Here is a 143208-nt window from a genome sequence, read left to right as displayed (position 1 = left end):
CCTCCCCAGACGACATTCTTTCTGTATTCCATTCCACATGTACTGAAATTCTAGACTCTATTGCCCCTGTTCGGGTTAGATCTACTAAACCTAAGGCGGACCCTTGGCTAAATGACTCTACAAGGTCCCTTAGACAACTTTGCAGACAAGCTGAACGTAGGTGGAAGAAGGACAATTTGCACGTATCACTGGGTTTATTAAGAGACAGTTTAGCCGCTTATCAGAAGGCTGTGAAAGCGGCGAAGATGCAATATCTCTCGTCGGTCATAGCTGGCAGTTGCCACGAACCAAGAGTTAACTCTATAAATGCTGTTGTAAATCCACGTACAGCTGATCCAACAGACAAAATAGCATCTGTTAGGCAATGCACTAGTGTTAAATTTAATGTTAGTTGCAATGGGTTTGTACCTGCTGCTAATATGCATTCTGCTGTGCTTGAGGAATTTCAGCCAGTTTCTCCGACGTTGCTTTCAGAGATTGTGCAACACATGAAACCCACCCACTGTCCGTTAGACATTATTCCTGCCAGGCTAGTGAAGGAGGTCTTTAAAGGAATTATCCGGAGTAAAATGCACTTTAGATCAATTTACGGATGATTGGGAGTACATACGTTGAGTTGACATCCAAACATGTCATTCGGAAGTGTTTTAAGAAAGTTCGATGTTACCGCTTTTAGTCAAAACTCGTTAGCGTGGAAGTGAGAAGGGCATATTATTTCGCCGCTACAAAACGCTATTTTTATACCTCTTCTACAGTTCCAAACAACATTACACTTACGTGGTAGTGAGTAGAGGGTCCCTAAAGCCAAACCGAAGTATCCCGAGGTCTTTATGTGGTCGGATAGAGAGTCCAGAATGAATTTCATCAAGCCAGTACCTTTCCGGAAATGTTGTCATCTTTGCTGCCATCTTTAGGGGAAAGTCCGTAGGAGTCAATTGCCAAGTGTGCTCTGGAAATTCACAATTTCGTCGCCGTTTAAAAAAAAAAAAAAAAAAACATAGTCCAGTATATTTTTTTTTAAATTGAAATGAAGTTGTATGGACTGGACTATGTTTTTTTTTTTTTTTTTTAAACGGCGAAGAAATTGTGAACTTTCCCCTAAAGATGGCAGCAAAGATGACAACATTTCCGGAAAGGGACTGGCTTGATGAAATTCATTCTGGACTCTCTATCGGGATACTTCGGTTTGGCTTTAGGGATCCTCTACTCCAGGGGTGGGCAACTAATTTCCCCAAGGGGTCACATGACAAACTGAGATTGTTGAGGAGGGCCGGACCCAAAAACTCAAGTCTGAACTCAATTCTGTTCAATTCTATTCTGTTCTTGTATAACATTAAGTAAATCATATGGTTTTGTTTACTAGTCGTAAGAACAGATGAAAATGTGAGGGAGACAATATTTAATCTATGTCCAGTATTTAATCCTCATTCTCGAAAAAAAATTTTTGACATGACATTTTTTTTCAGTTTTCAAAGACTGATATAAAAAAGTACTACAATATCTATATAATTAGGCTAGGTCATGAAAATGTGAAGGAGTCAGTACAACCGATAGGCCTGTGCCACCATTTCATCAACACTCAGCAATATTTCATCATTAAATCATTACCATCATTAAATTAACTCTATGCAGAATTAGACTACTGTGGAGCAGACAATAATAGGCTGTCATTAGTTAATCAACATGCACAAAGAAAACTATTTAAAAAATGTAGGCTATGTTTTTGCTTTAACTTTATGCACATAACTGTGATTGGTCAACTCGCTCTGTGTGTTGAGCCGGCTGCTTCAAGCAACCTGTGGGTAGTAGCATCATACTAGTTTGCTAACATAAGCTTTGCAAATAAACTCAGACATTTGGTTACAATTACGGGGTTATCCGATTGTAAACTGTCTATCTGCCAGTAACGTTTTGAAATGAACACTTTGTATCGCCAACGAGCAGCAGTAGGAGTTCGTTCTAACAACCTTTGCGGTGGTGAGCAACGCAGACATAAGAGACACAAAACTTTGAAAGGTTTACGCCGACGTAAAGGCAACTGCATTGTGTCGACGCAGAAGCATAAATTCTATTCACCAGCACATCAGTGAGGGTGTTTACGTCGTATCCACGCACAAATGTATGGGCGTACAAATAGCAGTCGCTTTCAAAATAAAAACAACGATATTGATTTGCATGCATTATCTCTATGCTAGGCTCTTGACTATTGTTCTTTCACGGACCTTACGCGGGCCGGTCAGGGAAAGCCCACGGAAGCTGTGGCCCGCGGGCCGTATGTTGCCCATGTATGCTCTACTCACTACCACGTAAGTGTAATGTTGTTTGGAACTGTAGAAGAGGTATAAAAATAGCGTTTTGTAGTGGCGAAATAATATGCCCTTCTCACTTCCACGCTAACGAGTTTTGACTAAAAACGGTAACATCGAACTTTCTTAAAACACATCCAAATGACATGATTTGGATGTCAACTCAACGTATGTACTCCCAATCATCCGTAAATTGATCTAAAGTGCATTTTACTCCGGATAATTCCTTTAATGACACTATTGGGCCGAGTCTACTCACTTTTGTAAATGCCTGTCTCTCTCTAGGCTCTGTCCCAGCTGCCTTTAAACATGCTGTGGTCTAGTGCTGCCACTAACGACTAATTTTCTAACGACTAATCTTTCGACTAATTTTTCGATTAGTCGACTAATCTAAACGACTTTTTTTTTTTAAATCAAGTGTTTGTTATTTCGTTGTGTCCATTTTATTTTGAACTCAACTGAAGGGAAAACTTAAGTAAACTGTTCAAAAACATTATGTGTAAAAAAAAGAAATCACCATCAAATGCTACCATCAGGTCTAATGTCAGACCTTTGATATACTTTATTTGTATGCCAGTGTTGCCATGGACATAGACAATGTTCAATGTTTGTCAAACTTCTTTGACCTGAGGGCCGGTCATGGCACCTACATGAACCCACCCCCCATCAAATTATCATTATCAATTATTATTGTTATGCTATATTGTTATACATGCACTTCAAAGCAGCCAATGTTTAAAGTGCTAACATTGTTAACACAAAAACATGCACATTAGAGGACTGCTTTACCAATGTAAAATATAATTAATTCATTGCTTTGCATGGTAGCATGATACATACTTCTCAAAACACCAGCAATTATATGGGTGGCATTGTTTTGGGATGTTTCCCTCATGCAAGCTGGTAGGCAAATGTAAAGAATATTAACATGACATTTAAAGGGACACCAGGCAAGCCTGATGCTTTTTCTCTACGAAACTCCCCCTGGCTCGGTCTGAAGCTATTTTCCTTTTCTTTGCATCTTCCGTCAAGGGGTTTCGCTGCTTCTTCGCCGGCTCTGCCATTATACACACGTTTGGAACAATCGCTAGCGTTTCGTGAGCCTCCCTCGGTGCTGTGGATGCAGGATGGAAACTGAAACTGCTTCGGTCGCCGGGTACGATACACTGAACTTGCAAGCGGGATATTCTTCCTGCAAGCGAGAGTCTTCATTCGCCCTGTAATGAGTCATTTAACCATATACCGACTTACGAAGATGAGTAATTAACACGAAAACGTTGCCTGGTGTCCCTTTAATTATGCCACAATAGCTTTTGGCCACTTTATTAAAATTTGACTATACAATACAATGCTAGATAGTGTATTAGTCTGTGCTTTTATGGAAGTTGCACAAATCCACATCGTTCTATTAAATGTCGTTTCATAATTAAATAGCTTCAATAGGTTGAATCGGTGCTTTGCTACCAACGTTATCGAGTGGTTTCAGTTTCTCTCGCGCACATGCATGCATTGAATGAACACTAATGGTATGCCTCTATGTTTGATGACACTGATTGCAGAAACGTTTGTTTTCTTTTTCTGTCGGTCTGCGGTTCCTTGATCAATTGCGCAGCAAATTATCAGACGAAGCCCCGGGAATAATTTTACTCTGCGGCTCCGGGACCAGCAGTATCCACGTTGCGGCCGATGCTCGTCCGCGGTCCATAGTTTCAGAAACGCTGGTCTAGCCAACTTTGAAAAGGCGTATGGAGTTGAGGATTTCGCAAATGAGTCTGACATCAGCATGTTCAAAACAAGTAGGCTACAGGCACTTTGCGCGTCTTACCACATAGGTTACCTCACTTTATCAGTGGCTTGAACGCTAAAAAAAATATGCGTTGTGACTTATTGAACATGGGAAATGACGCGCACCTTATTGTTGATATCACGGGGGGCAGCATGTTTTTTTGTATGAATGAATACCGTTGAATACCGTTGAATACCGTTGCGTTGTCAACGTGAGCCACTCTCTTCACTTCATTTATTGCAATTTCCACAATACTAGTCAGAGTCTGGACTAGCGTAACTAGTTTAGCTCCCCCGACTTAGCTCTGCCTAATAATGAATTGCGCTCGCCGAAAGGGGGTCATCCCTATGTTCCCCGGGTCCTATGTTCCCCGCTGCTTCCAAGTAGACTGCAGCCGCACGGCAAGGCGCGGGTTGGTAAAGTGCTGTCGCGCGTGTTTGATCTCCGAGTCGCCTCTTCTTGGAGGAAGAGCGCATGTTTGAATCTGCCAGCACGTTCACTAATGAACATTTCTTGACGAAGCTGGCCTATCTTAGCGATATATTTGATATATCTTAGCGATACATTTGAGTTAAATGTCCAGTTACAAGGCAAAGACAAGCACCTCACCTAGCAAATAAGATTACTGCATTCACGAAAAAAACTTGAGTAGGACAGGCGCCTCGATCGCGACAGTATTTTATGCCTTTGAGATTTCTGAGCGAAATCGCTGAAACGTCTGATTGGGAGGCACTCTTGTGATCCCATGTATTAAACAGTAGGCCTACATCACATCCCTGCAAAGTTTATTTCAAAAATATTTCTCAACCAGCAGTGCTCAGTATGACTGGATTATGGATCCATTTAAAGCAGCATGTTGGCATTTCATTGAATATATTGTACAATGCTGTATAATGGCCTATGCTTCCTAATATGTTGCTGGAAAACAGAAATATGTGTGTTATGTATTTATTTATTATTATATCTGCAGCACCAGCTGATTTTAACTCTGTTGAAGAGGATATATTTAGAACTTGTCATTATTTCAATAAATTTGACAATTTTAAGCTTGACCTACCACTTTCTTAGAGCGATGAGGGACAGGTGGGGCTCGAGAATGCCCCCTCAAAGTGGGGAATGAAAGAAAAAGTTTGAGAACCACTGATCTAGTTTGTTAACTACCACAGTCACGAGTTAGGTCGCGATAGTCTGTCATTTTTAAAAAGTGGGTCCCCAGAAAAAAAGTTTGAGAAACACTGTTAAATCTAGCCGAGTCTGCATGGCTTCAGTCCCAAGCTTGTCAGTCTTTGCACTTGGCATGTCATTGTTGATTCTTACTGTACAAGAGGTAAGGGAGGTGATCTAAAATAGCCTTTGGTTGAGCTGTCGGAAGAATGGGATTAATTTTAATGGAACAAAGAGATATGAAACTATACTGGGCTGTAGACCCAAAGGGACATTTTTGGATTATTGACGAGTCAGACCAAAGGGGCTTCGGAGCAACGCGCAGTCCCCCCTGCAGCGTGCCAGCGAACGGAAAAATGAACAAAACAAACCAATGGCATGTAGTTGTAGCGCGTTTCTTCTGTGAGAGGTGCAGCTCGTGTACGTTGCTGTCCTCAATTTAGTGCTGAAGCGGACAATGCGAAGTTACATAGAATGTTAACTTTGAACTCGTTATATTCAGTAAAGAAGCACAAGTAAAACCATTGTAGGCCTATGTTATAAAAATGTTCTTCATCTATTCTTTTACTCCGCTATACTCAACGTGGAAGTTAGGAAAATCGCCCTTCTGGCTTGTGTCAATATTGCACCGTGCGAGTATGTGTAGGTCTACCTGGTGTGCTACAGCAAGCAACATTGATAGAAAAATACACTTTGCTACCGTTTGTGCACGAAATGTGCACTCGCAAGCATATCTCAGGTAATTTCCGTGGTCAGATACAAGGCGGGGAACATAGGACCCTTTTCTACAAAAAGGGTCCTATGTTCCCCGGTCCCATACAAATAGCGGGGAACATAGGACCCGGGGAACATAGGTACGCTCCCGCTGAAAGCAGGCAGGCACACAGTTTTGCTGCTCGCGTTTACACTTGCGTGCATGGCAGGGTTTAAAACATGACTGCCAAAGTCTAAGTAGCCTGTTTGACAGTCGTACTTTCCAAGAGTTAATAACATTACAATGAGCCGTTTGAGACGGGAGACCAAAAATAAATATTTGGTCAATAGTAAAACAACTCTTCGACTAAAAAAATTGCCGTCGACTAATTTTCATGGTCGATTAGGTCGACTAATCGCGGCAGCACTACTGTGGTCAGGCCCTTACTCAAGAAGCCTCATCTTGACCCCTCAGTGCTGTCCAATTTCAGACCAGTCTCTCATCTGCCTTTTCTATCAAAGGTTTTAGAGAAAGTTGTTTTTAGCCAGTTACAAGCCTTTTTAAAACAGAACTCTGTGTTCGAAAAGTTTCAATCTGGTTTTAGATCACGTCATAGTACAGAGTCTGCACTGTTGAGAGTACACAATGATATTACTCTGTAGACGCTGGGAACCCTGCCGTTTTAGTGCTTTTGGACCTCACAGCGGCCTTTCATACAGTGGACCATGCAGTCCTTCTCTCCCGCCTTGAGCACTGTGTAGGCATCCGAGGCTCGGCACTTAAATGGTTTGGCTCCTATCTGACAAACAGGAGCTTCTCTGTCGTGCTTTGTGATTTCTCCTCGTCAACTGCTCCTCTCTCTTGTGGGGTACCCCAAGGCTCGATTCTTGGCCCAACCCTGTTTTCCCTATACATGCTGCCGTTAGGGGCCATTATAAGAAAGCACAACTTGTCTTTTCACTGTTACATTACATTACATTTGGCTGACGCATTTTTAGCCAAAGCGACTTACATATGTCAACTATATTACAAGGGATTACATTGTCCCCGGAGCAACTTGGGGTTAAGTGCCTTCCTTGCTCAAGGGCACAACGGTGGAAGCCGGGAATTGAACCGACAACTTTCAGGCTACTGCATGCTAGCCCAGTTCCTTAACCGCTACACTACCACCGCCCCGTTACGCAAATTTATTTGCCTATGAAACTGAATGACAGCGCAGCATTAGATTCCCTACTTAGCTGTATTCACGACATTAAGTTGTGGCTATCACAAAACTTTCTTAACTTGAATGAAGCCAAAACTGAGTGCATCATGTTCAGCACTGCTGGGACACCAAACGGTCCAGCTCTGAGTTTGGGAGCTCTGGCTACTTATCTCAAGCCAGCTGTTAGAAATTTGGGGGTTACTTTTGATTGCAACATGAAATTTGACAAGCAAATCAGTAATGTGGTTAAAACAAGTTTTTTCAAGCTCCGTCTCCTGGCTAAAGTTAAGAACTTTCTTAACAGGCATGATTTAGAAAAGGCGATTCATGCTTTTATTAGTTCAAGACTCGATTACTGTAATGCCTTGTATGTTGGCTTGAGTCAAACGTCCATCTCACGTCTGCAACTTGTGCAAAATGCTGCTGCCCGCTTTTTAACAAACACACCTAGATGCGAACATATTACTCCTGTTCTTTATACACTACATTGGCTCCCTGTGCGTTTTAGAATAGAGTTCAAGATTTTATTGTTTGTTTTTAATGCCCTTAATGGCCTGGCCCCAGAATACTTATCCGAGATGTTGACCCTGCGTGAGCACAACCGGTCTTTGCGGTCTTCTAACCAATTGGTGTTAGAGGTCCCAAGGTCCAGGTATAAACGGTGGGGTGAGCAGGCTTTTGCGGTTTTGGCCCCGAAACTCTGGAATAAGCTACCCCCTGATATTCGGACAATAACGGACATTGGTCTTTTCAAGTCTAAACTAAAGACTCACTTGTTTAGAATGGCTTTTAATATGCTGTAGTGGTGCGACAATTCTAGTTATTTATTTAAGTCTACATGTCAATCTTTTTACTGCTGATATGCTGTTTTTATATAGCTTCTGATGTGAAGCACTCTGGGCGCCTACTGGTTGTTGTAAAGTGCTATACAAATAAATGTTGATTGATTGATTGATTGATTGATGGACGCATCACTCCAGATTGTTCCCAAAGGCAGCGCTTCAAGGCTGGGGGGTTGGGCCACGAGTGGTACTGGACAATAATACATTAGGGGAGTTCGACTTGCGGCAGATCTGACTTGATGTGATGCATGCTGGGTTGAACACAATGCATACTGGGATGGACGCAATGCATACTGGTTAGAAATTCTGTCCGACTTCTGTCAGCCAGGGAGGGACTTACCACTGTGACACCATGTCACATGGCCTTAAAATATCGCGGGAGTCTTAGCCTGCAGACAGATCTTGCAGTTGCCTTCCACGAGCTGCACGAGCTGAAACACGCCCTCATGACGTCAGTTCAAAGACGCGATAGGGCCATTTGGGAGGAATGTCCTCATGACGATTATGACTAGAGGCTCATGCTGCTTCCTTATGTTGGAATATGCGAAAATAAACAGAAATCGAAGGGATACCTTCTTATACGTGATTTCTGCAACAATGGTAGGCTAGCCTACTGAAAACGTTTGGATATTCTGTTATTTTCTGCTGTTGGCTAAATAGATAGGGAAACCACTTGATATTGAATTTATGTGCTACAATGCAGGCCTGTTAACTGTATGACAACAGTGGTTTATTTAAACTACATCATAAGAATTTATTTCGTCAGTCATCATGCTCATTTTAATGAGTAAGAATGAAAGTTCTGCTGTGTTTATTGCAAACAACATTCCGCGATATCTCCCGTGATGTCTCCCGCGAGTCACGTCAGGCAGACTGTAGCCTTTCTGTCCGGGATGAGCTGCCCTCTGTTGTAGCTCCTCCCAGCTAGCCTCTGAAGATCACGTTTACGTAGAAAGCCAGACGAAAGTCAGACTCAGGCAAGACGAACAAGCCTATTGCTTTCCCTTCACCTAGTTCAACTCCCCCTTATTAGTGCATTGTGTGTAACTCATTGCAGGGTGTGGTGAGGTGTGAGGTGTGAGGTGTGGTCAAGTAGTGAGGGGCTGCCCCCTGGTACAATATTCATTTTACTGTGTTACCTACTGGCTGATGTTACTTGATATCACGTGTGTGAGTGTGTGGTACCTACATAATTTGTGTGCTGTGCTTGGTGTGTGGTATTGGTGTGTTAGTATTGCCACTTGTAGTGTAGGCTCAGTTGGGGGAATTAGTATCAGTGGCCCCACCCACGACCTGGCTACCCCTAGGTGTTTACTTGCAATTGCCACCAGTCGCCAGTAGAGGGGGTTGACCCTTAGCGTGTTATTGGCTACTCTTCTAGTGTTTCTTCGTAGCTTAGCAGCTTGTGTTATCACTTCCTCTAAGTCACCACGTATACGTTTGCTGTGTTTTTCTCAAAAGGTTGCTGTGTGCCTTATTACCATTTTGTGAGTGAGTACTGTATTGTAGCTTACCTCTTTTGTCTTCCTTGTTGGGTGCATTGAGCAACCTCTAGTGGCGCCCATATACTTAGATAGAGCCCCTGGCTAAAACACACACACACCCTTTTGGTTGGTTCTCCTGTACGGAGCTTAGCCCCATCACAGCCCCTAGTTTAGAAACCCTGCTTCTACTGTGTGTTAACTAAGGTGCTAGCATACTTATTCACCTGACCCGAAGCTATTTATTGAACTGTGTTTTTAAAACTTGATTGTTAATAAAATATATATTTTATACTACGTCGTTGTGTTGTTGTGTGTTTCGAGGGGAGAATAGCCGGTAATCTATTACCGTTACATGTGCTTATGCGTGCGCATTTACTCTCCTGCTCAAACAAGAGGTGCGCGCAAAAGCCATATTGTTGGAACAATGGGATGTCAGACTACTGGGCTGTCGGACGAAAGGGAATTTTTCATGTTATTGAGAGGTCGGAACAATGGAGCGTCAGAGAAATGACATGGCACCGAGGCTCACAGGCTGTGGTGCCACAACAGTACTGAGCTGATGGTTGGATAGCGGTCACCCTCCATATCTTCAGAGGCATTTTTAAAGGGGGTTGAGAAATCTCCAATTGTATTGAGGACCTCTACTTGTATACCCTCCATACGTTGTTGTTGTCCCTTGTCTTGGAGTAGTTCCCGGATCGCCCTTTGTTTTTTGGCAATAGAAGTCAGCTTCACCGCTTTGCTGTTCCATCTCGTCTCACTTTCCTGTGCCACAGCATGGAAGGCTTAGCCTGGCGGGCCATCCTATATCATTGAAATGTGTAGTCTGGCATCGAATCATTCACCCCGCTTAATCCAAGGGGCGGGCAGAGAATTGTCTTTCAAACTGCCTAGGCATGCAAAGGCCAGCGCTACGACCATATCGGCAAATACATCCTTCTTCGAAAGGAATGACTTAAGTGCATTGTGTTGCTCAACTTTCAAAGAAAAGCACAAGTCCAACTCCTCCAAAGTTGACGCCAACGCCGATTCAAACAACCGCTCTTCGTTCGCCATAGCCACCTTCCTTGTTGTTCACCGTCACAGGACTGTCGTTATCCTGTTAAGCCCGCCTTAAGACTCTCTAACGAAATAGAGCGCTGTGATTGGAGAACATCCACGGTGTTAAGCCAATAGAAATCCCTATGGTTTGCTACTAGACGTACAGGCTGAGCAAATTAATTTGCCGCCGCTAGGGTGCTTCTAGATTTATAGGCTATGGAAGGCTGAGTGTGCTACCAGATTTCCTCAAGTAGGTCACCAGATATTTGCATTGAATTATTTGTTCAGTTACCTCCCCTATGAAATCTGGTGCATCCCTTTCCTCGTATGCTTTAGGACAGTATTAATTACATGCACTGCGCACATAATCTACAAATAATTATTGACCGCAGCTTTGATATTGGGGTCCTGATCAGAACAGACAACCTTTGCCAGACTGTCAGCGGATATGACAACTTTCAAAAGTTCATTGTTAATTTGTTTGTATATGTTGGTGGCTGTTTCCCTTAGTGTGGTGTGAAATTCTACGTAGGTAGAAATAACTCGACTGCACAATATAGCCACACCACTAACCACTCGGTGAGTTGCAGTTTTGAAAACAAATGTTAAGGGTTGTTTTGGGACATGTTTGTGCATGCCTGTTGCAGCCACTCTGAAGTAGTCAAAGGCGATTCAAAACGAGTCAGAAAAGTCAAGACAGGACCAATCGTCAAAATTTCGGTGTCCACCACTCTCGTTCATCCAAAACAAACCAGAAAAGGGACTCAAAGTGCTAAATACCAGAATTTTCCTTTAACACTGCAAGCTACCATAGGGTATAAACCGAGTGGAAGGGCCAGGCTAGCCTAGTCCTAGGCAAACATGATTTCCATGCAAGTGTTGCCAGATTAGAAATGATGAAGTATCGTACCAAAACCTCAAAGTTATCGTTTTTTGGGAAAAATGATCGTACACGAACCAAACGCATTAAATAAGTAAATATACGTATAAGTATATATACTCTTTTGATCCTGTGAGGGAAATTTAGTCTCTGCATTTATCCCAATCCGTGAATTAGTGAAACACACACTAATCCCGGCGCAGTGAGCTGCCTGCATCAACAGCGGCGCTCGGGGAGCAGTGAGGGGTTAGGTGCCTTCCTCAAGGGCACTTCAGCCGTGCCTCTCCAGTTACAGGTCCGAAGTGATAACCAGTAGGCCACGGCTGCCCTTCAATATAGCTATTTTCCAACAATTTTCCTTTCCAAAGAATTTTACAGCCAATTTAAACAAGCTGTGTAATACGCTCACACTAACTGGAGTTAGTTAACTAAGTGCAAAAGATATGCCGACAGTCCACATTTTGAACCAGACCATAATTAGACTACGTTTACACGAAGCAGGGTATTTTCCTAAACGAATATCTGGCCATCTATGTTTGCAAATAAAACTGCATTTACACGAGACTCGTGTACATACATGCTGTCATGAGCATGCCAAACCACAGTGGAAGTCTAACGATAAGCTCAAGCTCACATTAACCAATCAGAACCCTGAAAAGTCGCACGTGAGAACATGTAAATGTAAACATTGGTCGCACATTTGGTGTACTTCTGTCGCATACTGTGACGTTGGCTGCCCAAAACTCCGTTTACCACAGTTTACAACCAAACGCATAAACGAAGTTTTCCAAAAAAATCACTTTGGCCGGAGTTTTTTTTGGATAAACGTTTTACGGGGTGAATTCTCCGTTTGCGTCTAAATAAAAGGCTCAAACGTAGGGAAATGTCTTCGTTTATAAAAATACACATGCTCGTGTAAACGGGGTCTTAAACTATGATACTGCTTACTTTTCTGCTGCTCTTCAGACTCTGCCTTCCTCTTCGCCCCTCCACTGTCCTCACCTACTTTCTGAACTAATTTTTTTTAGCACTTTACTGCTTCATTTTGTTAAACTGAACTGTCTTCTTCGGCAAAACTGTAGTGTAGTGTTGACGTGCGGCCGAAACCATGTGATGGGAAACCATTATGGGATTTTTTTCCATTATTGATCGTACGTACAGAGGTCAAAATTATCGTACAAATACGATAATTATCGTACATCTGGCAACACTGAAAACTGAAATTTGAACAAGGAGTTGTATTGGATTAATCCATTTAGGCCTACAGTTAGCGATTAGATAGCACCTGAAAATGATTCATCATGTCATGGGCATAAAACTTTGTTTGGGTGTGAGGTCTCTGTTAAATGACAATTTTCTTTCTCTTAATGCCCCATAAATACCATATACTCAGTAGGCCTAGGTCTAGTGACGGAAAATTAGCTTTAGTAGTTAGGCTATTAAAATATGATGTTGAGGACCCCAACGATTGGCCTTCCTTTCCTTCTCAAATTACATTGAAATTGCATCTTTAACAGCCCAATTTTCAAAATTTCCCGGGGGAAAAACCCCGGGACCCCAGTAAAAAAATAAAAAATCTTGGGCTAAAGCCCCGGATCTTTTGCACTCATAGTTGTCCAAAACAAAATAAATAAATCATAATTTCATAGCTCTCGTAGCTTTCATTGTACAGTAGGCTAAGTAAACCCCCTCTCCTTGCCTGCTCTCTCTCTCGCTCTCCCTCTCTCACGCGCTCAATGGACATGCGCCCCTCGGCATGCATATTTAATCCATATAAAACATTCACAAACGTGAAAGCAAGTACGCATAGAAAACGACTATCTAAATTACTATTAAATCCGGTTAGCATCATTAGCATGCTGCACATATTTGTTTAAAACTCTTGCATTGAAGTTGACTGATAATCTCAATACCAATGTTTTTGAAGACTTAAAAAGACCTGTCACAACAAGAAAAAACTTAGACACGTGGGGAAACTGAGTTTCCAGTCCAACCAGTAGACTATGATAAGCTAGCCAAATATTTGTTTACAATATTTCCAGGCTTCAACCAGACAGCTGAATTAAAGAGGTAGAGTTGTAATAGAAATAGTAGGCTATAATCTGCAGTGTGCTGTCATGAACATTGTTCGGTCTGGCCTGTCATAGTGTGCTGTCATAATAAGTTCGGTCGGGCCTTCTTCTGTTGTGGAGCAACTATGCCCGAACCAGAGCGGTTCGGACCAGGAGAACTCCTGAATGGTTTTGTTCACAACTGAAAATGCAACTATGTTTGACAGGACAGATGTAGGTTGGTAGTGACAAAATATTAGCTTTCACTATGGTACGATGTCTTTGGTAAATGACGTTTAATTCATCCCGCTTATCCCTAACAAAAACACTGTTGCTAGAAGGTAGACATTTAGATTTCACCATCGCATCTGTTGACATTGATATTGCAATAACTTAAAAAAAAACAAAAAAAAAAAACAGTAAACAATGTTAAAGGGGAACATGGCAACTATTTCAACGTAATAAACCCGTTTAGAAATCATTTGGATGGTTAAATGACCTGTTCCGGTAAAAATGGTGACTTTCCCCGCTGCGCCTAGCGTCCCCAGCCAACCTTGCAACATTGAGACTACCGTCCCGGAAAGAGAAGTGAGAAACAATAAACTTGTTTTAAATCGTGTTTCTTACCTTGTAACATCCACATAGTTATGCCAAACTTATGCTAACCGTTCGCTAGCTTGTAAACAAATCCATGTGCTTTATCGTTACCTTTTCCCACAGTTTGAAATAGCATAATGCACACAAATCTACAATTTCAGTATGACGACGTCAGGCTAGCAAAATATGTTTTGTGTACTTAGAACAGATGTTTTATAGCCTAGAAATCTAGACGCATCCTAGCGGCAGCAAATTACATTTGCTTCCAGGGCTAGTCTAGCAACTCTCCGTTGGCTTGTGAGCTCGAAAAATGACTAATATAGAGTCGTTAGGCAGGCTTAACATAATGATTGATGGCAGAGTTGCAACGGTTTGGCTTGAATTCCCTGCTACTTGAAAACAAAGAAGATGGATGTTGCTGTTGGCCAACAGTGTGAAACGAGCTTGTTTGGCAAGTTGGCAAAAGTTTGAACTAGCCAACTAGCTCCGCTAGTGGGAAAACGCATCAGCGCTGTCCTATTGCGTGCAGAGGGAATTTGAAAGACAATCGATTATCCCGCCCCTCGGACTGAGCACTGCGAATGGTGAGTGCCCAGACCCTACATTTTAATGTGGGTCTGGCTCATCAGGCTAGATGTTTTAACTAATTAGCTTATCTATCTGACTGAAGAGTTGTGCTAATCAGCTAGTTTAGAGAATGGTTGTGATGATGTGGTAGTTAAGGCGTGGCTTCAGTATAGTCAACATACCTGCTCACACAGTTTTAGAACAGAATAGAACCCTCAAATGTTCATGATTTTGAAGCCAAAGTTATCCTACTTGTTGATGTTTTTATTTAATCAGATTTTTCTGAGTTAATGACTGACCCTTTTTTGTGGTGCGAAAAACTCTTTATTTTTGATTTGCAGAGACTTTAATAATAGGAATGCCAGTGCTTTCTTTGCAGTGCAGCCAGTGACCCATAATGAAGGGATTTCTGTGAATTAGTGAGTTTTGCCCTATAGGTTCATAATTGTGTGAAAACAGAACAGCGTTTATAGTTTTGGGAAATGGATCTGTCTATGGGTAGATGGTGTTATGTAGTAAACATCCCAAACCACAAGCCTGGTGAAAAAAAATAAAAAAGCAGCATTCAATGGAGAAAAAACTGTAATTGTCATGTAGACCAGTGTTTATTGTGTAATATACTGTTGAAGTAGGTCTACTGTTTTTTTAGCTACAGTAGGTGGTCCGTGATTTTATTATTATTATTGGTTAAGGCTAGGTGGTCCATGATTTTCTTTTTTGGTTAAGTGGTCCTTAGCCTGAAAAAGTTTGAGAAACACTGATGTAGACAAATTAGTTTAATTGAGTGGAGAGGGTTTTTTTCCGGAATTTGTGGAGATGTGTGTGCTATTATGCTTTTGTGTGTAGAGGTCTAGGAAATGGAGTGAAATGTACGACGGAGGGCTACACATGAAGAAAAATATATTTTTGCTATGACGAGATTAAACTCGACATGTCGACTTTAAAGGTCCCATGTGTAAGATCTTCTCCCATCTAGTGTTTAGGGATTATATTGCAACCTAATAGAACTACGGTAGCCGTCGCACAATCAAAAACATACAGTAACACCCAATTCACACCAAAAATCCGCGTCGAGACAAAACCGTCGCAGAAGGAGTTGTAGCGGTGTGAATTAAATGGTGCATGTCGTTGCCAGCTGTTGCAAGCCATCGCAAAGCATTTAACGTTACCATATCTAGTTGCAACTCATCTCATTGCGAATCTACCTAGATGATGGCCCTAGTTCCGAACTCCTAAATAGGTGTGTCAAAACTAGAGGGTGACACAAGAATCAATTTTCACTCCCGTCCCATCCCGAGCCCACACAAATACTCCCATCATATCCCGATCACGTGACTGCCCCCCCAAAAAAATTCTGTCCTGCAAAATCCCGAGAGAAAGGCTCCCGAATCCCGTCCCACTCCCGTTTCGTTCCCTATGTTGTCTAAAGCATTGGTCCCCAAAGGGTGGGTCGTAGGAGATTTTATTTGGGTCGCCAGCATAGTGACAATTTATGTTGTGTAATAGGCCTAGCTTATAGCCTACCTTACATCGCTTAGGAACTCTTTCTGTGCACATTTAGAACACCGCCAGAATGTGTATATCACTCGCAAAATTAAACAATATTTCTGTCGGGCGCCTACCATGGACCTCACAGTTGCAAAATGCAAGGGACATGGATCAGTTTATATTTGCACGAACAATAACGAATATCAGCTCTTCAACATGGCCAACCATTAAAATCTAGAAAGTATCATTTTAAATCGTAAAAAAAACCTGCTGTCAACAATAGGCTAAAGCAGACATCCATAGACCGGACATTAGGTTTATTTGCGTCAATTGTAGATAGGCCTCTCTTAGCAGTCTCTTCACATTCCATCTTATTTCGGATTTTAAAAGCACAAAAGTGCATTAGAAAGGCTATAATTTAAATGGACATGTAAACGCTATTTCCTCGTTCCAATCTTGCGAACTTCACTACAGTAAAGCTGCCTTGGCATTTATTAGCTAATTTCCCAGAACAACCACCACATAGTTAGGCTAGTCGAGGTGACGAGGGTTATTAAAGGGACACCAGGCAAGCCTGATGCTTTTTCTCTACGAAACTCCCCCTCGCTCGGTCTGAAGCTCTTTTCCTTTTCTTTGTGTCTTCCGTCAAGGGTTTTCGCTGCTTCTTCGCTGGCTCTGCCATTATACACACGTTTGCAACAATCTCTAGCGAAACGCCTGCCTCTGTGCTGTAAACTGATCCTGCTTCGGTCGGCGGGCAGGATACACCGAACTTGCAAGTGGGATATTCTTCCTACAGGCAGTAGGGGCGGGCGAGAGAGCCTTAATTCGCCCCGTAATGAGTCATTTAACCATATATCGGCTTACGAAGATGATTAATTAACACGAAAACGTTGCCTGGTGTCCCTTTAAGATCGACTTTGAACACAGTGAGCCATACAACTTGACAATTACACTGTATCATAGTGTTAGACCCCATTTATACGAAGGGAAAATGCAGATATTTCCCTGCGGTTTGGCCTCTCGTTTACACCAAAACCCCGTTTTTATCACAGAAAACGATTATTTCTAAAAACCTCCGGCCAAAGTGGAAATTTCTGATAACGCCGTTCATGTGCTGCCGTGTCAACAGGGATAAACGGTGTTCTTAAACGTCACATTATGCGCCAGAAAATCCTTAACGTCATGTGAGCGCCTGATGTTTACAGTTTCTTTGGCTACTGATCAGGATTATCATGGATGCTGTTAAGGTGCTACTAATTTTTACTTTTGTGCAAAATTAACGCTACACGAAGGAGTAACTCTACTTCGCTGTCTGTCCATACAAACGAACATCGCGCCATGTTTGCTGTTTTGAAAGGAACAGGAAGTCGCTCGTGTTAGTCGTTGGTGTCGATTCTGAGGATTTTGATTGGCCAGCATGGCTTTATTCCTTTCCCTACACTGCCACCCATAGGTTTGGCATAGTTATTTTGGCGCTCGACAGCGTATTTATGCGTGTTGATGTAAATGAAAAGTTTTTTGAAAACAATGTTGTGTGCACGATGTTATTATTGAAAACGGAGGGGGGGAAATCAAGCCCTAAATAGGGACACAACTCATTGACCAAATGTTATGGCAGTGTTAGGGCCCGTCCCAATACCTCCCCTACTCCTAGATTTTTGCCCTAACCCTCGTTTTTGCACGTGTAGGGCTAGGGTGTCCCATTACTTTAGGGAGCAAGGGGAAGTGCTATTTTCCCCTTAAAATCAACCCTCAAAATATAGCCAGGACCAATGCAGGCTTAAAACGAAGTGGGAGATGAAATTACCCAGGATACCGTGCAAGCTCAGTGAGTCGGTCAATGTTTTCATATATTTTCGCAAATAAGCATATTAAAATTTCGAAATATGTTGGAATATGTTAGTTTGATGCACATCTGATGGACTGTTGAGTTTTGAACACTAATGTTAGAAAATATCTCACGAAGCTATCTGACGATGTTCATGATATCTGCTGATTGCTTTGAGAGAGTCTGCCCATCAAATAACGTTATAAATCAATCTGGGTAGTTTCGTCAATATTTAGGATAGTGTGTTCTGGCGTTCACATGAACACGAATGTCTTTGTTGATTAACCAGACGTAGATAAACCAGCACAGCCCACACAACAATGACCGCTGGAACGGGCATGTTCCTGAATGAAAATAGTAGCAGGCTACTACCGGTAGACACGTCGGCGCTGCGCGTGACGTAGGTGAGCACGTTCGCTACGCTAATTTGCATATAGTGGTGTCCTAATTCATAGGGAAAGATCTTCACCCCCACTTCCCTTGTCGAGGGGGCTTTAATGTTGAGGGCAATCAAAACCAAGTGGAAGTTTTAAAGGGGGAGAAATGGGACGGGCCCATAGTGTTAGCCAATGTAGAACCACTAGCTGGGTTCCAATTATCAAGCTAAATCTAGGCAAACAAAGGCGGGGTTCACTCTTTATTACGACATCCCGTTATTACGACAACCCTCTATTACGACATACCGTTATTACGACATGCCTCTATTTAGACATGCCCCTACTCCGATTTTTTTTAGTACCGCTATTCCGACATTACCAATCCTCATTTTCAATTTATCTCTGCAGTTCCTGTAGCCTATCAAATTCCAACATCCTAGATGCATGGATGAGCTGTAGTCATGTCATCTGCACCTGCAGCTACATCAATCCACCCGCCATCCACTCCAAACAATGTTTATAATTGATATTGGCACACATTTCAGTCAAAACCTCAGGTGATTTTGAACTGGCCATGTGAATAAATGTTACACATATGTAAAACACAGGTAGCTCTCCTCATTTTATTCTCTATGCTCTCAGGGGAAAACGGTCGGAAACTCCATGCATCAAACAAACTCTGTGCGTGCAGGCCACCTATATTAACTAATTAATGGCCGTCAATCAATGGCCAATTGCGCAAAGAAGGGCGGAATTCTTAGAACCTGACTCTCGCCAGATGAATTTTGTTTCGCCTAGCGAGAGTCAGGTTAGAATTCTTACGCTCCAGCAGCCTAAACCACTTCAGTGAACGTTCAGATAACCCCCAGAGTTCAGTGTCCATCAGGGTGTTCAAACTGGATGTGCGATATATTCAAGTTGCTATTGCATTTTAGAGGACAAAGATAAAGTCATGTGCAACGCATTTTGGCTTGCCAGCAGGTTGGATAAACTCAATTTACTACACAATAATGTAGGCTAGGAATATATCTTTTCTATGTCATGCGTGCAGTTGTTGAATTGCACATAACATGTCTGCATATTTATTTAGTCTTCTTTCTCTCGACTCTAGGCTAGCGCATGCATTATCATGACCCTATAATTGTGCAAAGACAGGCGGGATATCCGACGCTCCTTTTACAGTAAACCACTTCACAATGAACATTCAAATAACCCCCAGAGTTCAGTGTCCATCAGTCCCAACATTTAGAAACATAATCGAAAAAAAGTCCAAGCGTGAATTGGGTGTGTTTTGATTTTGAGAGAGACTGGAGAAGGGCCTATGTCTCACAGCAACTGCGATAACCTTGTTTGTTGGAAAGCTTAGTTTATGGCCGTTCGTGTGAGTACAATAACTTAATTTTGTAAATTTTACCAAAACGACTGGTTTCGCCAGGGTCACATTTCATTTGTTGTCTTATCTTTTTTATTCAAAACAATTCGTAGGTATCCATACTCAAGTCTAATTACCACCAGACACAAATAATCATCACCTAGGTTAAATCCTCTCTCTCTCTCCAAAATCTCTTCCTCTGAGATGCACTCACTATAGGCTATAATTTAGGCTACCCAACATTTCAAATGTGACTCTCTAATCAACTTTTTTAGCTCTTAAACACGAAAAATACACTGTTCAACGGAGCTGGTGTGTGTGAGGCGCACTCTTGGACTCATTGAGACGCGACTAACCTTTCAGTTGAAGTTATTGTGCGTAGGCTATTATAGAATCCAATCCTGTTGCCCCTGCTATTTATCAATGTAGCCTTTTATTGTTTTTTGCCATGAATCATCTGAGCTGTGATGAAATCGTGTGTTGTTTAAAGTTGGGATTACTGTAGGCCTAGGCTATACTGCCCATATTGGAATAAAAAAATAAAGGCCCACCCTAGGCCTACTTCGCAAAAGTCCACTCCGTTGAAAAATCCTGGCTACGCCACTGTTAATGACCTGTGTCGGAATGGCAGGACGTTTGAAAAAAAAAGGTCAAGTGTCGCTACTCCGACAATGGAAAAAAAATTGTTGCAGTAGTGGGACGCTTGAAAATTAATGTTAATGCCGCCACTTCGACAATTAGACGGCAATGTCTAAGTTGCGGCATGTCGGAATAGCTGCATGTAACCAACAAAGGCATCCCTAGGTTAATTGTCTCCCCATGATCACCTGGGGTGCGTATTTGTGAATCTGGGGGGTATTGTACCGTTATTTCGGGAATAACATTAGAAGCTACAAAATTTTGATTTGTACTACAGTAACGGTAGCCAGCTAGTATTTAGCTGTGCAGTATGTACATTGAGTAAACCTCCCTCATGATACCTTGACGTGCTAGTGAGAGAACTAGCAGCCTGGGCTATTAGCTCAATTACTAGCACGCTCGCCTCCCGATCCGAGGTGCTAGAGAGCAAATATACATTCAGCCAGCTCAAAAAGCGCAAACATATATGCTCTGTCTTCCAGAGAAGTATACACTACAGCTCCAGCTGTTACTTCTCAACCAAAGGCCATTGTAGTGCCAAAAGTTAACCAAACCAATACCTGGTACCTGCATGGGCAATAACAGAGGAGGAAAAGTGGGCTGAGCATGCAATCAAACTGATGCTTCACTTCAGCCAGAACTGTCTGACCCACCTGCTATAAACTCAGCTTTGCCATGGTCAGACATGGCATGAATGTTGTAAAACAATTGACAGCACCTAAATCCAGGCCAGGTCCCAGTTATGGCATTTGACCTACCACTATATACATTTACAAAAATGGTTCAGTGGAGTGATCCAGACTGTTATGGAGAGAGGTTTGTGATGCTTGGTGGGTTACACATAGAGATGGCTCAATGGAACGGATAACTTTTAGATGGAAGTAGTTGAACAACTGCACTATGTGATGGGGTATCTCTGGAACAGCAGACTCCTTCTAAAGGGTGGGCTGCATGGAAACCATTTCCAGAAGTAATTGATGCCTTCATTGCTATGACAGCAACTGCTTAGCCAGGAATCAAACATGTTTGCATTGCTGGAGAAGTACACTTGTGTTCTTTACGATAAGAAAACGGATCTTGAAAAAGTCAGTGATCTCAGGAAGGACTTATTTTCTCAAATACAATATGTCTCTCAATGGAAAATATTCCTCACACACAGGCTGCACTGACACAGTATTCAAATAGAGCAGTTGCAGGGGACATGTGTGCTTAATTGTATGTTTTTATGAGGTCTGCCTGAGGTGCTTGAGTGTCTGTGTTTATACAGTAGTATCCTTGAGACAGTTGGTGGATATATAGGTAGCCATAGTGTAGCCAACAGAGACATATCTATAAGACACGTATACCTAATTTCTAGCCTGGCTAGCGCCACCACTTCTCAATGAGACGTGGTCTGGAAACCAAACGTTCATTTTCTCGTATTTGAAAAAAATGCCCAGATCCGTTTATTGGGTGCCACGGATGTCTATCAAATGCGTCTGTACATAGCTCATCATAGTCTTGCTTTCCCGCTTGTTCTGTGATTGGTCCCCTATCTCAGGCGAAAATTTGCTCCATGGTCTCCAGGCTGCCTTAGCAGCGTGAATCAAATCGCGCGCAAGGCAGCATGGGAACACCCAGGCTACCTAATTTCAGGCTTTTAGGAGGTTGTTTGGGTGGCCTTTGAAATAGCTGCCAAATTTGTGGATAGGCAGTGCAGCCTTTTTTCAATTTCTTTAAAAATTAATTTCCCATTTGAGATTTCTTGGAGTAATCTTCTAGGATAACTTAGGATCACCCAAGGGACATATATCAAATTTCAAGCTTTTAGGAGGTTGTTTTGGTGGCCTCTGAATCAGCCATCAATTATATGGGTGGCCATTTTGAATTTCTTCAAAATCTCACTTCCTGTTTGAGATATGTTTAGGTGATCTTTGAATTAGCTGCCAATTTTGTGATGGGGAGTGTGATATTTTTCAATTTCTTTAAAAACTCACTTCCTGTTTGAGATAATTTGGGGCACTCCTTCTAAGATGTCTTAGGATCACCCAAGGAACATACAGTACATACCAAATTTCAAGCTTTTAAGAGGTTGTTTAGGCGGTGTTTGAATCAGCTGCCAATTGTGTGGCGGGAAGCGCAGCTTTTTTCAATTTCTTTAAAAACTCACTTCCTGTTTAATATTTTTTGGGCACCCCTTCTATGATGTCTTAGGATCACCCAAGGAACATGTATACCAAATGTGAAGCTTTTAAGAGGTTGTTTAGGTGGTCTTTGAATTAGCTGCCTATTTTGTGGCGGGGAACGCAGCATTTTTCAATTTCTTTAAAAACTCACTTCCTGTTTGAGATATTTTTGGGCACCCCTTCCAGGATGACTTAGGATCACCCAAGGAACAAACATACCAAATTTCAAGCTTTTAAAAGGTTGTTTAGGTGGTGTTTGAATCAGCTGCCAATTTTGTGGTGGGGAGCACAGCATTTTTCAGTTTCTTTAAAAACTCACTTCCTGTTTGAGATATTTTTGGGCACCCCTTCTAGGATGTCTTAGGATCATCCAAGGAACATGTATACCAAATTTCAAGCTTTTAGGAGGTTGTGAAGGTGGCTTTTGAATCAGCTGTCATTTGTATGGGCGGCCATTTTGAAATTCTTCAAAATCTCACTTCGTGTTTGAGATATTTTTGGGCACCCCTTCTAGGATGTCTTAGGATCACCCAAGGAACATATCTACCAAATGTCATGCTTCTATCCACCGCATAACGATTTTTCACATAATCTCCCCTACTAAATGGGAGAGCCTCTGTTTAGAAGGGGTTTCCCTAGCGCTTGTGTACCAAAACAGACAAACAGCTGCTCAGTCTCTCGTAGCGCGCTCATCCTTTCCGTGTACTCTCAGAGCCCTGACCGGACACAGGCTACAAAGCCACGACTCTTCCCGCTGGGCCTCTGGGCAAAAAGCGGGCAGCTCGATCACCCTCAAGCTCGCCAAAAAGGACAGAATCTTGGGTTGATAAAAGGGGTTAGGGTGAAGAACGGCTTTCGAGGGTTAACCGATAATGCGGTGAGGTCACCCACTCGCTTCACCGAGGTCAGTGCGAGCAATAGCACATCTTATAGGACAACCATTTCAGCTCGGCCCGCGTCAATGGCTCAAACGGCGCTCCTGCCAGAGCACCATGGCTAGGTCCCAGGGTGGGTGGCGACATCCCTGCCCAACCCACATGACAAGCCGATATGGCTGCCAAGTAAACTTTTAGCGTGGACGGGGCACGCCTCAGGTCAAAAAGATGCTGCAGAAACACCAGAATCTCCTCGATCGTAAAAGCATGGAGCGCTCTCTCTCGACACCAGTCCGCAAACACTTTCCATTTTAGGGAATATAGCGAGCGGGTTGACAAGGCTCTGGCACTCTGTATGGTTTCCACCACCGAGAGTGGCAACCCCGCGCTAAGTAGCCTCAGCCTCTCAGGGGCCAAGACGCCAGCTGCCATCTCTCCGGCGCCGGGTGCCTAATCGCCATGTCCGCCTGGGACAACAGATCTTTGCGGGCTGGGAGCTTCCACGGCTCACCGTGCAGTAGAGCCATTAGCTCCGGAAACCTGATCTGGCCAATGAGGGGCTATCAGGATAGTCTTGTGTCTGCCTCTCCTCACCCTCTCTAAGACCGCTGGTATCAAGGCCTTCGGGGGGAACGCATATAACAGGCTCCTCGGCCATTCGTGGGCCAGAGCGTCTACCCCCAGCGGAGCATCATTCTGCGTCAGCGCAAACCACGTCGGCAGTGCGTCGTCTCGCGTGAAGCAAAAAGATTGACCTGCGCTCTCCCGAAGCGCTGCCACACCCCCTCCACTACTTATGGATGGAGGCGCCACTCTCGATGCGACAACGGGCCTCTCGACAGCATATCCGCCGCCCCCTTCTGCTTGCCCGGCACATGAACTGCGCGGACTGAAAGGAGATGACACCTCGCTAGGGGTGGGCGATATGGACAAAAAATAATATCTCGATATTTTTTGTGATTTTGACGATAATGATAATTAGTCGATATCCTTTAAAAGAAATTTTTAGTTACTTTACAGCTCATTATTTATGAATAGCATCAATACAATACTAACCAATAACCTAACCTGTGACCTTTTAACCAAATCAACCAATGCATTGTCACTCTGACACATTTCCAATTCTGCCCCCACTTGTGTGTGTGGCAATGACATGGTCTAGCCAGCTACATTAGAGAAGATGAATAGGCCTGACAGTTTCCCAAGAGAAAGTCTGAAGCTTAAGTTCCCTTCAAAAAACCTCTACTTAGGATTCACTGTAAAACTAAGCAGATCAACAGAGTACATCTCCGTTATTTCCTTCAAGATTTTGTTTAAGAGCAATCAAGCATCAAGGCAGCCGTGGCCTACTGCTTAGCGCTTCGGACTTGTAACCGGAGGGTTGCCGGTTTGAACCCCGACTAGTAGGCACGGATGAATGGCCCTTAAAGCAAGGCACCTAACCCCTCACTGCTCCCCGAGCGCAGCTGTTGTTGCAGGCAGCTCACTGCGCCGGGATGAGTGTGTTTCACGGATTGGGATAAATGCAGAGACCAAATTTCCCTCACGGGATTAAAAGAGTATATATACTTATATGTAGGCTAACATTCCAAGTTACAGAATAGAAACTAATGTGTTAGGTTATGGCTAATGTATATGAGAAATCCCATAGAGATGCTAACGGTTAGCATAATCGATAAACAGATATTTAGAGCGAACTTCAGACCATTTACAAAAGGGTTAGGCTTACATGAGAAGAATTCTTTGTTTACAACTGACTATTAAAATACTCAAAGGCTAATGTTTTCTCTCCATATAATACCATGTAGGAAAAAACGTGACTCATCAATACTTGAACAGAAGTAGCACAAACTAGATGTACCGCATAGCGGTACAAAATATGACCGCCGCTCAGTCCTGTACATCCGTTCCGCGAAAATAAATCACACTTCAATTTGTCTCCATATTTTACTCCATCCCCCACTCTTGAAACTTTTGTGTATGCTTGTTTGGCATGCCTGAGTGTGTGTGCGGCTGCACAGAAAGAAGCCTACTGGTGCTGAAAAGGTGAATAGATTGTAGAATAGCCAAAGAAGATGTAGCATTGTTATAAAACCTTTAAAATCTCTAAACAATCACAAGTAGGGCAGTTCATCACAGTTCATCCATTGCAACTGGATTGATGAAAGGTCACTTACACCTGTAGGCTAGGCCTACATTGTAAAAGCAAAAGGTATTAGCATAATTTTATTTATTTGTTTGTTTGTTTGTTTGTTTATTTATGAACAAAAACATCTCTGTCAGTTCCATGCCGTTTTCAACAGCTATCAAAAACAAAGGTCATTTTTGGATGGATGGATTTTTTGTGAATGTTTCTTCTTCTACATAAGATTTTAGTCATCTTTAGTTCATGTAATACTTTATTGTCAATGCACAAATTAAGTAACAGTAGTCTGAAACGTTATTGTTAATGCACAAATTAAGTAACAGTAGTCTGAAACGAAATGCTGTTTTACATCTAACCAGTGGTGCAAATAACTGACATGTCCAAATGGGCCTTGATTAAATGCGTCGCTAGACTGTTCATACACATTTTAACGGGCCAAAGTTGAAGAGCTGTTGTCCGTTATTGTTCGTGCAAATATAGGCTGATTCATGTTCCCTTGCATTGTGTAACTGAGGTCCATGTCTAGTCTGGCTTTCACCAGACCAAGCTCAATCTTTTAAGAAATCAAAAAATAAATAGCGGGCAGATCAGGCTGGGTTCACCCAGCCTAGTTCATAGGCACCCGATATTGTTTAATTTTCCGATTGAGATATCCACGCTCTGGCTATTCTAAATGCAAAAATGCATCAGGGAGTTATGACAAAACTGTAACTAACAAACTAGATCCTAATAGAAAGCTGTTAGCTTCCCTAAGCTACAGGTAGGCTTATAAGGTAGGCCTATTTACAACATAAATTGTCAATAGGCTATGCTGGCGACACAAATAAAATCTCCTTTGGAAACCAATGGCTTACGCCTTACAGTATCAAGCGGACTTAAACTGCCATACCGTGGCGAAAAGTTGTAATAAAATTCACGCAGCTCCATGAGTCAAGGAAAGCGCGAATGAAGTAGCCACTTCTAAATGGGACCCACTACACAGTAGCTTAAGGTGTGTTGCTAAAGCAGCCATAATGAAATGAAGGTGTCATTGTTTGGATACTTCACACACACAGGCTTTTTAATTTCACAGACTACAACTACCAAGCTGGAATCAAAGCACATCGATTCCCCTCTCACACCCTGCACGCACTTAAAACAAAATAAACAGGCGTCTCAGTCTCACGCATGTATAGGCAAAACTGTATCAGACCGGTGTAACGTTGGTAAATCTTCCATTGCACAGAATGATTTTTGTAGCACGTGCAACAAATGACAGTCGAAAGATACAATTACAGTGCTGCTATCAATTTGCTTGGTATAACCGCATTTATAATTTTCTACAAATGCAATCAATCAAATTGGCCTCCATCACTCAACCAACGCTAACACTAGGTCCTTATTGATATTATAAGATTAACGTAGGCCTACCTGCAGTAAAAACCAAGCATGTCCGATAAACATCCTCAGATTTATTTCAGCTTCAAGAAGAAATGGGAATTACATTTCATGTGAACATCATCCTATCCTTATTAGACGTTCTCTGCGGTAAACTAGTCCTTGTAGGAAGCGTCCATTGTTCCAACCCACTTTTAACTAAAATTACGTCTCACTACAACGATGCGGCATCTAGTGGACAAACGACAACTTATCGCCAATACTGGAAATGCAGCCATGATGATGATGAATATTTATTTTGGCTTTCTTTTAATGCTACTAAATTTGTAATTATGTATTGGCCGTTCTAATACCGATAGTATGTGGGTGCCTGTGTGTGTGTGCATGTGTATATGTGTGCACCGCCATCTACAGGCCAATGAGTGTACAGTCACTAAATGTACACCAAACCTAATTTTTTTTAGACCCCCCCATGGATGAAATTCTACGAAACTTGGCATACCCCCAGAGAATGCCAGGTCAATCATACACATAAAATTTGGTGCAGTTCTGAACATCTTAACTGAAGATAGGGGCGATTAAAGCAGAATAAAATTGCATTTTCATTTTTTACCGGGGGGGTGCAAATCACAAATGAGTGATTATGAGCCAGATTGATGTGGGCCCTTGAGACCAACATACCATAAAAGATTCTTCATCCTCAGTGCCACGGTTCAAGTAGTTATTTAGGAAAAACTGCTTTTTTTGCGGTTCGGGGGGCCCAGCACGGGGGGGGAGAGGCCCCCGGGGACGAAACGAAATTTTTCCGTAAAAGTCTAGTGGGGCTACACACCCACCAAATTTCATGTGCCCCGGTGGTTCGGTGTCCCGGGTATCGCTGACCAAAAATTCAGGAAGTAGATGACGGGGAAAAAAAAAAAAAAAACTTTGACAATCCCTATATGACCGCTTCGCTAGCTTCAATTGCGATAGGGGGTGCTTTTTTTAGCGGCAACGGTTCAAGAATGTTATCTGCAGTCAAACTACGAATCTTATGTTGAACGGAAAGCTTGTTTTTTGCTCGTGAAATAAACAGTACAATGGAATCAGAGGACAATCTCAAATCTTTTATACATTCAAATACACTGATAATGTTTATCAAAGCAGGAAGACCAGCTCCAAAAATATTCCAAAACAAGATGGTAAGTGTAGGCTACTGTAGTGTTTTTCAACCTTTTTTGTGCCACGGCACACTTAAAATGTCCCACGGCACACTAACATCCTGTGTGAAGAAAAAATAAACATACCATAGCCTAAAATTTCAACTAATACACAGATATATCCTTATTATGGCTTCTATGCAAGACCTGCTCAATAAAACAAGCGCCCTCTGTTTCATTTGTAGGTGACTATATCTAATTTAATTGTTGTTATGAACTGGATATGTGATGATTCTGTGAATACTGGATATGGGGCCCCCGTTGTACAATGCCTGCATACCACAAATAGTGCAATCATACAATCAATGAGAGCATGTGGTTATAAATTCTTTGATGCAACAGTTGCTTTTCTGGACCAGTGAGTGACATTTGGGTAATTTTCTGCGGCACACCTGATGATCTCTCACGGCACACTAGTGTGCCCCGGCACAGTGGTTGAAAAACACTGGGCTACTGAATGCTACATAGTCAGACAAATAGGCTACTCATGGCTAACTGGTAACGTTAGCACAGAAAACAATCAGCCATAGCCCACTGCTGGCATGTCACATACGTGGACAGTTCACTTGGTGATAAAACATTTTTGGATAGTTATGCGTTGTTATAATCATCCAAGTTATGCCTTAACTAAACAATTGTTAAATAAGGTTCTTGTTGTTATGTTCTTGTTTTCACCGTTCTAAATGTATCTTTGGATGGTAACATTGTTAATGAATGTTTCAGACCATGATGCATCACTTAAAGAAGTCTTCAATAACATTTGCCTTTCGAGTATGCTTTCATAAATTCCCACTTAGCTATTACAACCTGTCTTTAAATTATAGCGATTTGGCTTTAAAAACAAAATCATGTTACAAATAACCACATTTAAAGGAGACATATTATACCTCTTTTTAAACAAGTTAGAATAGGTCTATGGGCTATACAAAACATCTTCATAAAGTTTTTTGCACAAAATCAATCTCACATAAAGAGATCTCTGCAGCCTAATTCTTGCCAGCTTCAGTCCCTTTCAGAATGAGCCGTTTAAGGACTCTATCACTTTTATGCAAATAAGCTACTGCTGACCACGCCCCACCTGTCAGATGTTTACGCTGTTCGTGAAAACCTCCACTGCTTGGGTGAAAATGACAGAATACAGAGGCGCACTCTAGCCCAACATTTTCGACCCAGAGTCGGACCCAGATCAAGATGAAGAGGAGCCACCTGCAGAAACACCTTCACGAATGCTGCAAGCAGTTTCTAAATGGTTTGTTAACTTTTTAAATCAATGTATTTGCTATCTCTCCTACGTGCCAAATTAGTCTTGGCTATTAGCCTTCACCCTGTTCAGCATGTTACAAAGTAAACGTAATGTAATTTTTCGTGACAAAGCCAGTCTTTTTACAATATTTAACATTTGCTTGTATTTGAAATTTCACTAGATTCACAGCACTTGATTAGCTTTTATTATTATTTTAATTATTATATAGGTGTGCTTGTGGAAATTGTTGGGCAGTGGCAACTGAGGCAGAGTATATGCTGCCTGGAGATTACACAGGTAACTTTTCTAAGATACAGAAAGGCCTGCAAATATCTTACCGTGTTACTAACTTATTTATAAATGAGCTAGCGAGTATGCTGCCATATTACTCACTCATTTAAGAATAATGCTAGGGACTGTGCTAGCATAGCACTCACCTTACCATTATAGATCACACGACGTCTGCAGCAGACGGGTTTATACCCGGTGTGCCTGAATGTTTATTCTCTTCAGAACGCACTGAACATATACAGAGCTGACCATGGGGCCTTACGGCTACGGGGAATAGAGCAGTATGTGTTATTTATTAAGCTACTTATTAGTTTTTCCCAGTGTTTATGAGAAGTGACAGGCTACTGTTTTTATCAGCAAAAGCAGATGTTAGTCTTACTAATGTTCATAGGTCACTAATGGCCTTACACACCAACACATGCCCCAATTGTTGTTTTCTTTCTTTTTATGTATGGCTATTGTCTGCAAATTCAGCAGGTATCAAACATACACTCGTGACACATTTAAATATAAATAAAATCACAATATATTTATTACACAAAACAGAAATAAAACATGACATATGCAATATGACAATTGCACTTTGCACTTTTGACAGAACTGACAGATTATGTAACCTGCTAACTACTGCAATTTTTTTTTTTTTTTTAGTCGTTACAGATAGCTTGCCTACAGGAGCTTTGTCAGTTGGTGTTGGGGATTCCTTGGATGCAGAATAAGGGTCGTCATCCCGTCATGTGTGGTCCTGTGTGTTCGTCGGGAGTTTCCTGACAGCCAAGGACAATACGTGGGCTTCAAACTGCCTCCCCTGGATTGAAGCGAGACACATAGTTGGCGATCACCTCCTCCTCCTTCTCTGGGTGCTCAAACTCTGAGGACAGGTCCGGAGGAATGCTTATTTTCAGGAGTTCCTCCCTGTATGCTTCTTGGTCCACAAAGACCTCGCCCATGATGAAGCCCATCAAGTGTTCCACATACCCTGTGCAATATTTTACAAACACTTCTGTAACTATGTACATAGTTTGTAAAGTATTTCATTGTACATTTATTTATTGTTTTGTTCATTGTAAAGACACCATAGTGCAATAGCATGCAAAATGAACAGATCTTTTATTGTTGATGAATAAAAAATTATGTAAAATTATGTAACTTACGGAATGTTGTCTCGGTTTTGATGGGTTTCACCCTGCACTCTCCCTGTACTTTGAGAAATGCATCCTGTAGAGAGGGTCCCCAGAGGATAAGGTGGCCTGGTCTCGTGCAGCATCCTCATTGTAATGCAGAGCAGCCAGGTAGAGTCTTGCGCAGTAAAGAGAAAACCAAACATGAAAATAATGGCATGCACATAATATGCCTGTTACTTTGAGCTAAAAACTGAGGCTACAACTTCTTGCACTGTCAGTACTATATCTCGCTTTATTTACAACAGCAAACATTAGCCTAGACCAAGAGCTTACTGGCCACCTTCATTGTAGATAACATGACCATATCTAACTCCTTATCAGTAAGGACAAAACGACTACAAATTGTGACAAACCCTTGCAGCTTAAATGAAATAGAGCTATAGGGGAAATGTGCACTGGATAACGTTATAAAGTGAGGCTACAAGCTAACATTAGCTTATACTAAGGGCTTTTAGCTGTTGGTCGCCTCAATTGTGGATAACATGACAATATTTAATGGAGGTCTAGCGTCTAGACAACATTTTCAATTCATTACTTTCAGATATTATTGACTGGGATTGTCAAATATGACTCGATCGGCTGTGTGCTGCATTTGCAATTTGGAATGGAGGAAATGCTCACTCCAAGCAGATGCAGGGCTAAAGTTAGCCGTAATGTTTGCGTTAGCTTGTGCTAAATGGCAAAACACGAACAGCCTAACGTTAGTTCATGCTTAACTGCGATAGAAACACAAAAGTCATTATTTGAAAGTACTTACATGTCTCTCATCTTGTGACTTGCCACGAACAGTAGGTACAGATCCCTCTGTCAAACGAAGTTTGATGGCCAATCCTGCAGTGTACTGTCCTAAGTTTTCAAAGCAGTCTGTCTTGAAGTGGTTCGCACACACCACAAAATTTTTGCCGACAGTTGCTGGAACATGGCCATCGACAATGAAGTGGAGCCACTCGGTTCTTCTGTCGTCTTTGGCTGGGAGAAAGTGCAAGGATTTGTGTTGTTCTGTGCAGCCAACAACACAACACTTCATGTGCGACTTGCTCTTGCTTGTAGTCATTGAGCTTGGTGTCTGTGCTCGTTAAATCAGCAAACTAATGGCGATCTTCAACTAATTGGGTGGGTGGGGCTATATTATGAAGGTATATTGGGTGCAAAAGTGGCGAGCACATTTAACTGCAGATTTTGCATGTGCACACTAAAGTCGTAAATGTGTAACAGTAAAGTTGAAGTTGTACATATTTTTTTATATCTTGTTAACACAAAATAGGGGCTACGGGTTCACAAATCCTTTTTACAGGTACACAAATCCTTTTTACAGGTACACAAATCCTATCCTGTGAGTCACAACTTTCAAGAGTCACGCACTCCACACTTTTGCTCCAATCGTTGCAGCGCAGTAGGTGCGAAACACATTTGCACATCCTTGTTTCATAATCTGAGAACATGCACAACATTCGTGCATTTGTAAACCCAAATGTGAACTAATGCATCCGAAGTTGTGCATCTGTGAAATAATTTCTCATTAATAAAATTCTACAGATCGCTTTGATTTTCTTGCACGACTACAAGTCAATTGATACAAGTGCTCGAATCTGCTTCTACGAGTGACTAGTGACTTTTGCTCCTGGCTAGGTGATATAATAGGTGCAAAAAGATTTGTATATGTGCACGTCGAGCAATCGATCGAGAAAACAAGGCGGCCGGATCTGGATCCTGGATCACGCTCAGACTACCATTGCCTGCTCATAAAGTAAGTAACCTCAGCATGTTTCCTTATCAATGAAGGACACACGATTTATAGTTTTTCTTTGCACAAAGCGAGGAAAAAAATGTTGCGGTGTGCGGTGTTAAGTCGACCTTATTATTCATAATGTCTGCACAGCAAACAATTGCTAACTTGCCTTGCACTATCCAATAGTCTTCGTGCAAGATACAAGTCAGCTGTTCGAAAATTGCAGAACGATTGTGTCAGATTGTGTGTCCTAACGATTTTGGACGGGCAGTGTTATATTTCTGTACTTCTAAACTAGTTATTTATCTAGCGATAGCTAGCTTGATCTGGCACTGGAGGATTTAGCAAGCAGGTAAACTAAGCTAAACATAGCGGTCATGATAATGTAAACCAACAAACAAGATAACTTTCTTCATATTATTATCATGTTACTTACCTTATGAGCAGGCAATGGTAGTCTGAGCGCGATCCAGATCCGGCCGCCTTGTTTTCTCGATCGATTCGCTCGACGTGCACACATACAAATCGTTTTGCTCCTATTATATCACCTAGCCAGGAGCAAAAGTATCGTCACTCATAGAAGAAGATTCGAGCACTTGTATCAATTGACTTGTAGTCGTGCAAGAAAATCAAAGCGATCTGTAGAATTTTATTAATGAGAAATTATTTCACAGATGCACAACTTCGGATGCATTAGTTCACATTTGGGTTTACAAATGCACGAATGTTGTGCATGTTCTCAGATTATGAAACACGGATGTGCAAATGTGTTTCGCACCTACTGCGCTGCAACGATTGGAGCAAAAGTGTCGAGTGCGTGACTCTTGAAAGTTGTGACTCACAGGATAGGATTTGTGTACCTGTAAAAAGGATTTGTGTACCTGTAAAAAGGATTTGTGAACCCGTAGCCCCTATTTTGTGTTAACAAGATATAAAAAAATATGTACAACTTCAACTTTACTGTTACACATTTACGACTTTAGTGTGCACATGCAAAATCTGCAGTTAAATGTGCTCGCCACTTTTGCACCCAATATACCTTCATACTATATGGGGGTTGAGAGGTGAGGGGTGGCGCCAGGGTGGTTCTATGCAAATTCCCTTATTTTGACGTCAGGTTAGGGAGCCAGAAAATGGCTCTTAGAAGCCTATGATTCCTGACACCAAAATCGTTCAACTGACTCACAGAAAACGCATGGATGGCTTTTTTGCACGCGTGGAGTGTTGTTAGGAGCAGTAGAGACCCAAATGGAGGTACAAAAAGATGCAAAAAGTGAAATTTGCATAATATGTCCCCTTTAAGGTCTATTTTTAATGGTAAATAGTTACATGGTTTTATAAAACAAGTGTCTATTTTTATTATTATAGACTTTTCTGCCAATGTATTACACTGAGCAAACCCCCCCCCCGAGAATGTCAGAACAGCATTTATTGCACAACATTGCCAGTTAAAATGCTACATAGTACATACTGCTGCTATAAATGTGTTTGGGTAGGCGGCCTACATACTACATACATACATATATTGTTCACGTATGCCACCAACACCATCACAACCTCACATTTGCCACTAACGCCAATCAGGCAGACATTCCTTCCTCCGTTATTTTTTTAACCACCAGCCGCCACTGATGCCCACCGCATCGAACTCCAGTCCCAGGTAGGGGATTGCCTGCGCAGGCGTGAGTCGGCTCTTTACCCAATTCACCTGGAAACCCAGCCGTTCTAGATGGCTAACCGTCTCGGCTACATGCTGTTCCAGAAGGGCCCTGGAGTCTGCCAGTAAGACCCAGTCGTCCAGATAATTCAATATGCGAATACCTCGCCTCCTGAGAGGGGCCACAGCTCTTCCTGAACGACCTTGGTGAAGGTGCGGGGCGCTAGAGCCAGCCCAAAGCATAAAACCGAAAACCGATATTTTCTGTGCCGAGGATGAATCGGAACATGAAAATATGCGTCTTTCAAGTCTGTTGTGACCATCCAATCCCCCTGCTGCATGCTCTGAACAATGCGCTGCAACGTCAGCATCTTGAACGGAATTTTTGATAAGTATGCGGAGGTCCAGAATAGGCCGAATGCTGCCATCCTTCTTGGGAACCAAAAAATACTGACTGTACATCCCCTCCATCCACTGGCCCCGCGGCACCGGGCATATGGCCTGCTTGGCCGCCAGCTCGTGTATGGGCGAGACCCTTGTCAGCCTGATACCCGTGAAGACGGGAGGAGCACGGGCGAACTGTAGCTTGTACCCATGCTCCAGCGTATGGAGAACCCATTGGGAGTTTGTGCACTTCCGTCACTCTGCAATGTGGTTCGCCAGTCACGGCGTCCGCGGGTTTAACCCAGGCCGACCCACTCCAGACGGGGCATCCACGTCCGGAGCCATCAAGCCTGGGGCCGGCTGTGTGTCTGCCACAGGCCGTAGCGCCGCGGCAGGAACACGCGCTTGGCCGTGCCTCATCATGATTATAGATTGATAATGATTTTTTTTTTTTGGGGGGGGGGGTTTAACAAGTACTTGTGGATACAACAGTGCAACTGTGCATGAACTGTCACCTTAGAGAATTCTGGCGCGCTTGGGGAACAGCTCGCCAACCTCCTGTGACCGTCCCAACAGTCAGCTCGCCTGAGGCTAGCTAGTGGGGGCTGGGCATGAAGCAGACCGCTCCCTGCCCCGCTTCCAGCCTCGCCTTGACTGCCCGTCCTGCCGCGGCGGGTAGATCCCCCTCTGTTGTCCAGGCGGCCTCTGCTGCTGCTGCTGCTGCCTCTGCTGTTGCTGCTGCCGCTGTGGGTGTGGCGCATGCTTGCGTATTGCCCGCACACGGCGCGTGGCCATTGTCGCCGCCTGCACAGCGGGGCGGGAGATCCCCTCTTGCCGAGGCAGAAAGCTCTTCAGCGCCTCCGCGCTTTTCTGCGTTGCCTCAAAACGCTCCCTCATGCTGGTCATTGTTGGCCTGAACAACTCCGAGGGAGTCAGCGGCGCATCGAGCAGCGGGATCTTCTCCCTGTCCGGCAGCTGCGACAGTGTGAGCCACAGGTGACGCACTAGCACCACCAAATGGCCCATTGCCCTACCCTGCGCCAGAGTTCTAGCAAAACTATGGTAGGTTAGTTTACAGGGATGCAAACACGGCGCTTTTCGGCGCCTCCCGCTTTTTTCACGTCAGTTTGGGTGACTTGTGTGAATCGTGCGGATCCGAAGAGTTTTTTTTTAATGGGGGGGGGGGGGGGGGGGGGTGTCTGATCATCAAAGACGCTTTCCGGCGACTCTAGCTTTTTCACGTCATCTACCGCAGGCTACAAGAGGAACCAGAGCGTTTCTCAAATGGGCCTGCTGGTTAATGTGCTTCTGATCATGTAGCAAAGGAGCTGTAGTGATCGTTCTAGCAGCTAAGAAAATATAGGCTCCGTTAGGAGGCAACTCTCTCAGTTCGCGCTCTTACCTCCGCAGTAGCCTATAGCTACTTCAGGTGGAAGTTTTAACACGGTCATCCGGAACCGTACAATAATACAATTATTCCTGTCAGTGACCTAGGCCTAGTATTTAATGTTATGTGGGAATTGCAAGAATACGGGTAAAAACAATTCCTTACTTCAACCACGGAATTGCCTGTGTCATTAATTAAAACGGTAGGAAAACTGAATGAAAGACGGCGACGTCCATCAACAAAAACAGCACAGAGTCAAAACGTAGGCCTAATTTAAAGTCCCAGACATTTAAAGGGACAGCGATCACTCAAGACATAGGCCTACACCACGAGCGATGAACATGAAATGCTTTGAATAGCCTACTACAACAAACGCAAAACAAAACAAGCATTTATATGACAACTGCGTATAGAACCATTCTAATCTAGCTAATGGTAAATTAAGTATATAGCATTCACATATAAAGCATTCAATAGCCTGATGAAAACTTGTTCAGTCAGTTAAATTGCTCTCATAAAAAAAAACAGCAGGCCTACAGAATATTCCAAATAGGCTAGTTTCCTTTCACTTCGACTGCAACATATGAGTTAAACCATGTTAAATTCAAAAGCATCTGGCAAGTGACAGGAGGTTTTAGGGGAGGAAAAGAGAAAAAAGTGTGTTACCTGATTCCACAGTCAATGTTCAGTATTTGGCCTATAATTAAGCCTATAATATTTGGCATTTTTTAATCCATGAAAATTAATCAAAATCTATCATTTCCTATGAACAACAGACCCCAGTAACACATGGAATTGCTAAAAATGTTGAAGGATCGAAAATAATCATCATTGGCTTAAAGAATCAATATTGTATCGAATCGTGATGAAACTTGTGATTTACACCCCTATATGGCATCCTTACAATTAGGGAAGGTTTTTGGGAAGTATTTCTCATGCAAGCACTGTGCAACCATGCTGAGTAATGCAATGAAATCATTGTAATAGTTTGCAATTTTGCATTAGTAAAGCAGTCCACCGATGTGAATGTTTTCACTTACTGCTTTAGTTTCAATTGTGCAACAGCAAGACCATAACAATGATAATGGTTTTATATATCCATAAAGATACATTTCTGGAACTATCTTAGACTGTTTTTTTAGACTGTTGGTTGGTAATGTTTCTCTCTTTTTTCACCTCACATGTGTTTGCATCACTGCCAAGGAACTGGGACAGTGTATTTTCATATAAAGAACATTTTTGTGTGAATAGGGTGAGCCCTGGATGGCAGAGGTGGTGGCAAAATGTAATTATATGATATTTCCTGCGGGGGCGTGGGCTTCGATAATCTCACTCCTTTTTGACCATACCTCTGTTTGCATCCCTGAGTTTACCAACTGTCTCTGGGTAGAGCCTTTGAACAGGTGGCTGTGCACAAGAGCTTTGCTGAGACAGTGACAGATCACGAACAACGTTATTGTTTCTCTTTATTTGTTTCGTTGGAAAATGCATGCAATGCCAATGTTGGAATGTTAGGAAGACATGTAGGTTGTAGAAAATGGGTTCATAACTTAGATCGCTGAATGTAGGGAAATTCAGCAGATGAATCCAAGAAAGTTTTTCTTTGCATGCCAAAGACGGCGCTGTATTTCACAAATGTCCCTAGCCGGCCACCGTTATTTTAACATGGCGCACGTAGATGGAGCGTTTATAAACGCTATGTATATGTAAATGCTGATTTCTAAGCCCATAGGTATGCTTCGAATTGGTGGTGGTGGTAATTAAACATGAACGAGGCCACATTTATGAATGGGAAATGTTAATATAGCTACAGTATTAGATAACAAACAACTGAAAATGTTCCACACTGTCCCTTTAAAGTGAGCTACCTCTCTGGCGTGTTTTGTTTGATCCTTAGTTCAGATATAATGTACATGGTTTATTAAATGTTTATTAAATGTATGTTTATTAAATGTATGTACATTGCTAATATTAAAAATATTACATTTTAATATAAACAAACACAACTTCCTGCGAAATCGCTGACTTTAACACGTCATGATCTTTTAGACTGCCACTAGACTTGTCCCATACATGAAATAAAGAACAGATTATACAATCTGTAAGGTTTCTCTCTGAATAGTCTGAAAAAAAGATTCACCTTCTAAAGAAAACAATAAAGGAGTCTTATGATTTATTTAAGTTCACAATAGATACCAATTTTCTTTTACATATTTGAAAAAATCGACAGAAGTGATTCTTAAATGATGTTCCATAGTTTGACCTGCACCTTGAAGTCTGATATTGGAATGATATTGGATCTCCAGTCTACTGAGGGTGCTACCATCTTTGTTCACTAGAGGGAGCAAGAGAACAGTATGTCATGACTAGGCCCAAAATGCCTTCTCTGTCAGGAGGTATCATCGTTTGATCATTGTAGCCCTCGCTGTTATCTGCTAACAGCCTGTCAACAATGTTATTGGTTACACAAGAAAATACATATCTTGTGAGGTCATGAATTAAACCTTGATTTACTGAACAATGAAGAAAGACATTAGCATAGTTCATAGCAAATGAGATGGATGACATTTCGTATCACCAAAAACCATTTCAGTCTATTGATGGAGAGGTGACTACTCATACCACTGAATTAAGTGATATGTTTGTGATGTGTTGATAAGTTGCTTGAAAGAAATCATCCCTATAAGCTGCTGACTTCTATAGGACTGATTACTACATCCTTATGCAATGTTACATATGGTTAGATCTAGTCATACCAGTAAATATAGGGGTAAACTTGTGTTTCTGTGTGGCATACATAGCATACTCAGATTGTATTTGCATAGTGGTTTGCACACTTTGTCTGCTCTTCTTGGTGTGGTTTCGCACTGTGTGGTTATTCCTGTCTTGATGTGTGAGTGCTACAGTCCATTTCTGCAGTATAAAAACTGTTCTCAGATAGGGAGGGGTTCATTTGCGCCTCCAGCAGCATCAAGACAAACTAAAGACATGTCGACCTTTTTCAAACTTCTGATCTTCATTTGCCTTCAGAATGGCGGTATGTAAGAGCAAACCATAAGAAAGAAAGATATGTAACAACACATTTTATGGAGGTGTCCCACATTACTTAGTTTCTCTACATATGATATGATATGCAGTTTTCAACATGTGGTTTGTAGTAGATATTTGATTTCTTGTCTGCCTCTTGTAAAGGCTGTTTCAAAACAAGATGAGTTGGTACGAGATGATGTCTGGATTGCTATAAGGTAATGTGTTTCTCATCTGCTCTATGTTAGTCACAGCTCGAGTCATGAATGCTGAGAACCTAAAAGCTGCGCCAGAGCAGCTGCCTACAGTGGTATGTCACACATAAGTTTACCTTTTTCTAGATAATGTTACTTCTTTGTTATTATGAAACACGTGGGATACAATCTATGATATATGTTGACAGAAATAAACTATACAGTTTACTTGATATGACAGTGTATATGGATGTATACATTAAGTACAAATGTACAAATGTAATATTGTTGAAAATGTCTCATGTAATATTATTGAAAATAGGCCTATGCATCAAGACCATATTAATTGTGATGCTCACCATTGCTGACGTTTGAAGCCCACAAAACGTATCCTTTTACAGTATGTTTTGAAGCAATTTAAATACGATTAATCACATCCTTATAATTACAATTGTATTATATTGAAACACTCCACTTCATACATCAGTGACAAATCTGCATGTAACATTTGGTTCACTTGGTTATTCAGCTTGTCTTAATTCTCAAACTACACATTAGAGCCACTAAAAACAAATTTCTTTATGCATGACTGAATTCCTCAGTCTCACTTCTGCTTTGCTGTAGTGTACAATAATGTATTTTTGGACTGATCATTTTTAAGTCTTTAACAAATCACTCTCAGTTTGTCACCAGAAATGACTGGGAAACATCAGAGAACATGTTTTCAGCATGTGATTGTGAAAAGCATAATTTTCAAATGTTGAAAAAGATTACACTGCAGTCACTTGCATTTCCAAGTAATTATGGAGATAATGCATAAGTAGACAGTGGTTATATTTTATTAACACTACTAATACTAATAGTTGATGGTCATATTCAAAATTAAGAGACCACTGCAAATTTGAACAGTATCTCAACAACTGTAGGATGACATCAGAAAAATGTGCAGTGGTCTCTTAATGGTTTCCAGAGCTGTACCAGTATATTGATTAATTTAGACTATGACTTAAATGTATTCATATCATTAAAATGTATTAATATCTTGAGTCACTTTGGACAAGAGCATCTGCTAAAACTATAAACATTAACATAAACATATTTGTGTCTCTTCTGTAGACTATTGACACCTGTAAGACGTGCACTGAAATGTTTGAACTTCTGAAAGATCTTATGTCAGATCCTGGAGTTCAGGTAAAATGCAGCACCTTGACACACACACATCCACTCATCCAGCAATAACAATATATCTTGTCAAAATGTGTACCTCCTCAAATATGCAAACAGTCTAACATCCCTAAGAGAACACACCTGTTTAAATAGTAGCCCTTGCAACACAGTTCCACTTGACAATGCATCAGATGACTTTATCATTTTAAACTTACAAATACACAAAGGCCTTTGTGTTCTTTGAAAATGGCTACTCATTGTCGTGTTTGTAGGAGGTGATCTGATAACAGGGCTTATCCCCAACTGGTGAAAAACAATAGAGTACTTTCAGGTTTGATTCTCAGAAAGCAGAAGTTTGAAGCCTTTCATGGGCTTTCACTTCTGTGGATCACTTCTCCTTATCACCACATCTTCAGGAAAGCAGAAATAAAGATGCGTTATTGAAAGGTGGCTTGTGGCAGAAGTGATACCCTGGAGATTTACAGCAAAGCCTATGTATCTCATTTAGATTGATGCAGTAAGTGAAGCTGATGAGCGCAAACATGAATATTGTGCAAACAAGCTTTACCTCATGAATTGTTGCACACATCGTCCTTGTGTTTTTACTTGGTGCTAGTTGGGTTTTGTTATTCCACTTATTTATATGCAGAATTGGTACTTATTCATTTATTTATTTCAAGTCATATTGTAGTAACAATCAGGCCTATAGGTGGCGAGTTTTTTTCTTACACTCTTATTTCTTATCTTCTCTTATTCCATTACACGGTTGTGCAAGTTCTCAGGAAGTGAATATACTGTGGCGTGAATTAGCGTCGTAGCGTCACCAGAGTTCATCAGATGACCACCTCAGAATGTCCTCTCCTGTTCCCAGCCTCTCCAGACTTCCTCTCTCACAACACATTTGCTTGTAGGTAGATAGATAGATAGATAGATAGATAGATAGATAGATATATAGATAGATAGATAGATAGATAGATAGATAGATACTTTATTGATCCCCAAGGGCAAATTCAAAATAGCAGGCAGAATTCATCTGTATGTGTTTCCTGTCCTAACTTCACCCTGACTCCCTCTCTCCTTTAGGGGATGGTTAAGCACGACCTGGGTTTAATGTGTGAGGCGCTGCGTAAAAGTTTTGGTCCTGCATCAGAGAAAATCTGCAAGGATATGGTGGACAAAAACCTGCCTTTGGCCTTCTCTATCTTCGACAGTGTATTGGTGAGGTTTACATACAGTGATCTGCACCACACAGTTTTAAAACTGCATGCAGTACTGACAGTTTAGACACATACACACACACACACACACACACACACACACACACACACACACACACACACACACACACACACACACACACACACACACACACACACTACAAAAACCAGGGCTGCCTAAACAGCAAATCACATTCAATATAACACTGCACATCCATCAGTAAATCTTGAGTTTTGGTTTATTTTATTCTTTTACCTTTGTTCAAAACTATGCTTACAATTTAAAAGGAGTATTAACAATCATAGGACAGGGATAATACTCTGAGGACCAACAATCACAGCCCGTCTGGGCTCTCTTACAGAAACCAGGTGTGCTCTGCTCTGCACTGGGGCTCTGCGTTGTCGAGGTAGAAAACGAGTTGCAAGGTCTGATGGCCAAACTTCAGACAGCTCTCAAATCTCCAGCTCTAGGGGTAAGAGCATCTCCATTATGTAAACGTTCACATCACACATTAACACAATGGTTATGTCTGTCTTGTCCCAAAAGTGACCTGTAAGCATTCTCAACTTTGCTCTGAGGCATAGCTCTAGCATCTTAATGTTACCACCATAACATCACACCACATCATCATATTCTGATTACATCTCAAAAGGTCCTAATGATATGTATTTTATGTTATACTGGTCATCTGATGCCTTGCCCTGGGTTCTCTCTCTCAGGTGAAGTCTGACCTTCAGTGTAAGTTCTGTGTCTATCTGATTGAGCTCCTGGAGGGACTCCTGCCTAAAGAGAAGACTGAGGTAACAAAAGCATAAACAATGTGTTCTTGCAAAGTGCAAAGCTCCTCAAAAACATATGGTGCTTATCAACTGAAATGTCTATAGAGACATTGTCAGATTGCATGTTCATAGTGGTTTTGCTCATTTACCAACTTGTAAGTTGGGTGCTAAAAACAAAAGTATAGGTTTTGTATAGTCATCATGAACTTTTTCCAATATTGTCTAGTAGACCACCTGACACATATGGTTCAAGCACTCCAGCTGTATTCATGCATCCCAACTGTTTTGTCACCTTGGTCCTTTGATGCATACAATAGAGTGTGTAGGTAACTAAAGAAAATAGCTTAGAGTTATATTATCAGAATTGGTCTCTGCCACTAATCCATGTGCTACGCTGTAAAGATGATGGACGATGGGAATAACTGCACTCTCCAGTGAGATGTGCTCGTTTTCTCATCTCTTCCATGTCTCTGGCAGGAGGCTATTGCCCACATGCTGGACCAGGTGTGTCATCTTGTGCCCGCGGCGTACAGGGACCAGTGTGTGGCCTTCATCGAGCTGTACAGTAAGAAACTGATCGAGCTGCTCCTGAATAAATCCAGCCCCCACACCATCTGCACCCTCATCCATCTCTGCAAGGGCATGGAGACAGCAATCACTGGTAAGGAAACGCACAGTCCTCCTTCGCCCATGCTACACGTTTTCACCAAGCTTCATAAAAATCGGGCTTGTTGTTTTTGTGTAATATTGCGTACATGAACAGTATGTAACAATAGATCAGTAAAGTAAAGCAAGACCCTCATAGGCAGTGTGGATAGAGGTATATGACCCTTTCATATGGCCTATGACTTTAGTAGTGATGTGGGAATTGTTCTATTTTTACCTGCTTCCTGGAAATAAGTAATAATAATCTCTATTTGTGGTTTAGGTGCTCACATGAGTGGCTATGCTTGCGCCATGAGCAGCTATCGGTGCCAGAACCTTCTGACTGCTATGGAGTGTGGGGTTCGTAAAAGGCTACTGTGTTTATAATTGAATTTCCTAAGATAAAGATTTCTAAGATAAATGTGGTTTAAAACAAAAATTACAAAGGCTACATTACATGTATTTTGTTGTTGTTGTTTACAGGCAGTGGAATACTGTCAGAAATATGCCTGGTTGTAAAATCTCTGTGCATGGTAAGATGCAACTCTTGAATATTTTTTACTTTTTATACTCATATTCTATTTTATGCTGAGCATTTACCTGGTGTAAACAGTAATCTATATATTCAAATAGTTTTATTGGTTTAGAATGTCTGTTTTTTAATGTTTTAATATTTTCTTTTGAGACAGCACAGATAAAGAGAAGACAGGCCTTAGAGGACTGCACCTCAGCTTTCTGTAGTTTCCTTTTCTTGGCTGTGGTCACCATGTGTCAATGTCAGTGATAGCAGCTCTGTACACAAGCCCATGGTGACCATAGCAACCTACAGACATACACCTACACAAATGGGACTGATATCATCAGATTACTTTGTCACAGTCTGTCGTTTTTAATGTGTGAAAAGCATGCTTTTGGTTCAAGATTTCTGTGTAGTGAGATACCAGTGAAACGTGTAAAGCCATTCAATTTTAAACACTGTTTAAATACACATATAACCTTGAAACCAGAACATTGCAACATATTGTTTTTAAAGTATTTAAATAAGATCACACCTAATGGCTGTGTCAGTGTTAGTCATGGAAGCCAACCAGTCCACAAGTTATGTTTAGCAAATCAAAGCCAATTTTAATTCCCTGAAGTCCTTGAATGCAAATGTTCACATACATTTTACTTATAAGAACAGCATAGAAAACTGAGAACCCCACAGGCTTTCTTACGTTTTCTATACATGTCACACACACGTCATGTGTGTGATTAACTGTCTTTTCCTCTCCACTATTGCCGTCATTTTTTATTGGTCAATCATACTGAAGTATTTGATTTGTACTTCGAATGATCTGTCCTAATAAATATTTTTCAAATAAAGATATGAGTTGTTTATGAATGCCTAAAATAAAGTGTTATCAATGTCCCTGCGATTAATACACCATGGCCATTTCTTGAGAATGCTTTAGCACAAGAGAATATTGACCCAGCTCAGTGCCCCTTCAGAAGTTAGTGTCATACTGGTTTGTTTAGAATGTCTACACTGCATGAATACCTTTCTCTGAGAATATCATGTGTGTATAGCCAAGTATCATGCAGTGGTGTACAGCATATAATTTTAAATGAAAACATATATATCACTATGTCCTCAATTACTATTTATTATTTTTAGTATTGTATTATTTATAACATTACCCTCAGAGAGATGACAGTTCTGTGTGTTTTTTTGATGCAAGAAGCATACATCAGTGTCCAGTTCTGGTACTATTATTCTAAGGACACCTAACCAACTTATAAACAGCTTAACTTTTAAATACTTTTAAAACAGCCCTTTTTCAAGTTCAGCTCCAACGCCCTCCTGAAAAACATTCCAGTGCACTGAAAAGATTGCTCCATGAAAACTACCACAATGCAGTGAGCATCAACCATCCACCATGCATTTTATTTTTTTAAGTTGTTAAATACTGACTGTGCAATACCTCTGGTGCCCAGTTCACTATATACTGATAAGAACTTGTGAACGTATTGACATTTACTAAAGGGGAGGTCAGAAAATGTGTAGAGCAAAGGAGAAGGCTGAAGCATGTTGAGCTTTGTTAAGGTATTCTTACACAAACATTCAGTTTCAGAATTCAGTTGAAGCAACCCTGTGTTGTAGGCCTTTGGTACAGCCAAGGGTCCTTGGGGTGACAGGGTCCCAACCAGGGTTGAGTTTGTTTACTGAAAGCATGGTTGAAAAAGTACCAAATCATTTTTTAATACTTCGGTTATGGTGATCTTTGCTCAGTGGCACTTTTGGTAAATGCAGTCCAGTTCAGGAATCCTGTTAAATAGGTGGCTTATCCATTGTCCTATTATTGTGTGTTTTCTTTATGGGTAAGACAGCATCAACATCCACTATACCTCCCTGACTGAAATAAAAAATAAAAATGAGTCATCATTACATATCATCACAGACTTGGACTTTAATTTGCCCAATGCACAGTATTGAAACATAAACCCCCCCCCCCACACACACACACACACACACACATCCCACCCCACACACATACATGATAGATTACTTCCCTGATTGATCGTATTAACATTCGAAAATGCAAAAGGTTAGTCTAGGACCCAAAACGGGATGTGCTTAGGGTCATTGCAGGCAAGTATTGCAGCCTCACACTGAGCAGAACTAAACAGAGAATTGAAAGCAGTGTGAATCTCCCACAAGGAGGGATCTGAGGGATGCCATTTCCTGTTTTTTATTCCTCAACCAATTCATTTTTTTTATTCAACCACTGTCCTATCCACACCATTCCCTAGTTACAGTTGCCTGGTCACACGAAGGTAGTATAGTGGCTAAGAAGCCGTTTGTATAGTAGCTTGAAAAGTTGAAGAGTTCAATTCGTGACACCGTTGTGCCCTTGAGCAAAGCACTTAACCCCAAGCTGCTCCAGGGAGTTTGGCCCTGTAGTTAATTGACATCTGTTAGTCGCTTTGGATTAAAGCGTCAACCAAAGAGATAAGGTTGTCAAATTAGCATTTTTTTCACCATTTCAAATCAGTGACTTTGGTTTGATACAATTCAGTGATATATTGTTTATTGGGGTCAAGCAGAAAACAATGCATAACCACCCACTGTTTCTACCTTTTCTTATAAGCAATTTTGCTTTTGCCATGGGAGTCTATAGTAGCCCCTAGAGCCGTATGGTAAATTTGGCTCCCCCCTATGGAGGACAGGCCCATGATTTCTGTGTCTCAAGCACTCCAGCGTCACCATTTAAGTGTATCTGCTTCTCTCTTCTTCTTCTGATCTTCAAATTGGAACACTGTTTAATTTTAATGACTAAAAATATTTAGCCAGCCAGGTAAACATAAAACTGTGTCAGAATACGATGGAGTTTGAACATTAACACTGATAACAATATTTTACAGGGAGACGTGTTGCATGAATGAAGTATTGCAAAGTTCCTTAAAGACATACGGTGCTTATCAACTGCAATGTCAATAAAGAAATGCTACCTTGTGAGCACACAGTACATTTTTCAGCACATTATTCATTTGCCAAACATTTTAGGTGTGTTCTGCTCTATAAAAACAGCCACTAGCAAGGTTTCCGAAAGTGGCTCATTTCCACATCAAACAGCAAGAAAAACTGAAGACATGTCGACCTTTTTCAACATTCTGATTTTAATGTGCTTTCAGTATGCAGGTAAGAGGAATAAGAAATTAAATGTAATTATATATACTTGGATTAATAGATTAATATCCTCACATATTTACTTGGCTCAAAATGTGATATATCTTGCTTGATTTTCATTTGTATTTTTATTGGGGTTTTTTACATTCTACATATGAAAGTCTTAGTAACATTTTATTATCATTCTAACATATCCAGTGTAGTGTAATTATGTGTAATGTCTGGCCTTTTAAGTACCTTAAACCTCCACTCTCCATTAGTTCCAGCTCAAGTCACGGATACGGATAACCAGAAGGCCGTCCCAGGACAGCTGCCGCTGGTAATGTGTCTCCTAAAACGTATAGCATAAAGGATACAAATCATAGGAAGGTTTATTTTCTGGAAATAAACAATATTTGATGATATTGCTTGTCAAAAACTGATCAACAGTGTAAGTGAAAATATTTTATAAATTAGGCAATGGTAGCCAATTAAAGTTAAGTGAGATACTTTGTTTTACTCAATTGTGATTTATCAGTTGTTTTTTTATGTGTGGATAGGCTACGTGGAGGTAAAAATGGGCTTGTTGAGAACACTTGCCATGTAGATCCACAGAATTTAGTTTCAATAAAATCGGTCACATGATATACATGACTTTGCAAGCTCACATGTAAGCATTTGGTTGAGGTTTTGGGAGCACTTGCCTCGGTTCTCTGGAGTGTTGAAATTCACTTAAATATTGAATGAGTGACCAATCCGATTTAAATCTAACTGCATGATCAAAACCTGAAACAATCTGAATACAACTTGACCTTTGCTGACCTTATACCTTATGTATTTGTACAGGCAAAGTCCTGTGAGACATGCACCAAGTTATTTGACCTCTTGAAAAAACTGCTTGTGGATACTGAAGTTCAGGTAAAGTAAAGGACTTTAATGTAACCAAGATCCTCTCTTGATTATCTCAAGTGCATACATAACATTTACAATACATAAACTGTTCAAATGCACAAACAGCATAAAACACTCATATGGTCCACATGTCTGATTATATCTGTCTTTTTGTTTCCAATATCACTTTACTGTGAACCCTCTTCACCTCAGGGCATGACAAAAAGTGACATGAACACCAAGTGTGAGAGGCTCCTTGGGTCTGGACGAGCTGAACTCTGCAAGCTGATGATGGACAAAAACCTCCCTGTGTTCTTCACTCTCGCTGACAAAGTCATAGTTAATAAACCATTTACTCTTTCCCCACTTTTTTTCACAGCTCTACTAAAAGGGCCTAACTCAGCAAAACCAATATGCTTATGAAGGCTGCTCTGTTGGTGATGCTGTGTGTTGCACATGATGTTGGTTGCTTTATTGGAGATCTTGGTTTTGTTGCGCTGGTGTTTTGTTTGGGCATTCAGGCTACTGGCAGCGCATGTGGTACTGTGATCGCTGCATCCTGGGTACAACATGTGACGTGTTTGCATTGTCGTTGTATCCATGTTGCGTAATGTTAAATAGACTTAGCTGTTGACTGAACACTGTGGGAAATCCCCTACCTACAGCACAATGACAGGAATTAAACATCTCTCCAGTATATATCTGAAAAAGGACTACCACAAGTAAAAAAAAAAACACTCATAGCCAGACAAACACTGAACCAGATAGATAGAGATAGATAGATAGATAGATAGATAGATAGATACTTTATTGATCTTCAAGGGGAAATTTAAGAAACACACTAAAGCCAGAGGCCACCTCAGCACATTCAGAATGATCCCATGATAACTGCTTTAGAAAATGTCTTGTACAAATAGATTAAAGTACAATGCATCGTATCATTGTCTCTTCATGTAATGGGCATAAAAGGGCAGGAGCTTTTCTGTAGACGTAAGAATGAGAGTGACTATAATGTGTTTTCTCACAGAAACCAGGTCATTTATGTTCTGCTCTTGGGTTCTGTGTGGACACAGAAAATGAGCTGCCAGGTCAAATGGCCCTTAAAGCACCATATTTTGCGGTAAGAGAAGTATATCTGATATGTACTGAATGCATTCTCATATTTTACTCCACCATCACCATCATCCGCCATCTGAGTCTTGTCAGGTCCCAGCATCACTGATTCTGATTACTTAGTGATCCTTTATTGATGGATGTTTTTGCACCTGTCCTCTTGTGTCACTGCTCTGAGATTGGTGGAAATTGTTTGTCTCTCTCAGGACACCTTTGGCATCCAATGTCTGTTCTGTACCCAATTGATTGGCAGCATCGAATCGTTCCTGCCCACAGACGAACTTGAGGTAACAAAAATAAAACGGGGGGTGTGCCAGAAAATCAAAAATCTAAGTTTGTTAATCCCGAGGTGTGGGGAAATTCTACACCTTTCATTCACTTCACTTTACTTTTTCACAACACTAAACCCCATTCTTTGAACTAAATGCTCAGTGGCCTGAACACAGACTGTAATGTAGCCCACTACTCATCTACAGTATTGAAAATGTTGCCAATACTTTATTTTTACTACAGTACAGTTACAGTAAAAGCTGAAAATGAATTATGAAATCATGCTTAACTGTATTGTAAAGGATAAACATTTCCCCAGGAGCTATATGCTCTGCCCTGAATAGTGTATTTTCCATTTTTATGAAGTATCATGGCTGTTCAGTAGTGTTTTCATTTTGACTGCACTGCTTTGTGAATGATCTGTTTAGTTTTGAACACAAATCAACATTTTTAAAGTGATTGTTTGATTTTGCAATAACTGTTTTTGTGAATGTACATTGAGAATGAGGTTTTGGGTTTACAATTTTGACAAAAGGGTGGAAGGTTTAAAAAAAAAAATGTGTTGTAGCAATTTGCCTTATTCACCCGGCGGCCAGAACGAGGGTACATGGTACACTTTCCATTACACCTCAGTCCAGCAGATGGTGGTAATGCACTCTGTTTGCAAACTGCCAAAAAAAAACCTTACTGAAGGTTACTCTGGCAGGTCAGCGAACCCTTCTTTTTCTGTTTGGCAGTTTGCAAATGGAGTGCATTACCACCATCTGCTGGACTGAAGTGTGATGGCAAGTGTACCCTGTAGCCTCGTTCTGGCCGCCGGGTGAATAAGGCGAATTGTGAAAAACTGTAATGAGGACCTTAGCTACACCCTCTGTAGACCACAAATTCAAAATTGGTGCGGATGTGGGCTGACTCACTCAATAGCACCAAGGTCCAAAGAATTCTGAGACGGCCAAAGTGGTGTCCACACTGCGTGGTTTGCAATGTAATGCCTTAAAATACACAGGGATATTAAAGATGTTTATTTGTATTATTGGCTGAACTTTTTCCTTTGGTTTATCTCTCAGGATGCTCTTACCATGGTGATGGACCTGGGGTGCAGTGTATTACCTGACTCCAGCAAGATGTTGTGTCAGACAGTAGTTGAAAAAGCCATCAAGACAGTGATGGAGCTGCTTATGTCCGTCCTGTCCCCAGACACCATCTGCAGCCTGCTCCAGCTGTGCACTGACTGATGGCAAGGTGGAGTTACCCATTATGGGTGAGCGACCACATACATCCCCCTGATCTGGTCGAGGACAACAAACAAACAAACAAACACACACCTCCAACATAATGAGATACAATGACAAATGAGCCATAAACGCAGATATTGGATATTATGACTTCAAGGTGAAAACATGAGAGCATTAACCAGTAGGAACGACCAATTTGGCAAGGATATGCATTTAAATTGCTTGTTTTCTTTTGTGAGTTGTAATTTCTGTTGTTTAATGTCTATATTCAATCTTTTTTTAATCTGAGGCAGCATGGATATAGAGAAGACCGTTTCTAAACAACTCTTCAGTTCCTGGCTTTCCCGCTTCACAGCATTCACTCATTATCAAACTCAGTGGCCACAGATCTGTACACAAGTGCCCTGGTACTGACATTATACCCCCTATTATTGTTGAGGTAGGCAACAGGCCTACAACAATCTTTGTAAAATCTTGTTCAGCCTCAATCAATCCTTGAAATGTTCAACACCAAAGAACCTTCAAGAGACGACACATTACTGGAAATGCACCCCCACCTATGCTGAAATTCCATTTCTAGCTTGTATTATTCTCCCAATAAATTTGTATTCGCAAAGCACTGTTGAAATTGATTTCTGCTATTATACTTTCTCACCCCCAGGGGGAGACCTTGCACATCAGATCACTGCCCAATGTGCTATGTAGTACTCCCAAGTCATGCTAGGACCAATTGTAAACTAGTAAGGCGTGTTTAGATCCATTCTGACTTGTTATACAGAACAAGCTGAAAATCACAGTAAAACAGGTTCAAACCAGTCAGATGTTCTGGTATGCTGCAGGTGGAACAAACTAGTGTACATTCTACACCAACACCTGCTCTCTTGTTTAACACACTGATGTGCAGTTTGAAGACTACACTTATAGCCAAGATACTCATTATCTGAACCCTTAAAGGACAAGACATGGAAACTACTTTTAAATCATACCCAAGTGACATTCATGTGTATCAGTAAATTGTCAGTTATGTTAACTCCAACACATGGCATTCAATCGATTGGTCGGAAAAATGTCAGCTTGGACCACCCGCTACAGTGTAGCAACGCCCCTGACGAGGCAAAACTGCCGAGCACAGAATACTTGAAACGAACAGAAATACCTCCTGTCAAGGACAAAGGTCATTTCCATAATCAGACCTCTAGTTGAACAGTCACTGATATCAAATGTGGAGTTCCGTGGTCAAAATATTCCCAAGGTTTTAGCACATTTAATAAATACAAATAATAATAAAAAAAACAGCAAGAGGAAAAACCTGAGAGGCATAAGACGCAAAATAATTACAAATCAAAGCCAGAATCTCAAGGACAGACTTTTATTCAAATCACTTTGTGTGGGACATTACCACTTTAGGAATTCATGAGCTCTTTAGGGAAGGGGGGGGGGGGGGGGGGTGTACTAATGGCCCCATGTAAAGGTACATATTAACTGTAGGTGGGGGTTGGGAGGGGGGTGGGGTAGAAGGTCAAAATGAGATTGAGGAATTGGGGAGACGAGGGAGAGAGAGAGAGAGAAAAATAACAGAAAAAGGCACTTTTTTACTCTTTCGACGACCAGTCTGACACTCCCATCACTGGTTTGTAAAAAGGTCAAATGAGGAATATAAAAAGGAAGAGGCGGAGCCTCCCAGAGTCCCACATTGAGAGCATGTAAACGAGGCTGGTTTCTCTGTACAACACCAGCCAGACTTTTGCTTCTGTTCGCAAGACTGCAGGGAGACCCCGCCCAATAAAATACTCGTAAAAACAAACAAAACAATTGCGCACAAGGTTATTCTCGGTCGTTTATAATTCTTATGTCGGTCAGATAAAAAGTAACAATGGTCAGAGCATTCTTCAGCGAGTGCTGGCCTGGGACAGAGCACCTCATGGCTTTTCTGTACAACACCATGAGAATGCCACAAGCGCAACACAAAGGAATGGGTGAACCCACAATTTCCAGGCAAAACGAGACAACAAAAGAGGTTGAAATCTGCTTTAATTTAACATTGACGGTAGAAAAGGCGGTTCCTCCCCACACAACAGGTCCCTGGCTTTTCTGTAGTACACCAAGGTCCAGGTGTTAGAGGTTGGCCACGCGATTACGAGTTTTTTTTTGTTGTTGTTGAATATTCCTTCAAGTAGTAAATTCAAGTTTTGGGCGAAGGCATTTTCCCTGAGCAGGCAGGCTGGAGGTGAGGTTTCTCTGTAGCTACACCCCACGCAGCCAAATGGACTGCTCAGGGGAGTGCTCTGCCGACGCCCGTGGTCGTACAGTACACCACACACAACGGAGCTACAGCGCCGCAGTTCTATGTGGATTCCTCGCCAAAAAGTCGGGGAAAACACAGAGAAACTGGAGAGGTAGGGGTGGGGGTGGAGAGGGCGAGGGTAAACAAAGCCACATCTAAATCCTGCAAAAAGCCAGCCACCAAGGAGACGGGGACAAGGCGGTATTAGCAGCTTCTGACTTCTCTGTAACACGTCAGAAAAACGATGGCGCTATTGCAGGGGAGAGAGTGACTTGAAAAAGGTGTCCATTTCTTAGAATAGGGTCAATTGGAGACAGCAACCCGATAGCGGAGCTTCCGAGTTGCACCCAGGTGCATTCGACAAACGCTTTCACTCATAAGAGAAAGACGTGTGTGCGTGTGGGAGGGTTGCTTTGATCCCGTTTCCAAAATTCAATTCAATCTTTTTAAGCGAACCCAGACTTTTTCGTCTTCTTTTTAAGCAAAACGAATGGGCTTACAGCAGGCCTAGGGGCTTCAGCCAGCGATGCATAGCGTCTAATAAACAATCTTAGTCCTCTGTTGTGCCATCACTAGATCAGAAGGGGTTTGGTAGTAGGTTAGGCCGGTGGGGGTGATGGAGACAGGTCAATGGTAAAGCATAAAACTATACAGTACCAGGGCAAAGACTGGGGCGGGTTGGGGTGGGCACAATCATGGCAAAGGGTGATGGGGGAGAATTGGTGCCTGGGGTCATCCAAGCCAAATCAGCTCTTTGAGTGCAGAGAGACAGAATGACACAGCAGGGGGGACGGGGGGGGGGTTGGTTATGCAAAGGAGATGGTGCATCTGGTTTTCCCCTCGCTCGTCTCCATTGGGCCGCCGGGGTTTCTCTGTAGTGCACACACCGGCAGCCCACAACACCAGGAGAGGAGAGGGGGGAAAGCGCAGAGGTTCTTTTGTATGATTAGGCTTTTTTTTCAGTATTTGAGCTTCTTGGGCGCCTCCCATGGGAATGAATCGCGGCCAAAGTGGCCATAGCAAGCGGTCTTCTGATAGATGGGTTTCTTCAGGTCCAGCTCTCTGGAACACACACACGTAAAAACCACATCAACAAGTTATGGTAAGTGGCAAACACAAGTTCTCAGGACCTATATCAGTACCTAGGTGTTCTTAACCAACTTTAAGTACACAATACATATTTGGCTTTTCATTAATTGACAAAGGGCTTTAACTATGTAACTGTTGTTATGGACTTTTCTAATGGCTAATCAGAAAACAGACTACCACAAGGAGGAGCCTAAATAATACTCATTTCTCTACAGTTGAAAAAAACGGCTCGCTTTCAGGTGTGGCTGAGACCCTTTCACACACTTCCCCCCCAAACACTGTCAAAAGGAATTTCTATTTCTATTCATTTCCACATTTTCATTTTGATTCTTTTTTTTACATCTTGGAGTCTGACTACAATTAAATAAGGGATATTGTGTAAACATGTATTAAGATGTGTAACCCACGAGGGATGAATTTGGTTCTGTTAGAAAAGAAATCAACCTGGTTAGTTTGTAGTGCTGCTTGCTTTAGTCACAGACTAAAGTTTGTTTGGTTTGAGTCAAGGCCACTATTGCCAAGCCCTCATGCTTTAGCTTGCTAGCTGTACTTAGCCTAAGTCTCCAAATATCCAATTTATTTTGTTCTTACTCTTAGCTTGTCTCACTACACACTCACAAGCTTCTAGAGTGTTGGCATGGAACAGTTATTAAACTTTTCCGCCCGATCTATTTCATCAGTGTGCTGTTATTAAGTCACCTGCCAGCCACTCAGAAAAGAGTAGGCCAGTTTTCGTTTCAAGGGGCTGTCAATTTCAGCCTTGTTAAACTTCCTAAACCATATTCAACTAAAGAGCCAAGTGTCCACACAGGGCCAACAGGCCGCCGCAGATGGAGGCACGCTACCTGACGATAACCCCAGGCCGTAGATCAAAGTTCTTCTTGACGATGTCCAACAGCTCCCTCTCACTCTTCTGAGACGTGCCATAGTGGAAGATAGAGATGGACAGTGGGTGGGACACACCAATGGCATAAGACACCTGGGAATGGAAAGGCAACACAGTAAGGACATGGGCATTCATCTGGTGGAGAGAAGATTCAGGTTATTTTCTGGCCTAGGGTGCAGTTTCACAGAGTGCTGCCAACTCACAGGTCAAGTTAACAACACGTTTTTCCATTCTAGCTGCATTGTCAGCAATTTGCACCAAAGAATTTCACCCTGTTGTTTTTCTTGTGTGTTGTTAATCAACTTAATCACTGATCACTAATTGGCACCAGTCCAAGACTCACCTGGACCAGCACACGCTTGCACAGGTCTGCCTTCACCAGCGACTTGGCCACCCAGCGGGCAGCATATGCTGCGGAGCGGTCCACCTTGGTGTAGTCCTTGCCAGAGAAGGCCCCACCCCCATGAGCTCCCCAGCCCCCATAGGTGTCCACAATGATCTTACGGCCAGTCAGCCCCGCATCGCCCTGAGAGACATGGGGCAGCCATTAACATACATGCATATATAAAAGGAACGATGCACAATGATCTTTAAAAAACACAGAAATAACCCACATTGTTTGATAATCCCTCAATGTGAACCAGTAGGACAAATGCTGTTTAAAATGATTTTCCAAAATTCGGAAACTTATAGGGTCCTTTGCCAAACATCTCCATATTAGGCAATAAAGCAAACAAACAAAATAACTAATTAACTATTTGGAGCAGCACAGCAAGTCGTTACCTGTGGGCCCCCGATGACAAAGCGGCCGCTGGGCTGCAGGTGGTAGACGGTGTCCTCGTCCAGGTAGGCGCTGGGCACCACGGCCTTGACCACCTTCTCCTTCAGCATGTCGCGCATCTCCTCCAGGCACACGCCCTCGTCGTGCTGCACAGACACCACCACCGTGTGCACGCGCACCGGCAGCATGGCGCCGCGGTCCTGCCGGTACTGCACGGTCACCTGCAAGACACACAAGACCACAGTTCACCATATGGACAGCTGCAAGCTAGTGAGATTCCTGGATGTTCTAATGACAGTTGGTCATCACACATTAACAAAAGAAGAGTTTGGCTCCAAAACGCTATATCCACCATTTTAATGATTTTTCATAAATCATTTATTTTCATTTTGTTTTCCTAGTAATTTTAGTGGACATGTGATTGAATAAAGATAAATCAAATAACAATGCCCAATCAAAACAGAACTGCAATTTTATTGATATTACCTGAAATACACAATTAAATAACATGACTTATTAATGTTTTCAAAAATGGATTTATAGCATTTTGGAACCAAACTCTTAATATTTTCTTAGCGGTGTAAGTGTGTACAAATGTGTTTATCACTGCACACAAACCTGGGTTTTGGAGTCAGGCCTCAGCCAAGGCAGGGTGCCATTGCGCCGCAGCTCAGCGATCTTGGCATTCAGCTTGTGGGCGAGGATGATTGTGAGGGGCATGCACTCCTCCGTCTCATTGGTCGCATAGCCAAACATCAGACCCTGGAAAACATGCCATGTTAGTTTACATTTGATCACAAAACCATGGTAACGATGGACAAAGATTTAAATCTATGAAATGCACCCATCATTATTCTCACTTAAATAATAAATGCTACTATAAATATGCAAGAATAATGTTCAGTCCATGTGTTTGAGACTCAAGACTTTGCCCTTCTTTCAAAGTAAGATCAAGTCTATGTGTAGGTCAGATTTTCACCTGGTCACCGGCTCCAACGTCCTCCTCACTGCGATCCAGGTGGACCCCCTGTGCAATATCAGGAGACTGCTGCTCCAAGGCCACCAGCACATTACAGGTCTTATAATCAAAGCCTAGACATACAAGCATTTGCAATAGGCATACAGTTCAGTTTTAACATTTTCATCTCCAGACAGTTTTTGCGAGCACAAAGATTCTATTAATTTGCAAATGTGTGAATTGTTTAACCAATCATAAAATTTAAGGTCATCTCTGCAAAACCACTTTCCCGTACTGATAAAGGCAATAGGATAAAACTGTCTGTCAATACTTTCAAAGTAATAGAAACCTTCCAGTAAAAGTTTTATTTAGCTCCATAAAAAACATGCACTAATGCCATGGTGTTTTCCAATCAAAAAAACAGGGTGAAGAAAGTAGTCCTGCACCGAATATGGCTTTAGTATGATTACAGTTTGTGTTTCAAACCAGTCTAGAATAATCTGTACAGTAATATGCATCGCTACGGCAGTGATCTTATTTCAGGCAAGGTCCTATTTCAGACACATGAGTGCCTCGTGAGTCACGTCACAGTTCCCAAAGAAGGTTAAGTATTATAACTGATCCACCCCAACTGTTATAAGCAGTCTTCATAGATCCTGGTGAATCAGAAAGGAATGTGCATCTGCATGAGAGGACAAAGTACTCTTCTGCATGTGCCTTCTTTCCAAACAGGAGGGAAGTTACAGGATGAGGATCACAGTGGTCTATAAGTGGTTTACAAATATAAATATAAATATATTATAAAATATATAGCTACAAAATATTAAGCTAAAAAAAAAGATGTATAAATATAATGTATTGCCAGTTTTGTGATTCTCTTAAAACCTTTGGAAGAGTCATCATAGCCAATGTTCTTGATGGTGTCCCTGACAATCTTCTGGTAGTCCACAGTGGCACGGGACGTCACTTCTCCTGCCAGCAGAATCATGCCAGTCTTGGCAACAGTCTCTGGGAGAGGGAAGACACCAACGGCAGAGTAAGTGAAATGTAGATGGTGTGTGTGTGTGTGAGGGGGGTGGGGTGGGGCTGGCTGGGGTGAAGCCTGTAATAGGACACTCACCACATGCTACTTTGGCATCAGGGTCCTGTTTGAGGTGGGCGTCAAGCACGGCATCGCTGATCTGGTCGCATATCTTGTCTGCAGAAACCACAGCAAACGTGCAGAAGACAGCAAGAACAGAACCAGTGATTAGCATCATAACAGTTATTTGTGCAATAACCTTCCCATTCAGGTTGCTAATTGCTTACATAATAGCATTCCTCAGCCAACCATACCTTGTGAGCACAACAGGAATCTTGGTCTTGGCTAACGACATTGCATTAAGACAAACTGCTCAAAAATTAGGCAACCACACTTTAGGTAAAACTGACAATGGTGACACTGGCATGTGCCAATAAAGTCTGTACTCTCTGGAATAGCCCAACAATAACGACAACGTGACATACAATTGACACCATATAATGAGGTAACTGGTAGCTGTGTTGCGCCCAATTTCTGTCAATTTGTTTATAATTACTTTGCTACAGCAATATCAGACCTGTGTGGCCAGGCAAAAAACGCAGTGTTGGGATATCCTGTTGGTACTGTAGAACTGCCGCCACAGGATAAGAGGGAGTCCTATATTTAGGCCAGAGGTAAGCCAAGATTAACAGATACAATACCCCTCCTCAAGCACAGCCACAGAGGATGTTGATACTGAGCTCCTTTCATTCATGCGCATTAACCCACCACGAGCGTTTCATTGTGATACAGACGCTGCAGTTCTTTTCATTTCGAATTCTACTAACGGAAATGTAAATCAGTCTGCCTACAATTTCGTCATCTACCGGTTACTGCGTGTTAACCTTACTTAACGTTACAGTTTCTTGACACCATCAAAGCTAGACACAGCAAATTAACGCGAGTTAAATTAAATATACGACTGGTTAATGCACCTACACGGTAGACTTGCTACACGTACATTAACGTAGCTGACCCAATTCTTACATTGCAAGACGATGATTGGATTGCATCCAGGTATTACCGGCTGCGGTGAAATACGGCAACTACCGAAGAAAGCTTGCCAAGCTAACTGGCTAGCGTATATGGCTAAGTGGATAAACATTAGCCTAAATTCTCTGCGTCGCTATCTGTCTGAGCTAACATTGGAGTACATGTGTGATCCGCCGTTATGATACATACGTACGCACCACATATAAATAATCAAAACACACAAGTTACGGTCGAGGGTATAGGTATAGGCCGCACCACAATGCATTATTAGTGTTAAACGCCAGATCTATTATTACTGCTATGACAGTGTTGATTAGAAGTGCGTTGACAGCAACAATTCAAGGAAGGCGGGCCCGTGGCCTACCTACCTACAAATGAATTAGCCTAGTCGCCGAACACCAGCACCTCGTGTGGCCTGATTATCCCCGCGTGTTAGCTGGCCCACTAAATCATTCTTACTACCACTAAATTGACATAATTTCTAGACTAACAAGTAATTTATCAATAACCGTCTTAATGATATTTTGTGCATGCAAAGCTGCCTTTGAGAAGGCCCCACGTTAGTTTGCAACAAGCCTTTGCATGCTAGCTTTCAAGTTAGCTAGCATTAGTAGGCGAACATGACCTTGTTCGACACCTTGTTTGCTAGGCAAAATCGTTGTAAAATGAAATTGTATTAGGTATATCGACTTAAGGTAAACTCGCTAATGTCACTAACCTGGATGTCCTTCTCCGACAGACTCAGAAGTAAAAAGAAAACAGTCTTCATCGATGAGTGAATTATGGAAACCGTTCATTTGTCCGTTCATCTTCGGAGAACAACGTTATACAGCTATCTAATAGTACAGACGTTTGCGGTGATTGTCTTCTGTAGCTAAATTCTTTTACGCAAGGTGTGCGAATTCTTGTTTCTTGACCACAGATTTCGAAGACGTATAAACTGGTGACTTCTAGAGTATTCGTTCACTCCCCGTGGTATGTTAGCCCTACCTCACACTCCGCCAGTTATATACTCGGTTGGCTGGTGAAATCGGTAACGTTCGCTGTATGTCCCGCCCCTACACACAACGTTACGCAGTCGATGGTGATCCCCTAGTTTCTTCAATGCAGAACATTGTAGCCTATTGTGAATTCATCCTTAACAGTTTGCTTGAATGACCAATTTTCACGTGAGCATCTTGATAGTGGCTGCGTTAATTTATTTCACAATTTGTGTGAAGCTCTCCATTATTCTTGATATCTTTAGACAACTGAAGGAAAGCTTTAGCCAACAGATTGAATGGTGTGATTAATGTGGACCCGTGGGATAAGCCCCCTAGTCACTCTACTGATTGCTTTGCTTTTGCTGTATAGGCTATGAAGGAATAAGAGAGCTTGTGACCACAAAGGCCAGACCCACGCAATTCTCTAAGATTAAATAACTTCAAAGTGGAATTGAGCCTATAGGCAGCACTACAGCACTCATGTAGGCTACAATATTTCCAAACATTTGAGGTATGATTACATGCTCTCCTCTCCTCTGGTGTTGTGAATGCCTTGGATATGATATTGGATATCTAATCTTATTGTCAGTAAATTCTCTAATTAACTTGCCTACCCAGCATGGGTCTAATCAACTCAGTTTTTAGAGTGCTATTGTAAAACAAAATGAAAATATGCTGATATGCATCTCTCTCCCTCTCTCTCTGTTGGCCTACTATGTGTGCAATTTATTGTAGAGCCTGGTCTCAGCTCAACCGTTGACATGGGCTCCTTAGTTGTGGGTTTGTTTAACTCCACTTCATCCCTTGCCTGTTGATCTTATTGGAACAGCTTTCAGAACAGTTTAATAGATTCCCTTATGATTGTAGGCGATACCAGTGAACCGCTTTTGACAATGATGAGGATTAAAGTAACCATGTAAAGTTAACGCCCAATTGCTCATTCTATCATGTGTTTTTTGTTCACAGTTTGTGCCGAAGTCCTGCAGAGTGCATGACAACCTCTCTCAAAAGGTCAAAGTCTGTATCACAAACAGCTGTCAGTCATTGGCCTTTTGCTCCATTCAGTGCCCTCCCTGCATTGCCATCCTCTGTTTTGATTGGAAGTTTGTCATCAGAATGCTGGAAACTGCTGAAAACGATGTGCAATTATGAAATAAGTTTGTTATGCAGGGTGCATATTGTTTTTTAGATACTGTATTTTTGCATGTCAGACTAACTCAAAACCATTGGATCAAATCCCCTTGATCTTTAGATGGTCCATGCATTATTTACCCTCATACAGCAGCAAGTATTCCTCTGGTCTGACCAATTAAGAAGAACTGCCCATGCAGGTTCAGTCACTCAACTCTTTCTGTGGTTGTACTTTCAGGCTTGCAAATACAATTAAGTTAAGTTTATAAAATAATGAGGGACAGGAAAGTCCCAATTTCAGGAGGGGTTAGAAGTAGCCTACATTATGGTTATTGGCTGAAGGGTAAATCAGATATATTTCTTCATAATGTTAAAATCCCCAGATACACAATTAAACAACATTAAATCAGTTCAAGTTTCCATGTGAAGATTTACCCAATCCATTTGACTCAAAGTACACCATGTCCTCCTGAAAAATGTGTGCAACACTAAGTACTCTCAAAGGTGATTACATAGTAGCAGTATCATATGTGCACAATAGGTTGTTGGAAACTGCAATATTCAGTGTTAATTATTGGCTGTGCAGGTTGATATTACTAAACCATGGACATAATTCATTGTCTTATATGATGTATGTTTGGCTTGTGAATAAATGTGACTATTCTAGTTATGAAAGTTACCATGAGGTGATATAAAGAATTTACATACATGTACTTGCATGTACAACTCCCCCCCCCCCCCCCCCCCACCCTGCTGTTTCTTAATTCATGTACTCCAAAACCCTCCCATCAGTATTACCAAACAAGTTACTTAATGCATCTCTAGACCATGTGACTTCCCTCTGTCTCTTCTCAGCCTATGAGAACATTGCTATTCTTTCATAATATTCAAAGATTCAAAAAGCTTTATTGTCTAATGTCTATGCTGCCATGTTAGAACATTTTCTTTTGATTGAAGGCAGAGTGTGTGTGATGTGTCAGTTGCATGAGTTTTGTATTTGTATCGCATTGGGAATGAAGGATTTGTTGTGTAAGGACTTTTTAGCCAGAGGCACTCTGAACCTTCTTCCTGATAGCTCAAAACTTGGAGGAGGGGATGGGAGGCATCCTGGATAATGAAGTCGGATTTTCTTTCCACTGCTTGTTTATAAAGATCAGATGGCTGTTTTTGTGGAATGCCTATGATCTTAACGGCTTGCCTGGCTATCCTAGCCAGCTTTCACTTGAATTTGTTTGGTAGGAAGCTGTACCAAGATGTGATGTTGAAAGCGATCTATCAAGATAGAATGACCTGTCTCACTTAAAATCCTTTAAGCCTTCTGAGGATACACATGAACTGTTGGGCCTTTTTTTTTTATTGTGTCAACATGCGTTCCTTTATGGGTATATTCAATTAAGTAAGAAAGTATTTATTTATATAGTGTTTTCTAGCACAATGGAAAAAAGTCCATGGGCAATGCCAATTCTCTTGGAGTGACACAGGGCACTGTGGGCACACTATTACCTCCATATGGATTTTGATATGCTGTGCCAACCAGACCTTTCATATCCGTTTTTATCCAAGGGTTTCATAATTCAATGTAACCCATGGATTTGGTTTTTGGACTTTAAACAAACATGTGTAGAGTATGTGATGTGTCTATCCGGCTGACAGTGATGTTACAAGAACATTCAAACCGGTTAAACCTGATATTGACATAATACTCCCTAAGGGTTTTTGACACATACACAATTATCCTTGTACATCCTTATCCTTGGTGACGACAGAGACGGTTGATAAAGCTGTATATTAAGGATCTTTGGTGACGAGATATTCTGACATGCAGTTACACAACAATTTTACCAATACATTAAAGGCACAGTCAGCGATTTCAAGCTCTGAAGCTCATAACATTTTCTGTCACATTCCGCAAAACATCTCATAATCCGCTAGCTGCCCATCCTGTGAATACACCATATAAAAAAAAACGGTGTCTGTAGGCAGCCCAGGCTCCAAAAGCTGGAAACAATCAAAATGGGGGCAACCTTTTTGTGAAGTTTCTTTGGGAATACTGAAGGGCAAACTGTTGGTCCTTTCCTTATTAATAAAGGTATTACATGTAAGACTTAAAATTGACCTAGAAATAGCAAGAAGAGAAGTAATCATTTTGACATAATGTGATGTATCTGCTTTTTACTGCATCCATAACTCTTTGAATATTTATTATCTGAATACTCATTACCTTACTTTATTATTTTTTTATGCAGCCTATTCTCTATTCATGATTAGGCCTCAGTGGGAATGGAAATATATTTATTTGAATCAGGGACAGTGCACAAAATAACATTTATCCTGGGATCCAGGAAAATATGTCTTGGGCCAGGTTGTAGCAGCAATTGCTAATTTGCACCTGTAGTCCCTGGGCAAGTATAAAAACATAAAATAAAATAACAGTAATATAAATAAATTACATAGGACTAAAGATGATGTGATGGCCATAGTATTTAACAAACAAGCAGTCTTAGAATAGAAAACATGGACGCCAGCAGCCCACTTACACTCTCTTACCCCCTCCCCAGCATACACATATAACTAAAGCCTGTTTAGTATTATCCAGCTCCACACACAGACACACACACACAACACCACCACAGACACACACACACACACACACACACACACACACACACACACACACAAACAACATCTTAAAAATGTGTGCAAACTTGTCTACTTAACATCCACCTCTTAGTCAAGCATGAAAAGGTATGAGAATTTGTACATAATATGTATTCTGTGGGGAGGGCATTCCACTGTCTCATGGCCACACATGAGAAAGAGGAACTCCCAAATTTGGTTATACGACGAGGGATGCTACACTCCCCCCTTGTGACACGTGGTGTAGTTCGCTCAGAATTTTCAGAGCAGAGTGTTACAAACTTTTTCAAAGGGGGAGCAGTAGCACTGTAAACTATTTTATGTAGTAAAGACACATTTGAGAGTTTCATTAGATTTTCAAAACTCAATAAACTATATTTGGCCAGTATATGACAGTGATGATAATGGCGTGTCTTTTTGTACAAAGATTCTAAAGGTTTTATCACTGTTTTACTTGCCTGAGACCAGGATGTGATGCAGTATAGAAGGTGAGGGATGATCATTGCTTGTAAGTATGTACTAGATGCCTCAGTGCTAAGAGAATTTCTTATATATTTAAAACTTGCTAAATTAAATTTCAGTGTGTTGCACAATTTTTTAACATGATCTTTAAAAGTAAGATTAGAATCAAGAGTTACTCCCAAATATTTAAATTTCTCTACATGTTTTATGTTTTGTTGATTTACTGAAATTTTGGGATAGGTCTTGGGTTTACAGTGACTGTAAAGTCCCTTGAGGCAATACTCACTGGCAGTAATGCTGTACATAGACATGGGACTACAATGACTCTTAATAAAACATGAAACCTCAAGTAAAGTCTTTGCATAGGACCTTTTGCAATATGCCTTCTGTCTGGAGATGTTTATGTAGAAAACGTGCCTTAACTATACCAAGCACAAAACACCATGGTTTTCTGTCTAACAATTTTGTGCAGGATTGCAGTAATTTATGTAGCTCTGTTTGTATCTGTGTTCTACACGTGTCACAGAGCTGTAAATGATTTCACAAATACACTTTCCACTTTCTTACTTTACTTTGACAAGTCAAGGTCAAAACACAAAGATCACTGGTCAGTGGTCATTTTATTCGGCTGTGTACACAGTCCTTCTCCATTGAACACTTAACACATCTGCCCCCAGAGTGTAATGCCTGATGCACACAAGTCACAAAACTGCCACATAAAAGCCATACCTAACCCAAACAGGCACAGAGAGTGTATATAGCCACATTCTAACACAAATGAGCACAAATCTGAGGTGGTCAGGTTACGACATATCTACAGTTGTACATTCAGCCTCAGTGATCAGATCCACTCCTATAGAAGGCTGTTAGTTAGGGAGAAGTACTGTGTTTCAGTAAAGCAGGGCACTGTTGCCTATGTTAACATATATTACCATGACACATGACTAGAACAAATAGATGCTCTTTAACACATACACTTTTAAAACAGAAACTCTCTCAAACACACATGTACATGTATACACACACACACACACACACACACACACGGATTCAGTGTCCACATATGGTCGTAGGTGCTGAACATACTTAATATCAAGTGCCATGAATTGCTGAAAGTATGTCATCAATCAGTAGTCCTGAAGCAAAGTTTTCCACATTTGTTGAAGAAATCTCCAACTCTTTTTCATTGTACGACATTCAGATAAATTGGTTTGAATGCTTGTGGGCATTCAGACTGAAAGTATACCACAACGCCCAAACAATATGACCACACCAGACACTGGGCAACACTACCGCACTAGAGAAGCCTTGCTGTCCCTGGGTCAGGATCAGCAGCAGAGGTCCCCTACAGGCCTTAAGCCTCTCCAAAGGAAAAAAATATATACTCTCTAAATATATTGCACATATATTTAATTTGCGTAGTAGAAAAAATATATAGCAATATATTTGAAACCGACAGGGGAAGTACAGTTAGCATGAGCATGTTTTGCAGTCTGAGTGCTGGAAAGGCTGGGGATGGGGATTGGGATTGGGGGAGGGGGGGTGCAGAGGCTCCCATCATAAGCCTGCGTCTGCAGCTGGACCAGGGTGGACCTGGGCCGGCCCCAGCATGGCCACGATGAGTGCCTCCGGGGTGGTGACCGTGCCGCCGCGGGGGGACAGGGGGCTGCGTGGGCTCAGGGGGCTGATGGGCGAGCAGGGGGAGGGGGAGCTGTCCTGGCACACCAGCCGCTCCTTCTTGGAGGTGCAGGAGGAGGAGGAGGCGGACGAGGAGCCGGAGGTGCGGGGGGCGCGCGGCGAGGGGCTCCTCGTGTGGGAGTCGCGGGGCCGCGGGCACAGGCTGAGGCTCTGCAGGGCGGGCAGCGGCGAGGCGGCGGAGAGGGTGGCAGCTGACCGCGGCGGTGGCACAGCGGGGCTGCGGCTGCGCTGCCGGCGCTGGCGCTGGTGGTGGGAGCGCTTGCCCGAGCGCGTCCCTGGGCTGGGGCTGCGCGAGGAGCTGGGGGCCAGCAGCACCAGCGTGCTGTCATCCTCGGAGCTCTCGTCCGAGCTCTCGGAGTGGGCTGCAGGCGCCGGGGCTGGCGGGCTCACCACAGGCAGGTGCACCTGCAAGCGGGCGTGAGGGGCGTGAATGACACAACAGGAAGCACCTGCACTGCTCTTCACTGGTCATCGAAGTACCTTTAGGGCTGATCCATGGCCTATAACAAGCTACGCAGACGCCAACGCATCGAGCTACGCAAGGAGGGTCAGATGCATACTTGCGTAGCAAAATGTGTCGCCCAAATTTTTGTAATTTTTGCATGCATTTCTGATGAGTAGCTTGTGCAGACTATGAGAACGCTCTTCAAAACGTGCATGAGTCTTGCATTTGCAACTGCATCCGCATAGCTTGCGTAGACTATGAAGCGAACCTTAAGTTGCCGATAACATACAAAAAAAACAGGCTTCGAAAATTCAAGTAACAATATTCAACAATTTGACACTCCTTTGGGTAATGGTACATGGTCAAATGAACACACCTTTCAGCTCGATTAGCCATTCAGGGGATGTGGTCCAAGGCAGACCATCATGCAAAAATACAGTATAAGGAAAGCTTTCACACAACACATTGCCAACTCAACCAAAGACAGAGGCTGTATCAGTGCCAGCTCTGCTGTTGGTGATGTACTGTTAATGACAGGTGTGTTTATCTGTGTTCTGTGTCTGTGTTTATTCAGACAGTTGGGAATGATAGGTATGCTTATCTGTCCATGACTATATACCCAAAACTTTAATTTAAAGATGATACCAGGACTAGTTGCACACTGTCTCTTTCAATACAGCAACTCCTATCCTGCATGTATTACTTCCACCCATAAGACACATCTGGAGTTTGTTTAAAGCATGTTTTCTTTATCTGCCCATAATGTAGCTTCTGTTTGAAGAATGAATATGCCTATGGCAATGGCAGATCCTGTCCACACCCTTTTTTCAAATATTCTGTTGACATTCTTTATCTGTGCCAGGAAAGCTGGCAGAGGATGCATCCAGGCGGACATGGGGTATCAGAGGCTGGCACTCAAAATGGGGCACAACAAATGTGCGACTGCCATCCAAGTTAAACAAAATGCCAAGTGTGTATTTAAGCCAGCAGGAAACAGTTTTGAAGAATGACGCACAACTCTGCAGATTAAAGATATGCATTTTGACTTTGTAACAGCTCAAACACATTTCCAAGTGTTCCCAGCTGTCGTCAAGAGAGCTGTGAAAATGACACATTAAAATGACCCCAAAAAGTACATTGCTGAAAATACTATGAAGTCATAAGTAATGGATGAGTTTTGTAAAAGACATAAGCACCACTTTTTTACATTATAAATCAAAGGGCTGAAATTACTGTACAACACCTGATGTAAAGCTGATGATAGATGGGGCAACGTTTTGAGCAATGTTCCTCAGTAAGTTCAAGCTCAAGTAGTTTATTGTCATGTACTCATAAAAGGAATTATAACTAATGAAATTCTTGTGCTCAAGAGCCACCTCAACATTGCTCAAAAAGCTGCCCTATGTATCATCAGCTTCAGAGTTCTTAATACTCAGATACTTGCTAATCTATGGTAGTTGTTTAGAAGTGAAATTTCTTAAGTAAGCGTGAAAAGTCGGTGACTGTATTGTCAAAGACTCAAGACTTGATCTGCAGGAGGAAACAGACAGGGCAAGGGTCATGACCTGGAAGGGCTCCGTCACTCCCACAATGCTGTTCATGTTGTGGCTATAGTAACCCAAGATGTATTCTCCGGCCTCCCTGGGCAGATCTTCCTCTGCAAAAGTTACCTGAACAGAAAACAAAAATGAGACGAGAGAGAAAGAAATTAACAAAAAAGAAATAAAAGAGAGAAGGAGAAATTAAACACTGTTTTTCTTTATTATCTATTTTTTGATTGAATTCACTGCATAAACAATATATCTTGCATCAACTAAGATTCATACCTGAGGCAGATTATCAGACTTAGCCCACACATATGCCACATAGTCTTTGTGATGTTTGAACCCCACCTGAAAAGAGTAATATTACTGATGATAAAGTGTCATTTACTTTGTGATCATCTTGTGGAAAGAATTATGGTATGTTAGCATATCAGTATTATGGAATGTTAGCATATCAGTTCTGAACTATAAGCCCATGTACAATTTACTGTTCTTAACATAATACTATATACAATTGGTTTCCTTACATTTCCAAAAATTCCATCATTGAGTACAAGTCCTAATTTTGCTATGTGAAAATGAAGGCAATGCTTTTTTATTATTATTGTAGTTGTGTACAATGCTTCCACTGGTTAAGCATGCAGATAGACCCTGTTGTTGTCAATGTGTAGACTTCAACTAAAATCCAAATGTTTCTGTTTCTGGTATCAGAGTGTATTGTCTCTTCATATAATGTTTCTAACTGTCAAGAGCATAACCAGCTCACCATAACAACAAACTACAGCTCCAGATTAGGAGTTTTTTCCAAGTTGGGAGGATATTTTAATAAAAACATGAAAACCAGAGGTTCATTTGCACTGAGCCTTATACCTTATAGAGGCCCACCCAGTCCCAGGAGCTTCTCTGGAAGGTTGAGGCCACTTCAAATTGCACAGTTGCATCTGAGACTTTAGTCCACTCCTTCTCAACTTCAAGTGTTACTAAAGGCACATTGACCCTGAAGGGAAACTGCAGCAGAGACAGGGAGCAGAGAGGTGAGGCTAAAAGGAGTCATCATAAGGCTAAAAGGAGTCATCATGAGGATAAAAGGAGTCATCATAAGGCTAAAAGGAGTCATCATGAGGATAAAAGGAGTCATCATGAGGGTAAAATGAGACACTGTCCTTTTGAATCAAACTCCTGAATCAAACTGATTCAGAGTTGAATAATTAGACAGACGGGTGACCTTCTGCTTGGTGTCATATAAAGTTATTGTTAGTGTCTGTAGCTATATATAAATATATTTTCTCACATGCAGAGAAAAGACGGCAGAAACGGGCTTGTGATCGCTGATGGTGAACCCCATGTGACTGCGGTAGGAGTGCTGTGTCACCCTGGTAACCCCGCCCAGCCAGGACGTCAGCCCGCGCTGCAGATTTGCATTGTGGGACGGCACTGGTGAACCAGTCCGACGAAGGCGCCACAGGATGCGGTCAGTCCATGCAGGCTTCCTCTTCTTAGCACTGTAAGCATGGGGAGGGGGAGATGTGAGCGGGAACAATGGCACATTTGTGTGGCGTCAAAAGTCCACAGATTTTGAACACCCTCATTGATGAAAGTAAAAAATAAATATAAAATCCCTTTCAAAATGCTTTCAAGTGAACAAGAGCAGTGAAGCAACTACAGACTCACCCCTTTTTTGCAATGTAAACAGAAGTGAAACCAAATTCTAGCATTTGGAATGCAGATGATCGTTTAGGAGGAAAAAGGGATATGAACATTTGTATGAAAATGTGAAGAGTATGAGACCTCTAGTTTGCAAGTTAAATGAGCAGGGACCATAGACTGTATGCAGGAAAATAAACACACACACACACACACACACACACACATGTTGCCTATTCGAAGTAAAGCTAATAATAAGGTACATGTTTATAGTCCATTTGTTAGTCACTTTGGATAAAAGTGTAAATCTACCTTGTGTCGTATGTATGAGTTCCCACATCAAACTTGTATGTCGGAGGGAAGTTGAGTGGACTCTCCATGAAACCTTCCAGAATAGGCTCACTGTTTTTGCCCATGTTGAGCTGAAGGGAAAATGTCAGCAGAAATGTTATTTCAAACAAACTGCAGCGATGCATTACACTATACATCACTAGTCTCCAGATAAACTACTAGGCACCTCTCAGATAAGTGTCACTCTTGTCTCACATTGTCTTGCTATCTGGCAATCCTTCTAGTAATAATGCACTTTCAACATATCCCTGTATCCAATCAGGTTTTTAAGCACCCTAATGTTGAAAGGCAGCACTTAACATCAGTCCAGCAGGCTTCAGAATGTCCTACTTTTTCTGTGGGGTTGTGGAATTGCCAGTCTGCAGTGAATTAAGCGGACTTCATTCCTGCTCTGGCCTCACAGTTATCACTTCAGTTGCTTGTGAGGATTAGGCCAGAGAATACTGCCACACCTGCAGCGTTATCAACCATTTATGCTTTTTCGCATACCAGTCGTTCATCTTGTCTCTAATGACTGGAGGTTTACTCAGTTGCTGCCTGCTCAGAACCACAACTCATTCGAATATCAAGCCATCGTGATAACTGAGCCATACAAATTATACTTGGTGGCTATTTATCTCCCTCCAGGACAACTTGGCAGCTTTGTGAATGGGACATTCTACTGTCTGCTATTCCAATGGATACATGCCCATTATTAATCCTTGCCGATTTTAATATTCATTTGGATAACTTGTCTTCAGTCGACTTCCTTACTCTCCTCATTTAATATCACACATGTCCACAGTCCTCCTACTCACAAGGCTGGTGGTGGATAAATGTGAGGCTGACAGCAACTAACACACTGGCTTCTGGCTTCCATTATACTCTTATTTCAAATGCATCTATTTTGTCTTTCCTCAATCAATTCCTCAATTATGAATTATGAATTAATCCTAATTAGGAATAGCATGAATAACCGTAGCATATTTACTTGACATGTCAGGCAGTTTTACCTCTAAAAGTATCAACATTGAGATTATATTTTTGTTTCTTTTAAGTGCTACAGCCAATTACCTTATTGAATTGCTGCCTCGTGTAATACACACTAAATAAGACTGCACTAATCACCGTAAGAAGAACTGTACTAATCATGAGGGAACCCCAATAGGCCCCTACAGAATTCTTCACTTGCTAATCTTGATAAGCCCTTTGGAGATTACTGTCATGGACATGTAGAAACTAGGGCAAAAGAGCCATGCAGGTATGTGTGAACATTATTGTTGCGATGATGTTTTGTAAACTGTTTACTAACTAAAGATGTTAAAGATTTCAGTAAGATGTCTTATCTGATATAACATCCATGTCTGCAAAAGTCTAAAAAGAAAAAACACTGAAATGATGAAATAATGTTTAAAGTTAACTTAATCAATTTAATCAATTCAGCCTGATGATAGTGCCCATAATCTCCCATAATACTTGCATATGCATAAAGAATGGGTTATTCAGCCAAAAAATACCTGCAGAAAAAAACACTCAATATGGAGTTCATGGTATAATGACCAGATTTTCATTTGGGGTGAATTTCCCCAAAGGTGCCTAGCTTTGAAATGTCAGCCTTGCCCTCCAGGCAGCTCAAAAGCTCATTTAAAAGTGATTTGGAGAATCTTAACAAAAATTTATTCAAGAGGCGAGGGTCTAATTTAAATAGCAGTATGGGTGCACCAATCTGTCTAACATGAGGAATGTGCAGACGTTGCCTGGACAACCCAACAATCTGCAAGTACAGACACAACCAAAAAATCCTGTTAGGTGTCAGATTGGACAGGAAAATTAAATTTGCTTTGCAATGCAACCTACAAAAAGTTATGGACAAAAAGTAAAAGCCTACAGAACACTACATTTCCCTCTCCAAAATAAGAATGATGGTCTTTTTTTACATGAGAACAAGTATAGATATGTCACATTTTTACTATGATTAAAAACATAAACCTAACTATAACAAACACTTTTGTAATTGTACCTCTCTGCAACTTGCTGCTTTCTATCTATTTCAAAGCGCCTCTTGTTCTCCACCTAGTGGCTTGAAATTGAACTGCAGCCTCTGAGGAAAAAGGAGATTGATGCATTGCACTGATATGACTGGAAATCCCTTACTGGAGACTGACCTGATCTCGCTCCCAGAGTAGAGACAGCTTACTGTTGTCAATGGCGCTCTTCACCACATGAATATCATAGTCTTCAATGCGGAAGTTCAGGTCACCAAACCAGAATACCACGCTGTTGACGAAAAAGACTTAGAGCTATTCACCACGTCCTATTGAATTTGTGTTATAACTCAGACTAAGTGTGAGTGTAATTTTAACTTAAGGCAAAACATGGTATTTTCTATGCATACAAAATATAATGTTTAATGTCTTGATGCTGGTCCCATTTGTTGGGATCGTATCTGATTTATCCAATTTTATTGTGCTGTGTTATGTCAATCCTGTTTCATCTACACACAACTGGTCTGCAGCGAACACAGGGCACTGCTAAACACCTTTAACCTTTAACCTTTGACTCTAACCACACCCACTCCCAGCCACCCACTCATGGTCCAGCACCCCAGGTGCCGTGCCGCCCTCGAACTGCTGCTGCTGCAGGATGCTCTCAAAGTCCTCCATGCGCTGCTCCAGGTTCCTCATGTGTGCCGGCAGGTGGCAGTTCAGGAAGCAGACCGGGTGCCCAAACACCATCATCCGTGCACTCACTCCACCCTTGTTACCCTGGGGGTGGAAGAAGAACACATTTATTTATCTAGAGAAAAACACTGACTTCATGTATTATGTTACAGTGAATATACTGTATACATATATTTTCATATAATGTTGTTGCCTAAAGAAAAACCTGGATGGACATGTATTTGTATAAATGTATGTATGTATTTGTGTATGTATGTGCTCTAATAGACCTAACATTTATTTTCACATGATGTGGGTAAATGTTTAATCTCTAAAGCTGTTTATTACAGGCTTATTCTGTTCACACTTTGTCAGTGGGTAAACTGTGTTAATTAAAAATAGAAGACAATTAAATGTAAGCATTATTAGTGGATTAGTAGAGGATGAGTGATTGTTCCACAGACAAAACCCCCACAGAGTAAAGTGTATTAATATCCCTGTGAAAAAGGAGTCCTCTCCTTTTCCCCTACGACAAACATTTGAAAAACTGCCTTGTGCCACACCTGAATGGACTGCAGCCAAACACACTCACCTGCACTCAGTTTGTTTTATTGCTGTTTATGTCTTGTGTATGTAGGTGTATGCATGCCTTTATACTGAGATATTTTAACTGTGATTGGGTTAATGGTACAGACCACCATCACCCCTGCATTCCCTATAATGGTTTAGCCCAGACCTAATTGGGTAATTGCCTAGCCTATTTAAAGGCAGGCTTATTTCACACGGGAGAGACACACAATAGACGGGAGACAACGGAAGACAGAGGGAAGAGCTGGAGATCCAGGGACTCAGGGAAGTTTAGAGAGTTAATTGAAGTTTATAATGTTAACCTTGCTTGCTGTGAGGCAAGGGTAGAAAGTATGGTCCAGAGTTATGCAAAGTCGCCTTGTTTGGATCGGGAGCCTAGAAAGTCTGTAAAATTGTTGCCTAGTTTAATGGCGAGTTCAAATGTTCACTTGAAGATACACACTGAAGATCCCTGGATTTTTATGTCTGGATTCCTGCTGTGCTTCCTCTTGGTTTGTGGACTAAACAAATAAATAATATTTTTGTATGGAACTGCTGTCTCCTGCCTTCCCTCGACACCACCTAATCCAGTGGCGCACCTCCCTAAACGTGAGGTGGTCGCCTCGGTCCCTCACATTTGGTGGCAGCGGTGGGATGGTACGTCACCGTGGATACTGGAGGAGGGAGAAAGGAGCAAAGCAACTCTGCAAGAGATGATCGGTACATTGGCCAGAGCAGCCCTGGTGGAGATTACAGGGCCACGAGAACAGCAGCGCTGGAGGAGGACATGCTGCAAGGTGGAGAGGTAGACTGTGACTAGGCAGAGACCGGAGAGAGCCGTCCAGGAATGTCAACCTACACCACAGCAAAGACGACCTCAAACCAGTACTGGCTGAAGCAGCAGTGCCAATTGCCTGGCCTGGAACTATTTCCCAGGTAGGAGCGGAGAACTATGGGGCAGATTTTCTGTCTCACCACCTGGTTTGTGAGACTGCAGAAGGGGAAGGAAATGTGAAAAAGGAGTCCTCTCCTTTTCCCCTACGACAAACATTTGAAAAACTGCCTTGTGCCACACCTGAATGGACTGCAGCCAAACACACTCACCTGCACTCAGTTTGTTTTATTGCTGTTTATGTCTTGTGTATGTAGGTGTATGCATGCCTTTATACTGAGATATTTTAACTGTGATTGGGTTAATGGTACAGACCACCATCACCCCTGCATTCCCTATAATGGTTTAGCCCAGACCTAATTGGGTAATTGCCTAGCCTATTTAAAGGCAGGCTTATTTCACACGGGAGAGACACACAATAGACGGGAGACAACGGAAGACAGAGGGAAGAGCTGGAGATCCAGGGACTCAGGGAAGTTTAGAGAGTTAATTGAAGTTTATAATGTTAACCTTGCTTGCTGTGAGGCAAGGGTAGAAAGTATGGTCCAGAGTTATGCAAAGTCGCCTTGTTTGGATCGGGAGCCTAGAAAGTCTGTAAAATTGTTGCCTAGTTTAATGGCGAGTTCAAATGTTCACTTGAAGATACACACTGAAGATCCCTGGATTTTTATGTCTGGATTCCTGCTGTGCTTCCTCTTGGTTTGTGGACTAAACAAATAAATAATATTTTTGTATGGAACTGCTGTCTCCTGCCTTCCCTCGACACCACCTAATCCAGTGGCGCACCTCCCTAAACGTGAGGTGGTCGCCTCGGTCCCTCACAATCCCCCTGTTGAATTCATTAGCCTCTCTGCCTCTGTTTTCACTAAAGTGATCAGTATGTTGTCACAGGTATTGTTTCTGACTATGAGCCATTTCAACACAGCACTTTTCAAAAACCTCAGCTTAATGGTTCTTATGAACATGAATTCAAAAGCATGTCTTATCAGCGACTAAGCAGTGTGCTATTACCTTTCTCTCCGGCTATTTGACTATTAAGTCATCCTGTCCATCCAATTTCATGGATAATTTTCACCCATTTATTCAATTTGGCTATTGTTATAGGCTCTCATAATTAGAAGTTCCAATTGTTCAGACAATAGACTAAATTGTCAGTGAAAGTAAGAAGGCTGGACAAAAGTCTGGCATGACACACACACACACACACACACACACACACACACACACACACACACACACACACACACACACCCAGTAGCCCCCCAGGCCTGTGCGCGTGCTCTGGGTCTGGACACCCCTCAGGAACGGCAGGTGGCAGAACTTGGAGAAGACCAGCAGCAGGACCCCCTGCATGCGCTGCGACGTCACCTACAGAAGACGACACACAACGAGTGACAAAGGTGGAGGTGAGATTCATGTTGATCTGTTTATCTTCAGTACTGTCCATGAAACAGACAAAGATTTATATGATATGTGAAATTAATGTATGTAAAGTTGTAACTGTAATCTATAAAAAGTCTGGTATGTTATAGGAAGAACGGGTTGTTATAGGAAAATGTGTAATTGCTAGGGCTGCGCAATTTGGGGGAAATATCTAATTGCACATTTTCTGACATATATTGCAATTGCGATTTGCGATATGATTTGTAAATGTCAATTAATTGATTCAGTTCAATATTACAGATGTCTCTTCAATTAGTGCCACACCTTATTGGTGAGCGCGCCCAGTGCACAAGAAGCACAGCACCCCCAACTGACTGTGAAGCTCACCAATCAGAATTTCTGTGCCCCTCACACACTACGCACACATCCACCAACCAGAAGTGGCAGTCAAGGAGGATGACATGAATCTAAAAGTCATAAATGTGACAAAATTAACTGTGCACTATTATTTGTAGCCTTTGCGATTAGATTATTTGCTTTGGTTCATATTGCGATTGCGATAATTGTGCAGCACTAGTAATTGTGCTTGCACATAGTGATTGTGCCATTATTGGTCTGGCCAAAGAAATACAAAAGGAAATGTCACAAGACATAACATAACACAGAATTTCTTCCAATATCCCAATAACACATGGAAGAGATTACTCTAAATGACATACATAAAGAATGTATTAATTACCCACACTGCAACAAGAGAAAGGAAAACATGTTATATGCTGCATTGCTTTGCATGACCACAGATGATAGAAGTTGGCTGTGATTTAAAAAGGGATTTGTGCTCTGTGAGGCCGTCAAATTTAGATTCCTTTCTGTTAGGACATGCTGCAAAGCAGTCAAGGTGCTTTGGGACTGAGCAGAGAATGGTGAAAGACTTCCGGACATTAAAGCCAGTGTGTCCTATTTATTTAGCCCCTTTCCCAGAACAGTGCGGAGCAAATTAACAGTTCAAGTCTGCTAATTAACATGTGTGCAGATGCCAGGCTGCTTTCCACATTCCACTGGGAACTCAAATCGAGACACAACATTATTATAGGAAAAAAATCGCTTAGCAACTAGATCAGTTAACTCTTCACTGACCAGCACATAACCAAAGCGACTGACGGTCTCCATGCACAGATCACTCCACTGGTCGGTGAACAGCACATCTTTGAGACGCTTGTTGATCATCGAGTTCATTTCCTGTAGCCTAAAAATCACAGTGAGGAAAAAGCCAACAAGTGTTTATTCATATTTTTTAGTTTCCACTTTTATAACAACATAACTCATAACTTTATAAAAATGCTGTGCACCTTTGAATTCCACTTAATTTTCCTCTGGGAATTAATTAATTTAATTCCAAATTGGGAAATTAAAGGAACCATATGTAAGATTGTGGCCAAAACTGGTACTGCAATCACTTTCAAAATACTGAAGAGCGGTGTATCCCCTCCCCCTCCCCCCTGACTTGAGGTTGCCAACCCTGATGGCGAAACACTACTGACTTTGTGATTAGTAGATAGGTGGAGAGTGGCGCATCAGGCCAAAACACAACATGACATGACAAAACACAACATCAACATCAGTTGAGGGCTGCAACTTCACTTTTTAAATGACAATATCCTGGCCGGACTACTGTTGTCAGTGATATAAGTATTTGAAATCAACATGATTTCTTAATGTCTAGTGACATATCAGGGCCATATTATGAAATATTTTTCTTACATACGGTTCCTTTAACGTCAGAGCTCTTTGCGCAAGAGATTGACTTCATGGGTATTTGTGTTACTAGGTTGACCAAACAGATGTCTCTAAACAAATTACACAAGCATTAGGAGCTATAGAGCACTGGTCGGCGTTTCTGTGAATCAAAAGGTAAACAGATGTTTGTTTTGCAGCGACGCTGGCGACTCACCCTACGATGAACATGTCTATGTTCCCGCTGCTCAGATTTGGCCCAAATAAGGAAGTGATGTCGTCAGGAGGCACAGCTGATCCTACATTCCATGTGACGATATGGACCCTGTTCATGTGGAAATCTTATGATATGGTTAAGTGCAAGCACACACACACACACACACTTAACAGAGATGAAGTGGGTTTCACAAACAAAAATGCAAACCAACCGGAAAAAAAGAGCCATTAAAAAGACTTTAAAAATAATCATTACTTGAAGAATGCACCAAAGTCCTTGACTGCAAACACAGATATAAACACAATGACTGGTCAACATGTATACACACAGCAAAATATTCTGCAGTGTTATGGGACCTGATTGCGTGAGGAACAGCCAGTAAGGAGTGTGTCTGGGAAATCTTCCAGGAGCACACATTCTGCCTCCAGTCTGTTGCCAGTATGACTCTCACACATAAACAGAGTTGTGTGCGTTGGTTGAGAGAGGAGCAGCACACAAGCACCAGTCGGCTATTATTATTCTGTTTTAACAGCCATAGCAACAGCAATTTCATGAACAAGTCCCTAGCTGCAGAGCTAGCTGTGGGGACCTGTTGTCATGGGGGTGTATGAGTTGAGGTGAGGCTCACCTGAAATCATCCATGTCCATGCCAGCTTTGTCCGTCCTCCCCTTGGTGCCTTCTGAGAGAGCAGACAGCGGTTCGGGACTGACCCTGAGCTGAGAGCTGAGGTATGACTGACCGGGTTTGGGCTGTGGAACAGGGGGAGGACTGATGCTGGGTTGGGCAGTCAGGTTTCTGGCCGGGGCGACCACTGCACTGGGCTGAGATGAGATGTGCGGGAATGCGGCGTTGCTCGGGGGAGGGATGAGAGCGGTCTGGGATGGGGACACCTGCTGCGGGCTCCTGTTGGCCTGCGGGCTCCTGTTGGCCTGCGGACTCCTGTTGGCCTGCGGACTGTGGGAGCTCGGAGGGGCCAGGGGCTGCGAGGACTCCGGGGTCATCGGCGTGTGGCCCAGGGAGCCCAACGGGGACACTGAGGCCTTGGGCCTGGGGATGGATTCGGGGTTCTTGAGGGCCTTGCCGGCGGCCGAGCCCGTCCCCAGGACCGTGGGCCGGGGACGACTGATGCTGACCGGAGGGGGCAGGCACAGCTCCGCACCTGCAACCTCAGCAGCCTCCGGGGAGAGCTGGATGGCTCTGGTGGCGGCCTGCTGCTGTGTCCTTGGGACGGGCGCAGGACAGAAGCTGGGTGGGGGCAGGCTGGAGAGCCCTGAGGCTGGAGACATGGCTACGCTGAAGGGGTCAGAGAGTCTCGTGGAGAACGAGCAGCTTTGGTTCGGCTGCATTGGATCCATCAACCTATAAAAGAGATAATAATGACAGGAGCATTATATATTAAGAATCGGACTTTGATGCATTTAGTACCGGTCTTCGATGCTGCACAATGCTCCAATGTGTTGCATGGTTATTAAATGTTATTATGGTGTGTGTTTTCTTTAGCTGTATATTTAGCTAAGGCTTATCACCCGAATCTATTAGTTTAAGATGTACAGTGCATTCAGAAAGTTTCCAAACCCTTTAAAATTTTCCACATACAGATTAATCTTAAAATAGATTGTTACATATTTAATTCTAGTTCTGAAAACATTTGAAGTGTTTTCATTATTAAAAATAAAACAGTGGAATACTGTTTGTAGGTTGACAAGAAAAAATGACTTTGGTCCATTGTAAAATGAGTCGCTTAACAAAATGTGGAAAACTTGAAAACGTCAGAAAACGTTACGAATACACAGTAGGTATTCTGCATCCTTCGGCATCAGTGACTGTATTGAAAGAGGACATGGAGACAATAAGCATCTGATCCGTCAGGGCTGGGCTGGGCTGACAGCCACAGAGATGAGATGAGCTGAGAGACAAGGCAGAGAGGACGGACAGTTTCTGATGGCAACAGCAGCACAGCACAGACTGAGCAACAGTTGCAGGCACATTCTCTAATCTCAAAAGGAGACGAAAGGCTTGTTTGTTTGCCCTTCAATCCCTCCCCCTTTGGGTCACAGCAGCACGTAGCCAGCCACTGTGTCCTGCAGACGGTGACTGAGACGGTGGCAGAAGACAGAGAGAGCCTGCCAAAGCAGCCTGTCACCCACCCACCCCCCGCCACCGACCCAACCCCTCCACCCTCCCCCCACACCTCACCCCTCCTCCACCCCCGTGTGAGCTTGTCCCGCTCCCCTCTTCCGCAGCCGTCACTGCTGACATCAACACAATGCCAGCCGCCAGCAATCAGCCAAGATCAACTTTCTCTCCTCCGTCAGAAGACGAACGGGGTGCCCTCCCCTGTCCCTGATCTACTTTTCTGTTGCCAAGCAACGACTCTTTTTTCCCCAGCCCCCACCCTCCCCTCGGCCTGCCATTCCTCCTCCAGTACATTCCAGAGTAGCTCTCCTTTGACCTCTGTCTAGAGGTGGAAGGTGATTGGGTGTATAGTTGGTCATACTGATGCCACACTATACCACACTGAAGGATGTCTCCTTGTGAACCGGTCTTGTTACCTCCATGACAAACATACGAGGGAGGGGGAGAAGCTGAATTCACTAAATTAATTATATGGCATATCTGACACTGTTATGAAATACACAGGTGTAATGGGGCTGACGTCATACAAGATGCAGATCATACTAGACTTTGTAGCACAAGGAATTTTATATTTTTCCTGTATTTAATTGAAATCTCATTTTAATAATAATATAATGCCTTGACTGACAAAAATATATGTACTTAGTGCCATAAGACAATACAAGCAGTGTTGGGTCAGATTACTTTGAAATGTATTCCATTACTGAGTACAGACTACATGCCAATTTTTGTAATCAGTAACGTAATCCATTGGATTACAAAAATAATGTAACATAAGCTGAATACTTTTGAATTACTTTTGGATTACTTTAAAATAAAAAACTCAAAAATTAAATACATTGAATAAAAAACACACTCAATCAAGATAATTGTGATGCTACACTGAATAGCAAAAGTGTATTGAAAAGGCCCTTGGCTCTGTGTGTGTTTGCGAGTGTGTTTTGGGGTGCAAGATGGCCTACTTGATAGGTAAAATACTTGTGTGCATTGTCTTCTACATTCCGTGTCCATTTACTCCAAATTGGGTCTATATTCATTTGACTATTAACTACACTGCATATTGTCTGCATGATATAAAGTTACTATACTATTTTGTAATTTGTATTTTATTGAGTTGAAGAAAATGACTCTGTATTTCCTATCAAAATACTTTATTGTAGTTTTATATTTTAAAAATACTGCAAAATAATCTCTTTGAGACATCTGTGTGATGATGTCATAAAAGTGCAGAATGATGGAAGCTAATTGGTGCTGACTTATGCCAAGCACACACTGTGATGTTGACCTGATTTCAGCCCAGAATCAGTTGACCAACTTTTGACTCAGGTCTGTCCGATTTGTTGTGTAGTTTGAGCAGGCTCGCAACTAGAGCCCGCTAATTATTTCAACCAATATTTTCAACCAATATCATAATTTGTGCTGTAGCATTTTGCGCTTCAGAATTTTAACCATGCACACACTGGTGGAATAGTTACGATGATACTGCAGTAAGTTCACAACCTCAAAGTATATGTGCTGAGTTTCACATTTCAGAAATGGTCAAAAATAGTGTACATTTCAGCATTCCATGAAATTATGCAGAAGTGGTCACCTGTGTTGTTCAGTTAGTTAATCTAAGATAAGCTAGTTATCTTGGTCATTGTAATGGCCATCTATACATGCTGTGTCTTCTTTTTTCAGGATAGCCTGGGCAAACCATATCTGGGAAAGTATGATATGATAATATTTGCATATGACTTATGTCAGGCTTTATATCAAGAAAAAAAACATTACGTCTCATTACTTTTTTTTCTTCATATTTTTGCATTAATGTCACTAGGAAGGCAAAGAAGCATACCAGTAGAAATATTCATATCTGTGTAAGTAGGATTGTCTGGAATCTGGCTGGCAATAAGAACTATGATAGTGGGATACTCTGTGGCTAAGTAATTAGCATTTACAAATTTACAAAAATCTATAGTTTACATTAAAATACAGTATAATTTCGGACCGAAGTTGGAGACCATGTAGAAATTTCAAATGTCAAAACCGGATTAGGCCTACTCGGGAACCGCTTATTGTACAGAGGCATGCTTTCCTCATATTAGGTAAGGTCTGCTGTTTATTACAGTGCATGAAAATGCACTGTTCTGTTATCCGAAGTTTTCTTCTTCTTCTTCTTCTTCTTCCCACCAAATGTCTGCGTCTAATTCAGCTTCAACCGTTTAACATATAAACTTCGTTCAAACTTTGCAGCGTAGGTCTTGAAAAGGGCACTTGAAGAATGTATTTTTCACTTTTGTAAACTTTATACTTTTTGAGATATTAACAAAAGACAAGCTTATTTTTCCCCATAGACTTTGCATTGGCACTATGACATCACAATGGGCTAATTAACTTGATTTGCACCTGTATCAACTTCCAGCTGCTCAACTAGGACCCATCAAAGGGCCGGTTAAACTGATTGCACCTGTAATAACTGCTTTCTGCTCAACTAGGCCAACTCTCCCTGTGTCTCTCCATTCTACAAGGATATAAGGCACATTCGATCCAATTTTTTATCCATTCATCCTCTTCAAACCATTCACTCATCCACCCATTAAAAATCCTATCAACATCCATTAAACAATCTGCCTATCAACATCCATTCAACTTTCTGTCTATCAACATCCATTACACTATCTACATTTAAACTATATACTCTGTCTCAGGCTTTAAGCATACAATCTGGCTCTCTTAAGACTACAGATCCTGTTCAACTATTTCCTCTGCCCACAACTGTTTCAAAATAAATGTCCTCACTACAATAATTCACTATTAAATAATTTAACTATTTAAACTACTCAACTAACTGTTCAGCCATTTCAACTGTCAGTTGTTATCAACTATGACTCCTGCCAACTGTTTCCTCTGCCCACAACTGTTTCCAAATAAAAGTTTGTTTTGCATTTTATGTTAATATACAGTATGTTTTGCATTTTCATGCACTGGTAATTTCCACGAAATTAAATTTTCTAGTTGTGATATAGGGTTTGTCATGTTTTGAGTGAAGAGTTTGTGAGATATTTCACCGAGAGTATGTGTATCGGGTGTGCAGAATGCAAATATTATTAAATTTCAATGTTCAATGTTAATGTTTTCACAAACCATTTATCACAGCAACCTGGTGCTAATATGATTGGAAAGCTTAGATTCCGCTCATTCACATGATATGCTGTGTGATATGTAAGGAGTAGGCCTACTCTATGAGCAATTTAGTTGAACTGGACTTGAGATTTTACTGGGGCATAGCAGTTCAGTATATGGGAACGTGTCCCAGTAAAAAGGTATTAACCGACTGGTTTGACACTAGGGAAAGTGTGAAGCCAATAAAATGAGTGAGTCTCACGGCCAATGCGTGAGAGTTGGCAGCCCTGACCTGGTACACATGTAGCCCCCATTTCCCCATTTAAACCCAAATTGCTTTTTTATGTCTAAATCTCACTCCTGATCCAGGTCATGGCGCCAATGTCTTGTGTTGATTTGCACACTCGCCCCGCAAACAGCAACACCTTGGAATTAGGAGTTGAGCGTGCTAACAATCGAGCTAAAAGCCCAGGCTGCTGGCACAATTAGCACAACTCTTAAGGCGTTGGGAAGGAGGTTAACATACACAACATACTGCACGGATATGTACCAGCTAGCTACAGTAACACAACTGGAATAGGCCTCTAAGCAGACATTGGGGGGTGTCCTCATTTTGGCCAATTTGTCCTCACTTTCAGAGTCTGGTTGATGGTCACCCTTCTGCTACACTATAGCACACATGTAGCCTTAACTTCCCCTTTTAAACACAATTATGACTATCAACTGCTCATGTATTTCTCACAAGAAGTGGGAAAAATAGGTGTCCATTTAGCTGGGTCGCGGTTGGTTGTGCTAAAAGGCAATAACCCCTTAAATTATGACATTATGAAATTATGCAAGTTTTCTGCAAATAAATGACAGATTGAGACTTACAAATATAACCATCAACATATTTAAGCCATCTTGTTGTGAAAAAAGATTGCAATTAAAGCATGATTATCACACATAATGTGACCTGTGTTATTTGACTGAGGGGCCCTGTTTAGATATCAGGGTGAATAATATAACCTCTGTTATATGATTGAGGGGCCCTATTAAGACTAGGGCTGTCAAAATAACTGATTAATTTCGATTAATTAATTTGAGAAAAAATAACTGATTAAAAAAATTAGTGCAGATTAATCGATTCCGTATGACCTTTGACCCCGAGCCGTTCTAGTCAGTAAAAATTAGACTGTAAAATGAAGGAGAGAGAAGAAAACGTGCTGCCTGGATCATTGATTGGAACATTTACTTTTAAAAAACGGCCTGATGGTGTTGATAAAAAATAAAGTGTTGAAAATAAAGTCCTCTGCAATGTCTGCAGCAAGGAATTTGCATATCACCAGAGTTCATCAACTCTATAGTCGCACATCAATGCAAAGAAATAAGTGTTGACATTGAGGGGAGTGTTAATTTATTTTCATTGTGTCCCCTAGGTTATATCTGTGGCCTGAAATGCCTTGTATGTGAAAAAAAAACTTCTTCCCGAAGCACTTTTGAATTTATTTCCTCAGCATATTAGGTCATATCATAGATTATTATGGCAATTATTTGAACAGTGAAAATAATAATAAAAGAGTCTTTGAACTTTAATGTCACTAATGCTGATTATTCAATGATTCATTTGAATTTAAATATTTAAAATACTTTCACAGCAAAAATTATATATGCGATTAATTTAGATTAATTAATCACAGAGTATGTAATTAATTAGATTATTTTTTTTAATCGATTGACAGCCCTAATTAAGACATATCACATAACATAACCTATAATATTTGACTGAGGGGCCCTATTCCGATTTCATTGATGGAGAACATAGTAGTGACTTCACGCAGAAGCTTGGGCTTCAGGGATCCCTGAACACTTGAGCCCCTAGGCCTGTTAGGCCTATTCAGTAATCCATCCCTGCTCATACATTTGCCTGTTTAGAACTATTGAACTGTTTTGGAATTTCTGGTGTGTGATATTCCCTATGTACCTATGTACCTTATTAAAGTTTTAATAGTCTAATGCTTGGGATAAAAAAGCTTATTTACAAAGTGACTTCATGCCCCCTTGAAAAAAGTATTTTGAGTGTTTTGAAGTACAAAAATACATAAGATAATACCAGTGTAACAATTTAAATAGCATCTCATTTGGTGAGATGGACATTCTGTCACTCAATCAAGACACACACACACACACACACACACACACACACACACACACATACACACAACCGGAAAAAGCACACACATCCTGTATAGCATACAATTCAGTTTGAGTCCAAAGTTATGCAAATGAGTCTCAAGCTCAAGGTTGCATAATGTGATTCACCCTCATTTGGGTCAACTGTGCATTGCACAGCCATTCTTTATGGCTGCACTGTCACTGATATAGAATAGTTGATAAATATTATATACATTCTTATATTACATTCTATGTAATAATGTATGCACTCTATTCTATCGGATGATTTATGCTTTGTTTTAGTCCAGTTTCACACATATCACCGAAAGACCACTGTTATGCATAGCGCGTTATACTATGCTTTAACATTTCAATTGTTCTTTTATAGTAAACCAAGTCTGATATGATGGCAAACCATCCATGTGAGTCAGTCTAACCTTATCCTTGCCATGTAGCCTATATCAAGATTTTTGATTTCTTTGTTTCTCATTATTCTTAGTCCTTAATCATAGGACAAGTGATTGGACCAGTTCACTTATGGTATTTTGAGTGTACTGTAAGTTTACATCCCTGCGGGTTAGAAGCTTTTGAAGCTTGTTGACCCTGACTGAAGCTAATGTCCGAGGGTAATTCGTTTCTGTACAACTGACAAAATGGGGTTAGCTTGAAAAGGCCGTTTCTCAAAAGAAGCTGGAGACACAGAGAGAAGAAGAAACAAAATAGTGGGGAAACTGAAATAAAAGACAAGTGGCCTGGCAATTTATTATTTTTATTTTTTTGCATACAAGAACATTAAGGTATTATGGAGGTCCATGATTAATCACAATTGGCTTTATTGACGGTTGTCAGGTTGGGGTCACATATATATTTATTATTATATTAATTTATTTATTATTTGCAAACATCTGAAAGGATGCTGACGTCATTGTATTCACATCTGCACACACAGCCTGCATGGCTTTGAACATCAGAGAAACAGGATAAAAAAAAAAATCAAGATGCTAATACTATGTGAATCCCTACTACTTCCAGCTATCAGTTTGGCTCGTTTTAATAGATAGAAATTGGGCGGTTTGAGGTTGGCTACAACTGGTGGTGTCTAATGCAAAAGTCAACAGCCTATGTTTTTTGGATAACATATTTCATTTCATTTGCACAATGTGCAAATATGTTTCTGATCTTGGTTAATTATACAGTAGGCTACAAAACAATAATGATACCTTAATTTTGTTCTCAAACGTCATTTGGCAATCCATTGCGTGCCACGCGTGTGCACACGTCATTACGATAGTTTAAGGTTACGGGTGGATGAACGAGGATGTAGGCTACTTCAGTAAAACTCCGAACAAGGAACTGTGACCTTTCACAGGGTAATTTTCAATACAACCACGATGGAAACTGAGTTTGTTTTAATCAGAAATACTGGACTGGTTAAATTAGTCAGAGTGCGTCTCAAATATTTGCTCCTACAACTGAGAAAACGAGCAACCAAAACACAAGGTCATCTCAGCACATCATCGCTGGTCCCTCAGCACACGGGTGCAATTATGTCAATAAAGAAATGTAAGGAAATTCTTCCCCTGGCCAAACTGCAAATGCTGTGATCTAATAAAGAAATGATTGATGTTACGGTGAAACGAATAATCAGAGAATGTAGCCCATGCGATGTTAAAAGCAGGCACTATCTCGTGAATGCGACAGCGGACTACCTGAGTGCATCGTAATCAACCGAGTTAGGCTATCTATCCAAACCCCACATAAGTTATGTGTGCATATAACACTCGTGCGGTAGAGACTAGCCTAACTAAAATCTGCACGCTTCATAATGTTTTTTTTTTTTATCTTACCTGTCCTGTCTCGCTCCACCGGTGCGATTGTCCCACTACAGAGGCGTCCACATCATGCAGCCTTGTACGGACGACCAAAAATCAGGAATGACAAACGATGTCAACCTGCGGACGCAGTTGAGCTTCACGTAACGTTAGTTATTGTCGTAAGTCTTCTTCAAACTGATGTCCACAAATCCAGTCAACATCTAAGAGTATAGATGTGATTTAATCCAAGCATTCATTTACCCGCTGCAATTGTAGCCTAAACCGGCATGTGGGGAATTAGAATTGCCCACGCGTGTCCTCCTGCAGAGTAGCCTAGAGCAGCGTCAGTTGGCTAGTGTCAGCTGAAGAAGTGCTTCAGCAGGATACCTTGACCCCCCTAAAAACAGCCTGATCTAATAAGCTTAATTCTTGCGCAGCACCAGAACAATTTTGCTGTCCTCTACGTGCACTGAATTCCCATACCTTGCGGACAGGCATGTCCATCAGTGTTTTGCTGCCTTATCAGTTTTGGCTCACACTTTTATAGACAGATATATCAGACATTATTCTACAACTAGTTTTGGCTAATGGTGTAGATATAACTCCTTTAGACACCTCTGTTTAAGAATTAATTTAACAGCTTCCATGAGTGAACATTTGGAAAAAACCTCCCACATAAAATGAATTGACGCAAATCATCTTCAACCCACACATTCTGTATCTGTGTTTTTTTTCTGCCTACATGTCTATTGGCACGAGCTAATCAGTCAGGTGGCTGTTGCTATGCTGAACCACTCAACCATCAAAAAACCTTGCTGTAATTGACTGCATCATGGGCTACAGTTTCTTCAGAGGAGTTTGCGCGTCCAGATTCCCTGTAATCTCAGCAGCTCTGATGTCCATAATAAGAGTTTGGACTTTTTCTAAAACGGGACTGTTGTAGCTCTTAGAGAGAGGCCCCAGCATCACCATAAAAAGCCATTTACATGCTGCACGTCACAAAGTGAGATTCATTTACATGTGTAATCTTACAAGAATGCACTAATCCGGAGTACTGCCCAGCTGTTCCGTCCCAGCCAGCGCAGACACAAACACACTTGCATCATGCAGATACAACCATCAGATGCATTTCTGTGCATACACTGCATACACACACACGCACAACTACCCAGAATAATCATTCCCAAGAGACTCCAAATATGCACTCATAAACACACGCAAGAAGTACTGCCTCACTAAAGGGTAGCATATCAAATGCATTTTATTTTTAAAACTCGACACAGTCAAGATCGCATTCTCATGAAAAATATCTTTTCCCTAACATTTCTCTCCTTCACCAGTGGTCAACTACTCTCCATGTAGTATCCATCTACGGGGTTTTCTTTTTGGTTTTGACCAGGCCCTTCTCCACCAGGCAGCGGTAGAACTCCTGGATGTAGGTGTACACACACTTCCAGTCTGGCTCCTTCATACGCAGCAGGTCATCCACGTCCAGCAAGGCAGGGCAGCCACCCAGCTTTCTGTAAGACCGACAGTCAAGAATAGATCACACACAAACACACACGTTCAAAATATATAGTAAAATATGAATACACCAACTCACAGACACACACATGCACGTTTGTGCACACAGCACACACACACACACACACACACACACACACACACACACACACAGTAAATGCAGATGCCCTTCATTGGTGAAAGACATACTGAACAGATTACATAAAGCTGAAAAGATAAGGATAAAGAAAATATTGGTGCAGGTACATTTACCAATGTGTGTGTGAGTATCTGTGTCTGTGCTTGCCGATCTGTGTGCTTACTCTGCAGTCTTGAAAGCCTTCTCGAAGTTGGCCTTGCGGTCATAAGGGTCAAGGGTACAGTACTCAAAGCCTTCTGGAAAAAAACGGTGTACTAGAGCGCAGAATGCCAAACCATCCGCCCAGCTGGACGAGAAGTTCTTGATACTAACACCCTTTGGGGCAAGCAAACATAAAACATTACTATGTGGATGTACATGCATGTGTACATGTGTACATGTGTACATTGTGTGTGTGTGTGTGTGTGTGTGTGTGTGTGTGTGTGTGTGTGTGTGTATATGTGTGTGTGTGTGTGTGTGTATGTGTGTATGTGTGTGTGTGTGTGTGTGTGTGTGCGTGCATTTGTGTGTCTTATATTTCAGAGATGATGTGGTTGCTGATTAAGGAGAATTCTGCTGATCTTGGTTTTGACATGTACCGTTGTATTTATTGGTACATTGTAAAAAAAGTCATGCCCAGATGATTAAAGCAAACGGCCTGTCAGACTTTACTACTGCCTGCAAGGTCAGTTGGACAATATTTCAGTGAGACTAGGAGAGAAATAGAGGAATCAAGGCACATCAATAAAATAATAGAAATCTCTGGAATGGTACTATTTGGTGTGTTCTTTCACCTCAGTGCTATATTCCTTGTGCGTATTTATATACAGACTTTTACTGTTTCACGACTGTTATCCCAACCTAGCTCTGAAAATAGACTGCAGACTTGCCTTTTTAAGTATCTACATTTCATATTCTATTTTTGTACTGTGAACTTTGATATGGCATTAGCAGAGCTCTCAAGGTGAGTGGGAGAAGTTAGTTGAGATATGTTGAGAAATGTTTGGATAGGTGATACATACATTGAGCGGCACAGCATTACGTCCTTGCTCACCTCGTAGGGTTCTGTCTTAGCCCGGCACCAGTCCAGTAGCATCTGCTTGACGTGCTTGCTGTTGGGGACTGCAGCCTCCCCGAAACAGGGCTGAGCTGTTGGGCTGCCTGGGCTGCATGTCCACATGGAACACAGGGCTTGAATCATGTCCACTATCTTGGGCTATTTTAATAATGTTAAAGACTAGTGACAGTATTAAAGAGGGAAATCAAAATGGGAATCAAGAAAAGAGTGGAAGAGTATCAAAACAAACATTGATAAACAGGATTACTGACCTGTCTGGTGATTTAGGGCCAGGGCGGGATGAGGAGGGTGCTGATGCTTTGCCTGTCATCTCTGCACACAGGAGATGAAGGGAGGAGTTGGGACAGCCTGAGATTTGTTTGCGTCTAGTCACAGAGCCCTCATGTTTTGATGGTTGCTTATTACCCTAATTTGGTCATTACATTTTGAATAATATTCCTCTTGTTCAACACACAAGGTTGCCCAAATCGTACCTTTATAAATAATAATTTTGGAAAAAGGCATCAACGACTTTGCAAAACAAGATAAAAAATGTACTTTTCCCTTCACGGTGCTTGTTAATGATCCAGTGCGGAGTGTTTTGTGGGGCTTTGAAGGACTCACTCTGCTGTGGCTGCTGGGGAGAGCTGAGGCCATTAGCAGCCTTCTGGCCTTTATTCACACTCCCCGCCAGAGCGCCAGGACACACGTCCTGCTGACGCAAGTCCTTCTGCCTCGACCCACGCTCACGCTCGCGCTGTTCTGGGTACAGGGCGAATGGAGAGATGGATAGAGGGAGAGAGGGAAGGAGAGAGAGAGAGGCAATGAGATAGAGAGGGTCAAATATAGGGAGGGAGGGACACAGGAAGAGAAATAGATGGGGCAGTGGGATTAGAAGGACACAGGATGAGAGAGCCATTGGATGAACAGGAGGATAGAGAGAGAGAGAGAGAAAGCAGGAGTAGAAAAGAGGAAGGGAGGGAGAGAAAGCAGGAGCAGGAGAGAGAGAGGGAGGGAGAGAGAGAGCAGGAGCAGGAGAGATGCTGACAGGAGTAAGTGATGATTCTCAGGAGTGTGATAGGCGAGCTGAAATTTGAAAGCATGTGAATAATAGTACAAGGCCAGCCAGCATTCCACACTCTCAAGGGGCAACAGCTCTCTGTTCTCTACTGATCACTTTGAGCTTCAAGGCCCAGAACTGATCCTATGTATATTTTGGTAATCTTCATAATATTGACCAATGTAAGTAGCAGATAAATTATTACAACATTATAAAATATAAATTGCTATTATAATGAGAATACATAATTCTTATAGTTGAAAAGTATTATTAAAATGCTGGCTAAAGTGGTAGTGGTAATGTTCTAGGTAAAGTCATAGCAGCTGTAGTAGTATTAGTTATGATTTATCATTTTATTTCCAGCTTTGGCAGTACCTCGTTTCCTCTTTAGCAGGTCCCTCATTGCAGCACGAATCATTCGTCTCTGCTCAAAATCCTCAGTCTTGTCTAGCTGTCAGAAAACAGTGTACAGTTAATAAGAGCTTGTACATACTCGGTGAAACATTGGTCAGCCGTCAAGCCATGGAACTGTATGGCCGCTGCTGTCACATCGGAAACACTTGGCCGTGAAGCTGGGCATGCACTCTATAGAGTCTTTGTGTCCACAAAATGGGAAATGGAGGTGTTCAAATTCTAGTAAATTCTGCCAATTGTTTTTCTTTTTTCGCTTTTGTAAGTAGGTTTATCTTCAGAAAGCATATGTGGACTAAATATTACAGTGTTTCACATTTGGAGAGGAGGTGTAAATTAGATTTGATTTTACTATATGCACATGTTGTGCATAAAAGTTATTAATTTACAGCATGAAAATATTAATCCATATAAAAAAGTGTTCATTTGCTAGATATGTCAGTGCACTTTTTTCAAATGGAAAAAAGGGTGGAATGTCTGCACACTTGCTCCCATCAGGAATTTTTAATGACTTTCACCAGTGTGTAACGTTTCGAGGTTACGCTCTTCATCAGATCTTTTTCAGAGTGCACTTTTTTCACTCATTTCAATCAGCTATCATAAACCATAAAGCTATCGTGAACAAACGACAAGAGAGGTGCAAACAGTAATAACAGCAGATTAGTTATAAACGCAGTAATTCTCCTCAAGACAAACCACATGATGCTGAACACCGGGTGGTGCGAACAATCCCTGTTTGGTGAAGAGGATGTAGTGGCTTACCATGTCATTAAGGGTCTGTTCGTCATCGATGGCTGCAAGCTGTTCGCTGGTGAGTGGGCCACTGCGTGGGGCTGCCTGAGCGCCTGGTCCAGCCTCCATCGCCAGCTACAGCCAGGGCAGATGTCCAATGGGAACAACAGGGATGGAAATGCAAACATTCACAGATAAAAGCGACATAATGTTATTTTGTCACAACACTGGATTATGTCACACTAGAAGGTACGTCAGTCTGATTGATGAAATGTAAGACAAGGTATAAAAAAAAAAACATTGAACATAATAAACAGAAGATTAACAACAATTCAAAAACAACAGTAAACACAGTGAGATAAATCATGCCAATTCATATAGTCATAATCAGTACTGCAGACATTTAACAAAGATGTACATACTCAGTGTTGGGTCAGATTACTTTGAAATGTAATCCATTACTGAGTACAGACTACACACCAATTTTTGTAATCAGTGATGGAATCAATTGGATTACAATAATGTAACGTAATCTGATACTTTTGGGTTACTTTTGGATTACACGACTGTTTTGGGGGAGCAAGATAGGGATACTTGATAGGGAAATGACTGGCATTGTGTCGTCTACATTCCGTGTCCATTCACTCCAAATTGGGTCTATCTTAATATTCTATTAACTACACTGTATATTGACTGCATGATGTAAAGCTATATTATGTATTGAAAGACATAATCAAAATGTAATCAAGTAATCTTTGACAATGCAACTATAATCTTATTACACATTTTGTTTAATCTGGTCTGATTATAGTTAATTGTTTTTTTTTGTAATCTGATGACGTAATCCAGATCACATGTAATCCATTACTACCCAACCCTGTGTATGCATAAAGTACATCTACGCACTCACACTCAGACATCAGCCAAATAAATGAATAAATATATAACTAAATAAATAAAATCTATATAAAGGGTGCAGTCTAGAGTGCTGTAAGGAGTAATAGTGTCAGAATTTACATTTATATCTTATATGTGAATAGGTGAAACATAAAAGTGTCATGCTTGTAATATATATGTTTGTTTGTAAAACATAAATATATTTCTTTGGCCTGTGTATGCATTCACACAGCCAATTCCTCTCATCGGTTGTACCTCTCGGTCCAAGAATGTTGTTAATTTGTAAATCCAGATGGTGTGTCACACCTTCCACTCCTGAACTGGATTACACTCCTCTGTGAAGGGGAAGATCTCTATGAGATAATTTTTTCCATCAAATCTGGACAGGCTTACTGAAGCTCAACAAGTGAGAAGCCTGCATGGACTGAAATGTAACATACTGCTGCCCGACTCTGAACATAAATAGAACATGACATTTGTTGTAAAGCCTCCACTATCAGACCATTAATCTGAGCATAAACACAGAGCATGTTAGTTTGGACTGAAATAAACCATGCTCTCTGATGGATTGATACATCAACCAGAGTGTGACGTCACTCATCTGCAGCTCACTGGGATATAGAGGGGGAAACAACTCAGGGGTTGAAAAACAGTGAGATTTACAACACAGTAAATATCTGAAATTACGTCCCCAAAATGAAATGAAATCATAACAACGTTAGGTACAATATTAAGTACGTAAGTATATAAGCGTTATGCAAGTTAAGTTAAGTTATGCATCTCCATAGGAGGTCCAATGGTCAAACAATTTAGAAATTGTACCAGTAAAAATGTACAATTTACACTTTAATAAAAGCACTTCATGATGTACGTTTACTTTTCTGTTCAGATTACTTACAGTTGCGTAACACGGTCGTTCCATCTGATTTAACACAAAAAGATAGACGTGTTCTAACAGAATGAAGTAGAGATGGGGAAAGATGGATCCTGGAGTGACACTTACCAGTGGTGATGGTGTCCGCTTTTCCTTCAGGAATGGTCAAGCTTGCTGTCCCTAAAAGTTCTGCGTGAACACAAGGGGTTCAACCAGCTGTGCTGCCCTCTCCGCTCTCCTGCTTGGGAACTGGTCTAGGAGGCAGTTTTCCCCTCCTGAAACCACACCTCTCGTGACCTTGAGGGTCTGCAGCAGTCTCTCCCCAAACAAGTGAAGAGACAGAGAAAGAGGCTCTTGGGAGGTGGAGAAAAGGGGGGTGAGGACAGTTCAACATGTTGAAGAAGAGGTTGTTCTGGCACTCGACCAGAGACATCTTCTTGTCCCCCTCCTCCCATCACTCCTTTAACTCTCACCCTCCTTCCCTCCCTCTCTCTCTCTCCCTCCTGTTCCATACCTTCCTCTCTGCAAATAACAACTTTTTGCTTTTCGTGTTTCAAGATTTTTCTCAGTTCCCAGGCAAACATCTCGAAGTAAGGAACCAACGTGAAAGATAGGTACTAGTTTGTGCCTGTGAAATATAAATAGATATTTTATGTAATGACATAATATGTGCTCACGTGAGTGGAGGAGTATGATGGGGGAGAGAGACAGGGAGAGAGAGAGAGAGAGAGAGAGAGAGAGAGAGAGAGAGAGAGAGAGAGAAAAGTAAAGGGTCAGAGTCAACAGGCAGGGCAGACCGGGAGAACACGGCCTTATTAAGGCAAAAGGGGGGAAAGATGTTTCCTAGCGCCATCATCATGTTTACAGAAGCCAGAGCTGTTCTCCTGCACTGTTCCCCTTAGAAAGAAAAACATGTTCATTTGTGATTGGGTCTCTCTCTCTCTCTCACACACAGTCTCCCACACTTATGCTATAGGGCTATGTAAGGCAAACCATATGAATAAATCAAAGGAACAGTGGAGTAGTGGCTCCTATCAGTGGTGATGGAAGGTTATTACCACTGACGGAACAGCTCCAGCTTTTACTTTGTCAGATCCATCGTGTCTTTCCACTGTTATAAATTCAAAGGACAAACCCTTGCAAACAGAATGTCTTGGATATACACAACAGAAAGAAGTCTGTGCTTATATGGGTGAATTTGAACAACTGAATGACTTGGAGGAAAAACGACTTCCCTAAAACCATCCGTCTGCAAAAAACATGACAGGAGATCCCTCAAAGCCGATGCAGGCAGGCAAGAAAGTTCCACATTTGGAAGAGAAAAACGAATGGGTGCTATTTTTTACCCCATGAGGCATCTGTAATTCTTCATGTACCGTTTTCAAATCAGTTCTAATAGCTGAACATGGGCAGCATAGTTTTATATTTTACTTCACTTGACATACCCCATACCGCATGACTGGACACTCATTAGGCGTCAGAGAGGACAGTGAGTGATTCAGTCAACGCTCAGTAAACCATTTCAATTTAATTTGCTGTTAGCACGTAATGAACTTTACTGTCCCAAGTAAGGACCATTTCAGGCAGGATTAGCTGTGGTAGTGGTCAGTGGCTAATTTACAGATTTATGTGTGGATGTCTGGTGGTGGGGCCTGACTTATTTGGAATCATTAGTTTAAAGGTGGAGATGGCAAAGACTGATATAATCATAAATATATATATATATATATATAAATTTAATTTACTGAATTTGGCTTTGGTTAAGATGTGGCTGGCAACACACCCAGTGCATTTTATAACAGAAAAGCATTGTACTGAACCAACCTTAGTGAATAAGCATTCGACATTCATGAGGTCAATCAATAATTCTACTTTTTTTAGCAGCTTCACATATCATCGGTTTGCCCATGCAATGACAAAGCCAGCTAAAGTAATGCAAAGAAATGAATTATATATTGAATATAAAATTTCAAGTCATTCAGGCCAACAGAAGGTGTGCTTTAGGTCCTCATTAGTCAGTACTCAGAGAATATAACTGGGATAAATCACATTATTTTGGCTGCTCTTAGGAGAGTTTTAAATGTCTCATTTCTTCTGATGGAATTAATGGGAGGGTGAGGTTAGAATTACAACCAATAGCACAACTTTAGTCTTTGTGCAAATGACAAAAATGTAGCAAGAATCTTTAGATTACATGTCAAACCTCTAAGACCTTCAAAGACAATAACATGCAATAACATGTGGCTTGAGGAAACGTGTGTTGGATGTAACTGCAAACACAAAAACACCAGACAGAAGAGGGGTTCTTGAACCAGTATATTTAGCCAGCTTTTCATGATTGCAAAATACATAAATATAATAAAATTATTTACATCTAACATTTGACTGACATCAGACACCTCATATACACAGGAGCCTATTTTTTCCAATCAGGCGGTATTGTCTGAAATTCGTCAGTGCAATTTTGTGCTGCAACCCATTTTAGTTTATTATGATTTGCCTTGATGGCTTAATCAACTAAAAACAAAAATACAACAACAACAGCGTGACCAAAATGCTGTGTTCACAAATTGAGGTATATGAATTTTAACTGACAGTGATCACCCCACCAACAAGGTAAGTGTGTATACAGTGTTGTGGAATCGGCATCCGTTCTGATGTGCCGACCCTGCCTAGGACCTATTGCTGCTTATCCATGCAAAAGCCACAATGCTGTGCTTGTGAACAAAGACAGGAGGCTAATGTGAACAGTGATCGAGATCCTGAATGGGTGGCAATTCAAGTACAAGGTATGAAGTACACATTTGGGTAAGTTAACGCATAGTAAGTGGTAATCCTCCTAAAAGAAGTGCCTTTTGGCTCGGTTTCCTGGATGAATGGAGCCATAGGGTTCTTCTATTAGGAAGTTGAACCCTTTTTTTCTTGGAGAACTTATCCAGGTTTGCCACTAAACCCTGTATTTGCAATACGTGCCCTGATCACAGAAGAAAATGGAGTTTAAATGACAAGGAACCCCTATTGGCACATGTGAGGACTGGAGGGGCTTGCTTGGGTGACGACTGCGCTGACCTGAGAAAGCACTGGAAAAAGTGCTTCTAAACACTCTGACCGCTGCACTGACACGTGGAACAGTTATTTCCGCCACCTGCCCTCAGGACAAGAAAACAAGACTAGCTAGATGTCAGGAGAGCGTAAAGAGAGTGAAACATTGTGATCTTGTTCTGTACAGGATGGAGTAGATATGCGGTCTAAGAATTATGTTACGTCACTTATTACAGAAATGCAATTATGCAATCCCTGTCATCAAGACACTTAAAATAAAAACAAAACGGAAAATTGGAGCAGATGAAGACAAAGAGGCTGATTATTTTGTATGATCTGCTTGGTATGTGTACAAATGTGAAACTATATTTTTGTGTGCAAAATCCGGTTTTCAATCGTTAACGTGTGACAAATTTGGTCCTCCATCAAAACATTAAGAAAACCTGTTTTTCAACATTCTCTTAAAAGTATAGGTAGGCTATTTATCATGGTATTTGGATCTCATTGGAGGGTATTAGGACCAGACAGACCTTTGACAAGGTGGTAAAGAATAGTAAAAAACAAAAACAAATTAACATCCAAGACTTAGCGCACAGCTGTGCATATTTAGTCTAAGATTATGTACATTGTTTTTTTTTATTTTTTGTCTTATGCGACTAGTAGGCACTGAGCATAAAAAGGGCAAATTACATATCGTGATGATTTCTGTTTTATAACCACAGCAGTAAAGGAAGATGTCTTTTTCTGATTGCTATTAATGGTAAACATCTCCCCGCATACTTACATCATGAAAAAATAGCTAGGAATGATTGCAAGGATCAAAATGTACTCCTTGAATGTGCTGGACAGCACCTTGAGTACCTCCATCTTGAACTGCCTTTTCTAAAATGTCTGACATGAATTCTTCCAAATGCTTTCTAAATACACTGCTTGATTTACGTTGAGGGCCTTTAAAGGACCAAAGTGCTCATTCCACCCAGCAGGGGGTGCCACAGCATACGTTCAGCACAGACTAACCTCAACGGAGCCGCAGTGCAAGAACCCTTAGAGAGACTATTTCCTCCCAGTCAAAAATTACAAATTTCCACACACCAAAATTGGAGTGACTACTTATAATACTGCCTTTTGTTTAGGTCAGATATAACTCTTAATAACAAAAAATAATGTAAAAGAAGTAACATTTTTTTTTCCAATGACAATCAGCACCCTTCTAGGCCATGAGAGGTAAGGCATGACGCAGGGTGGTGTTCGATGTCTCCTCTGAGGGAAGCTGAGGTGAGCCTCATTCTTGACTCCATTGGGAAGACTCAGTTTGAAAATGGAGCGAGACCCATGCGACACAGAACTATTAATAAAAGCCTGCGGGCAACAGAAACCCATTCAGTGCTCATGCTTCGTTCCAACGCCACTCAGCACTCAAACACAAAAAGGGGCTGGTGAGTGTTTCTTCAGGGGTTGGGAAGTTCACTGACAGCAAGCACAGGTGTAACAGGTTACGATAAAGGGACAGGATAAACATGGCTGGCCTTTTAGATGAGATATATGGACTCCTCGTTTTTTTTCCCAAGGTTGATGGTTGTTCACATCAAAGGATGCTTGTACCTGCTGGTTGTCCACAGTCATTTAAAAAAAAACAATGCATACCAAACATCGGCAAGCATGATGTGTGCGTCAAACCACGTAATGAGGAACACGTCTCCAACTGTAAACAAAATCAAGACCAAAAAATAAATAAAAACAAAAAGAGTAATAAACAACCGCATGCTCATTTGACATATGGCCTTCCATACTGTCAGCTGCCTCAAGTTAACCTCCCCAGTAGTATGGGGAGGTTTGGTTGGAACAGTACCTCTAATTATACACAATGGCTTGGCATGTCTATTCCTGATGGACCAGTGTGTGTGGTGAAGGTGACTTTGGCCTAGAAAAGGCTGACTGACAGATAGTCAGACTAATCTTCTCCTGCCCAAAGGCGACCTTGGCACACCTACCTGGCACACGAGAGCCCTTTGAAAGCCGATATGCCCACCTGTGCTTTACATCAGCGGACCCAGTCCCCCGTGAGAACTGATCTGATCACAGGAAGAGGAAGGATGAGTCAGTGAAAACATCATGACTGTCATCAGGGCTGTAACCATCTCGCCTGTTCTCAGATCAGTTCACACATGAGCAAAGGGCCCAAGGCTACAGCTGAGGAGTGTGAAGACCAGACTCATTTCCTTTTGTCTCAAAGTTCCTCTTTCTTGGTAAACATTGTGCCATTTTGCTTGATTTCTTTCAACTGAAAAAGTGCGTCAAAATTCTCACTCCTGCCCATGTGGTGCATGCGAAAAAAGGTTAACAGGCAAAATAAAAAAAAACCCAAAACAAACAAAAAAGGAGTGCATGCTTGCTTCAGCCAATTTTCACAGTGGTATGAAGAGGACAAAGAGTGATATGAGCTCACCACCACTGAGCTCTCTCAGGCTTCTACACGCCCCTCTCTTGAGAAAGTGAGCAGGTTTGGGGGGGGGGGGGGGGGGGGGGGGGTAGAGTGTACCTCTACTCTACAGTGGACACATTTGCAAAAAGGCATCTCTATCTGCCAGTGTGCATCAATCTCAGTGCCTCTCAGGACTGACCTCGTCTCCCCTTACAGAGGACGATAATAAAATAAATAAAAGGTTGGCACAGTGAGGAGGTAAGGGGAGGGGTACAGGAAGGAGAAATAAAAAAAAGAGAGAGAGTTCTGAACGGTGTCTGTCTGTCCGTCTGTTTTCCGAGGCATGGAGACGCTTCTCGCCTTGGAGGTTTGTGCTGCCCACCTGCGTCAGCATGTGCTCCACTGTGAGCATTCCACACTGTATCTTTCACCATCATTCCGCTTCTGACCGCCTCAGTCCAACTTGTCCTTGTGTTCATCTAAAGTCTCCTCCTTCACCTCTTGCCTCTCGACCTCTGACGTTCCATCCAAGTCGGGAGTCTCCGGTTCTGCTGCTGACTCCTCCCCAGATTGGCTCTCTGCCAGCAGGCTGGAGTCTTCGTCCGGCACCCTTGAGCAGCAGTCCAGTAGTGGACGGACCATTCCATCCCCGTCCCTCTCCCCGTCGTCCGCCTGGCTCTCCGTCTGCCGGGCGTGCCGCGCGTCCAGGTAGCCGGCGATGAACTCCGAGTGCTGGTAGATGAGCATGCCGGAGAGCGTGAGCGCGGCGCCGGCGCAGCTGAGCGCCGACAGCTGGCTGTCGAAGAGCAGCTGCGAGAGCAGCAGGTTGCCCACCACGTTCAGGTTGCCCAGGATGTGCAGCGTGACGGCCGAGGTGAGCGTGATCACGCAGCAGCTGGCCAGGTTGTACAGCACCGAGCCCAGGCAGCTGAGCAGGATGAAGAGCCACAGGTGCCGGTCGTAGCTGAACGGCGACTCCAGGACGGCCCAGTTCTCCAGCGCCAGGGCCGCCACGATCAGGATGCAGAAGCTGGGGATGGACATGAGGTAGAGGAGGAAGACAGAGTTGATCTTCTCCTCCTGGAGTAGGATGCCTGGGGGGGGGGGGGGGGTTAAATAAGACAAAATAAATAAACAGATAAACAAAGCATGAACAACAAAGTCATGCAAGATGAGAGAAAATAGGTTCATAAGGTTGAGGTCGTCAGCTATTAATGTATAAATGCCTTGAGCCAGCTTGAAGTCCACATACAAGTAGATCATTTCTATATGCATAAAGCATGAGGTTTTATGAGTGAACGAGAGCACTGTCAAAACTCGACACGTGCCGTGCCAAAGTGTGACACAGAAAGTAAACAACACCACCGGTCTTAATGATTCCAGGAGCGATCAAAAATAGAGCTGCGACACACGACACTTTTGGGACCGACCTAGATGAGTATTTCAGTCTGGCACTGAGGGAGAAACAAGGGTGCTAATGAGTCAGATCACATGAGAAAACCCAACCTGAAGACATTCTGAACAACTCACCGAAAATGAACATGGATTGGGAAGTTGGAAAAGTTTGGAAAAACATACGGCTGTAATAATTAGGCTAGATTTGAATGGCTGCATTCAATGAGTCCTGCATAGGTATGGAAAGGGGGAAAAAAGGGACCGAATATGCCAGACTTAAACTTAATGTGATGTACTTTGTACCACCCACACACACACACACGTCACTAGAAAACATCTTCATTACATAACTAATGAGGAACGAATGAGCCAAATGTCCTCAAGACTAAGAGTACAGAACACATTTCATTTGGTTACATTTACAGCTGGTATGTAAGTAGGCTAAATTATAAGTAGCAATTCATCAAGTTTAAATTTAGCTCCTAATCCCCCTAATCAATAGACCAGGCACACAAAGGGACAGATTTCACCAGTTCTCAGATTAGCTGGTTTTCACCTTAATGGGCTAGTATTATGTTGGCACACTAAATACCAGTTAGTTCTTATCATTAAATAAGAAGGCAGGAAAATATGACGTAGTTTGTGTGGAGTTTGATAACAGTCGAACATGATATTCAGCCGAATGCATCTTTTAAGATGAGAAAACATCAGCGATATAACTGATAAAGACTTTCAGGAAGCACTATATTTGCCTTGAATAATAAACCACTTATTCAATCAAGAGTTCTCTCTCGCCCTCAGGATCCAAAACTCAGCCAAATTATTTTAGTGAGGGTGCCATTTAAGATAATAAAGTCCAGCTGACACTCATTCTTGTAAGCAAGACGAAAACAAAACAACTTGTAGACAGCCTCCTTATGATCAGTGTTGGGCAAGTTACTTCAAAAGTGTAATGCATTATTTATTACTTGTTACAGTCATCTCAAAGTAATTTGTACACATTATAATATTACTGTCTTTGAATTGTAAGGCATTACACTACGTTTACATTACTTCACCAAAATAACAGGAAATATGGATTTGGTGTTCTCAATAGATCTTCATGTGTTCAATGCAGCTCATTACACGGCAGGAGGTGATGTGGTATGGCATAATGACTGAGATAGGCTTAAGGCTAACAAAAGAACAATATAATGGTTGCAGTAATGGCTCATGGGACAATGTAGGTAGGCCCCAAAGGCCAAAGGTCACTCACAACTTAATATAGTAAAATATAGCCATAGTGAAATTGTATGTTGACTTTAAATGGTTCTCATCATTACTGGTTGCCTTTCCTTCCACTTACAGTGTTGTAGACTTAATGCAAATAGTTTGAGAATAATGGCTACGATCTTTGTCTGTAAAAGCAACATTTCAGTTATTCTCACTGCTTGAAATGAGAAGTATAGCCTAACCATGTTAGATCTGTTGCATGAATGGCAGAGATAACTCAAATTCCCTTTCTACAGTCATCTAAACAAGGCAATCAAATTCCAGGACCAGCAATTCTTGGATAATCTTCTCTGGTGCCAATTGAGCATTTCTCAATTTTGGATTAAAAAGCAAAGTAACTTCAGTTACTGAGAATTGTACCAAGTAAAATATTACTGAAATTGTATTGGTAATGCCTTACATTACTGCATTACAGCAAAAAGCAATGCATTACTGTAATTACATTACTTGTTTAATGCATTACTCCCAACACTGCTTATGATGCATCAACCTGTTAGTACTTTGCATTGGGCATAAATGCAAAAGACTGGAGAATGAATGAGCCTCGAAAACAAACATAGTAGGCAAGCGCTGCTGTTTGCCCACTAAGACAGCTGTAGGGATGACTCAGGGCTGCCACCTAAGTGTTCCAACTATGGATACGCCTACCACAGTGTGGGAAGTCACGGCAACAATTGGAAAGTAGCCTATGAACGACGCAAGAAGTCAAAATTAGTTTCTGATGTCACTTTAGGGGTTGATGAAAGAATATATTTTATTAGAAAACGTTTTATCCTCCTCGACCCAAATGTGCACCCCCATTCCCATAAAAACCCCAGAGGGGGAGCAAATCCTTCTGTTACAACGTGTACCTAACACATGTTTTCATGATGACTAGATTACATCATGGTGTTTACAATATCACTAATGTGGACCAAGGGTGTACAACTGTCTGCATCATTATGTGATCGGTAAATGTTAGCTAATGAATTTATACTCACTCTGTTGAATGGACTTAACACCTCGTAGCATTGTGGCGGCGACAACGAAAAGGCAGCCCGTCTGGTCGAACTGGACCTCGCCCATAATGCTGAAAGAGGCTCCGAGGCAGATTGGCATCATAGCGGTGTATTTTATCATGTGGTGTTGTTTTCCGAGGATCAGAGTAGATATGGCCAACGTGAAAATTGGTGTGGTGGTATAGATCATCTGTGCGAAAGACAACTGGACATAGTTGAGCCCCACGTTCCCAAACGCGATGCTTGCGCAAAAAGTTAAACTCAGTAGGAACACCTTGAACTTTGCGCTGGCTGTCAAGTCCTGCTCGCCGACTCCTCGGTGACGGATGACTTTCAGCTTGATCAGCCCGTAGTCCACCACTATTGCGGTGAGCATGTGCAGTGCTGACAGAAGCAGAGGATACCTGAAGTTGTACACGGCAAATATCCATTTGTTTAAGCTGGATATGGTCGTGCCCGTCACGAGCCACACGAAGACAGCGGATAAAAGGTGCAGCATCTGGGGTGGTGTCGTCCCATTGTCCCGCCGAGTCGCCTCACTTTTAGAGAGGCCATCAGTCCTGATCATGTTCTTTGCATCTTTGCGTCTGTAAGGTAAACACATCCTAAGTTCGTATTGCAAAAACAGTACATTCATTTCGGAAAGATATGGCGTGATTAAAAAATAATAGGCAGCTGTCGGTCGCTCTGATTTCCTATAGTTACTGTAACTTTATCGTCCACTAATGACTCTAAAGGTAATAACATATCGTTTCAATCTTTACGAAGGGAGACCGCTTTTCCTGTTTTGAGAGCTGCTGTTGCTATGTTTTCCCTCCCTGTAACAGCAGACACGTGTTACTGTGTGTGTGCAACAGCAAGGCGCTGTTTTATAACTTGTTCCCACCAGTAATTTTGTCTGGGCAGGCGCGCAATGACGACTGGATACTAGGAAAATTACTGGTCTTTCCCACTCGCTCCACGACTTCTCTCCTGATTGGTTCAGTTCAACATTGTTGACCAACATTCTCAAATGCACTCGGTCTAAAACAGTCACACATATGGATATCTATTATAGGCAAGCTATGAGCCCACTGCCCTAGTAACGTAGGCTAACGGTAGGAAATACACTTGTTTTCAATGACGTCGCCTGAAATAGACGGACAGGAACCCGGGCCGTGCGCTCTACTGTCTTTAATAAAGGCTTCGTGTTTTGGCTCGTGATTCCTACTTTGCAGGCTGGCTAGCATAGCTAGTTAGCGGTAGCCAACTAACACAATTAAAAAGATTATTGTTTGTAGGCCTGTAGCGATTCGTTTAATTTAGCAATTTATGTCGAGTCTCGGAGTGATTACACAACACAAACAAAGACAGACAGAAAACAATCATCATTCTTCGAAGAACATATGTTTTAGCCTAATAGTAACGTTTAGGGCCTGCTTGTACTCACACTTAAAGGATTTCAAGCTTGAGCTGTATCACTATTATTCAGCCACAAGTTCTGACGCAGGGAATAACGTTACCCTGCCTGCCTGCCTGGGAGCTAGCACACCATTAGCTGGCTAATACTACAATGACGGGCCCAGTGAACTTGGTTCTTTCCTACAGCCCATCACATGTTTCTCTGTAAATCAGCTGTCAGTAAATAGCGCCTAAGCTGTTTTCTTTCAGAGGTCACGAGAAACGATCGGCTGCCTAAATCGGGATACAAACCCAGACTGCAACCCATGAAAACAGACACCGGTCGGTCGGTGTTCAACCAGACAGTCAATTGACAGCGCCGCAAGACAAACATACTTCACAGCAAAGTACAGAAAACTAGCATACAAAACTATTCACCATGTCATTTTTATCGCGACATTACCTCTCTTATGCTCTTCTGTGTTCGGAACACCTTCACGTGCATTCATCAGCCTTTGTCGATGTCTCCACTGCCCTCGCAATCTCAATTGTTGCCAGATCAGCTGTGCTATGCGTAGTCTGCGTAACGTCACCGCGAACACATCCTGTGAAGCCCATCATCACCGACTGACCCTGCACCATATGACAAACGTAGGTCAGCTACGAGGACAAAGTTCACAGATGTAAATATTTACACGTATGATGTACGTTATCAGTTAAAATATTAAGCAGATAATGTGGTTGGGAAGGAAGGTCATATAATCCGCATTTTTGTCCGCTCGTGAAAAAAATCGGTCTCTGTGAAGGAGAAATCCACAAACGTCGGACCGAGCCGCAATTCCATCCAGTCAAAAGTAAAACGTTAATAATAATAATAATAATAATATTTGCCTGGGTGTGGCTTCAACCAATGAAGGGGTTTTAATTAGCCTACAGTGGGCAATATTTTCCCTCCTGGAAAATAAACAGGTGATTGCTTATGACAAAAGGCTATTTGTGCCAACAAATATTTATTTTTTGACCTGGTTTGGGTGTGTAGGGCAAGGCTACAGCTGAAACATAGCCTATCTGACAGGTTAGTTGGGTTCCGTCCCATTTAGTGATCAGGCCTAAACATGTTCATGCTAAAGTTGTTCAGAAGTAAAAAAAGACCTTTGTTGTGCTATGGTCTTCAAAAAAATTGGAATCTGCCAGGAGATGCAACATGTGGTATGGGCCTACTTCAAATCAGTGGGCACCATGGCAGTATAATACTATAGCCTGACATTAAATAGATATTAAAATAAGCCATAGACATAGGCTACATCCCAAGTCATGCTCACTACACCAGTCTGTGTGTGAGAAATGAGTAATAACATCTTCAAAGGCCAATTGGCTTTTCACAAGCACCCCAGCTTCTTATCTTTTGATGTTTGTAAAGGTGAAAATGGGTTGCTTTATCAGGTTTAGTGTGCAAACATACAAAATACCTCATTGGCCACTGCCAGCGCTTCAATATGTCTCAAGTGGCCTAAACAGAAAACGTTTTCATGAGAACACAGTGTCCCATGTGGTAGCAGTGATAAAGGACAGGGTGTACAGCATACTGTGCACCAGAACACAGTTAAGCCTGGCCCACAAGCAGAGAACAGCCTGGCCCACAAGCAGAAGCATAGGCCTACTGTCATTTCTTATTATTCTCATCAGTACCCCAGCCATAGACAGCATGAGATTGTGCTTTTATAACTTTATGGTTGTAAAAGAATATGCCTAGTGTTGACTGATGTAACCTACTGACTCACTGTTAAGGTTTCCTCTGTGTATACAAGCCTCTTACTAGGCTACAGACAGCAAGTGCACAAGGGCTTATGTCAAGGCCGTAGTCATGATGTCAACATTGGGGGGGACCAAATCTGTGGTGGAGTCTGAGGGACCCCCAAACAGAAGCCCCCCCCCGGTGAGTTTTGTGAAAACAGAAGGGTGGAGAAGAAGCAACTTCACTGGTCCATCCCTGGACCCGTGACTCCATTTGTGTTCAAAATGTATACTTTAAAAGAAATTACAATCAAGAGTATCTTTTGATAACCTCTATATTACACAGAATGTGGTTCTTTGACTTATTACTTACACCTGAAGATTTTTTTAAACTAAGGCTTAGACTCATAGGTTTGGAGCCTAATAAGATTTTGTCTTTTAATTTAGATTTTATTATGCTGGCGGCTAATCACACAATTTTAACGTAGTTTGAAAGGGACAGGATTCAGGAATAGGCTACGCCTGTCGACAGGCCCCTCTGTCTGACTCACCTCATGTTACCGCTGTATGCATTATAGACTGGCTTCTGACAGAAATTACGTTTTGTGCCAACATAGAAACACTAGGCCTACTACAGCCTTTAATTGGTGAATGGAGGTGCAAATTCCTTTCTTTGGTTATTGTCCGCGATTCACATTAACTAGGCGATCACGTATTGTAAACGTCGCCACATTTGATCACGTTTTGCCTGCATGGATGCGCGATTGAGTGCGCATCTAAATAATATGCAACAATCATTAGAGTACACGTTAATTTCTTGCATTACTACTTAGCATATGAATGCATTAAAGACGTGAAAGAAATGACACAGGCTTGCACAAATTCATCATTTAAAATGAAACGTTTCACTTTCGCTATCATTGCGAGAATAGGCTACAATATGGAAAATGTTCCCTTTCAGTCTGATCGGCTCCAAACATGTATGGGATTTCCTTAGCCTGTGCTACACCTTTCCAAGAAGTTTTGTGAAAATTGTTCCAGTAGCTTTTGCGATATTGTTGACAGCCCTACCTCACCGCAGTAGCTTTTGATAGCGCACGCCACTAACGAAAAATCACCAGTACAAACCACTCAGGGGTGTAGGCTAGGCTACTCTGGAACCAGGTCACTAATTTGTGCGTTATTTAGGCCCTACGTTTGATTACATTTCAGATACGTGCTGGTTTCCTGTAGGCCTAGTATAGCACTTTCTTTCTTTCTTTTTCTATGTCCGAATATTGGGGGGGGGGGGGGGGGGGGGGGGGACACGTCCCCCTCAATGTGGTGACTACGGCCCTGGCTTATGTAAATTGATACAGGCCTACAGATTTTTCAAACAGTATTTGAATTTGAACTTTGTGACCTACCATGTAGTCTATTTGGCATGCAAATATGCTATTTGCATTACAGCAATTACAATAGGCTTCCAGTGCTACGTGTTAGTTTGGATAGGTAGTTGAGGTTTTCTCTTTCATTTTGTAAATGTAGAAACCTTTACCTGAATATTACACTGTAATATTACTAACAGGGATTGTCAGGGTGTGGCAAATTAGTTTTTTGTTGGTTGAGAAAACCACCCAACTTCACATTTTTAAGTCAAACTGTGTGGTGAACGCCACTCTTGTGTCTGCATCATACTGTGCATCGGAAAGTGAAAGCCGGCATGGCTTTTCCTTGCCAAATTGTACACTCTAAACCCAGATTTAGTTGTAATAAATATGTTAGGTGGTCACTACTAATGTTTGTGTGTTTTGTGAAAACTCTATGTCATAACTAAAAGAAATGAGTTGATTGTACTATTTAAGTGAAATATACAGTGCACTGATCATGTTAAGCAGAGACAATGATAAATGTTATGTTTTTGCAAGGCAGAGGAGGGGTCTAAAAAAATTCTGCCCATCAACCGTTCCTCCTGCTTCTCAGTCCAGATGAATGACTCCATGCCTCCTGCTGCTGTGACAAATAGGCTACTACATCAAATGGTGGGTGAACTTTCTGATGAACTTGTTGAAAGATTAAAATTCTGATGAAATAACCGAAAATTATGTTCAGTTTGACCAATAGTTAGCTAAATGTTTGTTTACGTGATTAACTTACATTAACCTGAGAAAAGTAAGGTAACATTAGCTCCGTTGTTAGCATGCTAGTAGTTTTTCGGACAGTTAGCTCATGGTAGCTACCTTCCAATGGGTGTGTATGCCAGATTATAACAATATCACATATGTTTTCGTGTAAATATACTTGTCTTGGTGCTACTAAGTTTAATTCAGACTTTATCATTGAAGTAGGTGTTTCTGTCTTAGACAGTTTTAGCTAACCATAGCAGCACATGTTGGTTAGCTTTTGGCTAATGTTAGCCGATGTCCATTCACTTATTTGTTGCGTTCATAGGTGATATAACAAACTTTTATTTCAACTGTGTAAATGAACATGGACTAAAAAATTGTTTTCTTATGTTCTTTTTTATAGGTTCTTCGTCTTTTTTTATAGGTTCTTCATCTACAGTGGATGTGGAATATTTATGAGTTTAAATGTTGTTTGTTCATGTTTTATCAATAATAAAAGGCATTCCTATACATTGTGATGAATTTCTTTTCAATTTTTAATAAAACAATTAAATTAATACAGTACCCTAATCTTAAAATAAAAAAAACAATAGGCCTATCTACAGAACTTAGTTCATATTTTAATGAATTTGTTAACATGCATTTTAACCTAGTTATTTTATACAACTGCAACTTCTGAAACAATAAGTTAAGTGAACTAAAGATTTTTAGTAAAGACTACTAATGTAAGCTTAATTTGTCTACAGCATCAACATAAGGTTGTTAGTTGACACAACTAAACATGTTTAGTTTTATGTTTTGTAAAAACTAGAATGGTGTAAGGCAATCGGTTTTCTACGCAATTTTCTAGTAATGACAACTAGTTCGGGTTTAGAGTGTATCTGCATGGTGAATATAGGTTACCTGGATGTGGGTCTGAGAGACCGTTCTCCACCGGCATAGCCAGCACTAACCCCATGACACAGCTTGCATACTGTACTACAAAGGTGTAATAACATTTACATAAGAAAGCAAAACGCAAAGGTTGGGTAGCAATAATGCTTCTAGTCAGAGTTGTGAGGTGAGCATCAATGACTACCTTTACATGACTATTGACCTTATTCAGAATAAGACAATATTACAATTATGGGGTTTACATGAGTTGTTGATAAAATATCCAATTAATATTCCCGTTTACATGTAACACAGCATAGTCTGATTATTACTAGCAAAAACGGTGGATAGTGCAAAAGTTTCTGCACAGAAAATTCTAATAGGACGTTAGTCGGTTGATAAGTGTGTTCATAGTTTTGGCCTATAGATTTGGTATGGCATTTGTATGGCATCTCAGATAGACACATACGTGAGAGAACAAACTGAAGGCATCTGTATGTGTAAAGCATGTGATAATTTACTGATGATTCCCCAAGTCAAATGTTTCCAGAGAAACATGCAGTAACTAAAGAGTCAAGTTCCTCAAGAGTGGTGCAGCTCAAAGAATCTCTGTTCCCATTATTATGAATAGCCTGCTATTTCTCAAAGTGGAGGACTGTTGTGCCAGCCTCTGACACTGGTTGATTTTTATGCTACAATAGTCTTGAGAAACTGGGGATAAATTCTTCTGTTTCAATGCAACAAGTGATCATACACACTCAAGTACACAAACATTTTTCATAATTTACATTTACAGAAATGTCATTGATTGTATGTTTCTCAAACACAGGAATGAGGCATGTTTTTTCTTACAGATCTAGATCAAATTAATTCACCTAGATAAACTTCATATTAAACACTTTCTTTTCTGAAGCCTGGGGTTCAGACTTAATCAAACGTAATCCCATTACATGTCAGACGTCATTTAATAATTCACGTGAAGTGTTATAAATGTAAATAACTGAAGATGCTGAATCACAGTGTGTTTTTTTCCAGCTGTGTTACTTCACCCAAAACAGTTCATATGTGTTGCAGCAACACAGATGATATACTAATGCAAATGTTGTTGCAGGCAGAAAATTGCACAATTGCATCCATATATGATATGAAAACATTCTTATATCAAACTGGATATGAGGATGTCTTTAACACTGACATGAGAGCTAGAATCTGAGAAGCGCTGACACTCCAGGAACTGCGTCGGCAGGTTTAGGCACTCACCCATTCTAGACTCTCAATGAACTGCTTCACGCAGCCGTGTGCCGCCTGTACTGTGTTACAGTTCCAGTGATTTCAGTGTTTATGTAAAGTGCTCACGGCTGGCGTCTACAACTTATTTTCATGCAATATTGTTTTTTGACACACAAATGAAAAAAAAAAGAAACACAGCATACACACACACACATATGCACACACGCACACACTCACGCACGCATACACTCACGCACGCACACCTCACCTCACCTCACTTCACTTCACTTCACTTCACCACACCACACCACACCAAACCATACACACTTTGTGTTTGTACAGACTGATCTCAAGACAGAGCTTTCCTTTGTACAGACAGAGCTCATGAAAGAAAAAAACAACAACACAGTCTGTTCTCAGATGTTTTTAAATGTGTTTTGTTTTGTTTTGTTACGCGCACTTATGTGTCATGTCGAACACACCCACGCAGGCCCAGCATCAGCTCTCTGTGGCCTTGCTGTCCGAGTAACTCCATGACCGCTCGCTGCACGTACTGGCTCCCCCTAAAAGATCTTGGGGCACTGGCTCCAGTCCTGGCTCTCTTTGGCCTCCCAGTAGCCTCCACGGTACACATAGCTGCTGTTCCCGTTGTCAGGGTCTGACCTCTTCTCAAACCACAGGGGCTGGTAACTGTCGATGTCTCGGCCTAAGGGCACAAGAGCAGGGTGGGCAATCAGACAACCTTGACCTTGAGGACCTTGACTGGATCTGAGTGGGATCTGCTCATGGATGGATGGATGGATGAATACTAATAGATAGACAGACAGACCGACAGACCGACAGACCGGCAGGCAGGCAGGCAGGCAGGCAGACAGACAGACAGACAGACAGACAGACAGACAGACAGATAGATAGATAGATAGATAACTTTATTAATTCCGAAAGGTTTCAACAGGAAGAGGACAACTGGGACTTCTGGAAAGGTCTCTCTTATGCCCCCCCCCCCCCTCCAGAGCGATGATAGCCTCCCTCCCTCACCCCCTTCTCACCTTCCTCCATTGAGATGTCCCTCACCCCCTCCTCACCTTCCTCCAGCGCGATGGCAGTCTGCGCTTCCCTCTTGCGTCGATCCAGCCTCTGAGACTCCTCCAGACGCTGCTTGTGGGCGTTGGCCTCGTCCCAGAGCCCCTCCTCCATCAGGCGCTGGTCGGGGCGGAGCCGGCTGTCCGTCGGGGCCACGGCATCCTCGGGCTCGTTCAGAGTCAGTGCCAGCGACGAGAAGTAGTGCATGTTCTCCGCGTTATCTCTGGAAAGAGCGATAGAGTGTAGTGTAACGTAAACGATACAAGAGGAGAGTAATATGAAAGACGCCGATAGAGTATAGAGCAAAAAGTAAACGATACAAGAGGAGAGTAATATGATAGGCACTGATAGAGCATAATGTAAACGAGGCAAGAGGAGAGTAATATGAAGGGTCTGCTACAGCTGGTACTCTCTGGACAGAACATGAATGCAAGTTGTTACATAATGTAATGCAATCAATGGACGCCAGCAATAAATGTAGTTTTTCAATCATCCGCCATGATCATTTGTAGACTTAATGTCCTCCATTAACATTAATGAGAACTACATTGGATTCCTGCTTACGGCAGTGGGTATTTCTTCCACAGTAGTTTAGCAGGAAGGGTCTGGTAGACGGTCTTCTGCCGAACATCAGGGCCCCCACAGCCGCCGCCACTGCTGTCAACTATCTTGGCACACTCCATCTTATCGTCCCACGTGCCGGACAGTATGTAGTGGGCTGCGTCCTCACTGTCCATCACGACCCCCGTCACCTGAAAGACAGGAAGGAGGAGAGAGAGAGAGAGACTGATCTTTATCTTTATTAAATGTTGCAGACACTTTTACCCAAAGCGACTTACAGAAGTCAATTAGTTGCAGGACCAGACTCCCTGGAGCAGCTCAGGGTTAAGTGCCTTGCTCAAGGGAACAATGATGGCAGTAACTTTTCAGACTGCTTCATGTCGGCCCCTTCACCACTATGTTACCACAATCCCCTAATAATATGATGCTGTTTCCACAACTCGCTCCAATTATTTCCCCAGGGCTATTCTCAGTATTGAATGCCAAGTGAGAGGATGACATTGTTAGTCAGAGCTTGGCAGTTAGAGGTGGATATCTTAACCAGGAGACAGAAGCACATGTACACACACTCACATTCAGATCCAGACACAACAACTATAGCTGTTTTTGGCCTGAGGGGAAGTGAGAGGTTTGGGGACCTCTATCATGTTAGGAATGCATCCTGCTGGCTGAGCGGGTAGATCTGCATTTTGTTTCTGAGAGGGCTGCACTGTCAGACTGTTTTTTAAACCCGAATGTTCTATTATGAAATGTCTTTAATAGTTTAGTGTTTCTTGATGCAGTACTGCCATCTGATGGTGTGACACTCACTCACCTTGCGAGGGGAATCCCGGGAGAAATAACTGTAGGGGGAGAACTTCAGGTGGCAAGTGTCCTTCGTCCGACGATTGACTATTTCAATGTCCCCAGACTGAAAACCAAAGACAAGTCATAAAAAAGCTGTGTGAAGAAAAATCAGCAAATGCATGTGATTTGCATGTGATTTGGAAACAACCTCCATGCGTTCAGTACAGCTCTACTACAGCTCAGCTTTTAACTTATTAACTCAACAACCAAAGAGAATGTCAGTAATATAACTGTAATGCATAGAAAATATTTATTTGCTTATAAAATCACACAAATATATATATATATATTATATATATATTTGTTTGTGGTTGAAGATACCATTGCTTTCCTCTTTATGTTACTGTTACATGTCAAATTTCAGCAGTGCACAACATTAAGCACAATTGTAGTAGCTGGTGCCCTTCCTAAAAATACTTAACTGTTCCAGTCCCAGTGCATTATAATTAAGCATGATTAATACACAATAATATATAATATCTCTCCAGGGATAAGTAAGCTGGTGGTTGAAGTGCTGCATGTACTGGGCCAATGAGAAAGCTCATGACTAACAGCATGAGCTCATCAACAAAACAGCATGAGCTCAAGCAGACCACAAGGGGGAGCTGTGTGAAAAACAATCGCTGTAGACAGATGGCGATGAAGTGAATCAGGGCCCATAGTGACAGAATATTCTACATGCGCATGCAACTACACACAGACAATGTTGCCAACCCATGCTGTCTTGCTCATGCACTACACACTCTCACACACACAGACACACACACATATGGAGGCACATGCACATTCTGGGAAGAAAGGCTTACTTGGTCGATCCAAAGCTTCCCCACGATGATGTTATGCACTGTGGAGGTGACCTTGCCCCAGACATAGTGGTTACCACTGGAGTGGAACTGCAGATGGATGTAGCCTGGAGTCCGGCAGATGAACAGAGAGGACAATTAATGAAAGCTCCAAAACACATTGTCTCGAAATACTGAATACAGGACCCACTGCTTACATCACACAGCAATGTACTTGTTCTAAAGTACACTCAAAGCACCTTACCAGCATTCTGGCATCAAAGTACACCAGCTATATATATCCACAGAATAGCCACCATATATATCAACTAAATGAATCCATTAAAGCACTAACCTCGTGGCATGACAGAGATGTATTTCCCACGGAACTTGCTGTCGATGGTGATATCCTGCCACAGGGTCCAGCCCCGCTGGGACATCACATGATGGGCCGCCGCCGGGGGGTGGTGGCTCACCTGCAGAGGAGCCCATCAGCACAAGGTCATCACCAGCACGAGCATCACTCACTCACACACACACACACACACACACACACACACACACACACACACACATTGACTATTTCAATGTCCCCAGACTGAAAACCAAAGACAAGTCATAAAAAAGCTGTGTGAAGAAAAATCAGCAAATGCATGTGATTTGCATGTGATTTGGAAACAACCTCCATGCGTTCAGTACAGCTCTACTACAGCTCAGCTTTTAACTTATTAACTCAACAACCAAAGAGAATGTCAGTAATATAACTGTAATGCATAGAAAATATTTATTTGCTTATAAAATCACACAAATATATATATATATATATATATTATATATATATTTGTTTGTGGTTGAAGATACCATTGCTTTCCTCTTTATGTTACTGTTACATGTCAAATTTCATCAGTGCACAACATTAAGCACAATTGTAGTAGCTGGTGCCCTTCCTAAAAATACTTAACTGTTCCAGTCCCAGTGCATTATAATTAAGCATGATTAATACACAATAATATATAATATCTCTCCAGGGATAAGTAAGCTGGTGGTATCACTCGCACGAGCATCACTCACTCACACACACACACACACACACACACACACACACACACACACACACACACACACACACACACACACACACACACACACACACACACACACACACACACACCATCCATCCACCATCTCATCCAAGACAAGTCCTTGAGATAACTTTCATTCAAACACTAACCATGATAAGTAATAAATTATGATGGTATAGTACACAATAAAAATGGGGATTTTGACATCTCACTATGTTTCTGTGTGAGAGGAGAGCATTTGTTTGCATATTTTGTGTGCATTGTGTTTACATGTGTATGACCATACATGCTTGTGTGGTTGTATATGCATACGACTTAGCATATGAGTTTTTTCCCCTACACCTGGACGTGCACACTCTCTGACCTGCTCGCAGAGGGAGCGGTAGCCGTAGTCCTCCAGGCGGTCCAGCTCATAGGTCTCCCCCAGCAGCGGGTTGAAGGGCTTGCCGGTGCGGTGCACTGTGGTGGAGTAGGAGGAGACGGAGAAGGCCGCCACCAGGCACATCTGCTCCAGAGACGTGGAGCAGTGGGCAGCCCGGTCCAGCAGCTCCGAGTACTCCAGGTCCTCCGTCAGACGCTGGAGCATGGACAGGGGCTCGTTGAAGTTCACCTGGACAGGACAAAGGGTACTATACTGTTTGAAACAGGACAAAGGGTACTATACTGAAAAGAAATACCTTACCATACTTTGTTGTAGATACTTTTACTGTAGACTGGAAAAAACCTTTTCTATATTCAACTGTATACATATTTTAGACATGCATATAGTACGTATTAAAAATTCATCTGGTAGAAGAGAGACTCGCACACATTCACTTACACACAGAGAGAGAGAGAGAGAGCGCAAGATGCTTACGGGCATGGGGATTTTGGACAGCTCCTTGCCGATGCAGTTCTTCATGATGCTCCATAGGTTGAGGGAGTAGTTGGGCTTGTCAGGGATGCGGGTCCGTCGGGCTCTGCGCAGCTGACCTGAGTCAGAGGAGTTCTGCACAAACACACACACATACACATACAAACACACACACACACACACACACACACACACAAGCTGACATTACACAACAGCTAAGGCTCCACACTGGTGGAGGGCTTGTCTGGATTTACAGTACAGTACAGTTGCTCTGGATTGCAGTGCTTTGTCTACTACATTTAGCATGTGAACTCGCCTCTTACGTGAGGACAATAAACCATAACCAGACTCAGGAAATAAAAGCTTGAGCAGGTAGAGCTAGTGTGTGTGTTTATGATCAAGAGGTAGTGTGTGTGTTTATGATCAAGAGGTAGTGTGTATGTTTATGATCAAGAGCTAGTATGTGTGTTTATGATCAAGAGGTAGTGTGTGTGTTTATGATCAAGAGGTAGTGTGTATGTTAATGATCAAGAGGTAGTGTGTGTGTTTATGATCAAAAGGTAGTGCGTGTGTTTATGATCAAGTGAGGGTGCCACTCACATGCTCTTGACTCCAGTCAGTAACCAACCCACCACTCATGCTCTGGCCGCTACTTGAAAGTCTGTGATAGGACACACACAGTTTAGTGGAGTAGCAGAGTATAATACACACACACACACAGGCATACACACACACACTCCCACCTAAATGTTGAAAGCAGTCAGGCGGGAAATTATGTTTTAATTTAGTAATGCCCTTGAGGTTCAGCAAAAGACTGCTGTGTAGCCTGTAAGTCATATAATACGGTCCCACTTGTAAAAGCTTTACAGTCTACAAGGTCTGAGCTGACTTGCTCTTTCGCTGTTAGGCTGATGCCTGTATTCAGGTTATTTATGGGTACATTTAGCTGTCATTGTTTCTTCCTGTTCTTTCAAAGACACAGGTCCACTCTGACGGTTCTGGGTTCTTGCCCCTCTGACCCACCTGTGCTTGTTGTGCTCTGGCGAGGTCACTGTGATGAAGGCGGGAGAGTCCTCCATGGCATCAAAGAACTCCGTGTTCTCATCCTCGTCACTCTCATCCCCCTCAGCCCCCTCTGGGAAACACACACACACACACACACACACACACACACACACACACATTCAACAGTAGTGGAGCACAGTCAAACAGTGTGTGTGTGTGTGTGTGTGGTTTCACACCCTAGGGGTAACAAGGTCACAGTCCTCATTAGTGCTTCTGCCCATAAGCCATCTGGACTTGTCAATTCAGGTCATTCCTGATATGTAGAAATAATGAGCAAAAACAGCTGGCCAAACGCATGGTTGCATTTTATATGGTTTATGTATTTATGGTTGAATACACCTCTTCTGGGCCGAGTGTGGCTAGGAAGCTGTACTTGTGTGTGTGTGTGTGTGTGTGTGTGTGTGTGTGTGTGTGTGTGTGTATGTGTGTGTGTCCTCTACCTGCGTGTGGGTTGGGCGCCTCCCTCCACGCCCGCTCCAGGCAGTTGTGTTGCTTTGCCAGCTGCTCAATGGTTTCCTCCAGGTGGTGGCGCTGTTCCCTCTCGTGCTGCAGAATTCTCTGCCACCGCCGGCTCTGCAACTCCGCTAGGTCCAGGAAGTCCCGGCATGCCTACGGGAGCCGCGCCAGGTGGACAGGAAGGAAGGGGCAGCCTTAATCACACTCACGTTCCAAACGCTCAGGTAGAAATGAATGCATTTGGCCCAAATTAAAAACGATGGGGAATGCTTCCGCTGAAATTTTGGCACTCTGGGAACTGAAGTCATGGTAACAGATGGCGCGCCACGTGAGAATATCTCCCTCTCAGCCACATTTCAGCCACCTTTAGGATGATTCACTAATGCTCTTGGCATCTACAACATTCAATGGACAAAATTCTACTTGTTTTTATTTATTTTCATTGGACACTGTGCATTGTAACTGGTACACCCTCGTTCAAAAAATAATTGAAACAAGTAGAAAAAAAGCATCCATTTCTCCAGAACAAGAAATTGTACCTGTAAGAGGAAAACAATTCCAGGAGACAATAATGTGTTTATTTCAGGAAAGTAAAAAAGTGTGTACTTTAGCAGGGATTTAAAGGATAAAGGAATGCACATTAGCTCTTCCTCAGATAGACTAGCTGTGAACTCCTTTCAAGTAATTTGTACAAGGGAGTAGTGTTACAAAATAATCCTTTGCAACAGAGTTGATTAACAACACTTCAACGTAACCGAATAAACAACAGTATGCCCTTGTTGATTAATTGTACGTTGAATCTAGTAGCAGTACTCAGTGCTTACTGCACTAAGCCTCCTTGGAACTGTTGCCAGCAAAAAGTCCTACATAGCCAACTCTGTTCCGAAGTCTATGGGCAGAAGCACTGTACATAATGCAGAATTGTGGCAGGGTAGGGTCAGTTGAGGGCATGGACCTAAGGTTAGTTCATCAAGCCTGTGGCACTGCACTCACATTGACCATAGCATTGCAGGTGATGCGGAAGAGGGCGGCGCGCTCGTTGACGGCCTTGAGCTTGTCACTGGCGCCTTCGGTGGCAGCGTGGAACTCCTCGTACTCGCCCAGCGAGCGCTGGAGGGCGGCGCCGTGCTTGCCGATGAGCTCGTTGCACGTGCTCAGGTCCTCGAGCTTGCTGGCGAGCGTCTTGAGAGCGCCTTGCGTCAGGGTGCGCTCGGCCTGCGAGACGGGACCCTCATCGCCAGAGTCGTCTGTGGCCAGAGGGGGCAGAGGCAACAGCGTTCAGAATGTCATAAAATATGAAGTAGAGCAACTGACACACAAGATTTACGCTGTTAGTTCGATTAGAAGATGATTTAGAGAGTCAATGCACAGGACAATTGAATCAAGCACCATTTAATTGGGTGTAGAGCAGACCTCTAATGGAGTATCAGATTAAATGCCATACTGAAGGTCAGAGAAGTTTGTATTCACTGTACATTGTGTTAACCAACTTGCATCATTGTATAAAACAGAGGAAGCTGGAGAATTCACAAAAGCAGGCAATAACGTTTAGGTGAAGGCACTTCAACATACACTTTGTCTATATATATATACATATACATGTGTAGAGATTGAAGCCTGTCATTAGAGAAACATCACTATACTGCAGTAAACACAATTATACAGATATGTGGGACAAAAAAGCAAAGACACAAGATGGAGAAATGTCTGAGTTGGGAAGCAGGAGCAGAAAACCAACATGTTACTGTCTGCTCTCATTCAAGCAGCAGACCCCCAACACCCCCCACCCCATTGAGCACCAATTCTGTGAATGAAACACGGTTGCCTTGGAGACGCAATCCCACGCAATCAGCAGGCTGGCCTATTTTTAGCTGCAGCAGGACAGGGTGAAAAAAATGACGCATTTCAGCCCCCCTCCCCCCTCCCTTCCTCTGCTTTCCTTAGGAGTCTGCAAGAGCACAGCAATCACTAGCAAGTACAGCACACACTGAGAGGAAAAGGAGAGAGAGAAATCCAAAACAACCTTGGACACCAGACATTTTACACAATACAATCAGAGTATAGAGCCAGAGCCGCAAGCTCCCCATTAGAACTGCAGGGTGATACACCAGCTGTGGAGTGGCACTACCCACATGACTCACTTTGCCATGGTGAGAAGTGAACACAAACAACTTCACAGGTGAAACTCTGCCTCTATCTCTTTCTCTCGCACACACACACGCACACACACACAGAACACACACACTAATAATGCTCTTGAATACTGATCAGTATGAATCATGCCAGAAAACTGTAGTCTTGCTCTCTCTGCCCATTTAAAACAAACCGAATGCTACTGGAGATGAGTAGAGTGCCACTGGACACTTCACCTGCAGTTAGTGTACGAGCCACTGACCTGGAGGATGGACATCAGCTGAACATGGCATCAAATGATGCCTTTACATAGTCTTTCCATTGTGTAACAGAGTACAGTGCCTATCAGACATCAGACCACCACCTGGATCCCGCAGACCTGGATCATATGACAATGAACACTATTGTTTTTACTAATGCGGGCCTCTGCATTTGGGAGCAGAGGTGTTGATCTACATGAACACACACACACACACACACACACACACACACACACACACACACACACACACACACACACACACACACACACACACACACCACTGAAACAACAATATGGAAAATCAAGTACTCCAGTTTCAGTTGGCCAAATCGACCAGCACTCAACATGACAGCTAAAATTGATATTGATGACATTTTTAGACTGATGGCATCAAAAAGTACCTTGTTTAACAACCACCGATTAATTATAACTTTCAACTTTCCCAACAAAATCTCATCAGCTAGCTTGGTCAGCTTAAAGCAAGAATTGAGGGGGACTTTGCAACCTAACGACATCAGAGAGAAATAAAACACAATCTGGGAAAGTGGATTAGTGTGGTCTTAGAGGAAGAAGATTAAAAACAGACACAGAGACAGCAAGAGTGATGCAGAAAACAACAGCGTATTCAAAGCTGCCACAGTGGTCCTGTGACCCAAATCTGGCAAAGGATCGATCGGCGCCGTCATGGACGAGCGTCTCTACGCACTCGCTGTGTTTCACACCAGCAGTGTCTGAGGTGTCTCAGGTCCGCCCAGCGCTCAGACCTTGAACCTGGCCAGTGTCTCAATGAGAGCAGTGCGAAAATTAATCTGGCAGGGGATGAATCATGCCTGTGGTGTGGTCTGTATGTTTGAGGGGAGTGAGAGAGAGAGAGAGAGAGAGAGGGATGGGGGAAAAGAGAGAGGGAGAAAGAGGAAAGAGAGAGAGAGAGAGCGGGAGGGGTGAGAGATGGAGGGGGGAGAAGAGAGGGAGAAAGAGGAAAGAGAGAGAGAGAGCGGGATGGCTGTTGATTTACACAGTGATGCCAAGATTGAAAAACACATTACTGATGAGAGCTCTCACCTTCCTGAACCTGACTGGGGTAGCTGTATGAGTCATCTCTGACTAAACTACAGTAGCCTTTGCTAACAGAAACTGAGAAAACCGAGACAGAGAAAATGTTTATGGAAAGACATATAGGGAATCATGGAAAGAGGAAAGGCATATAGTCTTAATCCATAAAAAATGGACAGATAGATAGATGCTGTTATTTTCATGATACAACTTAGCGGATAATACATGGGAGTGATTGCTGATGTTGGCTCCTGCTGACCAGACTATCCACTTTATCACAACAAATCCAATTAGCACATGGCCCTTTTCTCAATCCTCCATTCACACCCCTAAATACACACAAAGAAACACATGGTCAGGTTACACTCACAAACTCCCAGAGCTGCAGCCACAAACCTTAAATTTTGCAGTACTTACTATAGCTCTTGCTGTTCTGCCTCATCTCTGTGTGGCTATGTAGGTAAAGGCTAGTGTTTAAATACTCCCTAATGAAACAATAGGAGTCCTGTTCAGCCCCAGCCCGGCAAGCCAGAGGACTGTAGACGTAATGGCATAACTGCAAAAACAGCACAGCCTGTCTTCATTGTGCTGTGCAGCTCCCTAAGCTGCAGCATGGTCACAGGGAATGTTAAACCACCTAAATAGGTTCTCACCCCCTTCAAATCCTGCTGAGTGACTTAACTGTAATTACTAAATGTATTTTGCCAGAGAAAAGAGCCAGGAGTGGTTGGCTGAAGGAGGCAGTAAAACAGAAACAATGTGGAGACACACAAGCTCAGAATCAAACCAAATGAACACACATGTTCTGTACTGGAACATACTCTCATAGAGGACACTGTCCGCTAACCTCTCACTGTCCTCTGTGTGAGTTTGTACTAACACAGAAAATGTGCATTCATTTGACAGGATTGTGATATAAAACCATCTATTAACCACTATAAAATGACTATAAAATTATTTGGTATTGACAACATCTTTAATGCATGTACAACCAATGGCACTGGTTTGTTGACACACACACACACACACACAAAACACAATTAATCAACATATTCCCACAGTAGAAATGGAACGTTTCGAGCACAACAGTCAATCATCTTGAAAATAATTCATTCATCCCATGTACATTTATTCCAGCTACTATTATTTTTTTAATGATGTGGCCCTACAGAGTATTTCTCCTTCTGCTGTAATCTGCTGTAACAGAAAAGGAAAACATCCAATGTGTGCTGACTACACATACACACCCACAAACTAAACCAGAGACCTCCTTCATGACTATCCAAATGAAAAAAAGAAACAAATACTCACGAGAGAGGATCCTTGTGGCTTTCTGTACAAACACTGGAGAATCTGATGAATGAATGGGTGGAGGAATGCTTTCTCTCTTTTCCTCCCGTGCTCTCTCTCTTTTACCCTCTCCTTCTTGCTCTTGCTCACTCACTCACTGCCGCCTCCTCCTCCTCTCCCTCCCTCCCTCCCTCTCTCCCACTCCCTCACTCGCTCCCTTTCTCCAGTCACCTTCATCTGCCCCTTGTCTATGTGCCTCTCATTCACAAGCACTCTCTCGCCACCCACCATTCCAGCTCCTAGTGTTTTCCGTCATCATGAAAGAGGTGGAGTTTGATGCACAAGGGGGCTATTTTAATATAGCATACGTACAGCATTATAATTCATAGATGATCAGTGTGAGATATGTGAGAGAAAAATAAGAACAACAGCAAGACAGAGGAGAGAGAGAGAGCAAAATACAGGGCAATGGAGATACAGGGAGAAATAGTAGGATGACCGATGGGTGAGGACATAACACAAACAATGAAGTCAAAATTTGGCTCTGATTGGTCTGCTGTTTTGGTAGTGGACACCGTCATGAAATATAAATTCATGTCATTGACTCCCACTGGCTTAACATCAGGAAACTGTCACCCTGATTGTCTGACACAATCCAAGCAAATTCAATGACAAACAAAAGATAAATGTCACCATCAGGAAGCTTAAAATATAACTACCAAATATGTTGACTATAGGGTGTGCAAAAGTAAAATTTGGCTTTATGACACTGTGTGCAGAATCTGAGGGTGAGATATAAACACGTCGCTAGAGCACCTCCCTGTGTTGGACAGAGGAACTGACACAAGATTTACCAACAACCAAAAGGAATTGCTATTCCTCCCGTTTTCTTCCTGCATCTAAAAATAATGTCTGCTTCCGGAGTCAAGGTTAGAATAGATTATGGTTGCCGCATACATGCATATCTGTTACAGCAGTATTCCTGTGATATACAAGGTTGCCTTAAAAGGGCAAATAGAACCTTAGATGCATGAGTCAGGAGCAGAATATTGGCTGCGTCATTCCTCCAAGTGGTGCCATACAAAAATAGAAGGTCCATGACTGTAATACCATTGATGTCCTTTATCTTCTGTGTTATTTCTGCTCAACCGTTCAATTGTGGTTTTCACTTGTTTCTTGACATTTAAAAGATAGATGGCCGCTGGAACGGTCACTTATCCCATGACAACACAAAAGCCAAAGTTTCACTCACCTGAGTGGTGCATCATGTGAGTGGTGTTGGCTTTGGCCTGCTGGAGGGCAGAGATCCAACGCTGACACTCCCCTTCAGAGCTGGCCTTCAGGTAGTAGCTCCGACCACCACTGCTCAGCACCAGATGGCAGTGGTCGCCCACCTCGATGTGCGTTGTGGCCAGGCTAAGGGTGCCACGACAGGTGTGTGCCATGTCCGCCTGAGTCCTATAGGACAGGGCGTGCACGCGCACAAACACACACCAGGGAAAAGAGGCATCTAACTAGTACTACTTCTACAGACACACAAAAACATAAAGTTACTTTCTAGGAAAGGAAGTTAAGCGATTGCTTGCCATCTCAGTTGCCTGCATGCATGCACACAAGTGTACACAACAAGCATGCACACACAGATACACATAAATAAAAATAAATATATAACAAAAAAATAAATAAAAATGTATTTATAAAATATATGCTCATGGACATAGGCCAAGGTCTAAGCCACCACACACACACAACCATTACTCTCAGCATGATATTGTTACTGAATATAATTAGTATTATTAGGCTATATACATAAAATTTCTGTGGCAGCAATCATCCAGCTATAACCAGTCTGGGTCACGGCCACATGTTCTGTAAATAACTGGAGTTACTAGAGTAGGCTATGCTTGAAAAGCAGACATTCATTTAAAAAAGAAAACTATAGAACATGGCTTGGGGATTGCCCTTTATGCTCAGACGTCACTAGGCTATGCAACTTTGTTACTGCCTGTGCATTCATTTTTTAACGTCAAATAGCCTAGTCAAGGTTGCATACTAACAATAAAGGACTGCTGTAGCAGTCCCTGTGTTTATTTAAATACATTATATTAACAATAGCCCAAATCATTCGTGACCTTTAAGAAATGTTCGCTAGCAAGCTATCCCTAAACTTGACAGAATATTACTATGTCACTAGCATAGCACTGGAATAGCTTTTCAGCTATCCTACCTGTAGTATGACAGCAGGCCGTTGCTAAGGACGAACCACCGCCGCTGATAACCCTTCAGATAATTGGTCCACTTGAAGAGCCATCCTTTGTGGGTCCCCGGCACCTGAACTTGTGTCCCTGAGGAGGTAGGGGATGGCAGCAAGCTCATCCCTGGTTCGCACATTTTTAAACGATACTAGCTAACAAAATGTAGCCAGCAGTGAGTGGATGCAACCGTTCAGTGAGGTGGTGCTGTTCCCTCACCAACTGCCTAGCTGCGGGGAACACCTGCTTCACGTTATTGCTTGGTTTATTTCAGGGATGCCAGACTGAGCAGGGCTGACTCATCGAGGGAGTCAAATAGACAGAAGAATGCCTGCTCCTGCCCCATCCTGCATCCTTTGCTTTGACAGGAGGGTGGAGCCTTTAGCTAGTATGATGGAACATTTATTGGACTAGGGAACACGCTATGACGGAGTTCGAAAACGTCGTGAAGTACACAGTGACGACGGCGCACTTAAAATGACGTGCGATCAAATCTGAAGTGATATGCGTCTTCCTAGCAAAAATCCCGTTACAAAAATACCGAAATATATGAGCTATTGCATTTAATGGAAAACTCCACGAACTCCCCATTCCTTCTCTCTGAAGTACTCCCTTTATCGCTGAAGTTTGCAGACTGCAGCACCGATTTACCCAATACATTAATAATGGGTTAGGGTGGTGTTTTAATTACCGCACAGTACCACTGCAATTACTGTCGAAGAACAGATGATGGCAGTGCATTCAAGTCTAGGTGCTATGAGAGGGTACATGACCCGTCACTAGAGGGCCTGTGGACTCGCTAATCGACTAATGCACATTCATACCTCAACGGATGCTGCTGAGGACACTATAGTCTATACACTTCCCATTCCATCTCACTCCGTTTGCACAGGAAACCCAGAAATTTGACCTGCCATTCCAATGAATGTACATTAGTTAGCTCTGGGCTTAGAATTACGAAGGCATAAATAATTTAGGGCCAAGTAATGAACATCCACAAGATTGGATGTCAAAAAAATCGGGACAACATGAACTACTTACGCACACAAGAGACAAGCCTGCAAAACTAGGATCACTGGGCCCATTTAAAAAGTATGACCTGAACCATGTGTGATGGTGCATATGCTCAAAATGTTATGCAACAGCTTTACTTGACTCCTCACATGAGCTGATGTTTTGTGAGACAGAACTTGCCCAAGGGCTACACTTAAAAGCCATCTTTACAGAATTCCACACAATTATTAATGGCATATTCTTGTACGTTTCTACAAGACATCTGCGAGCGTAGTCTGAAAGGCATTAATATTTAGAATTGTTACTCAGAACCCTAAATCAGGAGTATTATCCCCAACACTCATACATGTGTTTGTTTTTGGACCATACAAAGGGGTACACTCAAAGTACACTCAAAAGTAGACAATCCAAATTTATGTTTGTCATTTATTGAACATTTTTGTACATTGGAGATGGGTGAAGAGAATGGTGGATAAAGATTAAAAAAATTGCTTGGGACAAGTTCCACAAAATACATCTCCCAGAAATCTGATTTTGCAGTCGAAATAGCATGCACCTGCCACTGGTTTTACTAGACGTTCTGCACAAACATAAAGACAAAAACTAAGAAACTTTAAAAAAGAAAAACATAAAATACAAAAAGGTCACTGTAGACTAGCTGCTGAGCTGACAGTTCCCATACTAACACCTGATATAAATATGGAATTTTGTGACTTAAAATCACTTAGAAGGGCAAATCCTGTGAGGATTTTTACAAGCGTGGATTCTTCAGTAGGGTCTGTCCCTTCGCTCCTGGCGATGCTCTCCTCTGTGAAGACAAATAAAATGTTGTCAATTTAAAATAAAGTAAAGTAAAGATGGCACCACTTGAGATTCAGTGACCTACTTGTGCTGGCTTGTCACCAAGCACAATAACTAATGTTCAGGATAAACACAAATCAGTTTGGGCTATTATTATATTATAGACCATTTGTATATATATATATATATATATATATATATTATACAATGGTCCTTCTGCTCTCAGACTGTCAAGTTACATATTAGATCCAGTTTTACCAAAGGTCAGACTCACTTCATGTCCATCATCTTGCCAGGTGGTCCCATGCCTCGCCTTCCGCGGCCACCCATGTCATCCATGGGAGGTCCCCCTCGCCCCCTGGGGCCACCGAAGCCACCCCGGTCCATGCCACGACCGCCGCGGAATCCTCCAGGACCACCGCGATCACCTCCTCTGCCTCCCCGGAAGCCACCTGGACCTCCAGGACCACCGGGTCCTCCGGGTCCCCCGCGGTCCATGCCTCGACCCCCTCTCATGCCAGGGCCACCACGGCCACGATCACCCCCTGACAGGAAGAACCACAACAGGTAAGGACTAACATAACATTCCCAGAATTTCACTCAAATCACAGTCTGGGCGATTAACTTTCAGTTTAAACCTGATGCCATTGAAATACATGTCTGACCTTGACTTTAAAATTTATCAGACCAGAAAATTTACGCCATGGCAGACATCCACAGCCACATCCAATTACTTCAGCATGACTATGCCCAAATGTAATGAGTGGATCTGGCAGATTGAGGCAGTCTGTGCAGGGCTCTACAGTGCGCCCATTTCACTCGCACATGCGAGTAAAAATGATGGCGTGAGTGCAAAAAAAATATTTAGGCGCACTGGTGCGAATGACTCCCAACCATGTCAATGTTTGTCTACAAAATACACCGCAACATCGAGAAACATTACTGGTGCAAACCATAGAATCACGTCGCGAATGCAGCATAAAAACTACACCTCCCATCAACGTTAGCAGTTTCGCGTTGTGACTCGCTAGTAGTCGCTTCTATCAAATCCAAGAGCGTGCAGAAAAAACGGAAAGTTAGACTAGCCAGCCAAGATGCAAAGATTGAAGAAATTAGTCCTTCTATCCACCGAATTCATCGGATATAGGAGGAACAGGATGAGATTCTGAGAATGCAGTGAGAAGGAAAGGTAACCTAACATGCCTTTTAGCCCAGTTGACGTATTGGCTGCAATATGCAAAATATAGCTGTAGCGAACAGGCACAAAAGTAGCCTCCCGTAATACTCCCATTTTATTCAAAGGTAGAACGCTACTGACAACTCCAGGCTTCCACGCATGCTTGTTTGTTTACACCAGGGGTCTCAAACACCCGGCCCGCAGGCCAAATCCGGCCCGCGACGTATGTCAAAATAATAATGTAATCCGGCCCTTGATACTTTTTAATTGCGACAAACAACGATACTGATTAAAATAGAAGATAGTTCAAAGTAGGGTGACAAATCTCATTTGTACTCTGCTCCACTATGTGCTAGACATCCAGAGCTTCATTCAAACCCAAAATCGCTGCGCAAAGTTTTCAGGAAATAGGCTACTTGTATTACACGCGAAAAACACAAAGACGTGCATTTGTAATGACGCAGAAGCGATGCAGGCCATAGTGTTGCACAAATTAAAGCAGAAATTAAGCAGAAATAGGCCTACACCAAATGTTGAAAAACGTTTACGTGTGATGAAGTCTTAGGTAGACTATGTTATTCACCTATTCTAAATCTGAAGGAGAATATTCTTTTGGAGATTATGATCGCTCGTCTATTGAATGGAGGTGCGTCTGCGTGTAGCCTATACGACGGTGTCCACTAAGCATACCATGCTTATTTCGACCCTCTGCTCAACATAGATTGGAGGTTGCAGTGGTAATCGTAACGATAGTGTCCATAATGGACGTGGTACAGACAGCAGGGCTAGTAGAAATAGGGCTCTAAACTACAAAGTCACCCGCAATATGATGCGAACTTCTGGGTACTCAGATTACCCGCGATAGGAACTGATTTGACCAGAATACTTTATTGTAGGCCTTGTGGTTTAGAAACCATATACATCTTAGGTGTTGGTATACATCTTAGGTGTTTTCCTGTTAATTTGTTATGTGGGTAATATGAAAAAAGGAAAGTAAACCTGCTCAAATATGTTCATCCAGTATTTACTGAAAGGTGCATAATTTGAGGTGCTTGCCATCCAGTGGCAAATTAGATGGGTAAATTTACCCCCTTCATAAACTTTTGTTTTACTCAAAGATTGTTACATTTACAGTAAGACTTGATCTTTGACCACTTTCAAGCCATGGCCTTTTGACATTTTGATATAAAAATCCAATGGTGTTGCTTTCTTAACCCTGACGCCTATAGTTTGCCAGGTTTAAAAAAGTTGAGGAAATATTTTTATTTGTTGTGAAACACACATACCTAACACATACCTGTTTTTATGCTTTTCATTTGTTTTATAATTTGTATTAATATTTATTTTATTATTTTATTTATAAGCTAAGGTTGCTAGCACAGGTGTATAAAACTATATAAAAACACTTGCACTTTCTGTTTGCAGTTTTGTGTGGTATTTGGAAAAAAAGAACATTGCATTTTCAGAAATAGCCGGCCCTCCAATCAGATGACGTTGGCAGAATTGGCCCCCAGCTCATTTGAGTTTGAGACCCCTGGTTTACACTGAATACAAGCTGAAGTGCAAAACGAAAGTAGGCCTTGCCTTGAAAGTAGGCGTTTGCCTACTGCCCCCATCAATGCAGATATTTCAAATAAAAAATAAAAGGATAAAAAAAAAAAAATCCTTGATAGCCTTTGTTGGGTTTTGTGGAAGAGAAAATGGACTGTTTTAGTTGTAGTATTTTTAGTTGTAGTAACAGACTGAAAATAAAGTAGGCACTGATGTTTAAAATCCTGTTTCCTGTAGCCTAAATGTTGTCAGTCATTCTTAATATTCGCACTGGCATGTTTAACTGTTAGCTGCAGTGTAATGTTAGATTATGTGTAAGTTAAGTACAGAACTGACTGTGCGCCCAAATTTTTGTCTGTGCTCCTAAATGTTTTAACTTGGGCGCACAAGTGCTCCTGGAAAAAAAATGTTAGTGTAGAGCCCTGCTGTGTATGTGCTTCAGACAGAGCCAGAGTGACTCACCTGGAGGTGCGAAAGGAGGGGGTCCAAAGCCCTCTGGTTTCGGGGCTTTGCACTGATTGCACTCAGTTCTCCACGCAAAGTTCTGGTTGCCGCAGCCCCTACAACAGCAAACGCACATCATTAGATCATAGAACTCAAATCATTCACATGTTTTTTTTTTTTTTTTTTTTTTTTTTTTTTTATGTGGTAGAGACATGGAATAGTTGCTTACGCATTGGGGCACTGCCAGTCTCCAGCTCTGGGCTGCATGTTCCCACCGGTGGGGCCACCACGTCCCATACCCCTTGGGCCCCCTCGGGGCATAAAACCGCCACGGTCCCCACCACGTCCCATGCCACCACGGCCCATCATTGCTGCAGGAGAAAAAGAAAAGAAAAAACATTCAATGACTGCCTAGCTTCTTTCAACTGTGACAATAGAACAGTCTTGAATGACTTTAGAGAACCGAGAGAAATTATTATAATCACTTCTTTTATAATCACTTGAACAAGAATTGTGTGTAAATCACTATAGATTAATAAAAAAGACTAGGTTTTCCATCCCAATCTCACCTCCGCGTCCCATCATGCCTCCCCTGCCGTCCCTCATGGGCATCTGCATTCCCATGCCCATCATGGGCTTCCTGCGCGCCATAGACACCTTCAACCGTTTGCCTTGGAAGTCCTTTCCTGCAGATACAGAAACAGTGCATGGAAAAGGTCAGTAGGTGGGCACTGCAATTTGGTCAGCAAGAGTTTTGAATATAAAGCAAATAATAATAAAATAATGTGTTAAATAGCTTACCGTCAAACCACTCCACTGCAGCCTTGGCAGAAGGAGGTTCCTCATAGGACAGAGTAGCATCTCCTTTGTTTTTGCCAGAGTCTTTGTCTTTGTAGAGGTTAATGGCGGGTAGACCAGTGCGCTTGTTTATCTACAAGAACAAGCCTCAAATTCAAATCCCAATATCTCCAACAACAGCTCCAACACCACAGATGACAAAATGTATGAGGGCACCAATTCCAGAACCCCACCACCCTTACCCTGATGATGCCACTGTGCTTGAAGAACTCTGCCATTTCTTCCAGAGTAGCGCCCTCAGTCAGGCCTGTGATATAGATGGTGCTGTTCTCAGAGTCATCCTGCTCTTCAGGTCGGCCTGCACACAAACAGCAAAGTGGAATGAGTGTCAACATTCAGGCTGCGGCTTACGGCAATTACTGTTAAGAATACAAGTGTAACTTGCTAATGGAACTTTAACAGATGTAACGATAGCACATACCCATGTCTGAGTCGAATCCTGGTGTCCCAACGAGCAAGAGGAAGATGGATGGAGAGAAAGAAAAGCGACGTTAGTTTGCATGCCTGCTTTGCCCACTAACCTGACACAATTGGTGCTCTACAGCTTCTGAACCAACATTAACCCAAGGCACTCTCCTCTTAATCTGCACTTTCAAAAACGATATTACCATGAATGTCGTGCCCTTGACATTGAGAAAATGCAAAAGTTCAGTTAGGATCTACTCATGAGATGACTACAAAAGAATCCCATTTTCATGTGCCATAGTTCTAGCAAGTAAATGCAGAAATAAAAAAAATATGGTTTGAGACCCATTTGACAACCAGAACCAAAAAAAATGGAATCCATACCAGAATTCTGATAATGTGAATTATTATAATGAACAGAGGAACAGACTACATGAGTGAAGCTTTGTTAACCAGTAAAATGTTTGGTTGTTTTTTTTCCTGTAGTTTTTTTCCTTCTCCTTTTTTGAATGTCATAGGTGTCTGAACTCAAAAACACACCGTGTAATTTTGCATACCACTTCCATTAAACACTGAGGTCAATATGTGCTAGAACCCCTTAGTGAAAAGACAAGACTACTGGCCAGCAGTAGTTTTCTTAAAAACATGGTTTTTTTTTTTGTTTTTTTAAAACCCCCTGAACTAGTACAATACCCACACAGTCAGTGATTGAAAAAAACAAATAATCAGTTTTCAATTCTAGTGTATGCTCTTGGAACTCATTTAAACTTACCACCGGGCTTACTGAAGCCACCTCTGTCTCCAGTGATGCTGGGGGGGGAGTAAGCGAAGATATGAAGGCGATATCCCTTTAAACAGCCACTTCTGGACCACAATGATTGGTAGGGGACTGATGCGACCACACTTCTAACACTAAACCCCCCCAAAACCAGGGCCTAGGCTTAATTCCCCCACTCCCAATTATCTGACACTTAATATCACAAATATACTGGGATGGGGTAGTTGGGTTTGTGCTCACTTCACCACGGCCCTGGGCTTGACCCTTTTTACATACAGGTTTGTCATCAGGTGGCGGCTGAACAGTTCTGGGGTTATGTCTATGTTTGTAAGGAAAAGGGTAAGGGCAGTCTTTATTACCAAAGGGGGTGGATTATCCCCCTACACTTCTCTTTTACAGAATAGATGAGGTGGAATTGTTTCAGAAGCAGCTCTACTAGCTTCGTATCACCGGCAGAGAAGCATTAGACATGGTCCTACTGCACGCAGCAGAACAGCAGAAACACCTGCTGCTGTGTGCTACGAGCCTAAGAGGGATGTGTTAACATTGTGTTACTGAGCAACACACTTCAATACATGTCAGCTGCTTCTGAAACAATTGGCTTACACAAAGCTGTTACATGCAGTTAATCCAAATGAAACACAATTCAATAAACCATTTCCTTTGGTCTTACAGAATGTCTCAGCAGAAATAACACAAAGTATAAGTGGTGTTTGTAGGAAAGTCCCAAAAAAGATAAAAAGTTACATTGTGTTTTTTCCTTTCATAAACAAAAACAAATTATTTTATAAATGTTATTTGTTATTTAACCACACTTTTTTGTACACCTTTCTTCACTTTAAATGTTGTCCCCTCTTTCTCAATAGGCTGCCGGCCCACACTCAAACTGAGCTGTGGTACTTGTAAAAGTATAGACGTGTTTACATGGCTCTCACTTTGTTACCTGTAGCATATAAATGCGACAAAGCATGTTAAAGAAAAATGTTCAGAATGACACTTCACAAAAAGACAAGCAATCCAGTTCATGTAAAATTTAAATCCACAGTTCAGAAAAATATGTTGCTGTACCCCTAACCTATGTCAGGGGATAAGGAAGGTGAATGCAGTGGATAAGATAGCCCATGTACCAAACCATAGACATAATGCCTTAATATTAATAATTCATAAACCCAAAATTAATATAACGCTGTAAATTACCATAAAGTACACATTTCCTGTATAAACATCCAAGACATGGTGAATTTATAATACTATGCCAAAAACTTTCAATTTTACACCACCACAGCATTCACCTTCGAAAGCAACTCTTAAAGTTAAAATGTGTAAAACGCATAACCATACCCCACTGAATCCTGAAAGACCATCAACTACGAATTATAAATATAGATTTTTAGATCAAAACGTGTACCCCAAAAAAAGGACCTCAGTTTAGTTCACTCCCACCCATGATGTGAAAAATGTAGAATTTGAGTGGGTAAAAACAAAATTTCTACACCTTTGAAAACACAAGACGATATGTCTTCTGAGTGTTCTGCTTGATTCTACACATTTTGTTTACCTTAAGTACCATTACCTCGGGTATTGAGATTCTACAAATAAACAGGTTTCACAAAAGCCACCAAGTTGTAAATCTAACCAAAGACCCCAAAAAGTATTTTTTGCAATCAAGAGGGGTATACTACGAAACGAGGGTACTGGCTTACCCAGGTAACTTCAGGAGTTGCTGCTGATCTCAAAACAATGTCACTTCAGAAGCAATACATGCAGTGAAGGGTTCTTTTGGAGATCGGCAGTTACTCCCAAAGTTACCAGGGTAAACCAGTAACCTCGATCCGTAGTATACCTCAGTAGCACATGAAATTTGGCCTATTTTGTGGGCACTGGTCAACCTAACAAATTAACTGCTGCTTTAGGAGCAGTGACTTATTTGCACAAGCAGCTCCTACACACTCCTCTTGTGAACACCCTTCACTTGGTGAAAAAAACTCATTGAAGATGTTGTATGCACTAACCAAGAACAAAAAAACTGAAGTTATTTTTTTTAACAAAAAAAAAAAGAAAGAAAGAAAAAAAAAACCTCCCATCCCACTAATGCAACTCAATACCAAGTCTACCATCTTACCTTTAGCCATACTAGGGCAGGGCTGAGAGCAACAAACCAGACAGCTCATAAGAGATTTAACAATGGGGTGTCTAAGCTAACTCATTTTGATGAGTAAATTGGAAAAACTTAACTGTTTACTGTAATCTAAAAAGACAAATCCAATTTGTCTGTCACTTTAATTAATACATTTTGTGATGAAAGGGAACGTTTGCCCTCAGCCCCAAGTGATGGCTTCACACAGCACCTTTGGGAGAAAAAGTGATGAAGAGGCTGAGAGGGTCAGACGAGCACTTACCCCATGCCTCCTCGGTTCATGGCCCCTCGCATGCCGGGCGCTCCGCCGCGCATCATCCCGCGGTCAAACCCCCCGCGGCCTCGACCCCGGGACTCCCCCCCACCCATGCCGCGGCCCTCCCCATAGCCACCAGGGTCCGCACCCGAGTAGCCACCTCCGCCCATCCCGTTGCTGTGATCCTGCCTGTAATTACCTGGGGGGGGGGGGGGAACGACAGGACAGCTTTTAGTCAATCCTTCCAGGTACTAACTACTACAACTAACACAAACAAAAACATCCAACTTTGCTAGTAATGAGCTCACTGTATTGGCTTGGTGGTTTGTACTCAGTCTGCTGGCCATAACCTCCTGCTGCGCCGCCCTGCTGACCGTACTGACTGGCGGGTGGCTGGCCGTAGGAGCCAGCAGGCGGGGCATAAGAGGGGGGGGCCTGCTGTGTTGGCGGAGGGGCCTGCTGCTGCTGGTAGCCTCCGTGCTGGCCGTAAGAGGTCTGCTGGGCGTAGCCGCCTTGCTGGGGCTGCTGGGAGTAGGAGCCCTGTGGGGGCTGCTGGGAGTAGGAGCTCTGGTCGTAGCTGGACGGCTGCTGGCTGCTAGCTCCGTAACTACAGAGAGAAAGCATAATATACCATGTCACTCAGTACACAATCAACTTGGGAAGCGTTTGACCAAGAGAAAAAAAGAGAAAGACATGCCAGCAAGAGCAAGCTTGTTTTTGACTGCCAAAGCACACACTTGTGTGTGAGATGTGCAAGTCAAAGGACCAAACAATTCCAGACAGAGGAAATGAGCACAGTCCGTTTTTGTTTTTTTTGGCTACTGACGCAACTTAGAACTTCAGTGTGACCATTAAGTTTAGGCTGACCTGGGAGGTGCTGTCGAAGCTGGCTGCTGGCCATATGCAGGATAAGCCTGCTGGCCTCCATACCCAGACTGGGCTCCATAGCTGGGCTGGCTGCTGTTGGTGGTAGTGGAGGCAGAAGCGGAATCGTAGCCTGCGGTTCCGTAGGATGGCACTGGCTGACCATAACCCTGGGGAGCAGCAGGAGTGGCATTGTATGCAGCTGAGGAGAAACAGTTTTAGAAATTCAAATAGTGTTTTACCAAACTTTTTAAGAGAAACATGAAAACTTTTTACTCTTTCATTTGTCAGTGACCGCTAAGATCAATAGTTAACTCCTGAGCAATTAACTATGCATTTAAACAAACTCCTCTATTATATGAAGAGTCCTACAGAGGAGAAGGCACTTACCGGTAGCTGGTGGCTGCTGTCCATATGAGGACCCATATGCCTGTTGGGAGTAGGCACTCGAAGTGTTGCCTGCCGGCGGGTAGGCCGATTCAGCAGGCTGGCTGTAGGAGCTGTAGCCCTGCTGTTGGCCATAAGCCTGCTGGCAAAGAAAATTTCTCCGTCAATATAACAGCCAAAACCTTAGTTTAATATAAACATAGGCCACTTTTGAAGTTCATAGGATCAAAAAAGGCATCATGAGTAACTCACCTGTGTGGTCTGCCCATAAGGCTGAGAGGGCTGGGCCCCATAAGACCCATACCTTGAACAAAAACATATTACCATTAACTCCTCAAAGGAAAAAAGTTAGCATATATGCATCAGCAAAAAGTTTCAATGAGGGTCAGATGTTTTGCAATACAATAGGTTACTATCCAAAATAAACACATTACAAAATACTTAAGAAACTTCACTTGAATAAAGTGGGTAAGCATACTAACCCTTGCTGCCCTGCAGGCTGACCATAGGAACTGTAATCTGAAACCGAAAATGCAGTCAATAATTAAGTCTCCATATTGTCCACACTCCACAAACAAACACATTCACTGGACTTAAGGAAAAAAAACATTTTTTTGGAGCGAAAATGTGGACACAACTCCTGTAAAACGTCATAGTTCTTCCTTTTTTCAGGGAAACTTGGGACAACTAGTCGGGTTATAGGGAAATGTAGCCAGTTGCCACAAGGAAACACGGCAGCACCCGATGAATTCGGAGAACTTCGCCTAATTAATTTTCAAATGAAACTAGACGACAAAGAATATATATATATATATATATATATATATATAACTATCAATGCTGCGACTGAGCGCAATCTTGCGCCCCAAGCCAGACTACATGGCCGGGGCCTCCAACCCTCTTGTACGGAAGAAATCACGTGTTCGCCCGCCATTTCAGTTTAAAACAACAAGACGCCGCCGTCAAGCCACAATTATAATATATTTATTTTGTGGATGCATTTAGTACTTTAATGGGTATACGCATGAGTTCAATAAGAATGGGAATACAAAAGTGTTTACAATGTAAGCCTGAAATAGGGACGTTCTTAAAGAAGGAGTTCTTCGTCTGTCGAAGGATCACCCTCGTGTAGCCTTCGTTACCCGTTACCTAAATCAACCGGCTAATGCAGCTAACGTTAGCTGGCTAGCTCAAACAGCGTAGAATTTTTGCTAATCGATAACACACACCACCGTCTAACGTCTTGGCGAAGTTAACCCATGTGACTAGATTATAACATTTTAAACGGGATCTCGCGTAGTCTTTGCTGAACCCAAAAATGCACCATTTACTTGGACGCGAAGCTGATATATCTTTAGAATGTTACAACCGGCAGTATCCGGTAAGCTAACAAGTAGGTTACCGTTAGCCTGGCGTTCCAATGGCTACAAGGCTGTGGTTACCCCATCCCCCATTCCATACGTAGTACTATGCAACCGACTAGCATTAGCTCGCTTACAAATAAAATGGACAAACACAACTGCACACTTGATTTGCACGACACAATGCGTAAAACGCAACTCAGACAGGGCAGTTACAAATACATTTCTGGCATAATGTGGAAGAAATAGGCAAAAACATGCACATAACAGCCTCACTGTTCTTACCTGCAGCAGACGCCATTTCGCGTGATGTCTGAATGCCACAACCAACCTAGCTAACAACGCGAAGGGTGCGCATGCGTAGTACTTTCTTGGAATGTACCAATTTGATCCATTATAAATACGTCTGAATTTCTTTTCATGTTTAGGTGTTCCTTATAAGCTATACAGTTATCAGAAGATATTATTTCAATAGGATTAACACATACACATATCAGCAATAGCATTATGGCCACTGACAGCGGAAGTGAATAACATCAATTAGCTCGTTACAATGGCATATGCCAGATGGAAATGGGGGGGGGGGGGGTATTGAAATTAATTAGTAGGCCACCAAAGCTTTGGGTGGATTATATCTCAGAAGACAAGTGAATTGGGTCTTCATCTGCTCAATGTGTGTCCATCAGTGTCTTATCCAACAGTTCCATTGTGGATACTGAGAAACCCTGTAATTGACTTAGACCTTTTAGAATTAAAATTGAGTGAAGAAATTAACAGCGGTATAGTAGAATACCACATTAGAGATGTATATAGAGACAAAGTAGTGGTATTTACAGATGCATCAAAGTCAATAGAAGGTAAAGTTGGTGTTGCATTTGTAATTCCTAGTCTCAATATCTGTAAAAAAGAAAGACTGAGTAATGATCTTGCAGTTTATACAGCTGAGCTACACTCTAAAAAATGCTGGGTTATTTTTTCAACCCAAACGCTGGGTTGAGGCTGTTGGGTCATTTTGTTTGGTTGTTTTTACTCATATTGGGTCATTTCTGTAACCCAGCTTGCTGGGTTGATAGTTTATCACTGCTGGGTTGATAGTTTAGGGCTGTGCTCCCTCCTGTCCCCCACCTGACGTGGAGTACACTACCCAGCACCAGGGTGACTTCAACACAGCTGCATAGTTATTTGAAGGTTGAGGGGGGGGGGGGGGGGATCGTCAGGCAGGCAGGCATATTCTTTCAACCGTCAAGTCCAGCAGCTGTCAACATGCTATGGAAATCAGGTGATTTCGGAAGGTATGTATCTGCTTTTATTTATTTATTTATTTTTATCCAGACGGATTTTAAAAGTCCACCCAGAGACATACCCTTCGTGATATCAAGGAATATTCTGCCTGTCATTTCGTTCAGCTTCAAGCAGGTTAGCAGGTGTCATTCCACTAATATTAGCTACTGTTAATGTTAAATCTACACAAATACAGACTCATAAAAACATAGTTCTGTATTCACTGGGTAGGAACTGCTGAACAGAAACAAAACAACGAACTACAATTAGCATACCAGCAGCTGGTAGGTAACGTTAGCAGACTTGGAAACTTTATGCTAATTAAATATGCTTCGTGGCTAACGTTTGTCAACTAGCTAACACAGTCGAAGTAGTCTCTTCACAACACGTAACTTACGATAATAATCATGCCAAACAACATCGTATTAAATCATTCAGGGTAGCCTCATATTATAGCCATGTAACTTAACGTTACTGGGTGGTTCTTGGTGGTAACATTAACTTGGATTCACTAATTGAATAATGTGTTAACATTAGCTAGCTAACGTTAGCACTGCTGAACTTATGTTTGTCAGCCTAATGTTAGGCTAATGGTAATGTTGTTATCAAGCTCATCTGACATAAACGCACGTTTTGTAGGCTATTACCGGTATTATGTTTAAAACAACTCCATAATATTACAGTAGGTGGTCATGGTTTCCGAGTGTGTTGCACTAATAATTTGTCTCCTGGTGGATTTTTATGTCTGTCAATATCATTCACTGGTAATGGTTCATGCAAGTCTTGATATAAAGTTCTGTAACATTAGGCTAACAGTGATTAAAATGCACTCTTTTTTTTGTTTGATTGACAGGGCTGACCCCCAAAACGGACTTTGGAATCTGCCTGCCTTCATGGAAGTATCACATGCATTTTATACTAGGCTATCTATTAAAAAATAAAGAAAATTATCAAATAAATAATTGTGTCGAACTTTTTTTTTTCATTGCATGGCTTTTGATGGCCATTTAATATAGACTGTTTATATCAGGCCTAAAGCTGTTAACAGAAGGTGTGACTTTCAAGTAAGTAAATACAAACCTTGAGTTATTAAAAGTTTGTACAAGCAGAGTATTTTAAAAATCAACCAGTAGTTTTGGGGGATTTGGTTACATAACCCAAACATTAAGTAACTTTAACTAAACAGTTGTGTCAACATAACCCAACATATTGGTTAAATTTCAACCCAGTTGTTGGGTTAAATTTAGTAACCCAATTTGCTTGGTTAAGATAACCCAATGCTGTGTTGGACCACATTTTACTCAGCGGCTGGGTTGAAAACAACCCAGTTTGGGTTGTTTTCAACCCAGCTGTTTTCAACCCAGCATTTTTTAGAGTGTAGCCATTCTTATCGCTTTGTCCTGAGAGTAATAGACCTAGAAATGGGGTGTTAGTTGCTTCAGATTCTGTATCTGCATTGATGAGCATCCAAAGCGCTATGTCTCATTCCAGGCAGGATATTGTTTTAGAAATTGTACAGATGATAAGTAGACTGTTAAATTCTGATATAAATGTAGGTTTTTTATGGGTACCAGCGCATTTAGGAGTGCAGGGAAATGAATTAGCTGATAAGAGCGCTAAGGAGGCATGCAAATCTCTTGAGGTCACCATGGATATAAATCATAGTAAATCTGAAATTAAAACCATAGTCAAATCAAAGTCTAAGGGAAAATGGCAAAGTGATTGGGATAATGCTAGCACTGGTAGGAAATACTACAGTATCCAGAGGTTTGTGGGCAGTGCAAGACCAACTAGTAGATCTACTCATGAAGAAAACATTATCTCAAGAATGAGGTTTGGGTATACTGGTTTGGCTAGTACTTTATTTCTTTTAAAAAAGCATGCTGATGGAAAGTGTAGCGTATGTGATGCCGTTGAGACTGTAGAGCATGTTGTAGAAAAATGTAATAAGTTTAACCAGGAGAGACAGCAACTCATTCAAGAGTTGGAGAAAGAGAGTGATAACCTGACTCCGCCAGATGGATTTGCTCCGCATATCCATCTGGGAACTTTTCATTGAAGAACTTTTGGTAAGGGGCGGACATACTGGTTAGCTGATTGGATAAACCATCTGTCTATCACCACCTTTGTTGGTTATCGACGGGCCAAATCAACCAATTAGATGAACAAAGTATTCTTCTAATGCCGTTTAACATACAATTAAGTTAGGTAACATGACAAACGTTAAGATGTTTTAACTTTTAACTTACCATTATATTTTAACCCGCCTCAAAGCCAACACTGATTGGACGTTCGTTTGGTGAACTGCTCCAATTTTTCTTTAACGGAAAGTATCCAGACTGATCTGCGAGTGAAACCCTGAAGCTCGCGAGATCAGGATGGTCTCACGAGGCTAAGAGAGTGAGTCTTTAAGAGTAGAAACAATTCTGCAGAAAAACTCAGGTGAAGTTTGTTTTAGAGCTTTGTTTCACTTCTTGGAAGAAACTGGTCTGATTGGAAGAATATAGAGTAACCTAATTCCTTTTTTTTTTTTTTTTTTTAAGTTATTATTAAGATTTAAATGTATCCAGACTCACACTCCATTTCGGTAGGTGGCGGTAATGCTTCCAAAAGATGTTTGCCAACCGCCATTAAAAAGGAAAGAAGAAGAAGAAGAAGAATTAATTAGTAGGCCTATGGTTGAAAAAAAAGGTAGGCAGGTAGTGGATTATCTCCTTACAATAGCACCCGTCAGTGGGTGGAACATAGGCCTACTAGGCAGCAAGTGAATATTCTGTCGTTCATGTGTTGGAAACATGTTCATGTTCCTGGAATGTTCCTAGTCTGCAGTAGCCTACCCAGCGGGCATCTTGATCATCAATTTGGACTAAAGAGTTGAATTGAAGCAGCAATGTAATCTAGTGTGTAAGAGCATTGCATCAACTTTAACATGACCAACACAGTACATATGCATAAAAAAAAATACATGTCATCTCATCTCAACTATGGGCGCAGCCATGTTTGTTGTTAGGTCGTACGTCCACCTCGGGGTACCCTCAAGTACTCCGAGGTAAAGTGGGCGTGCCTGCCCAAAATGCCGCAAGAAAGCTGGGTAACACTTTCCAACTCGGGCGGCGGATTTACGAGACATTTACGAGACATCTCGAAAGCAGCATTAGTCCAGGTTTTGACAACCATGTTGCATCTAATTGTATAGGGGGGATCATCAACAAAAAAGGGCCTAATTGTTACGCGGTGGATAGAAGCACCAATATTGGTACAGACACTCTTTATGATGTATCTCATCATTTGAGAAGGGCTGCCCAAAATGTCTGGTTCATTTAAGTCATTTTTTAAGGGAAAATCCAAGATGGCCGCCTAAAACGACCCAAGGATAATAAAACATTACATAGTTGGGCATCATGGTTTATTCTGCTACTTTATTATTTTACATTTGATATATATAGAGATGGTTAACAAATAATATATGCAAGATAACCAATGAAAATAATCTTACATGCCTTTTATACAGCTTTAAAGGGGGGAAAACAGGCTTAAAATGGTCAGAATGACATGACTCCCCAAATGAATCCTCATCTGAGAAGTTAATTATGACCGCCGCGCAGCGAAGCGGCGGTCATATAGGTTTAGTTTTTTTTTTTTTTTTTTTTTTTTTTTTTTTTTCTTTTTCGCATGTCCAAATTTCCGTCAATGAGTCCCGGGACACTGAAAGACCGGGGTAGACGAAACTTGGTGGGCATGTAACCCCATATGGATAGCATGGAACCATCGTTTTTCGTTTTGATCTGTAGCCCCCCCGCTAGACTGCACCCCCCGAAAGGAGGGTAGGGCAGACACAGTTTTCTGTGAATATCTCGAGAACCGTAAGGTTTAGGAGGACCATTTTTTTTTTTGTAAGTTGATCTCAAGGGGCCATGTCAACCCATTCCATAACCACTCATTTCATGTATAGCGCCACCTAGTTAAACACAAAAAAGTAAAAATGAGGTGTTGTAATCGCAGGTATCTGTGACCTAACATAGTCAAAACTGCACGAAATTGGAAGTGTAGTATCATTATGACACCCTCTGAATGCACGCCAAGTTTCGTGGAATTCCGTTCATGGGGGGCCACACAATAAATTAATTTATGTTACTATACACCAACTGGCCTGTAGGTGGCCGGAGACAGTTTTCTGTGAATATCTCGAGAACCGTAGGGCCTAGGAGGTCCACCTTTTTTTTGTATGTTGATCTCAAGGGGCCATGTCAATCCATCCCATTACCACTTATTTCATGTATAGCGCCACCTAGTTAAAAATTAAAAAGCAAAAATGTAGGTGTTTTCATCACAATATCTCTGGCTGACATGGTCAAAACTGCACGAAATTGAAAGTGTAGGATCATTATGACACCCTCCGAATGCATGCCAAGTTTTGTGTACTTTCGTTCATGGGGGGCCTTACAATAAAATAATTTATGTGTACATTTAGTGACGTACACCAACAAGGATTCCCGGGACACTGAAAGACCGGGGTACACAAAACTTGGTGGGCATGTACCCCCACATGGATAGCATGGAACCGTCATTTTTCGTTTTGATCTGTAGCCCCCCCGCTGGACTGGACCCCCCGAAAGGAGGTTAGGCCAGACACAGTTCTCTGTGAATATCTTGAGAACTGTAGGGCCTAGGATGACCATTTTTTTTCCGTATATTTGCCTCCAGGGGTCATGTTAACCCATTTCATGTGCACACATGTGCACAAACAGATACACACGCACACACATTCACAGTAATCATACGTATGACATATACTCACACAGTAGACATATGTACGCTTCCATGCACAGGCACATACGCAGGCACACACACAAGCACGCACACACACACACACTCACACACACACACACCTACACACATAACATAAACATATCACAAACAATCAAGAATTTCTCAGAATTATGAACAGGCAAGATGGAGGTGAGGTTGTATAAAATGAATTTTACATGTGAAATCTATGAACTAATCATGTTTTGGGACTTGTTGTCTAGCAGATACCAGTGAGAATTGAGTGTGCATAATGCAATTTAGTGAGACAGTTAGAATCATATAGGCCTTTCAGCGTGATTTCTTTTTGTGGAAAAAATGTGCTGGACTGGGCGGCGGTCATATTTTGTACCGCTCTGCGGTACATCTAGTTATTTATGTATGCATAACATAAATATTTTAAAAAACTTTTGGAAGAATCACTTAATCATTTTCAAAAGACAGTTTATTGCTAAAATGTCCACATGAGCAGAGATCAAGCCCTAAATAGGGACACAACTCATTGACCAAATGTTATGCCAGTGTTAGCGTTAGCATTAGCCAATGTAGAACCACTAGCTGGGTTCCAATTATTAAGCTAAATCTAGGCAAACAAAGGCATCCCTAGGCTAATTGTGTTCCCATCACCTGGGGTGCGTATTTGTGAATCTGTGGGGCTTCCTGGGGGGTATTGTACCGTTATTTCAGGAATAACATTAGATTAGAAGCTACGAAGATTTGATTTGTACTACAGTAACGGTAGCCAGCTAGTATTTAGCTGTGCAGTATGTACATTGATGATACCTTGACGTGCTAGTGAGAGAACTAACAGCCTGGGCTTTTAGCTCAATTACTAGCACGCTCGCCTCCCGATCCAAGGTGCTAGAGAGCAAATATACATTCAGCCAGCTCAAAAAGCACAAAAATATATGCTCTGTCTTCCAGAGTATACACTACAATTCCAGCTGTTACTTGTCAACCAAAGGCCATCTTAGTGCCAAAAGTTAACCAAACCAATACCTGTGGTGAACTTGGGCAATAACAGAGGAGGAAAAGTGGGGTGAGCAAGCAATCAAACTGATGCTTCAGCCAGAACTGTCTGACCCACCTGCTATAAACTCACTCCTTCCTCTCTTTCATGAAAAAGCTGCCAGCTTTGCCATGGTAAGACATGGTATGAATGTTGTAAAACAATAGGAGCACCTAAATTCCGGCCAGGTCCCAGTTATGGCATTTGACCAACCACTATATACATTTACAAAAATGGTTCAGTGGTGTGATCCAGACTGTTATGGAGAGAGGTTTGTGATGCTTGGTGGGTTACACATAGAGATGGCTCTATGGAACACAATCGGATAACTTTTAGATGGAAGTAGTTGAACAACTGCACTATGTGATAATGGGGTGGCTATCTCTGGAACAGCAGACTCCTTCTAAAGGGTGGGCTGCATGGAAACCATTTCCAGAAGTAAAGGATGCCTTCATTGCTATGACAGCAAATCCTTTTCAACTACTTAGCCAGGAATCAAACATGTTTGCATTGCTGGAGAAGTACACGGATCTTGAAAAAGTCAATGATCTCAGGAAGGACTTGTTTTCTCAAATATGTCTCTCAATGGAAAATATCCCTCCCACACAGGCCGCACTGATACAGCATTCAAATAGAGCAGTGTACCAAGCTAGCATTTGGTCCAAAGGTCTGCAGGCTGCCCAGTCAGTGCCTTCTCCTGGAAAATGTGGACGGACCTAATTAGATGATTTTTGGACACCTTTATGGACACTTTTACCAGAGGCAGCCAATAGAACCTCTTAAATGTGGCAGCAAAGGTGAGCCTCTCTGCTCACACAGTATTATGCCAATGTGCCAGAGCATGTGAATAGATGCAATATGCAGTATGTGGACTAGGACTAATGTAATCTGGTGTGGTGTTTTACTGTGTCTTAAGAAGTTGCAGGGGGCATGAGAACAGCGAGAGCCAACCTGTCCCGTGGCATCAAGGAAGCAAAAAAGGAATACACTCACAAGATAACCACCCACTTCAAAGACAGCAGGAACGCACAAAGCCTATGGCAGGGCATTCAGGCCATCACGGACTACAAGCCCGCGCCACAGAGCTGTGAGAGCAACATCCCTCTACTCAACAACCTGAACCGCTTCTTTGCTTGCTTTGAAGCACAAAATAGCACTTGCCCACAGAAGACCCCTCCCCCTCCACACGAGCAGCCCCTGTGCCTCTCTGCCGACAGCGTGAAGAGGACACTTGCTGCTATCAACACCCGTAAAGCAGCAGGCCCAGACAACATCCCAGGTCGTGCGCTGAAGGACTGCGTTGAGGAGCTTAAGGATGTCTTCACAGATATCTTTAACACTTCCCTGAAGCAAGCCATCGTCCCATCATGTTTCAAAGCTGCCACCATCATACCTGTGCCGAAGAAAACTGCTCCATCCTGCTTCAGTGATTACCGCCCCGTGGCACTGACACCTATCATCATGAAGTGCTTTGAGCGGCTTGTCATGTCACACATCAAAT

At 42.0% G+C, this 143208-nt stretch overlaps 7 protein-coding genes and 3 long non-coding RNA genes across 17 annotated transcripts; 3 read left to right on the top strand and 7 right to left on the bottom strand.

The window, feature by feature from the left end:
- Positions 1-29049: 29049 nt before the first annotated feature.
- LOC143128110 (uncharacterized) lies at positions 29050-30362 on the top strand. Its single transcript, XR_012987813.1, has 3 exons — positions 29050-29334; positions 29779-29900; positions 30271-30362. It is a non-coding gene; the product is annotated as an uncharacterized LOC143128110 (long non-coding RNA).
- A 145-nt stretch (positions 30363-30507) lies between these two features.
- LOC143128108 (uncharacterized) lies at positions 30508-31816 on the bottom strand. The gene is made up of 3 exons (XR_012987812.1): positions 31561-31816; positions 30774-30918; positions 30508-30598 (listed from the first exon to the last, which is right to left on the bottom strand). It is a non-coding gene; the product is annotated as an uncharacterized LOC143128108 (long non-coding RNA).
- Positions 31817-38844: 7028 nt separating this feature from the next.
- On the top strand, positions 38845-44355 carry sftpba (surfactant protein Ba). Of its 4 annotated transcripts, XM_076289339.1 has the most exons (11): positions 38845-38997; positions 39236-39297; positions 39504-39581; positions 40298-40372; positions 41432-41566; positions 41907-42038; positions 42286-42366; positions 42823-43006; positions 43274-43350; positions 43474-43523; positions 43680-44355. In XM_076289339.1, the coding sequence occupies exons 4-10, from the start codon at positions 40328-40330 to the stop codon at positions 43507-43509; spliced, it is 690 nt and encodes a 229-aa protein (XP_076145454.1). In that variant the 5' UTR covers positions 38845-38997; positions 39236-39297; positions 39504-39581; positions 40298-40327; the 3' UTR covers positions 43510-43523; positions 43680-44355. The 4 variants fall into 4 exon arrangements, with proteins under 4 accessions (XP_076145454.1, XP_076145451.1, XP_076145452.1 ...); XM_076289336.1 differs by lacking the exon at positions 39504-39581; XM_076289337.1 differs by lacking the exon at positions 39504-39581 and having other exon boundaries at positions 43676-44355.
- A 7146-nt stretch (positions 44356-51501) lies between these two features.
- mat2aa (methionine adenosyltransferase 2Aa) lies at positions 51502-59205 on the bottom strand. The gene is made up of 9 exons (XM_076289334.1): positions 58918-59205; positions 57267-57344; positions 57032-57154; positions 56168-56280; positions 55807-55950; positions 55191-55409; positions 54751-54933; positions 54367-54500; positions 51502-53494 (listed from the first exon to the last, which is right to left on the bottom strand). The coding sequence occupies exons 1-9, from the start codon at positions 59006-59008 to the stop codon at positions 53392-53394; spliced, it is 1188 nt and encodes a 395-aa protein (XP_076145449.1). The 5' UTR covers positions 59009-59205; the 3' UTR covers positions 51502-53391.
- Positions 59206-64032: 4827 nt separating this feature from the next.
- On the bottom strand, positions 64033-85888 carry inpp5ja (inositol polyphosphate-5-phosphatase Ja). 2 transcript variants are annotated; one of them, XM_076289332.1, is made up of 13 exons: positions 85770-85888; positions 77155-77886; positions 76527-76634; positions 75713-75821; positions 74444-74560; positions 71663-71838; positions 71239-71350; positions 69056-69165; positions 68391-68601; positions 67970-68107; positions 67382-67447; positions 67121-67225; positions 64033-65515 (listed from the first exon to the last, which is right to left on the bottom strand). In XM_076289332.1, exons 2-13 carry the CDS (start codon positions 77880-77882, stop codon positions 64970-64972), a joined length of 2526 nt encoding a protein of 841 aa, XP_076145447.1. In that variant the 5' UTR covers positions 77883-77886; positions 85770-85888; the 3' UTR covers positions 64033-64969. The 2 variants fall into 2 exon arrangements, with proteins under 2 accessions (XP_076145447.1, XP_076145448.1); XM_076289333.1 differs by lacking the exons at positions 67121-67225; positions 67382-67447.
- Positions 85889-86979: 1091 nt separating this feature from the next.
- Positions 86980-92900, bottom strand: smtna (smoothelin a). 2 transcript variants are annotated; one of them, XM_076289330.1, is made up of 9 exons: positions 92539-92900; positions 91791-91870; positions 90669-90773; positions 89871-89946; positions 89060-89197; positions 88708-88768; positions 88433-88544; positions 87563-87714; positions 86980-87256 (listed from the first exon to the last, which is right to left on the bottom strand). In XM_076289330.1, the coding sequence occupies exons 3-9, from the start codon at positions 90765-90767 to the stop codon at positions 87106-87108; spliced, it is 789 nt and encodes a 262-aa protein (XP_076145445.1). In that variant the 5' UTR covers positions 90768-90773; positions 91791-91870; positions 92539-92900; the 3' UTR covers positions 86980-87105. The 2 variants fall into 2 exon arrangements, with proteins under 2 accessions (XP_076145445.1, XP_076145446.1); XM_076289331.1 differs by lacking the exon at positions 91791-91870.
- A 1564-nt stretch (positions 92901-94464) lies between these two features.
- Positions 94465-103492, bottom strand: slc35e4 (solute carrier family 35 member E4). 2 transcript variants are annotated; one of them, XM_076289329.1, is made up of 3 exons: positions 103382-103492; positions 101521-102125; positions 94465-98967 (listed from the first exon to the last, which is right to left on the bottom strand). In XM_076289329.1, exons 2-3 carry the CDS (start codon positions 102104-102106, stop codon positions 98327-98329), a joined length of 1227 nt encoding a protein of 408 aa, XP_076145444.1. In that variant the 5' UTR covers positions 102107-102125; positions 103382-103492; the 3' UTR covers positions 94465-98326. The 2 variants fall into 2 exon arrangements, with proteins under 2 accessions (XP_076145444.1, XP_076145443.1); XM_076289328.1 differs by lacking the exon at positions 103382-103492 and having other exon boundaries at positions 101521-102653.
- A 2888-nt stretch (positions 103493-106380) lies between these two features.
- Positions 106381-107267, top strand: LOC143128107 (uncharacterized). The gene is made up of 2 exons (XR_012987811.1): positions 106381-106673; positions 107161-107267. It is a non-coding gene; the product is annotated as an uncharacterized LOC143128107 (long non-coding RNA).
- Positions 107268-108133: 866 nt separating this feature from the next.
- Positions 108134-122906, bottom strand: osbp2a (oxysterol binding protein 2a). Its single transcript, XM_076289326.1, has 14 exons — positions 122554-122906; positions 121579-121784; positions 116582-116835; positions 115573-115741; positions 115091-115202; positions 114668-114728; positions 114071-114202; positions 113579-113824; positions 112488-112608; positions 112157-112260; positions 111319-111414; positions 110508-110695; positions 109946-110166; positions 108134-109566 (listed from the first exon to the last, which is right to left on the bottom strand). The coding sequence occupies exons 1-14, from the start codon at positions 122715-122717 to the stop codon at positions 109424-109426; spliced, it is 2217 nt and encodes a 738-aa protein (XP_076145441.1). The 5' UTR covers positions 122718-122906; the 3' UTR covers positions 108134-109423.
- A 1094-nt stretch (positions 122907-124000) lies between these two features.
- Positions 124001-134941, bottom strand: ewsr1a (EWS RNA-binding protein 1a). Of its 2 annotated transcripts, none has more exons than XM_076289324.1 (16): positions 134897-134941; positions 133733-133769; positions 133503-133554; positions 133254-133392; positions 132867-133065; positions 132308-132606; positions 132006-132198; positions 129601-129638; positions 128845-128862; positions 128606-128721; positions 128367-128496; positions 128135-128251; positions 127795-127936; positions 127584-127681; positions 124668-124938; positions 124001-124400 (listed from the first exon to the last, which is right to left on the bottom strand). In XM_076289324.1, exons 1-16 carry the CDS (start codon positions 134910-134912, stop codon positions 124361-124363), a joined length of 1905 nt encoding a protein of 634 aa, XP_076145439.1. In that variant the 5' UTR covers positions 134913-134941; the 3' UTR covers positions 124001-124360. The 2 variants fall into 2 exon arrangements, with proteins under 2 accessions (XP_076145439.1, XP_076145440.1); XM_076289325.1 differs by having other exon boundaries at positions 133254-133389.
- Positions 134942-143208: the final 8267 nt, after the last annotated feature.

The sequence above is a fragment of the Alosa pseudoharengus genome, unplaced genomic scaffold (genome assembly GCF_046254945.1).
Source record: "Alosa pseudoharengus isolate Yale_2024_CS ecotype anadromous, Long Island Sound unplaced genomic scaffold, YU_APseudo_1.1 YU_APseudo_1.1_scf_17, whole genome shotgun sequence".
Classification (NCBI taxonomy): Eukaryota; Metazoa; Chordata; class Actinopteri; order Clupeiformes; family Clupeidae; genus Alosa; species Alosa pseudoharengus.
The sequence above is the reverse complement of the archived record's forward strand: the minus strand, read 5'-3'. Positions and strand labels throughout refer to the sequence as shown.

Excerpts from the sequence above, each read along its gene's own strand:
- sftpba (XM_076289336.1), top strand. The coding sequence starts at position 38,850 with ATGTGTGAGTGCTACAGTCCATTTCTGCAGTATAAAAACTGTTCTCAG. Across the intron at positions 39,298-40,297 it reads CAGAGCAGCTGCCTACAGTG|ACTATTGACACCTGTAAGAC; the intron begins GTATGTCACACA and ends TCTCTTCTGTAG. Across the intron at positions 42,039-42,285 it reads TCAAATCTCCAGCTCTAGGG|GTGAAGTCTGACCTTCAGTG; the intron begins GTAAGAGCATCT and ends TCTCTCTCTCAG.
- mat2aa (XM_076289334.1), bottom strand. The coding sequence starts at position 59,008 with ATGAACGGACAAATGAACGGTTTCCATAATTCACTCATCGATGAAGAC. Across the intron at positions 55,951-56,167 it reads ACGTTGGAGCCGGTGACCAG|GGTCTGATGTTTGGCTATGC; the intron begins GTGAAAATCTGA and ends CATGTTTTCCAG. Across the intron at positions 55,410-55,806 it reads GGCCTGACTCCAAAACCCAG|GTGACCGTGCAGTACCGGCA; the intron begins GTTTGTGTGCAG and ends TGTGTCTTGCAG.
- inpp5ja (XM_076289332.1), bottom strand. The coding sequence starts at position 77,882 with ATGGATCCAATGCAGCCGAACCAAAGCTGCTCGTTCTCCACGAGACTC. Across the intron at positions 76,635-77,154 it reads ATGGACATGGATGATTTCAG|GGTCCATATCGTCACATGGA; the intron begins GTGAGCCTCACC and ends CCACATGAACAG. Across the intron at positions 68,108-68,390 it reads CTGCCGTCTTTTCTCTGCAT|TTTCCCTTCAGGGTCAATGT; the intron begins GTGAGAAAATAT and ends TCTCTGCTGCAG.
- smtna (XM_076289330.1), bottom strand. The coding sequence starts at position 90,767 with ATGGAGGCTGGACCAGGCGCTCAGGCAGCCCCACGCAGTGGCCCACTC. Across the intron at positions 88,545-88,707 it reads GGCCCTAAATCACCAGACAG|CCCAGGCAGCCCAACAGCTC; the intron begins GTCAGTAATCCT and ends GTGGACATGCAG. Across the intron at positions 87,715-88,432 it reads CTAAGACAGAACCCTACGAG|GGTGTTAGTATCAAGAACTT; the intron begins GTGAGCAAGGAC and ends CTTGCCCCAAAG.
- slc35e4 (XM_076289328.1), bottom strand. The coding sequence starts at position 102,175 with ATGAATGTACTGTTTTTGCAATACGAACTTAGGATGTGTTTACCTTAC. Across the intron at positions 98,968-101,520 it reads TGTTAAGTCCATTCAACAGA|GCATCCTACTCCAGGAGGAG; the intron begins GTGAGTATAAAT and ends CCCCCCCCCCAG.
- osbp2a (XM_076289326.1), bottom strand. The coding sequence starts at position 122,717 with ATGTGCGAACCAGGGATGAGCTTGCTGCCATCCCCTACCTCCTCAGGG. Across the intron at positions 113,825-114,070 it reads TGTCCAAAATCCCCATGCCC|GTGAACTTCAACGAGCCCCT; the intron begins GTAAGCATCTTG and ends TGTCCTGTCCAG. Across the intron at positions 112,261-112,487 it reads CATCTCTGTCATGCCACGAG|GCTACATCCATCTGCAGTTC; the intron begins GTTAGTGCTTTA and ends GCCGGACTCCAG.
- ewsr1a (XM_076289324.1), bottom strand. Across the intron at positions 133,393-133,502 it reads CTTATGGGCAGACCACACAG|CAGGCTTATGGCCAACAGCA; the intron begins GTGAGTTACTCA and ends TTTCTTTGCCAG. Across the intron at positions 133,066-133,253 it reads ACAGCAGCCACCAGCTACCG|CTGCATACAATGCCACTCCT; the intron begins GTAAGTGCCTTC and ends GTTTCTCCTCAG.